General features: G+C 39.9%; 1 pseudogene; it reads left to right on the top strand.

Annotated features, from left to right (window-relative positions):
- The first annotated feature begins 29,400 nt into the window (after positions 1–29,400).
- LOC142841609 (uncharacterized) lies at positions 29,401–119,329 on the top strand (annotated as a pseudogene).
- Positions 119,330–144,179: the final 24,850 nt, after the last annotated feature.

Genomic DNA, 144,179 nt, shown 5'->3' with positions numbered 1-144,179 from the left:
CAGAAGAATCTCTTGAAGGTTAACAGTCTCTCCAATGAGGGAATTTTAATAAAGCCTGACTCACAAGCATCTTTTGAGGCTGACTACAGGATGCCCTTTGTAAATAACTGCTAGAGATTCGTCTCCTCAGAACCTAGGTACTATTTGTGAACTGCTCTGATTTTATTTCTGAGACTACCCAGGTCAGGCCATGTTTTCTCACAACTTTATTCATGTCTTTTTTAAATAGATAAATCATGTGTATTGGATAGAATATTATATAGCAGCCAAAATACATAAACTACTGCCATGCATAACAATATGGATTTTCCTTGCCCATATGTTGTTGAATGAAAGCCAAACACATAATCATTATATACTGTATAATTACTTTGTAAGAAAATTTAAAAAACATAAAAATCTAAGGGATTAAATACCAAAATAATGATGATGTGAGGGAAAATTAAAGATGTAATTTGGAGCCAGAGAAAGAAGAGATTGGTGATTGTTAGGTTAGTAGATGGCAGAAAACTTACTTGTTCTATAATTGTATTCTCACATATGAGCAAGAAGGTCAAGACCATAAGGGGTCCACCCACTGAGACAGTTTGCATGAGCTAATGGGAGCTCACCAACTCCAACTAGACTGGGAATGAGCGAGCATGGGAACAAACTAGTCCCTCTGAATGTGGTTGATAGTTGGGGCTGACTGTAGAGCCACTGACAGAGGCATTGGGATTTGTCTCTACTGCATGTACTGGCTTTTTGGGATCCTATTCTCTTTGGATGTATACCTTTCTAAGCCTGGATGTAGGGGGAAGGGCCTTGCTCTTGCCACAGGGCAGGGTGCCTTGTCCTCTCTTAGGATTGGAGGGGGAGGGGTGGTAGGGTGTGGGAGGACAAGAGGAGTGGGAATTTGGATTGGTATTTTTTAAAGTAATAAAATAATAAATAAAAAAATGGGAAGTCATGCAAAAAATTTATACTTACTAAACTCCTTCACAAATAAATGGCTTGAAACATTAAAAAAATAATAATTGTATTCTCACATCCTTAGAGAGCTCATGAAATAATCCTGTCATCTAGTATGTGCTTACTTGGGTCTGTTGCTGTTGGGAGAGTTAATGCATCCGAAGATGATTAAGAGGTTTTACTTTCAGTGATAGGTATTGGGGATTGAACCCAGGGCCTGGCATGTGCTAGTACTTCTACACCAAGCTACAGCCCAGCCCTCTTCTTCCATTTATTTGGAAACAAGATCTCACTACATTGCCCAATCTGGCATTGGACGTGTGTTCTTACCTTAGTCTCTTGAGTGTTCTGACATTCCAGACCTGTGCCCCCAGGCCTGGCTTCAGACTTTCGAAAGGAGGTTTGTTGAGATACCGTGCAATGAGCAAATGGATCAGGAACAGCGCAAGTAGAGAAAAGAGAGCAGGAAAAACCACACTTACCTGATAAAGCTTAAGTGCTTGGGGAATGGCCCCAGCCACGTGACTTAGGTAAGGTAAATGCCATACAGCTGTGATCCACTTAATCATTTCTTGACGTTGTCTTTCAGAGACTGATTTTGGATAAGGGATTCAAGCTATTCAAGTTCAGTATCTTGATTGAAATTAAAACTGGAACTTGAGTTCCTTTGTAGACATACGTTTTCTAACCAATGCCTCTGTTCATTTTTTTCTCTACTACACAGTGTGTTTGAAATATTCAAACTGATGATAACTTAGGTATTTGAACTATTCAAAAGAACCAATTATGAGGCCAGTGAGATGGTTCTTTGGGTAAAAAGCACTTGCCATGCAAGTCTCAAGAACTGAGTTGGATGCCCAGGACACGAAGAAATCTAAATGGATATTGCGGCCCACTTCTGGAATCTCAGCTTTCCTATTGTACAGTGGAGGCAGAGAGAGGAGTAACCTAACAGAAGCTGCCAGACCAGCTCCCCTCAACTACTCAGCACAGCAGAAGCAAGAGAAATCTACTTCTCTGTATCCCTGTGGAGGGATACAACTATACCCTGAACGTTATCCTCTGCCCTTCATACACACGTCATAGCACAGCATCGCCACATACATACACATCACATAACATACACATAAATAACTAAAAAATTAGGAAAGGATCAATTACATTAAATTTGCTTTTGGAGCGCAAATAATTTAATAAAATTTAACAATAGCAGCACTTTGTCTCTGTGTTTAAGAAAAAAATACTTTCACAGTTTTATTCACTAGCCATATAATTAAACTCAGGTGAGTTTTTAATTACACCCAAAACCTTTATGTAGTACGAATAACAAAAACCCAGAGACAGAAATTGGGGTTCAACCCCAAACCCAGAGAAGCAAATTAGACAAACCATTAGAGAAGTCTTACATCTACCAAGGCTGGGTGACCACATACTCTCTCTTCTCATTTTATATTCCCTGTAGTGCTGGGAACAGAGGCATGTGACTCCCTAATACTGAGATTAAATGTGTAGGCCACCACCACCTGGATTTGTTTTTGCATTGACCTTGTGTAGCCCACGGTGTCCTTGAATTTACAGAGAACCACCTGCCTCGGTCTCCCAAATCCTGGGATTAAAGGTGTGTGTACATCAGGTGTGTGCCAACATTACCTGACCTCTAGTGGCTTTAGCTTTACCTCTGGTCTTCAGGCAAGATTTATCTAATAAAATACAAACAATATTACCAGCAGGCTAGTTATCTAATAAAATACAAACAATATTACCAGCAGCCTCAGTTAGGGGGCTGGAGAGATGGCTCAGAGGTTAAGAGCACTGACTGCTCTTCCAGAGGTCCTGAGTTCAATTCCCAGCAAACACATGGTGGCTCACAGCCATCTGTAATGAGATCTGGTGCCCTCTTCTGGCCAGCAAGCATACAGACAGACAGAACACTGTATGATAGCTCTACTACAAGACCTGTTTTGGATACCAGCTACACAAGACGATCCCAACTTGGTTAGCTGAAATGGTGCACATCTTGTACAACATTCTGGCCAGACCTCCACAAAATACTCAGAGACTATTTGCAATTTTAAAAGACATTGATCTTGAAATTTAACCATCATTTTACTTTCACAGGATCCCTCAGAAAGAACGTCGCCCCCATGACAGCTGGAAGTAATTCTAGAGAACGACGTCCCCTATCCTAGTAAAGTTTACCCCTGGGTTTAGGGACATCATTAAGGGGTTGGGAGGTTGGGGGAGGAATTTTATAAGCTCAGGGATCATTTTGAAAAAAAAAGAGGGAATGATGGGGATAATAGATTAATACAAACAATATTACCGCAGGCTGAGGCAGGCGGATCTCTGGGAGTTCGAGACCAGCCTGGTCTACAAGAGCTAGTTCCAGGACAGGCACCAAAGCTACAGAGAAACCCTGTCTCGAAAAACCAATTGATTGACCCTGATTGATCTTTGCGGTAACGAGGGAGGGGGACTTGATTGGGGAAGGGGGAGGGAAATGGGAGGCGGTGGCGGGGAAGAGACAGAAATCTTTAATAAATAAATAAATAAATAAGCAAACAAAAAAACAATATACCACTATACTTTCCACTTTTGAAGGCTACATATGCAGATGTAATTATACTTAAATAAATGTTACAAAATTTCAAGTATCCTGGCATATAAAAGTGTTCATTGAGATAATAAGATACCATCATTCTTTATTAATCAAACTACGCAATAAATGATTCAATCTTAGTCAAAATCACTTTTTTGTGGGGAGGGGTGGAGAATTATGCCATGAATAAATACTAGAAACGGATCCTAATTGTGGATAAAAAATTCATTAGTAGAAAAGGTTTAGAAAATTATATGAAGTAAGCATTCTAAGGGAATAATTATAAATATACATATAACAGATACTTTAAAATACATTTTGCTTATAAATGTATAAAAGCACACATTGTTTACTTGTAAATATGTAGATATTCTTAAGATACTTTCATATGGTTCACTATTGATGTAGTTACTATTAATATAATATGTAAATACATTATCTTTAGTTGATTTGATATAACCGTACTGTAGTGTTTGAGATGAGGAAGTAGGGCTGTTATAGCAAGAATAAAATGATTAAAAATAAGCAAAGATGGCTGGAAAAAAGACTGAGTTCATTCCACCAATTTTGAAAACCTGAGTTCAATTCCCCCAGGGCTCAAGTGGTGAAAGAGGAAAACTGACTACCCCAAGTTGTCCTCTGATCACTATAACATGTAAATGCTCGTGCGCGCACACACACACACACACACACACACACACACACACACACACACACACCAATAAACAAGCAAATAAATAAAAATTTGAGACAAATTACCAAGGATAAAAAAAATCAATCCCGGATGACCTCAAACTCATTATCCTCCTGTCTCAGCCTCCTCAGGATGGGGATTGTGGGTGATTTACCACCAGCTTCAGCTTTCTTTCTTTCTTTCTTTCTTTCTTTCTTTCTTTCTTTCTTTCTTTCTTTCTTTCTTTCTTTCTTTTTTGTTTTTGAGACAAGGTTTCTCTGTAGCTTTGGAGCCTGTCCTGGAACTAGCTCTTGTAGACCAGGCTGGCCTCAAACTCCCAGAGATCTGCCTGCCTCTGCCTCCTGGGTGCTGGGATTAAAAGCCACCACCCAGCCTGCTTCAGCTTTCTTGTAGTGATTTTTTTTAAATAAGGTCTTATATTGCTTGGGCTATATTCATCTTCCATTTCTTTCTCCCAAGGGCTGGGATTATAGGCATACATTGCCATGCCTGGCTCTTGTAACAATGTTGAAGTTAAAAGTGCATTATTGTTTCTTTTTCTTCTTCTTTTTTTTTGGGGGGGGGGCGGTGTCGAGACAAATTTCTCTGTGTAACAGCCTTGTCTGTCCTGGAACTTCCTTTGTAGACCAGAGTAACCTCAAACTCACAGAGATATGCTTGCCTCTGCCTCCCGAGTTCTGGGATTAAAGGAGTGCGCCACCACTGCCCGACTGCATTATTGTTTATTAAAATCATCTTTATGTATGATAGATCAATCACCAAAGCTTATTCCTCCCAACTAACTGTCTTGGTTAAGATTTCTATTGCTGTGAAGAGAAACCACAACCATGACAGCTTTTATAAGGAAAACATTTAATTGGGGGGGTCTTGCTTACAGTTTCAGAGGTCCAGCTATTATCATCATGTGGAGAGGATGGTGGCATGCAGGCAGATGTATTGCTGAAGCAGTGGCTGAGAGTCTTACTTCTTGCAGGGAATAGGGAGTCAACAGAGACACTAGGTGGTATCCTAGGAATAGGAAACCTCAAAGCCCGCCTCCACAGTGACTCACTTCCTCAAACAAGGTCATAACCACTCCAACAAGCCACACCTCCTAGTAGTGCCACTCCCTGTAAGATTATGGGGCCACCTATGTTCAAACTACCATACTAACTCAAACTTTGGAATCTTTTATTAAATCCACCCTTTTCCCTTTTTTCCTGGGACCCTGGCAAACCCTATTTTTCTCTTTTCATTCATTTGTTCTTTTTTTGCAAGTTGAACTTATGTAAATTCAACTTTTAAAATATTTATTCTCCTCATGTAATACATCCTGACCACACCTTCCTCTCCCTCCCCTCCTTCCAGTCCCTCCCCCCACACTTCCTCTTTCTCCCACATCCACTACTCCTCTGTTTCCCTATAGAAAAGAACAAGCCTCCCAGGGATATCAACCAAGCACTGCATAAGAAGTCACAATAAGGCTAGGTACAAATACTCATATCAAGGCTGGATGAGGCGACCAGTAGGAGGAAAAGGGTCACACAAGCAGGCAAATGAGTCAAAGATACCCCTACTCCCTCAGTTAAGAGTGTGAAAAAACAATCCAAGCTAAACAACCACAGCATGTAGGGAGAGGGCCTAGTGAATTCCCATGCAGGCTCAGTTGCTGCTTCAGTCTCTGTGAGCCCCTATGATCCCTGCTTAGCTGATTCCGTGGATCATGCTCTCCTGGTGTCTTCAATCCCTCTTGCTCCTGCAACCCTTCCTTCTCTTCCTCCATAGTTTCCCGCAAAGTCCACCTAATGTTTCGCTGTGGGTCTCTGCATCTACTTCCATCAGTTACTGGATGAAGCCTTTCTGGTGACAATTGGGACAGACACCAATCTATGAGTATAGCAGAATATTATTAGGCATCATTACATTAACTTCTTTCTTGTCAGTTGTGTTTGGTTCTACCCTAGGTCTCTGAAGCATCCAGCTCCAGATCCTGGCCAACTAGGCACTGTCAGGCATGGGTTCCGTCTTATGAAGTGGATGTGAAGTTAGACTGATCTTTGGTTGGTCACTCCCACAAGCTCTGAGCCACCATTGCCCCAGCACATCTTGCAGGCAGAAAAGTCATAGGTTTTGTGGCTGTGTTGGTGTTGGAGTTCCAATATCATTATTGGGGGCTTAACCTGGTTATAAAAGATGGCCCATGTAAGCAGAAGTTTCTGTCCCACCCAGTCCCCACAGCCATTCAGTCTCAAAGCAACACAAGAGGCTTATATTAATTGTAAACTGCTTGGCCTCTTAGCGCAGGCTTAATATTTACTAGCTCTCACTATTTAAATTAACTCATAATTATTATCTATGCTTAGCCATGTGGCTTGGTACCTTTTCTCAGTGCAGCATTTTCATCTTGCTTCCCCTGCATCTGGGTGATGACTAGACTATGCCTTTCCTCTTCCCAGAATTCTCCTAATCTGGTCACCCCACCTATCCTTCCTGCCTGGCTATTGGCCAACCGGTGTTTTATTAAACCAATACGAGTGACAAATCTCTACAGTGTACAAGAGCTTTATCCCACAGCAGGGCTGTTCAGGGTTTGTATCCTTCGTTATTAGGAATCCTCACTAGGGTCACCCTCATAGGTTCCAGGAGGTTTCCACTGCACTAGTTTCTACATCTCCCCCTATACACTTTCATTCCAGTCATTCCACTCCCTATCCCTCCCTCCCCCACCCAATCCCTCTTGTTCCTATCACCACCTGCCCTTAGTCCATCCACAAAATCTATTCTATTTCCCCTTCCAGGGAGATCCATGTATTCCCCTAGACCTCTCCTCTTTAACTAACTTCTCTGGTTCTGTGAACTGTAGCTTGGTTACCATTTACTTAGCAGCTAATATCCGCTTATAAGTGAATACATACCATATTTGTCTTAACTGGTTACGTTAGTGTCCATTTGCATAAAAACCCTGTGGTTTAACTATTTCAAACAGGATAGAATTATTTATAGAATACAGGAGGAGATGAAGTAAAACACTGTAGCTTAAATGTTCAGGGAACTACTCCCACAGCATCCCCAAAGAACCTCAGCAGGAAGGCATTATTGTTACCTCTTGACTGATCAGGGAGCTCAGGGAGTCAGAACTACATTGCTTTTCTTAGCATCACAAAGTCAGCATGGTTAGAAAACTACTACTGCACACTCTAGATTAGAGTCATTCCTTTCGATTCTTTTGATCCACATAAGCAAAATGAATGGTCTATAACGTCTCTCAGCATTACTGAGTATTGAGACCTCTGATCATGATTCCCAGGAAACCAAATGCCAACACAACTGCATTCACAACTGAAAGCAAGACAAACAGCAGAAGCTTTCTCTATCTGCAGGGCACATTGTAAGATTACCAGGGGATGCCAGAAACCACAGATAGTATGGGCCTTATTTATGTCTCTTTTCCCCTATGCATCCAAGAAACAGTTTAATTTTATGAATTATTCTTATTATATTTGTGTGTGGCCTGTATATATGAGAGCATGTGTCACGATATGCTTGTACAGGTCAGGGGACAACTTTGTGGAGTAATTCTCTCTTTCCTTATATGGGAGTTCCGGGCTCAAACTCAACTTGGTGGGCTTATTCAGCAGGTAGCCACTGAGCCATCTATAAGTCATTTTATAAGTGGAGTATAATAAGAGATTAACAGCAGTGAATAATAAAGCAGAACAATGATCACATACTAAAAAGTCGCTTAAAGTTGGTGAACGGCTTATTAATGGAATTTTCATTTGGTATTTTCAGATTTCAGTTGCCTATGGGTAGCTGAAACCATGCAAAGTAAAACCACAGATAAGGGCATGCAACTGTACTGCAGATAAGGTCACTTTGTACCCACTGTAAACAAACGCTTTCTAGCTTTCTCTCCTCTAAAATCTAAGTTGGAAATGTAAAAACTACCTATGTAGGTTCCTGTGCTTCTAGATTTCTATACATTAGCGTCCAACTTGCAGGCATTTCAGCAAGCAGGTTCTAGCTCTGGGTCTTTTCTACACCAGAGGCTTGACTGCATAGCACCTTCAGGCATTATGAAAACTAGCCAACGGGGAAGAAGTTTCGCACTCAGTTTCTGATTAATGTCTCTATGCCCTGCAACAAAAGCATGCGGTGTCTTCAATAGTTAAGGTCTAACCATCTAGCTATGGGGAACAACCAAAAGCATTATCCTGTGTTGGTTGAGGGGTCCAGTGTGACATTCCTGATCAACAATTCATTGAAAGCAATCCCATGTCTAGCACTGAGGTTTTTGGCTAATAACCCATGTCTTTTATAAGAAGCATTCTCTACCCATTCAGGGTACCGCCACTCAAATGCCTTTGGAAAACAACAGAGCTATTTTATGCAGCAATAGGTAGGGGTTTCCATAAATCTTATTCATACATTAGCAGTTTTGATTGCCTTAGCTCCACTCTTTCCCCTCCCTTTTGTCCTCGCCTCCATTACTTCTTAAACCTTTAACCAAAACATGACTGCCTCTGCTTTAATATCACACAGCTGACATTTTGATACACATTTTGTGCTTAAATTATTCAGGGGATTCTGTTTTCTGCATTTAAAAATTCATATCTCCAAGAGACATGGAAGATAAAGTTGGCACAGTTCCTTTCCTGAATTACCCCAGAAAAAACAGACTGTGGGCTAGTTAGGTAGGAAGTTCTGAAGGCAGAATTCCAAAGTTATCATTGCTTTGATGTTATCAGCCCTGCCAGCTGCCTAAAAGCAAAGTGAGCATTACACTGGAGTAGGTTACACGGCACGGGGTCTGTAACTGAGTGGGAATCGTAGCACATGGGAGATTAGGAAAACGGCCACACAGGATTTCTTTTCCTCGCTGCCCTTTGACAGTACACTCTTACATTTACTTTAGTCAGTTGCTTGCCAGCTGACATAATGGAGACAATGGCATTAGGACAATTTTGTGTGAAGTTTGTTCTATGTCTGCTTTTGGAATCCCATTTACCTGTCAAATGACAATCAATAAGTGAACAAATTAAGCTGCAATCCTTCGATCTCGATTTGAGCAAGGAACTTTTTCCAGCAGCATCATGAACGAGATCCTTTCAAAACATTAGATACTCTAGGGTGATACGTTATTCTGTAGCTAAAAGTTGATGGACATACATTAAGATTCCAAGGGGCTAGGGCTGGGGATGTGGCTCACCTGGTAAAGTGCTTATCTAGCATGTACAAAACCTTGAGTTGATCTCCAGTATGGCATAAAAGTGGGGATTGTGGGCCGTAGAGATAGCCCAGCAGTTAAGAGTACTTGTTGCTCTTGCAGAGGACCTGGGTTTGATTCCCAACACTCTTGAGCAGCAGATGCCAATAGAATAAGCGGAGATGGGATATGGTCCTTCTTCTTCCCCTAGTCTAAGAAAATACATGCAAAGATGAACCAAAATACAAGCTATATCCAAGTAAAATCCAGAACCATTATTTAAGACAACTGAGCTTATCATGTTGGAAAACATTTAATTTTTACTCTAGTTTTAAAGTGAAGAAAGATATGCCACTTATAAAAAAAACCCAAAGGGGTAATAGATATTTGTGGTTATCAGCTTGATTAGAATGAGGGATTCTAGTTCATAGAACCGCAGTTCTGGGAATGTTTGAAAGCATTAACAAAGGTGATCAAAGAAATTAACCCTACACTGATTGTGGTTAGCACAACTTTACTGGTTAGGGCCTGGGTGGGATAATGGGAGAAGGAGGGGGAAGTCAGATGATCCAGGTACACTTTCCTTCTGCTGCCCAGCCACCAGAAGGTGATCCATTCGGTGATACTATATCCTCTCTGTCGTGGTTTTCTGACCTGACACCGACTCATGGTGATGGTGCCAAGTGACCATGGCCAAAATTTCAAAAGCATTTAAGCCTAAATATATCCTTCCCTTAAGTTGTTTTCTTAGGTGTTTTATCACAGCTATAATAAGCAGCCATAATAAAAGAGAGTTAGTATAAATGACATAGCATAGATAAGCTCATTTTTGTATAATATATTAATATCAAGGGTAATGATGATCATAAAATTAACATTAATGTATCAATAAAAATTAATTTTAAAAAGGATGTTAAAGTGGTCTACAGTATATAATTAAGTGAATTAGTTTGTTACTCTTTGTAAAAGGCCACTTGTGAATATTATGCACTAGCATAGAAAATACTTAGGCTGTAACATTAAGTGAAATTATATGCTAATGTAGCTTCTGCAGGAGTTCTGGTGTGTTTTTAAAACAAGCCTCAGACTGATTAGCATAAGCATGCACACACCAATGCACTTACTCAAACGAAGAAATAAAATGGAATGAAAATTAAAAATCACCTCTTTATAGAAAGTAGGCTGGGAGAAATGACACCTACTCTAAATCATTATATTTAGGTAATGAAACTGGAAAGGATTTTGTCTTTATTTTTCCATCTGTATTTAATGACAATTAACTGAGTTTATAATACTTATTTTGAGAATTTATGCTATACCACAAATTTTGTTATACTGGGTTAGATTTATGATTTTGTTATACTATAAATAGCTAGTTAATTATTCCTTGACAACTTTATACATCTAATAAATTTTAGCCATTTTGACACTCATTACCGTCTTCCATCGTCCCTCTTACTCCCTGTGGAACCCTTGTTCTTTTCAAGCAGGTGCATTCTTGCTCTCACATTTGTGTGTGTGTGACCCACGGAGTTTCCCTGGGCTTGCCCCTACCTATGCTCATGGCTCATGTACATACTTTTAAAGTTTTAAGTAAATTTAGTTTTAATAAATTAAAAAATTAAATTTTTTAATAACATTTCCTTTTTAAATTCTATTTTTTAAATAGAAAATATTTTTTTTATTATACATACCAGTCGAAGTTCCCACTCCTATTCCCTCCACTTACCCCCCTACCCCACTCCGATCCTCTCCACAGAGAGGGTAAGGCACATTGCTTTGGGGAAGGTCCAAGGCTCTCTCTACTATATCTAGGCTAAGTAAGGTATACATCCAAAAAGCCAGTACCTGCAGTAGGGCTAAATCCTGGTGCCACTGCCAGTGGCCCCTCAGTCTGCCCCAGCCATGCAACTGTCACCCACATTCATAGGGACTAGTTTGGACCTATGTTTGTTCCTTCCCTATCTGGCTTGCTGTATATTGCTTTTATTATGTTTATGTATGTTTCTTGTATCTCTGATCTTTGATCCCAAGACCTTTACCATGAAAGGGGCTTGGATTTTATTGAATGCTTTTCAGCATCTAATGAAATGATCATATAGTTTTTTCAGTTTATTTATATGATGAATTACATTGATAGATTTTCATATGTTGAACCAGCCCTGCATCTGTGGGATGAAGCCGACTTGATCATGATGGATGATTTTTTTTTGATATGTTCTTGGATTTGGTTTGTCAGTATTTTATTGAATATTTTTGCATCTATGTTCATGAATGAGATAGGCCTGTAATTCTCTTTCTTGGTTGAGTCGCTGTTTGTTTTCAGTATCAGGGTAACTGAAGACTCATAAAAAGAGTTTGGCAGTGTTCCCTCTGTTTCTACCATATGGAACACTTTGAGGAGTATAGGTATTAGCTCTTCTTGGAAGTTCTGGTAGAATTCTTCACTGAAACCATCTGGCCCTGGGATTTTTTTTTTTTTTGGTTGAGAGATTTTTGATGACAGCTTCTATTTCCTTGCTGTTTATAAGTCTATTTAAATTGTTCACCTGGTTTTGGTTTAATTTTGTTATATGGTATCTATCCAGAAAATTGTTCATTTCTTTTACATTTTCCAATTTTGTGGAGTACACGATTTTGTAGTATGACCTAATGATTCTCTGGATTTTCTCAGTGTCTGTTCTTATATCCCCCTTTTTATTATATTTTTGGTTTTGTTCATTTGAATGTTCTCTCTCTGCCTTTTGATTAGTTGGGATAAAGGTTTGTCTATCATGTTGATTTTTCTCAAAGAACCATCTCTTTGTTTCATTGATTTTTTTTGTATTGTTTTCTTTGTTTCTATTTTTATTGATTTCAGCCCTCAATTTCGTTATTTCCTGGCAAAGCAGCCAGCCACTAGTTCTTACTTCTATGAAGTCTTCAGACCTAATGGGGGTATCCTGTCTCTACAAGTCCTCAAACTGAATTGCTGAGCTCCTGTCTTTTCCTGCCTTATATTCCTTTCTCCACCCAGCCATACTCCTTCCTGTCTCCACCTCTCTAGTACTGAGGTTAAAGTCTTGTGACTCCTAGGTACTGGGAGTAAAAGTGTGAGCCACCACTGCCTGGCTGTGTTTGAGACTGGATCAATTTTGTCTAGCCCAGGATGTCCTTGAACTCATAGAGATTCAACTGCCTTTGTCTCCTGAGTGCTGGGATTAAAGGTGTGTGCCACAGCTGCCTGGCCTTTATGGATAACTAGTAGCTAGTTCTCTGCTATGGTCTTTGGACAAGCTTTATTTGTTATAGAGCAAACAAAATATCAACACAGATAACCTTGAACTTCTTATCCTTTGCTTCTACCTTACTAGGTTTATAGACGTGTGTTATGATGCTCAGTTGCATGTGGTGCTAGTGATCAAACCCAAGATTTTGTGCACCCTAGATAAAGACTGCATCAACTGAGCAACGTTTTTTCTTTGTTGTTTTTTGTTTTGAGAGAAGGTTTCACATTATTGCTCAGGCTGTTTTAGAATGTACCACGTAGTTCAGGCTGGACTCAGACTAATAGCAACAATCCTACATCAGCCTCCTAAATGCTAGGATTACAAGCAATAGATGCCAGACCCAACTAATAGCTTGTTTTAATTGGTTCTGTTTATGTATTTTCATTGATTGTTATGTGTGAATTCCATCTTCCAAGTTGATGGGTAGACTATTTGATTTCGGCCCTCTTTCTTATTAACCTTTGTATATTGTAACCTTTGAAATTGTATCCTGTCTATATTTCTTCGGGTTCTGTTTCTCCCCTCTTTGTGTATTTCCTTGCTAGAGGAGTGTTAAAACATGGCTCAGATGCTCTTCACTGTGTTCCAGCCCGAAACCAGTCTTGTAGATTTGTGTTCTAGAAGCCTTTTCTAATTAAAGACCTAGGAGTCTTTCTGCTGGAGGGACAAGTTAAGATGATTGCCACAGTTTTGTCCCTCGCAGTGATCACAGCTTCTGGGTGTCAGCTGGAGAGCTTCATGATCTGGGTTTGTTTGTTTTGAAGTGAGGTGTCATGTAGGATGAAAGATGACCTTCAACTCTTCATTCTACTGCCTCTATCGCCTGAGTGCTGGGATTATAGGTAGCAATATATAGCTACTGCACCAGGGCAGATCTTCACCCTGACTTCAGATTTCTATAGTATCTGGCTGCAGCATCATTAATCATCTTCATTGCTTTGCTACTTTGTCACATTCTAACCTCAAAATGAGTACCTTTATAGGCACTTACAAGTCTTTTATGCAAATAAACTTTAGACCACCCTTCTAACAAGTAGCCAAACAAGTCTTTATTCCTGATTGGCTTTGATCTGGTGCCAAGACCATAGTTACTGCTGCTGTTCATGCTTCTGTGGGCTAGAACTTAAGCAGGATGATAGTCATATGTGTATAGGGCTTCATGATTCACAAACAGTTGTTAATCTATGTGCTCACCTGATGCTCCTTAAAACACATGAAAGGGGTATTACTAGCCCCTCTTTATGTTGATATAGAATACCAAAATATATTCCAGGTTGTCCTGGAACTTACTATGTATTTGAGACTGGCCTCAGAGCCACATCAATTTTCCTGACCCTCAGTGTTCTTGCACTTGAAATTGAATGCATGAGTCACCCACTCTTGGTTTATTATTACTTTCAGAGGAATTGTTGACTTCCTTGATCAAGGCTGTTGTGGTCATCATCGATGTTATGAGGGTATAAGAAAAGCAAAAGACTCATATACATGCACAAACAGGGAGGAAGGGTCAAAATGGGGGAGGAGAGGGAGGAAAAAGGAATAGGTGTGTGTGTGTTCAGCATCATAAACTAATAACAAGTCCCTTTTCATTGAATATCTCAAATGACAATAAATTTATTTATTTGGGTTGCATGTTGTTTTCATGTTATTTTTGGTTACTGGACAATATTGCTTTAGCTGAATGAAAAAAAATCTGTCTTTTTTTGGTTCAGTCTCTCTGTGCCCCTACGAGCGGAGGTCTTCTGAAAGAGAAGTGGGTACTCTTAACCACGCACTGAGTCATCTCTCCCGGCCAAGGAAGCCTGTTCTGAGACAGGGTCTCACTGTGTCGTTCATGCTGGCCTTGAATTAGCAATCTTCCTGTTTCAGTTTCCTGAGTATTGAGATTATGGGCATACACTGTCACAGCTAATTCTCACGAGCTCTACTTGTGTAAACCTCCATACTATGCTGAGAGAAAGTACTGGTAGTGGGGCCCAGATACATTTTAACTGCAAAGCTAAAAGTAAAAGACAATGTTAGAATTAGAATGTTAGATGGAAATATAAACAAAGATGTCTGGATAGTATTTGTTATGGTGCACTGAAATATACTGTGTGGAACGAGGCATATATGTTTAGGAGACTGTTTTAACTGACAGGGAAAATACATTATGTTTCACTTTCAAATAAAATTAAAATCTGCTGGGTTGTGGTGGCGCACGCCTTTAGTCCCAGCACTTGGGAGGCAGTGGCAGGTGGATCTCTGTGAATTCGAGGCCATCCTGGTCTACAGAGAGAGTTCCAAGACAGCCAAAAGGGACAAAGAGAAACCCTGTCAAAAAACCAAAAACCAAAAAGCAAAAAATAAAATAAAACAATAAAAATATAAACATACACAATAGTATGAACCTTTCAAGAAAGATGTTACTTAGGAAAGAGGTTGGGGCTGGAAAACAGGCTCAGCAGTTAAGAGCTCATATTGCTTTTACAGATGATGCAGTTCAATTCCCAGCGTCCACATCAGGCTCACTGCTGTTCACTGCTGCCTGTAATTCCAGCTCCAGGGAATACAATGCCCTCTTCTAGCCTCTTTGGGCACTGTGCACATCTGTAAATCCACACATGCGTAAACATCGTGTAAAAAATAGTAACAATAAATGTCTTTAAAAAAGTATGGTTCAGTAGTTATGAACACTGGCTGTTTTTTCCAGAGGATCATGGTTTGGGCCTCAACAGTCGCATGGAAACTCACAACCATTGTGACTCATTTCAGTGTCTCCAGCTCCTTCTGCTGGCCTCTGTGGGCACTGCACACATGCAGTTCGCAGACATACTTGGAAGCAAAACAAGCATATAATAGCAGTAGTAGTAGGTAGTAGTCATAAGTAATGGTAGTAGGTTCTTTTCTAAGATTCCTAACTGGGGAAAGCTGTTTTCCAATACAAGGCATGATTTCTCTCCTGGTGAATGGGCCGTAAGTCCATTAGATAGCTACTGGCTGCCCCTCACATGTGAGTGCCACTTCCTGCACCTTTATGCATATCTCGCCCTGCTGGCCATTGTCGTATTTCATAGGTGTTGGAATTGGGTTCTGTCGATAAATAGAATTTTCTTCAGCTCCAAGGAAAAGGGAAATGAAATTTGCAGGTGAGTGGATGGTCCTACAAAAGATTACATGGTGTGAGGTAGCCCAGACCCAGAAAGACAAATGCCACATGTTGTTTCTCACCTGCAACTTCTGGCACCAAATCCTCAGATGTGAGTATACAACGTGGAGTAACTGCAGAAACCAGGCAAGTAGGAAGGGACCCTGTGGGAGGGCTTGGGAAAGTACTAGCAGGATACAGGTGATGTGAAGCAGAAAATGGAATAATGGGGAGGGAGAGAGAGAGAAGGAGGGAGAGGGAGGGAAAGAGGAAGGGAAAGAAGGAGGGAGAGGGGAGAGGGAGAGAGGGAGAGGGAGAAAGATCAAACCCTTGGACTGACAGTGCTCCCTAAAATTCTCACCATAGATTAACAAAATTCCCAGTACCAAACATGAGCTCAAATGGTTGGTCAGGTATTCCAAGTGACTCCCGCAGCAATATAGAAAAACTTGTGGAGCTCTTGGTTGCTTCACAGATCTTGAGTACGGGTCCATATTGCTGAAGACACGCCTGTAGAACTCAGATTATTCAAGCTGGATCTGGCCCCTAAAACTCTTTCCTGTGATCTATCTTCCACAGTTCTAGAAAATACCATGCAAGCTGTCAAAAGGGAGCAAATAAATAGTCCTACCAGCTGCAACATCTATGAGCCATGACACTGGCCTGCAAGACAAGAGACACATAAAGGTAAAATAAATGGCTTTCACATGTGAGTGGCAGGCAACAACTGTTTAGAAGACTTAAGGCCCATCATCAGGAGGTAAATCATGCCTGCTACTGGAAACTAGTCAGTTGTTTCCTGGCTATTGTGGGTAGGGTGGCGGTGAATACCCTTACTACAATCTAAATCTTCCTGTATTCCCACAGAATCATGTAGTTACTGCCTTTCACGTCTCTTTATAGTAAATGGAGATCATCATAGAAAACCACAAATGAACACGCTACAGACATCAACAGATCATAGGATGCCCAGCCCTAGTGGATTTATTTACACAACAACTCCCGCTTTGGGGGTCAGGGAACATCATGGAAGAAGGGATGGAAAGTTTATAAGAGTCAGAATATCAGGAAATCTGCTGTGAAACAGTTCTTCCTAGAAATGACTGTACAAACAAGACCAGAATGATGGTTAATGTTAATAGATATATCAACACAGAAGGAAGTGGGGGTATTTTTCAGGTTCCTACTCCTAGACAAAGAATTACAGGCAAACTGTGACTGCCTGGAGAAGAAAAATTAGCCTCTTCCAGAAGTAAGCCTCCTTATTGGTTGTTCAACACAGAGTGCTCAGTTTTGAAACCATATACATACCACTAACAAAAATGGATTCAGCATGATATATACATATATATGTAACCCGCCCAGCAGGTCCAGTTATTTCAGGGTCTGAAGGGGCACTACCTGAAAGAACATGGGTGAGAAAGGGAAAGAAGACCAAGCAGGCAAAACAGAATTCTGTTCTCAATTTGTCAAGGTCTTCTTTTATTGAAGCAAGCTTTTTGTCTTATATACTCCTCAGCGAGGAACTCGGGCAGGGGGAACTAGGGAAGGGGGAAAGGAAAAGGGATTCGGCAGTTTGGCAGCTAAGCGGGGCAGTTGCAAGGTCAGTGGCTAGAACACCTGCTGTTAGTGATAAGCAGCAAGCCATGAAGACACTCTGTGGTGCTTTCCAGAGCTTGAGTCTCCAAGGTTAGCATGTAATGTTTTGGTTAACTTTAAGTTTCTGTCTCAAAGGTTTTACTTCAAGGCGCTGTGAGATGTGAGAAAGGAGAAGCCTGAAATGGCTCCTGGCATATATGTGTGTGTGTGTGTGTGCTGCTATATATATTTGTATAATATATATTACATTTGTACATTTATATATAATTTATATATGTATTTGTATTTGTGGATACACATACATACAAATATATTTATATAACAGTAATAGTCAAACAAAAAGAGGCTATTAACTTGAAAGTGGGGTGACACTGGAGAAATTTGAGGGATGGTAGCTGGGAGGGGCTGAAGGGCGGAAAGTGAGGAGGAAAGCTATGTAATTCTATTTCAATAGATTTTAAAAAATAAAATTCGTTTCAGTAGTGTAAAAAGAAGAAAAAAATCATAATAATAAAAGAATGAAAGAGGTTGAGTTCATAAAAGCGAACACCATAGAAGTTACTATGATGCTAGCTGATGATGAAGAGAATGAGATACCGAATCATATCAAATTTCAGTTAAGCAAAAGGAGTCAATTCAAATCTACCGTACACTGCAGTGATGATACTTAATATATTGTAGGATTCAAAGTTGCTTGGAAAGTAGATTTTCAATATTCTTATCACAAAAATGTGAGGCAATATGTATTTTAATTTCATTTGATCATTTTACAAGGCATAAATATTTTATAAATATATATTGAAACATTATTTTGTATACTATAAGTTTATCTAATTTATGGTCATAAATTTAAAATAATAAAATTTAAAAGGTAAGTGATAAAGGGCAAAAACCTTAGGAAACTAGAAGAGAAAGCAAATTCAGATTATTTCTATGGAAATCATTTGAGGTACTGCTTGAACATTCAGTTAAGTGTTTTCCCCCTGAGACAAAGTCTTGGTATGCAGCCAAGGATGGCCTAGAATTTGTCCTCCTGCTTCTATGCATCCAAGTGCTGAGATTGTAGGCATATAACCCAAACCCTAAAACAACACCTTTTAGAGACTTGTTTTTATTTGTGTGTATGTATACATACATGTGTCTGAGCACCTGTGTTTGGGTGTGCTCCAGAGGACCCAATGCTAGAGTCACAGGTGTTTGTGGGTAGCCAGATGTAGATGCTGGGAGCTGAATTCTTGTCCTCTGCAAGAACTGGAAGCACTCCTAACTACTGAGCTATCTTTTCACCCTCCACAAGCAACATTTTTATAAGATGTTTCAGATATTTATTTAATAATAAGCCAAGCAATCTGGAAGGAATTCCTTCCTTACAGTTGTTAGGGACAAGGGTTTGGAGTTCTAAATATTACCGTGTAGTTAAGACAATAGTGTTTGGGGGGAGCAATCTGTCTCTTATGCATGATTGTATAAGCTTTCGGCTAGGGCTCCATACCGCCAAAGGAATGAAAGACTAAAGCAGGCCTCTTCACAAGCACTTTATAAAAACGTTTGCAGAAAGTCACTGTGAAGCTGTCCTTAATGACATCAGAGATTTTCCTTCCACAGAAAGATGAACATTCAGATAGCCAGAATGAGCACAGCAGTCAGAGAGGTCACAAATGCATAATAATTGTGACAATTGTGCTCATTAGAGTACGCTATCATAATGAGCCTTATATAATTCATGCTAAGGTATCCGAAGGAAGAAAATGTTAAGCGCGAAGACCTTCATGTGTAGAATAAATAACTAATTTCCAGGTGGCACAAGAGGAATTCGTGATCACGTTTTGAAGTAGGGAATCTGGAAGTCTCAGATGATTCAGAAATGAGCTAAACTGAAAGGAAGTTCTTGCTGAAAAAATTGTGCTTGCTTTCTATTTTCTTTTCACAGAGTTTTCTCCTCCCTAGAGATAGCAATGCTTTGTAAAGTTGCTTAATGGTCCAGGAAAACTCTCTGAGCTAGTTACTTACAGGCAGATGAATTTCCAAAATAGGTATCTTCAGCATAATGTTCTCTACACTCTAAATGAAAGGCAGATACTTCAGGTCTTTGTTCGTGTACTTGATCTAAATCAGTCTACTTCTATTTTTGGAGGGGAGAAGGGAGCAGTGGGGATTAAACCTTGGGCAGCAAACACGTGAGGCAAGCACTCTAGCACTGAACTCCATCCCAGGTCCTAAAGATTTAACTGTTCTGTATAGAGACAGGGTTTATTTTCTTGTAGCTTATGCACGCTTGGAGCTGGTTAAGTATGAGGATGACCTTGAATGTTTCATCTTCCTGTTTCCAGCTCTGAAAGGGTTGGAACTGTATTATAGGCCTGTGAGCCACCCTCCTGGTTTTGAAAGTACTGGGGATCAAATTCAGAGCCTCTGGTATACTATGTAGGCACTCTGTCCTGTAAGCTATACCCACAGAATGGTATACATTCACTTATAAAGAAAAAAGAACTAGTTCATGATTATCATTATGTTACAATTTGGAAATTTGTTGTTAAGCAGAACACTTCAGATCCACTTATGTTAGGAAAATGAACTACTGCATATAATCACTGTATATTCCACTAGGTTCCTACAGCCACCATATTTTTCTTGCTTGGCATCCCTTCCCTTTACTAACGTAATTTTAATTTTTTAATTTTTCTATGGTGAACCATTCTCTACTTTATACTCCCAGTCCACGTATATTACATAATTTTGATTCCACTGGTATAATCTCAGGCTTTGTCTATCAAATGAGATCTGATCTATTCAGGGTGCTACAGCTATATATGCGCTGGTTTATCAGACTATCCCATACCCATGACTATAGTAATTACATTCAAGATAGGTATGGGCAACCCAACTCAAGACAGCATTTACTGGGATTGTCAAAAGTAGGCAGCACCTTTTGTTCTGTGCAAGTGGGGCTTATGGACACCTTCCACTACTGGAGACTGTCTTTGTACTTGAGGATAAGACTGAAAGGTACAAAGCTGAGATATTTAAAAGAATGGATTCCATTTTCATGGGTTGAGATACTAGACCTACGTATTCCTGGATTTACTCATATTCTTTTCAAATACTTGAACTCATAAATTTTATTGTTAGCTTGATTTGGGTTTCTGGTAGCTACACCTACTCCAACAAGGCCTTACATCCTAACCAGTGGTTCTCAACCTTCCTAATGCTGTAGCCCTTTAATACAGTTCTTCATATTGTAGTGACCGCCTACCTTAAAATTATTTCATTGCTACTTCATAACTGTAACTTTGCTACTATTATGAATCATAATGTAAATAATTTTTTTGGAGCTAGAAGTTTACCAAAGGGGTTGCAAACCACAGGTTGAGAATCACTGGCTTAGTAGCCTCATGGCTCCATGTTAGATCCCCAGCACAACCAGAAAACACACACACACACATACACAAACTAAAGGAAAGAGCATAACTGTCTTGCGATGATGTTGCACTTTATTAATTATCATAGCAAATAGCATTTAAAACATTAGCACACACATTTATGAGCCATATTAGTTTTTCTGAAACTAATGTTCTGTTCATATATGAAGAATCAGGTTTTATGCAAGTAATTACTACAAAATGTCAGACATCCATGGGCATTGTAGTATTTCAGCCTAAGTTTCAAGGTCATGTATACTGAAATTAGGGCCAAGCTTATGCAACTAAGATGTAGAGTTGGCTTCAGCTATCTTGAGAACTTAGTGGAGATTAAAAAGCTAATCAACACTGCATTTTCCCTCTTTGCGGAGTTTCAAAGTCAAATATGGCTTGTGTCTTAAAAAAAGCACTGCAGAAAGATTGTGTTTTATAGTGATGGAAAATATTCCAGGGAATGCAGCAAGTTTTATTTTAGCATGTAGAATATTTAGAAGTTTGATAAGACCAATAGACATTGCTCAGTAAAAGAAGTGTGTTCTCAAAGATGACTTAAAAAGGAACACAAATATATAGAAGTTAACTTTAACACCAGTGTTTTACTTTATAAGTTTGTTGTGAGTTAATCTACTGTTTTCTAGGTGCCAACAGTCATTATTTTGTTTAATGCCAACAAACAGCAATTCTATAAAGAAGTGAACTGGAAGTTACTTGGGACTATGAGTATGTTGATGGTAGGTGTCATTGAACACCACCACACACTCCCCACATTCATGCATACTTTTAGTTTAACATAGCACCATAGAACAGTGTTATTGTAAACATTTTATATCTGACAAAATTAAGGTTAAAATGTAAGTACATTGGCTGAATTCAGACATCTGATATGAGCAAAGCTTAGACTGATAACGGAAATCTTGGAGGCAATACCCTCTCTTGTTTCTACCTTTTCTTTTTTTTAAAAAAATTTATTTATTATGTATATAGTGTTCTGGGCAACAGATCTCATTACAGATGGTTGTGAGCATTTGTAGTAATATGAGCAGCAGGGCTGCGTCCCCAACACCCCAGCCGCCTGCTTGGCTAGCTTTTGCCCGAAATAATTACACAGACACTGTATTCATTTAAACACTGCTTGGCTCATTTCTACCTAGCCTCTTCTAGGCTAACTCTCGCACCTGGACTAGCCCATTTCTTATCATCTGTATAGCACCGGTCTTACCAGGAAGATTCTAGCCTAAGTCCATCCTGGGTCGGAGCTTCATAGCGTGCATCTTCCCTGGAGTGGGGAGCATGGTGGCTCTCTGAGGCGTCTACTCTGGAGAGGAGAGCTGTGGAGTCTGAGCTCACTTCCTCTTCCTCCCAGCGTTCTGTTCTGTTTACTCCACCTACCTATGTCCTAACCAATAACATGGGCCAAGGCAGTTCCTTTATTAGCCAATGACCTTCCTCCATCATTTCCCCTTTTTCGGTTTTAAAAAAAAAGGCTTTAACTTTAACATAGCAAAATTACATATAACGAAACAGTTATCAAGTAAAAGTTAAAATAATCTTTATCATAACTAAGGAAAACTATAGCTATAACTAACTATTCTTAACTCCATCAAAGACTCCAGAAAGATACAATACTACCTAAGCAAACAAGAAAAAAAGCAACTTTTAAAACTCTAGAAATGACAGAGACATCTCGCTGCCTGGACAGTCACCCAAAGTTCCTCTGTACTGTTGGGGCATCCGTCTTCAGCCTTCAGGCCCATGGTATCCAGCAGACATTTCCATAAAGCAGGAAAATTCAAAGTCAGTTCAGTCACTATCTGTTGTGTCCTGCAGATTGTCTTGCAGACTCTTTCATGAATCAGGAACCCCGAAAGATCATCTCACCTTAGGCAAGTTCAGTAGTCCTCTCTCTGCGGGCTCTCTGTGTCCAGTTTATGCAATAGTCCAGGCTAGAGCAGTTTCTTGCCCAAATGGCTATCAAACTCCATAATGAGCCTCTTCGATGCCCATCTTCCTCTTGAAGTAGATTGGTGCTGCCAGGAGCAGAGTGTCTCATTGTCACGAAAAGTCCTCAGTTATTAAAACATTAAATGTCCTATTCTGTAATCTTTGAAAGACATGAAGAATGTCTATCTAAAATATATCTCTATATATCTAGAAAATCTAACTAACATGACTACAAGCTTTACTGTTATCGATGATTATCCATTAACAACCTATATTTCTTAATTATACAGTACATATTTAAATGAACTACACAATCACAATACCTTAATCAAAATCAGAAACACTTATACATATAACAAAATTGAGCGTAAATCTCTATCAATAAAGCAAAATCTATACTAATGCAAATTATTCATACCTATATCATATCCCCCTTTAAATGTAAAAGAACTTATAAACCATATTTGGGAACATGGGCGCAGTTTTTTCTCTCCAAACTGCTTCCTGCTGAATGGGGGCGTCATTAATTAGGTCTTTCATGGTATAACCTCTGTGCTAGTTTCATCTCAGTTGGCAGTTGAGCGAAGCAATTTTCTGAAGGTGTTCACACCAACCCTTCAGGAGGACGTGGTCCATCATACCAAATTGGAATAGAAGAAATGAACAAGGTCTCATCCTCTGTGAAAACAAAATAAGAAACTCCTTTCCAAAGCATCATGTCCTTAGATCCAAATTTTGAAATCGTAATACCCTTATATCCATTCTGGTTTAGCTTGGCAGCCCATATAATGAAATATCTCTCTGTACTTAGCTCCTTCACAGTCAAAAAATTTAAAGAAAACACAATGTACATAATCCAGACTCTCTGTGAATTTTCCATTTTTACGTGGCTTATTTTTACTCTATCACTTTACTTTATTCTGTCTCTTTAAAGACTTTACCTTTTTTTTAACATTAACTTTATTTTCTATATTCTTTTTTCTTCTCTCTCCCAAGCCTACATACATTCATCCAACAGTGTGACTCATTTAGTGGTCTGAATCTGTCCTATTGTGAATCTGCAATTTTTTACTATCCAGGAACACTTTTGATTTGCACCTTTAAATCACTAGGTGCTTAAGAATCTAAGCTGTGACATTCCTATGGTAACTTTTTGCTTTTTGAGCATATATCTTTGACCTGGAATAGCTCTGTAGACCAGGCTGTCTTTGAACTCTCAGAGATCCGCCCGTCTCTGCCTCCCAGGCATTGGGATTAAAGGTGTGTGCTACCACACCTCGAAGTCACAGAGGTCAGTCTCCCTCTGCCTTCCAAGTGTTGGGATTAAAGGTGTGTACACACAACAACTCTCTTCCTTTTCTTTTTTACTTTAAGAACTTCAACTTTTAGCTTGCATATATTTTTAACACACAGTAAACCATTTAGAAATTTTCTTTGTCTTTGAATCTCTCTTTACTGTATATCTCTCTTTTTCTGACCACATGAGTCTTTAATTTACCAAGCAATCTCAGTAGGACTAAAGGCGTGGCTTTGCCGGCTAGATGTAGCCCATTCCTTAGCTTTCTGCCATTCCAATGTTGTGGCTGAGGTACCGGCCAGAGCTGCATTCAGTGCCACAAGTCTACAGTGTTTCAAGGTCCTTGCCATCAAACAAGCTACAACAGACAACAGTCAAGCCCTCTCTCGGTAGCTGGCCCTCCTGCCTCAAACAGTCAGAGTTTGCCCTGGCAGGATGGCCCAGAAAGCTGGCATTTTTAAACGGCACAGCTTTTTTCCTGCTACGGCTGAAAACCAAAAAGCATGCGTTCAGCTTTTCGTCAACACCGTTTAAGTGTTTCGTGGCAGGACCTCTTAATGAGCTGCAGCCTTTGCAGCTAAAGTTGAGTCAGGAAGCCTCTCTTAGATGAGGCGCTTGCTTGCCTCTGGCAAGCAGAGTAGACCCGAGAAATTGCCATAAGAAACATGCTTTACTCTATTCTTTTCCAAGCTTTCTCAGGCTTTCTGTGGACTCAGTTAGCCACACGTCTGGGCGCCATTTGTAGTAATAAGAGTGGCGGGGCTGCGTCCCCAACACCCCTGCCGCCTGCTTGGCTAGCTTTTGCACGAAATAATTACACAGACACTGTATTCATTTAAACACTGCTTGGCTCATTTCTACCTAGCCTCTTCTAGGCTAACTCTCGCACCTGAACTAGCCCATTTCTTATCATCTGTATAGCACCGGTCTTACCGGGAAGATTCTAGCCTATGTCCATCCTGGGTCGGAGCTTCATAGCGTGCATCTTCCCTGGAGCGGGGAGCATGGCATCTCTCTGAGGCGTCTGCTCCGGAGAGGAGAGCTGTGGAGTCTGAGCTCACTTCCTCTTCCTCCCGGCATTCTGTTCTGTTTACTCCACCTACCTATGTCCTAACCAATAACATGGGCCAAGGCAGTTCCTTTATTAGCCAATGACCTTCCTCCATCAGTGAGCCATCATGTGGTTGCTGGAAATTGAACTCAGGACCTCCAGAACAGCAGCCAGTTCTCTTAACCTCTGAGCCATCTCTCTATCCCTTGTTTCTACCTTTTAAACACATCTAATGGGTCTTTGATTTGGTTCCATTGGTCCTCATGTCTGTTTTTATGCCAATACCAGGCTGTCTTCAGTACTGTAGCTCTGTAGTAGCATTTGAAGTAAGGGGTTGTGATGCCTCCAGAAGTTCTTTTATTGTACAGGATTGTTTTGGCTATCCTGGGTATTTGGCTTTTTTTTTTTTTGAGACAGGGTTTCTCTGTGGTTTTGGAGCCTGTCCTGGAACTAGCCGTTGTAGACCAGACTGGTCTCAAACTCACAGAGATCCGCCTGCCTCTGCCTCCCAAGTGCTGGGATTAAAGGTGTGGGCCACCACAGCTCAGCGGTATTTGGCTTTTTCATATGAAGTTGAATATTGCTCTTTAAAGGTCTGTGGCAATTTCTCAAAAAAATTAGGACACAAACTACCTCAAGACCCAGCAATACCACTTTGGGTATATACCCAAAGGATGCTCAATCATACCACAAGGACATGTGCTCAACTATGTTCATAGCAGCATTGTTTGTCATAACCAGAACCTGAAAACAACCTAAATGCCCCTCGGCCAAAGAATGGATAAGGAAAATGTGGTACATTTACACAATGGAGTACTACACAGCAGAAAAAATGACATCTTGAAATTTGCAGGCAAATGGATGGATCTAGAAAACATATTGAGTAAGGTAACCCAGACCCAGAAAGACAAATATCATATTACTCGCTCATACCTTTGAGATATAAATCAATGAAAAACAAGCCTACAATTCACAATCCCAGAGAATCTAGACAGCAATGAGGACCCTAAGAGAGACATACATGGATCTAATCTACATGGGGAGTAGAAAAAGACAAGATCTCCTGAGTAAACTGGGAGTGTGCGGATCATAGGAGATGGTAGAAGGTGAGGGTAGAGGAAGGGAGAGGAGCAGAGAAAAATATATAGCTCAATAAAAACAATAAAAGAAGAAAAAACACAAGTTTTTGTTATTCATAAAAATAATCTAGTGGACTTAAGTATGGTCTATGTATCTGAAGCTTAATGGATATTAGAATTATGGATATTGAGGGTGGGTAACCTTTATTTCTTGCCTTTGTATTGATTTGAAGTATTTTAAAAGTCATGTTCATGTAATTCTACTCGAATACTCGAATGCATTCATTTTTCCAACCTCTTCAGTACACCTTCTCTTCCTGTTTCTTTCCCTCTGTCATTCCCTGTTTTCTTCCCAATTCCTTTTTTTTTTTGGTGGTTGAGATTTTCAAAAAGGGAATTTTGTTTTTCCTAATTGCCAATAATTTCTACCACTTCTTAATAAGTTAAACTTTTTTCTTTCTTTTTTTAAATTTTATTTTATTACTTTACAAAAATGCCAATCCAAATTCCCACTTCCTCCCCTCCTCCCATTCCCCTCCCTGCATACTTCCTTTCCCCCTTCCCCCTCCAGTCATAAGAGAGGGCAAGGCACTCTGCCCTGTGAAAAGGCCAAGGCTTTCCCCACTACATCTCGGTTGAGCAAGGTATACATCCAAAGAGAATAGGATCCCAAAAAGCCAGTACATCCAGTAGAGACAAATCTCAGTGCCACTGTCATTGGCCCCTCAGTCTGCCCCAATAGTCAATCATATTCAGAGGGACTAGTTTGATCCCATGCTCATTCATTCCTAGTCCAGTTGGAATTGGTGAGCTCCCATTAGCTCAGGCACAAGGAGGGAGAGTATGAGCAAGGAAGTCAAGACCATGAGGGGTTCACCCACTGAGATAAACTAACTTCTTCTAAAGCTCAATTAAGCAGTATATATTGGAAATACCAAATCAGTTATACTGCTCTGTGAATATGTTTGCTCTACCATGGCTAAGGGTCAAGTGGAAGAGTAGAGAAGAACTGAAAATCTTGAAGTAGAAGATGAATGAAAAGCTGACAATATTTACAGTAGCAATTATGTAATAGCTAATGTATGTCATAAGATTATAACCATTAGTAGCACAATTTACTTGTTTTGCTAAATGAGATTCTTATAGTTGCTCTTATACAAGGAGAGAAACAGTAATTACATGAGGTGATGGATGTTAATTTGTTTCTCTATTTATACAAATTTATACAAAGTTTAGAACATTGTATCATATACTTTAAAAATGTACAATGAAATTTGTCACATGATAAAGGAAGCTGAATTATGTGGCACACACCTGTAGCCCCAGCACAACAGGAAGGGAAAAGGCATGTGGATGAGGAAAAGGAGTTGATGAGGGGTAATAAACTACCCTATCAAACGTCTGCCACAGGAATTGTCTTTTCAATGCCCTCTTGCTAGTAGTGTAAGATGTCCACTCTCTTTTACCTCCTTGCTGGTGGTTCCTGACAGTACCTAGCCTGTGATAACTCTACTGTCTATATTTTCTGTTAACGCATACGATGAAATCACAAAACTGAATGGGGCTACCAGAGTTTCCAAAGTGGAGCTTAAACGAAGCGGAGCATCCTGGCTGATTGTTGAGGATGTTTTCCAGTTGGACTGCTTATCTCTAGATTTTCCATATATGCTTCTTTTCAACTTTCCACAGGGTTTTAATGTCGCAGCTTTTTTTTTCATAGTCACAAAACTAGGAATTCTCTACATTGAGTGTTCATATAAGCATTTACGCTGTTCCAATAATTATACCTCTTTGTATATTTTGACTTTGGACAATTTTGCCACTCCTACTGTTAGTGCCTTGGCTTGAGATCTCATTATGGGGCCATTTATTGGAACAGGCAATTGTTAGCATCCACCCGAATGAGACCTTTCATGTTATTCCAGCCTCACATCTCTTCTAAAGAGCTAATATCACATTGCATTTTTTTCTTACCAATTGTCTTATAAAATCTATACTACTTGTCCAGGCACTAAGAGTTGCTGTCTTGCTATTCTCACTGGGTTTGTCTGAAAGTTTCCAACTCCTTTGTTGCCTCTTATGTATAAAACCCTTTATGTTTCTTCAATGATCCCTTCCATGAGATTCAACCAGAATAGAACATCATTATATTCCCAGCTTTGTTTAGTTTTGAAGCTATTTTATTTTTCTGAAAGCACCAGTGAGCCTTTTCTATGGCAATGATCATCTTTTTATGCATATTGTAAATACGTGCTACCTCTTATCATGCCTGTCAGATTGGGAGTTTATTGAGAAATTGATTATTTCATACTTATCTTTATCACAAGGGACATTAAATGCAATTTATATTTTTTATTAAATTAAAAAGTGATCAAACTTTAGGCTTAACTTGACAGGAAAATAGTTGTGTGTGTGATCATTTTGACCTCTATTCTGAACCTCAATATAACCATGAGTTTACTTTAAAGTATTAGAAAGTTAAATAATAGGAAAATGCCTTTCTTTGTTCTTTTTTACACCAAGGCACTGTTGGGAGCTGTTTTAGAAGTATGGAGACAGATGGAAGGCAGAGTTCTCTAATATTTTACATTTTAGATGGATGCAGTATAAATCATTTCTAGAGGTGACATAGTACCTAACCGTAGTACTGTATCTGAGAAGGCTTTTAGATGAAAGTAATCTTTTCTAAACTCAAACTGACATGGGAACAGTTAAGTCTGATTTGTGAGCTACTGAAGTGTCATCTTTTATTCTTCTCAAAGACCTTAACAACTTGAAGGTGAGAACAAAGAGAAGGAAAGAAATGGAGGATCATTTATTTTTCTTGATGTTTGAAATCGATGTTCATCAAAATCTCCTCTCTAATGACTTGCAATGATACAATAGGTCATAAAAATGTTCACTAAGTTTTGACATATTGGCTCACATTTTTATTTTGTTTTTGGAGAATTCTGTGATTCAGCTCCCTTTCTGTAGATAGAATTGTGCACTATTACTTAACAGAAGGTATATGTATTTGGATACACTGTATTTTCTTTATTTTTAATTGAGAATAGATTATTCTCCCAAACAATATTTCCCAATCACAGTCCCCCCTCTGTCCACTCCTACCAGCTACCCCTAACTTACCCTTTCCCCAAGAGCCACCTTCCTCTGGTTCCACTTCGGAGAAGTACAGGCCTCCAAGAGATGACCGTCAAAAAGGACATATCAAGAAACAATAAGAAGGGCAAAATCTCTCATATCAAGGCTGGACAATACAACCCAATAGGAGAAAAAGAGTCCCAAGAGCAGACAAAGGAGTCAGACATACACCCACTTCCAGTGTTAGGAGTCCCACAAGAACACAAAGCTACCAACCATAACATATCCACAGAGGACCTGGTGCAGACCCCTGCAGGCCCTGTGCTTGACACTTCAGGCTCTGTGAGCCCACGTGAGCCCCGCTTAGTTGATTCAGTGGACCATGTTCTCCTGGTGTCCTCCATACCTTTTGGCTCCTACAATTTTTCTTTACCCTCTTGCATGGAGTTCCCCGAACTCCAAGGGGAGGGACCAAATGGATACCTTCAATTTAGACTCTCTCAGTATAATGCCTGGCTGTGGGTCTTTGTCCCTGTCTCCATCTGCTGCCAGAGGAAGTCTCTCTGAGGACAGCTGGACAAATATGAGGACAGCTGGATTGACAGAAGGTATATTAATGTCCACATGTGTACTATGACTACTATAGTTTCCTAGATTCCTGCTTCCTTTTATATTTGTGATATATTTCCACATTTTGTTTATTCACTCAAGTTCTTTTTCTCCATTAATATACAAGAAAGTGCAAAAAGTTAAGTTATATTTCATAATTGAAACGTGTGCCCAAGTCTAATGGAACTGTATAACTCCTTTGAACTACAGAAGGTTAAAATAGAAAACAATACAGCAAAACTATTTGTTACGCTTTTTAATTGCAACCATATGAGGAAGGTTGTAAGTATTGTGTTGACATTACAGAGACAAGTTATCACTGGAAGTCATTGATATTTTCTGGATATCTCTACCTTTTCTAAGGAAGTAATGATTTAAGTAGGATCTGTGTACCTATTTTATACTAGGAAGAGGTCTAGGTTTTGGCATCCAAATAATTCAGTTTTTTTTATGTTTTAAACTTGAGGGCATATTTGTTAACTTTTAAAAGAAAAATTCCAGGACACACAAGAAATAAATCTCTGCAGCAACCCTCAGGAGGGAAATGGAGAAGAAAAATAGAAAAAGCCATGTTTTTTAAATTTAAATTAGCATGGAAGTCAAACATAGGGTGTACAAACAGTAACATGGTGGGAGAAGAATTCTGGAGAAGGAGTGATGTCCATGTCGGGAAGCATGTTTAGTATAGAGAGAGACAGAAGAAAAGGGAAAGTTCCATTGCCCAAAGTGAGAAAATCTACCACATGGGTGCTTTGTACTAACTGTTTTTAATTGATTTGCTTTGTTTTCTTTTTAAATTTTAGTTTGTGTGTTGGGGATGGGGGTTTGCTTATATGGTGTGTGTGTATCACTTGTGTACCTCCTGCTGGTGGTGTCCGGAAGAGCGAGCGGAGATCCTCTAGACCTGGAGTTACAGAGGGCTGCGAGTCCCTATATGAGTGCTGGGAATTGAACCTCAGTCCTTTGGAAGGTCATCTAGTGCTCTAAACTGCTGTGTCATCTTTGCAACATCAATAGCTCACTCTTAATTGATTCTTTAATATATCTAGTTGTATGACTACATCTACCCAGTACTGCTGTCTAGAACACATCTACTTTTATAAATAATAATTGTTTGCATGGTACATGCATGAAAAATAATTACCAAAAATGTCACTGGGCATGGTGTGGTGCATGCCTTACTCCCAGCACTTGGGAGGCAGAGACAAGTGGATCTCTGTGAGTTTGAGGACAGCCTGGTTTACATAGCAAGTTCCAAGCCAGTAATGACTATCTAGTGAGACTGTATGTGGTATCAAGGCACTTAAAATCTAATGTTAATGCAAGCTTCCTTTAGCCACGAGAGGACGCCAGTTTAATATAGAAGGATTTCCCTGAAGAACAAATTGGAGTTCTGCTTCAGTGGAGATATAAAGCTCCCTCTGTCAAGACTGCTGTTCTTTTTCTTATTTAGAGATAAAAGGTCTTGGCATCACAATGACTGCAGAGTCTGGCTGGGAATACATGTGGTCAAGTAATTGTCTTTTCCTTTTTTTTTTTTAACCTTTTGTTACAGGACTAAAAGCCATTCATTTATATATATCTCCTGAGGTTCTGAGGTAATTTGAAAAAATGTCCTCTATCCTCAAACTCCACATTTAATTTGACTTAGTTTAGTAGCTAGTGACTGACAGACTGACAAATTCTTATGGCTGCTTTTTGAGATTTTTTTTTTCATTTTCATGTGTATGTTCCCGAATGTCTATTCTATGTGCAAGCAGTGCCCATGGAGGCCAATAGAGGGCATCTGATCTCCAGTGACTGGAATTACAGACCATTGTTAGCTGCCATGTGGGTGCAAGGAGTAAAACTGGGCCTATAGGAAGAACAATCAGCGTGCTCTTAACTCCTGAGCTATCCCTCTAGCCTCCAGATTTGACTTGATACTTTTTTGGTAAGTATTCATGAGTATATCAGAGTGACATGTTGTTATTTCATACATATCACATTATATACAATAAATAACACCACGGATTTCACTAACAAAGGTGATATGTAGATCGAGTTATTGTTTCCATTTTCCCACCACTTCTTGTATACATACCTTTTGCCAAGTAACTCACCATGTTCTTTTTCTAAAAGAGGAGTGTGTTTCCTTACCGTCAAACTTTTCACTGCAGACCCGGCTGGCTTTGCTCCACAGGATTAAGCCACAGCAACTATCTAGATGTGAGCTTAGCCTTATGAGTGTCCCACTTATACTTTGTATTTCAGCCATCAAAATAAAATTGCCATGGCTCAACTAGCCTGTTGCTCTGAGGAGATCAGACAACACGTGAGGGCAGAACCGATTCTTCCCCAAAGCTGGAGTTAACCGACTGAACTTACTCAAGATCAGCGGAACCGCTTCAGCTTTGGGTATAGGTGCGGGGAAGAAAGGGTTGGAGTTATTTAGTTTTGAAATTTTGTGCTTGTTTATTATGTAGTAAGAGCTTGTGAGAGTAAATTTGCAGTCAGATAGATTTGGATTTGAGCGACCTATCTAAAGATTCAGTATTAGCATATGTCATTGTAATCGTGTAATAAGGATACCCATATATATATATATATATATATATATATATATATATATATATATACCATATATATAATTATAACAACTATTATAGTTCTATAGGAATGAAATGAAATATTATATGTACAGGGTTAGGCAAGATTCAGTTTAAGATTAATGCTGTACTTACAGAAGCTATGTTACTTTGGGGCTCAGAAACTGACGTGAGAGAAGAGACATCCATGAATTTCAAGATAATACTCCTATTTTAGAATGTATGATGACTTAAAAAGGAACCTAGGGCCCATAAATATTGTCTCTTTAGCATAAGGGTTGCTAAACTACATAAATATACTACTTGGGGAAGATAAGTAATTGGCTTAGAAATGTTTCTCTTTTAAAAAGAAATGAAAATATTACTTTATCTCCATCTCTTGGATTATAAATTGAAATTAGGCATATACTGTACTTAGCATGTCTGCCTTGTTTGTGATCAAGGTTTTGGGTAAATACATCTGAGATTTATTTTGTAATTTTCCACACGTCAGTAGAAAATAGCTTCCTGCCCCCTCCATTACCATCAGGTCAGAATAAATTGACTCTTGATACAAAGTTGTGGCCAAAGGTTGAAATTTTCATGTGATTGATGGTCAGAATGCTGAATGGCTGTACCTCCTCTTCTTGAATATTGCTTCCTATGCTGGGATCTAGTTTGTATAAAATATTGAGACAGTCATAGTTCTTTCTGCTCTCATGTGCCCTTGAGAGTGAAGACGGTGTATTAACTTCCTCATTAAAACAGAAAAAAAAGCACCAAATCGTGGCAAATACATTTTTAATGTCTATGGTTAGTTTTTGTCCTCAAACATACAGTGTTCTTGTATGAACTACCCAATTAGGCAACCAACTCTCAGCTCCTAGTTCGAGCTTTCCTGCAGAAATTTTAGAATGGATCGAGTCCCAGAAGGGGAGATGCTCTCTTTCCTTATTGTGACAATTTCACTCTGTTCAGCTTCTATTTCCATAAAGAGAAAGCCCACAGGAAACTTCAAACAGGTCTGAAGGCAGTTGGAAAGACTTTATAGTTGCCATAAATCCAAAATATACTGGTCTTGTCTTTGCACCTTTCATTTTGATGTATTGCTAACAAAATAAGTACAAATGCTGAGACCTTGTTTTTGTCTCCGAATTGCATGAACACATGTGCATAAAGCAACTGTTTTCCTTTTCATTTAGCTGACTCTTAGGCAATGATTTGGGTACATTTTTTTATGCTCACCTTCCTAGACCTAGATGGAGCGGGGAGGACCTTGGGTACATTATTTTAAATGAAGCAAAGTTCATGTTTATTACGAGAGAGACATGTTGCTGGGATTTTGGATAACTCATTGTATGGATGAACTTCAATGGAGGGGAGAATTATACTTAAATTGAGAAGTTATGGAAGGAAACAAGTTCCAGGGATTGGCTAGTATTTTCCCATAATAATATTCATTTCTTTTTTTAACCTCTATATAGAAGATTTCTAGATGTGCCATGATATTAAATATGTGATGAGAGAAGGCAGTTTTTCAAGGCTAATGATATAGAGATGGCGTGCAATGAAGTAAAGGGCAATTGGAAGTCATCCCGGTGAACCCTGTTGGTCCCCTTCAGTATGGAGTGCTTGGAGAGCACATAGTTTATTGAATGTGGCACTAGGAGGCATTTGGAAGAGGTAGGGATGCAGGAGAAGAGCACTTGGTACAAGCTGATGCTGCAGGCAGTTGGAATCTTATTCCCTTGGGATGCCCCAGATGGAAAGCTCATGCAAAAACCAGCACATAATTGTCCCACCTGGGGGAAAAGGAGCTTATTATTTTTGTGTTCCACTCTCTTGTTGAGAATATCTCTTGAAGTTAACTTTGAGGCATTTCTAGTCTGCCATCTATAGGCAAGAGTCATTGTTGTAACCAAATACAGCCCTTACATAGAGGGAAGGCAGGCAATGTATATCAGCAGCCAGAGTTCTAAAATGAGCAGAGAGTGCGGGTAAAACCCTGAAAGCATCTTCTGTAGGACACAGTGTTCCCTTTATTTTATTTGAAAATGAAGCAAAATTAGTCAACTTCTCATAACTGCCATATTTCAAACATTGTTCAAATATTGTTCTAAATATTCTAATGTTCAAAATAATGAGTTGATGGAATGATATATTTCCAGGATTCTCTTCTGCTTCCATCTAGGCTTTTGTTATTCACCTCCTTTATTTCTATTGGTATATATTGCAATGTGGAAACTCATATTTTTCTCATAGGCAAAAGATAAAATGAGAAAAAATAATTTTAACTCCAAACTTACACATTTATTAATTTTTCTTCCTTGCCTTTTTCTAACTTCAAGGACTTTTATTACTGATGCGGGCCACTAGATGTCACTATATACCAGACTAATATCCGAATACTTGCCGGCAAAAGCTCAAAGTTAGCTTTGCTGATGTTTCAAAGAGTTATTGACAGACATCTATTTAAATTGTCAACATTTTTCTGGTTCAGATAGTCACAATTCCAAAGCATAAAGTTCAAATCACAAAATACCTGATTATCTCCCAGGGAATCCAGAACGTTTGGAAAGAATGACGCAGCCCCGCTTTTTACACGCTGGGTTAATATGAGTGCTAACTATAGCATCTCATATTCAATTCTTTCATTTTAACTATGTTTTTAGAATTTCCGAATCCATTTTAAATTGAGAACATTTTAAAATTTATAGTATACAACCTCAAACAACACATTTCTGCAAAAATTTCTTTTAATTGTTTATTTAGGGGGCAAACAGACATTTATGGAGACTGTGTGGGGAATAAATCACATTTCTATCACAAAGAAACTTGATAGAAATAGCCAAAATTTAGGCTGAGGTTGAATTCACACACACGTACTTGTGTGAGCTCTCTCTCTCTCTCTCTCTCTCTCTCTCTCTCTCTCTCTCTCTCGTGCGCGCGCGCGCGCGCACACACACACACACACACACACTTATGGGAACAAAAAAGCCTAAATTGTGATACAAAACCCCCCTCGTAGAAACATACTATAGGGGTCTAAAATATCTGAGTCAATAAGCTCACTGTTTAGAACAAGATGGCTTGTATGGAGAGCTTGCCCAACATGCTCACATTCCAGAACTGGATTCCTCAGAAAATAAAAAATTAATAGAGAAGAACAGCTATCTTCCCTTTGAAATGAAAAAAGGGGACATTTTCATTATTTTTTTAAATTTATCATGCAAGATGATGAGTTTCTTATGACGCTTTTGTACGTATATAACATTGTACTTTGACTCATATTTCCTCATTCCCCCTTGACCTCATCCTGCAGACCCATCTCATTCCCCAAAACAGTCCCTAAATGAGACAGTTGTTCTGCTTCTTCTTTATTTAAGACACGAGCTTCTTCCTCCAGGATGCCCTAGGAGAGAGAGAGCTGATTCCTTATTTCTTTCAGCTTCTAGAGGTTGATAGAATCATTTATTTTATTTATTTTTACTGGTTCATAGTCTCGTCTTCTAAGAAGCAAGCAGCAAGGCACCTTGGCTTTTCTCAGTTCCATGTTTTTGTCTTATAAGGGCTCCTTTTGTTCTCATTGACTTACACCAGGATTAGCCAAGTTAACCTACTCAGCTCATGTTCCTGAGGTTAATCAAATCTGCAATGGCCCCTTTGCCACATAAAGGATCATTGGTAAGTTTCAGGAATTAGACCATGAAAGAGCTATTGTTTAATATACTGCAGCAATGGTATAGTAAATGTTTCATTTCTGCGCCCATGCTCAATAAATAGAACTATGTTATGATAGTGCATGAAATGTTATGATAGAACATGAAATGTTAATTTGACAACATGATGCTGTGTCAGTGAGTGACTCAATAATAAAATGACATATTTGGGGTCTGTGAAAAGTCACTTCTATTAAATTTTCAAGGAAGTTTAAAGAACATTTTAAATTTATTCCATGTCAATTTCATACATCTATACAATATGCCTTTATCATATCCACTCCAACCTCTGCACTTCTCCTGGAACCCCAGTACATCCCGTCCCCTCTTAACATCCTCCTTCTCTTGTATGACACACTGAGGCCATTTGGTGCTACCAGTATGCTTCAGTGTGTGCGGCCATCCACTAGAGATGCGTAAGCTGCCAGCAACAACACTCTCCAAGACAAAATAATGCCCCACCAGTCGCCATCACTTTCAATACCTTGTCAGCTAGGGATGGGGTATGGTTAGAGCCTCTCCATCTGTACTTCCATGTTGCCTAGCTTGAGATTATGCAGGTAACCGTAGCTGCTGTGAGTTAAAAAGTCTAATAGCCATGCCATGTCTAGAAGACATTTCATAGCGCTCCTCTCTACCCTTTTGGCTCTTGTATTCTTTGTGCATCTTCTTTTGCCATGTGCCCTGGACCTTGGAAGGGTGGATATGTGTGTCACATGAAGAGCTGATCACTCAACAGTCACTCACTTCAGCACCTGGACCAACTATGAGTCCCTGCACTGACTGACGCCCACTGAAACTTCTTTGACCAAACAGGGTTTAAAATATAGAACTGGGGATGCAAGCCACATTCTCTTGTATTCTAAGTAGTCACTCTATCACTGAGCCACACCCTTAATTTTTAGCATGTACTCTGACAAGAATTCATTTCTAAGGACATGATTGCTTCAGAGATACAGTGTTGTGGAATAAATAGAGCATTTTTTCCGTTAGCATATTTTCCAGAGCAACATTTAGCTTATTTCTGGGCAGAAAGGCTTTGTTAATATATACCTATTTTAAGGTGCTTTCCTTTGTATTCCAAATTAGGCTGAAAAAATTGAAGACCGCTGACGATTTCATAAGGAAAAATTCTGTGAGTCTACGGAGGAAAATTAAAGACAATTTTAATCTCATTATTTTCATTTTATATTTTCATTTCATATTTTTCATTTCATATGTTGTTGACATTTTCTGTGTTATCTAATCTTGAACGTACTTGAAGCTATTATTTAAAAAAATAAAGGACAACATTTTGTCAGCACTTCAACTTATGTGGAATAATTATATTGAAGAGACTATCATTTGGATACTTCAATTTTACCCAGTCTAAATTATGCATTTCCCCAATATGCAATTAATTGAAGTAGAGACACCTGCAAACTAATGTCATCAAATCAAGGGTGTAAGTAGAATGCACACTTAAGTGGCCTAACTTCTTACATTCACATATGGTAAATTTAAGATGGCATGAAAATTAAATACTGCTCAATTATAAACAGGCCGCTTAAATAATTGCAGTCTTCTGGAGACACAAGCCACCTCACTTACTCCGGTGGAGGAATATGACATATACTCTATCCAAACTTGTGTCTTTTGAATGCCCACTGTAATAGAATGTGTCCTTCATATAGTTTTCATTAGCTGTGTTCAGGAATAGCTACTCAGTTATATTTAATCAGCAGCATTTAATATAGAATTCAGGCAAATTGAGATTCAGTGGATGCCAGTGAATCCCCTGATACTCTGTAAACAATTGTGTGCATACACACATCTCTGTGTGATGGAATGTATCAATGGATAACTAATCTCCATCCTCTCTGTTTTCTTTTTACTGCAAACATAACATTTTGTCTGAGACACGCTTGGCAAAACAGTGCACTGTGCCTGTTTCTCCATTTTATAGAGTGCTCAATGAAATGGAAGTCTAAATTGGTGATGAGACATTTAAAATAGTTTGTTCTTTCATGTTTTTTGTATATAAGTGTTTCTCTTGCACATTATGCCTGTGTACCATGTGTGTGCTTGGTTCTCACAGAGGCCCAAACATGGCAGATGCCCTGGCACTGGAGTTAAATATAGGGAGCTGCTGTATGGGCGCCGGGAATCAAATGTGGGCCAGCAGCTAGTGCTTTTAACTGCTGAGCCATCTCTCCAGCCACATGTTGACAAAGCTTTGGTTCCCCTTAAGGAAATTCACAAAATGGGTCTGTGCCAGGCCCTCTTAGCTTTTTATTAGTTCTCCTTTTCACCGCCTCAAGGAAGATGTGGCAGATGGTACTCTAGCAGTCACAATGGAACTTTTGTTTTATGTCTCTGGAGCTCAAACCCAGGGACTTCTGTTGGCTAAGCAAGTGCTGTCCTATAGAGCTAACTATGCTCTAAGCCCCATTTTGGAGCTTTAAAATTTCAGGCAAATAAACTTTTTAAAAATGCTTTGAAGCCAGGCAAGGTGGTACATTTTTTTAATCCCAGCTCTTGAGAGTCAGAGGCAGGTGAATCTCTGAGTTTGGGGCCAGTCTGGTCTACAGAATGAGTTCCAGAACCCTGTCTCAAATAACAACAACAGCTGTAACAAAACAATTTGGAGCCAGGTTTAGTAGTAAAAGTTCTATAACTTTAGAATTGAAATAGAAGGGTCATGAGTTCAAGTCCAGTTTGGGATACATAAATAGATCAAGGCTAGTTTTTTTGTAGGAATACTGTATCAAAAACAAAAATATAAACATGGAAGCCCAGAAAGCCAGCATTTTATTATTTTTTTTCCAATGTAAAAGTTCTTTATTGTAGAAGGGTCGGGAGTTTTATGGAGTTAGGGAAATTAAGCTGCCACAGGAAGCAGGAACATTTTTGGTTGGTGCTTTTTTTATATTTATTTTTTTTAAATTTATTTATTTATTAAAGATTTCTGTCTCTTCCCCACCACCGCATTTTAAAACCACCACTTTTTTCCTGCTGTGGCTGCTGAGTCAGGAAAATCTCTTCTAAAGGAGCTGTGGCAAGCTGCCAGCAAACAGCAAGAAGCTGTGTTAAACTCTGTTTTTTTTTTTGAGCCCTCTCAGGTTTTATGTGAATTTAGTTGACTACGTGGACTACAATTGTTGCACAGAGGCCTGCTTGTTTGTCCTGACTGCCCAGCTACCTTAGCCCCGAAATAACCGCACAGAAACTGTATTAATTACATTACTCCTTGGTCCATTAGCTCTAGCCTCTTATTGGCTAACTCTCACATCTTGATTTAACCCATTTTTAATATTCTGTGTATCTCCACGTGGCAGTGGCTTACTGGGAAAGATTCGAATGTCTGACTCTGGCGGCTCCATGGTGGCTCTCTCTGACTCTGCTTTCTTCCTCCCAAAATTCAGTTCTATCTTCCCACCCTATCAACTAGGCCAAGGCAGTTTCTTTATTCATTAACCAATGAAAGCAACACACAAACAGAAGGAACTCCTACACCATAAACACATTTAAACATTTTTGTATTAAGATAAAATTTACATAGAATATAATGTTCAGCTCTAAAGTAGATTGCTTAACTCATTTTGTCAAGTGGATAGTAGGGTATGCAATATTTCTATTTCCCTGGAAACGGTGGTACAGTCATTTTGTGAAATACTAATCAATAATAAAACATAAATGAATGAATGTATAACTACATGGGAAAAGTGAAAAAACATGCCTTAGACAAAACTGAGCACTGACTTACCTGACTTTCTTGGTTGTAGACTGGAGGTCCTACTTTTTTTTTTTTTTTTTAGCTTCATGGCTGGGAGAACCAATTCTTGTAATAAAATCTGTGCCTCTATTTTTATATAACTGTATCACTAATTAGCGATATATAATTATATCACTTATCTATCTATCATCTATCTATCTATCTATCTATCTATCTATCTATCTATCTATCTATCTATCATCTGTCTGTCTGTCTGTATCTATGTTGATTAATTTTAACGTCAACTTAAATCACTGAAGAATCATCCAAGAAGAGATTCTTAATGAGGGATTGTCTAAATCAGGCTTATCTGTGAGGATTGCCTTGATGACATAAATTGAAGTAGGTTTACCTGCCCATTGTGAACACCACTGTAGGGCCATATTATACAAACCCATATTTCTACATTGTATGGCAGCCAGATTTTCAGGCCATAGTTTGCAGCTGGCCACACAGAAGGTGATCACCTAACCATCCTAACAAAGGGTCAGGATAATGCTAATGTTGCTCTAATGTTGCTCTGCTCCTTCTTTGTAATTTGGGAGGCTGCCTGGGAAAGAGATGTTAGGCATAGATAGGAAGTTGTGACAAAATGGGCATAGGAAGGTGTGGACGTGACCGCACTCTATCGCCTGGCTACCTAGGAAACAGAATGCTAATGAATTTCTCCCTCAGTTTACGTTTTGGTATAAAAGCTGTTTGGAGAATAATGTGGATGAATTTTCAGGATGTGAACTCCGGATTTCATGAGGGATCACTGACAATTTTCTCCCAATAAGGTCATGTGAGTTGTGTCTTTATTCCCACACCTCCCCGCTGGTCCGAGAAATATATTTTTTTCTTTTTTAGAGTGTGTAAAGCAAATATATTAAGTTCAACGAAAGAGGTTTCAATTAAAATCAAATGTCTATTCACTTTCTTCGACTTAAATACAAAGTTAAAATGCAAAGCTCTGTTTATATTTAGTAAATTAGTGTGATGTGAGAAGTTAAGGCGTTGGTGCTCTGGCCAATTCTAACAATCCCACTACTTCAGTGTCACAGCTCACAAACTTATACATGACTCTGAGCAGTTATAAAATGACCATTTTAACATAATGCCATATATCCACTCCTAATTACAACTTTTATCTAAAATAATTCACTAGCACTAGCACATGATTCCAAGGAAGAAGGAAAATAGTAACTTCTCAAAGTAGAAGGCTATGTTAATCTGGCTCAATTCTGGTATCTTTCATATGAGGAGCAGGCAAACACAGGGCAATTCACTCTGGTGAGGTCATAGACTCACACAGGAGGAGAGCACCCAGGGTTCCATTTAATAATAGGGGTGCTAATATGTTACAGTCACATTTGTTCCAAAGATCAAATCGGGGCAGGAGATGTAGCTGCGTTGCCCCAAGTGCTTGCTGGTGTACATGAAGTCCTGTACTTGTGGTGGGCATACTGCATTCTGAGAAATAATTTATGGCCCGGGCGGGCACTGGATCACGACATACCACCTTTCCTCAGGTTTGGGTCCTGGGCAGTGTAGGTATAGAGAGAGGCCTGAGCCACAAGTAGAATGCATACATTCATTCTCCCTGTTTTTAATTGCAGTTGTGACTAGCTGCTTCAAGTTCCTTCCTTGATTTCTTCATCTACTCGACCCTGGAACTGTATGTCGAATAAACCTTTTCTCTCTTAAAATTTCTATTGTTAGGGTCTTCTATAACAGCGACAGGAATGAATGTAGGATATCATCTATTTAATATCAATTCCACTCACCTGTAGCTTCTATTTTTCTCAAGAATCCTGGTGATTAAGACATATTCCAATAGTAACAGTGCTCACTTACATAACTTTTAAAGGATTATTGCTTTTGTTAACCAGTTAACGGAGCCTGTGATCTTTGCAAAAGAATGGCCTATTCTCAAGAACATTGTAGGTTTTGGGAGACTTCTGGTAAAAAGGAAAAAGAGAAAGGAGATTTGGGAGTACTGGAGACACAAATAGACTTTGGAGTTAAGAAATGAGAATTTCAGTGAGGACCTTGAGATATTATGTGAAGTATATGATGTAAATCTTTTTTTTTCATTCAACATAAAATATCTCAAGAAAAAAAGATACCACTTCCTTGTGCAGGAGAGGGGAAGCTAGAGCTTGCAGGCCAAATGAGACCCGCTACTATGCTTTCCAGCTGAAAGTATACTGCATTATTGTCATGCTGATTCCCTTACTCATTATTTTCTCTGACTTCACAACACAACAGTGGAGATTAGTGGTTGCAGTTGAGAATACAGAGCCTGAGAAATTACACAAGTCAGTTTGTTCCTTACTAAAAATGAAATTGTCACCCTTTTATGCTAAATTGAGATTTTTTAAAAAATCTCATACATTACATCTGCACCATAGCTTGCCCTCCCTCGACTCCTCCCAGTCCCTCCCCCTACATCTCCTCTCTCCCAGATCAACTCCTCCTTCCATTTTCCTTAAAAATAAAGCAGGCCTCCCAGGAATTTTTACAGAACAAGATACAATAAGACTGGGCCCAAACCCTCATATCACAGCTGGACTTGGCAACCCAGTAGGAGGAAAAAGAGTGCCAAGCACAGGCAAAAGAGTCAGAGACAATCCCACTCCCATTGTTGGGAGTCCCACAAGCACACCAAGCTATACAACCATAAGGTAGGTATATACCAAGGACCTAGCTCAGACCCATATAAGGTATGTGTTTGTCACTTCAGTTTCTGTGAACCACTATGAACACTGCTGTATTGATTCTCGGGTGTCCTTGTCCTCTCTGACTTCTCCAATCTTTCCTCCCCCTCTCCTGCAGGGTCCCCTTGGCTCTTACTAGTGTTTGGTTTGGGTCATTGCGTCCCTTCAAATTGAGATGTTTTTGATATGGAATGTTGAAATGCACTACCAACTACTTGGTCAAGGTGGGAGAAGTTGAAACTCTGGAGGGCTTCATCCTCTGTGCTGCAGCCATAGAGATGGATATTTGCATATTCTGTCAATGTAACATTTTTTTTCGAGACAGGGTTTCTCTGTGGCTTTGGAGCCTGTCCTGGAACTAGCTCTGTAGACCAGGCTGGTCTCGAACTCACAGAGATCCACATGCTTCTGCCTCCAAAGTGCTGGGATTAAAGGTGTGTGCCACAATTGCCTGGCTTTGAGAAACACATTTTAAAGATGTACCAAGTGATATTTCTAGGTAATGATCAGCTATTCAGTCACTTTCCTACTATGCTTGGCTGTACATGGTAATTTAGACTGACATAGCCTTTACCACCTAAGGCAGATATTATTGACGGTAGAGACATGAAAAATCACACAGCGAACCGCGTAAGAATGCTAAACGACAGTCAGTACTGAAATATCTTCACAGACCATCCAATTCCCTTTTCCCCAAATTCATGTTAACTAAGCTTTTTTCAAAAATTCAATTTCCAGAACTCACTTATTGCTTAAAGAACAAGTGCAAATGTATTCTATCTAGCCAATGATAACTGCCTCTATGAAATAGTAATAATGAGAAAACATTGATTTCCAAATTCAAAGTGCTTTCATGTGACCTTGGTGATACAGATGCACTGTCTTTGGGGGTTATGAAACACTCCTAAATAAACTCACCAGTAAACATTACAAAGGCCCTATGAGTCTCTAGTAATGGAGTCAGATGGGGCAGGCTTTGAGTCTCGGCAACGCTCTTCTACTTTCACGATTCAGAGTAAATTATTTTTTATCTCTCCGAGCTTCAAAATACGATATACTCTATTGAATAAAATAATTTGCTGAGGCTCTTATCCCAGTTCAAAAATAAAGTAAGTGTTTTATTAATAAGGTTCCCTTCTTCATTGTGTAAGTGCAAAGTTGAAAGACCAGGCTTTGAACAATGGTACTGTGGGCTGAATTATGTTCTTTCAAACAGTCTTCATATTGAAAAGCTTACTTCCCACATTGGATTTCCTGGAGATGAGATATTTGTGAAGTGTTTATATTTAGGTGAAGTCCTGAAGGTCATGTCTTCCTATGTGTGAACAACCCAAAAAGGAATGCAGCAGAATATTTGCTTTTATTTCTTTTTTGAGGCATAATTTTATTCTACAGCTCAAGCTGGCCTCAAACTCATGACTCTCCTGTCTCACCCTCCTGCAATCGGAAACTTATTTAGAAAATGGCTTGCAGAACTCGATCGAGTGCCTGGAGCCTGTGTTGTTTCCAGGTAGCTTCTGTTAAAAAGGGCTCCCTTTAGTGCTTGGCTTTAGGCGTCTTGAAATGTTAGCAATTTCTGACTACGGACCCTATACTTTCATTTTAGACAGCACTAAATAGAACTTCCCAAGATATCAGATCTCCCAGCACATTTAGTTCATGTATTCCAAAGGAGTTAGATGCCAAAACGTTATTAAGGACAGAGTTTAGAAGAGCTAGAGAAATGTAACACATCTGTAAGAGCTTCCTCTGTCAGAAGTTTTTGGTTATCAGATGTCTAAAGTGTACTTGAGGCAACAACAGGTAGTTGCCAATTTAAATGGGACTTTATAAAGAGTGTATAAAATTGCTGATTGAAGATATGAGCTGTAGTAGCAAAGCTAATATTTGTTGAGCAAATGAAGGAGTCTTACTTGATTTATGTTTCAGGCAGAAGAGTCACTTTAGAGTAACGGAAGATATGGCAAAATGCTACAGAATTAAGTTGAAATAAGGCAAAATGTGGTTCCTGCTTTGGTCACGGTCATCATTGTGTGTTCATTATCTGTACTATGACACAACTTTATGCTGCTTGAGAATGTCGGGCTTCATATAGGCCTTGAGATTTTTTCCCCTATTTAATTTTCAGGTTCTCTCTTATCCTGTGTTGGATTAGAACATCTGCATCTGGGAGGTCAGCAGCCTGTGGTGATGTCACTTAACTGTGAACTTTTCGTTTCGCCATCTGTACAGTAAGAAGGGCAGCGACTAGGGAACAGAACTTTGGTTTTTGTTTGCTCCTGAAGACACAGTGTACAATGGAGCTAGACTGACACTGGATTTTCAACACTCTTTTCCTAACCTTCGGAATACTGAGATTACAGGTGTGCACCTCTACCCTTTTATGAGAATTACACAAATAAGATGTAAGTTTGAATCTGCCAGTGGTCCCACAAACTGCCCAAGCCACACAGCTGTTACCCACATTCAGAGGGGTCTAGTTCAGTCCTATGCAGGTTTCCCCGCTGTGAGTTCAGAGTCAATGAGCTCCCACGAGCTCAGGTCAGCTGTTTCAGTGGGTATCCCCATCTTCGTCTTGACCCCATTGCTCATATTATCACCCTTCCCTCTCTACAGCTCGAGTCCCGGAACTGGGCACAGTGCTTGACTGTGGATCCCTGCATCTGCTTCCATCAGTTATTCCATGAAGGTTCTGTGATGACAGTTAGGTGGTCACTAATCTAATTCCATTACTAATTTAATTAAATTATTGATTTTATTTATTTTTATTTTTTACTTTCTGAATGGGAGGTGTTTAATGACTGCTTCTTCGCTAGAGGTTATAGGTTTATTTAAATTGTTTATCTGATCTTGAGTCAACTTTGGTAAGTGATATCTATTGAGAAAATTATCCTTCTTTTTGATTTGCTAAGTTTGTGGAGTACAGGTTTTTAAAGTGCGTCCTTATGATTCTCTGTATTTCCTAAGTGCCTGTTGTAATCTCAGTAGTCAGAAGGTTAGGAAAAGAGTGTTGAAAATCCAGTGTCAGTCTAGCTCCATTGTACACTGTGTCTTCAGGAGCAAACAAAAACCAAAGTTCTGTTCCCTAGTCGCTGCCCTTCTTACTGTACAGATGGCGAAACGAAAAGTTCACAGTTAAGTGACATCACCACAGGCCGCTGACCTCCCGGATGCAGATGTTCTAATCCAACACAGGATAAGAGAGAACCTGAAAATTAAGTATGAGAGGTGTGGATCTGCATTCAGCCTACTTGATGCCCTAGGAGGACTTGCCTTTGGGTAGCAGAGGGTGCCTGCTGGAGTTGGGGTCTGGAACAAAGCAACAAGTTTGGGGAAAAAGGTTATGAGGGGTTGGTTTGTGGGAACCACGGGATCTGTGGGTAGGGGTGAGGGAAGGTTGCAGTTGGTCTTCTGTTGCAGTGTTAGGGGGGAGACTGGGGGATGGGGGATGGGGAAATAGAGAGAGAGGAGAAGGTCTGTGGAGAGCATTCCTGGTTTTCTGGCAGGCATGGCCGGCGGCTTAGCAGGTGGTGTTTCCTGGAATTGGGAGATGGAATACAGGCAAGACTGGGGGGAGGGAGGTTAGGAGGCAATGGTCTGTGGAATACACAGGAGATGTTGGCGAAGGGTGATGGAAGGCTGTGCCTTGTGTTTTGTTGCAGTGGTAGGGTCGAGAATAGACGACTGGATTTGGGGAAACAGAAAGCATAACCAGTGTTTGATAAGCACCGATTTCTTTTCCAGTATACTTTTCTCAAGTGCTGGTTTTGACCTCTTTCTCTGTTTATAGCACTATATCGTCTATTTTCCTGTTGATATTAAAATAAGTATGTCTAATTATTTTTAGCAACTATATGTATTCTGGAAATTTTATTTAATGTATTTTTCATTTTAACGGCATGGATTTTTTTCACGAAATATTCTCGACTATCGTTGTATGCTAAGCCATTATTAATCTGTGTAACCAATTGGGGCTCAGAAGTCAGATTTCTCTGCTTTACATTCCAACCCTGCCCCTTATTTTCTGTGTGACTTTGAGCAAGTCATTTAACCTTCATCTGAATTTTGCATAATTACTGCCTCATCTTCACAGGATTAAATTTCAGGTTGGAGGAACTAGCATTGAAAATATGCAGAATAGCTCTAGCATTGAATAAGCTTTCAGTAAACATTAGGCTTTATTTACTCATATGAAAAAGCAAGATTAAGAGTTTCTCTTTGTGTGGACTGTGTGATGAACGGGATATTTGTGTCCTTTCAAAACTCATGCTAGGATCTTAATCCCCAGAGTGATGTCAGTAAGAGGTAGGGTATTTGGATTAGACCATGATAAAAGAACCCCTGTGAATGGGCTTAGTGTTCTGATAAAAAGATACATGAGGGGTTGCTTCATCTGTCTCTGCCGCGTGAGGATGTGATGAGAACATGGATGTTTTTACATCAAGAAGCAGAACTTCCCCAGATACCAAGTCTACCAACACATTGATTTCAGATATCAGAGCATTTTGGACTATGCACAGTAAATTTACATAGTCAATAGTAATTTCTTAGAGCAACCTGATATAATACTGATGCTCTTAGTTTTTTGAATATTAGAAAATATTCTCTTTGTGTAACAATTTAATGTCAAGATAATTTTACCAAACTGGGTCATTTGGGATTTTCAATCAAGTGATTAGAATGTAGGAAAATCAGAAAGGGCTGTGGTACCTTGTTGGTAATAACGACAAAGGGTTGTTACCATCTCCAGGTCCAGGTGGTGAGAAGGAAACATGCTAGTAGGCTCTGGATTCAGAAAAGGCAGTGTGATTAGGGTAGAAGTGTTACCCTTTTACAAGATTTATCTGTATTCATGTATTTTTCTGGGTGTGTACATGTACACCTGTGTGTGGGTAACTTTGGTGGCCAGAAGAGGTTTCTGGTCTCCGGCAGCTACACATCATAGGTGATGGTGAAGAAACTCACGTCCCCTGAAGGAGAAGCAAGGAGTCGTAACCATCTCTCTAGACCCAGTGGTAGCCTTTGTTAGAGGAAGTCACATCAAATAAAGAGCCCATACATGCAGAGAGGACATAACACCAAGTCCTCTTCTTCCCACCTGTTGGTTGCTAGTGCTCCCTAGTGGCCAAACTGACAGCAGAATTGAGGAAAGTAAGGTGTAGTCTGCTGATGCTAAGGGTGGACTTGGGGGCAGATGGAAGATGCCAAGAGCATTAATCATGTTAACACTTGGTCTGAAAAATTGCACTTTCACAAAATTATATATGATTCCTCAATGATAAGCATATTGATTTATCCACCACTGAGACCAAATGGTGGCGGATAAGTGCATAACTTGTATGCGATACTGATAGGGTAACTAACATGCAATGGGAAGCTTCACAGCTTCCCCTCAGAATGCCTATCCTAACTGAATCCAAATTCAATCAGTTGAATAGACTTTAGGGCTGGTTAATGTTAGTGTGTAATTATTTTTATTTATTTTCAAGTTTTTATAGTAATAAAAATGAACATCTTTAATCTTTGTAGAAAGAAAAGTCTTTTGTATAAGTCAATGACCGCTGAAGTGGGTGGTATTTTGAGGACCTCTATATGTGCTGAATGTATGCTAACTTTGTGATTTTTGCAGGAGCCAATAAGCCTCACGTGGAGACATCAGTCTTTCTGTATTTTCCAATGGCTTCTTAAATTTGAGGGCACTGTTGGCCCTCTTTTGCCAGCTTGATTTTTTATTTCTTGCAACTGTACCAATAGGGAGCAAGATGGTGTCTCTATATTTTTTATTGCTGTACTTATTTGGACCTCTGGGATTTAGCTTATAAATTGAATAAGAAAATTTTCTTTCACTCACTCTAATATTTACCCATCTCCAGATCTATGCCGTAGCTTTCTAAACTCTATGGAATCAATTAAAAAGATTGCTCAATTTCCCTTTCTTTATGTCTCTGACAAAATAATGGAACCCAGAACCTATAAAGTTGCATTAAAAGTACATAAATCCCTTCTTGGCTCCTACTAAAAACGTTTCCCATATTTTCCTTTATCTAGTGGATTATTGTTGTTTTCATACCAGGCTGATGGAAGCTTAATGTTAAGTGATTCATTAATAATGTTTTGTGCTTTAGAAAAATTTGAACCAGATAAATCTTGACAATGAATAGAACTTATTTATTTTATTCTTGTGTTTAACATCACAGGGAATGTTGGAAAAAAGACAGCTTTGTTTGCACTTCAAGATATAAAATGCAAACCACAGCCACAGAAATAGAATTAATTCGCAAAAGGATAATAAGAGTTTCAGAAATTGAACATAAATGTTTGCTTCTATCAGTAATAAAAGGATAAAAATCACTGCATTGAAAGATGAAAAAAATTATTCATTTTCCTGGAATGATAGGGCATGCTCATGAGTGTGTTAACAATAGCATTTGCACAGAAAAATAATTAAAATAGGAAATGTCTAGTTTCACTTTCTTTATTTGAAAACAATTTGTGACCCTCACTGGCTTTATTTGTCAGTAATTCATTTTCCAGTTAAAAATAACCTTGGCTTAGTTTTCTATTCACTTTGGTACTCTTTATATTTTTCTAATTCATGTGTCAGTGAAAATAAAGTTTCTTCTTGTATTCCAAGTAACTCTCCCTCCCCAAATCTGTGCCCTCATCTTCACATACATTCAAAGCACCTGTGACTTTGAATCAGATAAATAACTTGGACAACCCTAGATCAGAGGTCTTGAGTTCAATTCCCTTCAATCACATGGTGACTTACAACGATCTTTAGTAGGAGCTGATGCCCTCTTCTGGCATAAGTCTGGGGCTGCAGGTAAAACACTCAAATACATAAAATAAATAAATCTTTAGAAAACATTGCATTTTTTAGAAAAGAGAGGAAAACAAGTGTAGACTTTGATTCTAAATGTCTGAAGTGGAATTTTGGTAACTAAATGCAGGCCTAACTATTCCTTTTTAATGTTATATGTTTCTTCAGATGTGACATTTTGTTTTTAAATTATGCCATCAAAAGTATTATTCTCAAATGCTGTGCATCTGAAAATTTGAAAAGCATGTCCTTGTAATCAACTTGATATGAATTCCATATATTAGAGACCTCTCTGTGATAGAGGTCAGAATAATCATTGAAATAATAACAGTTTGTAAAATTTGAATGTTCATAACTGATGACAAAACTATGTAGACAGTCACCTGCTGATATTCCTGAGTGCCTGTTATATGTCCAGAATTATATCCTATAATATACATCAGATACTGATTTGTTCATATTCTTTATATCCATGTCCTTATGTGTTCTCAATCTGGAGAGGGTCACATTATTTGCTTTGGTCAATGTAACAAATAACAAATGGGGCACAAACAGCAACATCATAAATTTATGTATTAATGCTTGCTCTCTCTAGCAGGCCCCAGAAATCTTGAACCTCCATGCTGTGGTTTGGATCACTCTCCTAAAGTCACAGACGTTAAAAGCTGCCCCAGCTTGCAGAGTGGGAGACTTTGTAGTGATTAGCCCTAAATGGGACACTCTGTCACACTCCTCAAGACTCTTTGAGGTCTATGGGGTGCAGAAAGATTAGAAAAGTCAGTAGTAGTGGATAACTTCATGTGTTTTACAGACACAACATAGTAAATGCACATATGAGCTCACAAGGACAGCATGAAGTGAGCCCAAAGTTTAACCCCCCAGCCAGGAAGCTAGTGACAAATGGTAGCTGAAGAGAGAGGGACTATCAATTCTTTTCAGTGGAGTGACACACTGGGTATGTCAGTTATACTCCAGGGTAGGCCTCATGTTCAGGAATAGTTGACCAACACAAATTGTATACCTCGCTATATTTGTGGTTTATTTTTGTTTTTTCTTAATTTTTAGGGAAAGAACATGAAGTTGGGTGGGTATGGAGGTAGTGAAGACATCTGATAAAAGGTTGATAAGAGTAAAGAATATGGTCAACATAATTGTATGAAATTCTCAAAGAAGTAAATAAATGTTAAAAATTTCAAAACTCATAAACAAAATTAAACAAATGTAAAGGGAGGGAGATAAAAATACGACCACAAACATATTTTTCTCTTTTCTTTTTAAAAGTGGCTTCGTTGCTAGGGTGGTACTGTTGAGACATGATGTAGGCCCTAAGGGGGTGCTCGTAAGAACATAGGTCATTGGGCATGTGCCATCATAGAGGTTTGTGGCACCCTGCTCTTTTCTTCTTCCTTGCTTCATTGTTTTGCTTCACAGTTCAGCAGAGCAGCTGTTCGTCTCACCACAAGACTTATGTGAGTCCCTGTGTCCTGGCTGTCCTGGAACTGGCTATGTAGACCAGGCTGGTTTCAGACTCACAGAGATTTGCTTGCTTCTGCCTTCTGAGTGCTGAGATTAAAGGTGTGCACCACCACTGCTCCGTCACAAACTGGAATCTTAAAAAGTGCACCAAATAAAATCTCTCTCTCTCAAGCTAGTTATCTCATGTATTTCGCTACAGCGATGAAAGGCTATTAATGCATTCTAACCTGTGAGTGGAGTGCGCTGGTTCTGTGTGACCCTCTTGCCACTCCAGCAGCAGCTCAGCATCAGTTGTCAAAGATGTGAGGGAGACACTGCTCTCTAGCAGGTTTTTCAGCCAACTACCTCTGTAGCAGTGGGTTCCGATGACACCAGCAGAAAACAGCTGCACAGCCAAGCCTAAAATTCAAACTGATAATAGGAAACTAATGAAGGACCACTGCTTTACCTCACCAAGTTTGAAGGAGGCAGTTCGCATGGAAAAGCTGCAATAGAGAGTTTATCAGACATAGTTCTGACCCTCATGAAAACACTATTATAGTAATATTCTTAATGGATATATTTTTTCAATTTTCTGTTCCTTCTAATATCCATTGCATTTTATTTGAAACCTTAAAGTTATTTCCACTAGATGTAGCAGGCTTGACCATGTTACTTGCTTTAGCCCTTGAAATGTGGGCAGAAATGCCAGTGCCAGTTTTCACTAGCCTCTTTAGGACTCTTACCCTCATGTGCTTCTGTATCATGGAAAACAGATCTTTGGGAGCAAATATCTTACCATGGAACCCTGTATTGCTACATTGCCCAGATTGGATATGAACTTCTGAAAATCCTCCTGCTTCAATCCTCCCAAGTGATGGGAATATAGGCATGCATCATCATACCTGATTGGTAATAGATTAAAGATGCACCTAACCCCCTTGGTCAAAATCTGCAGCTTGGCACCAAGCCTGTCAGAACCTATTACAGATAATTGAGTTCTCAGTGAAATTTCAGATGTGTGAGCATAGAGAAAAGAATTTGTTCTAGGGCACTGAATGTGTTGCATTGCATTTTTGGTGTTACCTAGCTAATAAGATGGAAATGCTTAAAGCTACTGATAAATCAACATTTTTTATAAAGAAACAAAAAGTCATGTCTCACAATAAATAGCTGGTTGGGTTTGATATACTGATTAAGTTTTATATGTAGAAAAGTTAAAATATCAGAAGTGTGCTTAGCATACAAGAAACTTTAGCTTCAGTCTCCAGTACTGCCCAAGGCAAAGCAAAACAAGAAGATTCAGACAGTTAAAAATCACAGGCCATCACTTTCAAAATCAGTAAGGCAATTTCTCAGAAAATTAGGAAACAATCTACCTCAAGACCCAGCAAAATTGCTCTTGTGTACATACCCAAAGGATGCTCAATCATACCACAAGGACATGTGCTCAATTATGTTACTATTGGCATTATTTATAATAGCCAGAACCTAGAAACAACATAGATGCCCCCTCAATTGAAGAATGCATGGTCCATTTACACAATGGAGTACTACTCAGTGGTTAAAAAAAATAATGACATCTTGAAATTTGCAGGCAAATGGATGACTCTAGGGAAAAAAAAACATCCTGAGTGAAGTAACACAGACCCAGAAAGACAAATATAATATATACTCACTCATAAGTGGCTTCTAGACATAAAGCAAAGAAAAAAACCTACCTACAGTCCACAATCCCAGAGAACCTAGACAACAAAGAGGACCCCAAGAGAGACATACATGGATCTACATAAGAAGGAGAAAACGGCAAGATCTCCTGAGCAAACTGGGAGCATGAAGGTCACAGGATAGAGAGAGGGAGGAATGAAGGAGAATGGGGAAAATATATAGCTCAATAAAAAGAAACATAATAATAATAGTAACAACAGCAACAACAACAACAATAATAATAATAATAATAAAGAAATCACAGGCCCTGGCAGCACATGGGAATTGACTGACCACAGCAAATTTTTACTTTTGCCACTGCTGTATTTCTAGCTACCAACACTGGAAACTGAAAAATGGTAAGAATGAAGGAATCATGCTTAAGAGATATAAGTTACACACACACACACACACACACACACACACACACACACACACTAAACACGCACCTATGTACAGTATATTGTCCCAAGAGCTAAGGATACACCATTGTGTAGAACAAATGTTGGCCTAAACAAATGCTGATAATAGCAAGTCCACAAAATATGTGGGTTTTGAATGGTGTCCACATGTTTCCTCTACTGCTGTTAGGACGAATGCTTGATAAACCTCATTAATGTTATCATAATTAATTCTTGGCTTCCTTCTTTCATGACAATTTAGAAACTAGTTTAAAAGATTTGTATTTATTTCCTGCCCTAGGGGTATGAGCTTGGAGCCGTCCCCATTTACCCTTTTCAGAATGAAAATTTAACAACTTAAAAGTTACAATGCGAAGGCACCTCTGATCAATTGTTTCATTTTATATCAAAATGCTTAGATGTGAAAGCAGAAGGGGGCTTATTTGATGGGAAGAAGATTAGGAGGAGAGAGACAAGAAGAATATGAGTGAAGTAAAATAATACATCTGTGTGAAGACATTATAATGAAGACCATTATTTTGTATCATAACTAAAAATATTAACAGTAATAACAATAAAGAAATCATATGGCTAGGCAACAGATCTTAACACCAAAAGAAAACATGGGGAACAGAAAGGAGAGAAAGGACCATTAAGATGGAGCAGTGGTAGCATTTGCTATACAAACCTGAGGTCACCTAAATTTGTTCCTTGGGGCCCACATAAAAGTAAGGGGAGACAACTGACTCCCCTAAGTTAGTGTCATGTATTTCCACTGCACTCTGTGGCACATGTGCACACTCATGAATACACACATGGTAAAAAAGCAGGAGAGACAGACTATTGCTTTGAAGAACTACATGTATGAAAGCAAGCACTGTATGACACAAGGGTCAGTTTACCATGAAAGCATTCACCACAATAACACTGTAATAGAAATCTGCAATGTAGATTTTAGAGTATAGACTTATAAAATAATAATAATCTGGGAGGTCCTGGCAAAGGCTGGATTGTAAACAGCCTGTTTTCGATCACTGAGAGCAGGGCAAACATCTTCATTCAAATCCCAGCTCCACCATCTAGAACAAAATGAAGGCCCTGACTCCTGGTGCTGCAGGACTTGGAGCAAGTTTCTTAACTGCCCTGGCTTTATTTTCTCATTAGCAAGATGGTGATAACAGTACCTACCACATAGGGTTCTTATAAGGAGTTTTATTTTTGTTGTTGCTTTAAGATAAGCTCTTCATATGTAGCATTGGCTAGCTTTAAATTTGTGAGAGCCCTCCAGTCTCAGGTGTCTTGATATGAATATTAATATATTTTATAAAAATGATTAGTCTCGCCCACAGTCAGTGCTCAGAAAATATTTTGTGACTTGAAGAGTGACTCAACCCATTGAGTGTGTCTAAGTTTCTTTGTTTAATTTCCCAGTGTTTTGGGGAATGGATTTTAGAAAGAAATTCCTCCTCTGCTTGGGCACCTAGTGAACCAGAGTGGCGTTTCTTTGCATTCACATGGAGATTTCTCTTTGGGCCTCTTGATATACTTATTTCAATAGACCTGAAGCATTTAAATATAAAGCTACATTTCAGAGCTCTATCAGGTATTAGTAACAGTCTTCTTAGAAGTTAACAGAATAGTGGGTTCATAGCACACAATGGAAGACAGCAGAATTCTAAGAAGCAGATTGTAAAGGTCATGGGTAATTGGTCAGAGAAAGCAGTCTCCCTTGTTTGTTTCCAGAGCAGAATGTTCCTGGAGGATGTTTCTTCCTACCCTGTTCAGCTATTTCCGGCCCCTTTGCGGCTACAATCTGCTCCTTCAAACCTAGCTAAGCAGGGTCACCTTGGTATCACAACCTGCCAGCTGAGCAGTCCCCAACCTGGAAGAGACTGTTCCTTACTTGATGCGAACTAAAATAGTTTGATGAACCTCTCCTTAAAGCTTTAATTTTGTAGCGGCTGTTGCTCTAAAGGGCCCACCCACCACCCAGAACACCACTCTCTCTAGACACAGAACCACACTTACTGTACTAAAAATGTACTGACTGTCATTAGCTACTCAGTATAGTTCCAACAGTCACACTGTTACTATAAACAGAACAGTGCATGGGGCACCACAGTGGGGTATGGACAGTTTCATAGACAATCAATGTCCATTTAAAAATAAGGACATTGCTTTCTAATTGGGATAGTTTACTATGCCTCTAATTCTTTACTTTTATTCCCTCCGTCCCCCTCCCTCCCCCCTTCTCTCTCTTTCTTTCTCTCCAGGAGTTTAAACTCACCTCTTCAAGCTAGTTGGTAGATGGCTTTACCCACTGAGCAATCTTGCCCACTCCTGTGTCACCTTGAAAAAAATACTTTTTAATAAAATGTCCACATTCTCTTTAATTGAAAATGCCATATATTTACTACATACAAGATGCACTGAAATATGTAGAACTGTTCACTCAGTCAAAATAACATTGGCACTGCCTCATTGCACATATTTATCAGACATTGCATTCAAATTCAGTGGCAAGGTGTTGTGTTACTTTATTATGAAAAATGTATACAAAAATAAAATGATTTCTTTGTTCCATCATCTTTAGGTATAAATGCTTTTTCTCTAAGCAAGATGTGGAGATATATAACTTTAATTCTAGAATTCGGGAGGGTGAAACAAGAAGATCAGGATTTCGCGTCTAGCCTGGTATATACAATGAGGTCCATGACATCCTGAGAGACTTTTATGAGAAAATTTTTTTCTTTCTCTGTGGGTTATCTGTACAATTACTATTTGACATGGATAACCAAAATAAAATATATTATATAAATAAATAATTATTAAACATTAGAAGTACAGAGTTGATTAAAAATAGTGTCAGTGAGATAGTTCAGCAGATAAAAGATGCTTGTTTCTAAGCCTCATGATCTTAATTTGATCCTCAGGACCAACATGGTGGAAGGAAATAACGCATTCCCCAAACCTGATTTCTGAACTCCACACACATACCCTGTCCCTCTTCTGCCCACACACATCCAAATGCACACACAGAAAATATAAAATCTAATTGATTAAAAGTGCGGGAGTCAGAACCAAGGGCCTTGAGCATTCTAAGCACATTCTCTACCACTGAGTCATATTCTCATCCAAAAGTTCAACTGAATGCAGCAACTACAAATTATGTTTTTCTGATTTGTCTCTAATGTTTCTGGATAAATTCTTACGGAAGCTGTGAAGGGTTAGAGTTCAATGTGAGGTCTATATCCTACCATTTTGTGGAATGCAAAAACTGGAAATTACCTGTCACGATAATGGATTTGTTACTTAGTCATTGAACTCGTTTATTTCCCCAAGAGCAAAACTAATATGTCTAATTATTCTGTTTTGGCCACCACAGAGGTTTTAATGCTCTGGGGAAATATACTGCAGTAATATTTAGAATAGAGAACTAAAGTAACAAGAGTTAGATTTTTCACAGGCAGGTAGAGGAAGGACCAGGATGATAAATTTTAAAGAACAGTACATACATGGAGGCAGAGCATCTGTACATTGATTTTGTTAAAGTTCTGTGAGAACGCATTGCATGTTTTCAGGTCCAAACCCTTTTTCATGACTGCTATGCAGGTAAAGTGCTCTGACAAAGGCATGCAATGTATTTGTAAGGTTTTTTTTAACCATACTTGTTATATTTAAAATCACACGTTCCATAAAAATCCAGGCACTATGAGGAAAAAGGGAGGAATAATGGGGAAGGAGGCTTAACTGGGGAGAGGCATGAGAGGGTAGTTCACAGCTTAGGGTTGGAGAAAGGATACCTAAAACCTACAATTCACTCACACACACACACACACACACACACACACACACACACACACACACACACACACACACAATTCATCTTTGACAGGAAGGTGAGGGCCACGTTTAACATTATACTGCCAAGGTCAGGCCCAAACTTTCCTTCTACATTATAAACTCCCTCATATCCATTTAGCCAGCTGGGCCAATGTGCACCTAAGCACTTTACCCTCAGCAAGTGTCTGACTCCTGGAGGGCCCTCTAGACCCATGACCAGTATTGGACAAATGTACAATTTGTACAAGAAATGCAAGGAGGTAAGTCTTCAAGTGGCTCACTATAATTCTAGAACTGAGAAGCTAAGGAAGGAGGATCACAGTTCAAGGTCAGATTCAGCTACTTAGAGAAACTCTGTCAAAAAAACCAACCAGCCACCCAGCCAACCAACCAACCAACCAACCAACCAACCAACCAACCAACCAACAGTACACATAACATTCAAGATATAAAAAGCAAGATCCCAGCCACAGTCTCATTTGCAAAGTAGACAGTAAACCAATAAGTAAGAATGTGGCCATCATATTAAATGGCCCAAGAAAGCCATAAAGCATAGTTGAAAGTGTGTCTGTGTGGCACGCTTACATGTGCCTTGAGGAAAGTCCTCTTATCTTGAGCTACATGGGACTGGAGCAGGTCCAAGGAGAGGTCAGGTTCTGAAAAGTCTTTCAAAGGTGAGGACTTTGATTATATATGTGACAGGGAGAACTCCAAAGAGGAGTGGTAAAATTGGTGCTCTACTGCTGCAGGTGACAAGCTGGAAGTGGGAAGCCACATGGAAGTAACCACATGCTCTGCTTGGGTGGGGGGTAGATTCCAGGGATGGTCTGAAGGTAGCCAGTAGCTCTTTCTGACTGGTTATCTTCTGTTGCCGTGGCAAAATAGCAGGCCTCAAAGAGGAAGTGGCTGATCTGGGCTCACGGTTTGTGTGGCTTTCTGCTCGCAGTCACCTGGACCAATTTCTTTCACCTATGGCAAGGTAATTTGCCTCCTGGTGAAAGAATGTGGTGGGGGAAAAGATACTTGCTTTGGGGCAGCCAGGGAACAAAAAAGCTGGCTGGGAATTCATGATCCCATCAGCTTTCGAAGGCTCTACTGCTAAACACTGGTCCACTGAAGCCGTGCTTTTACTCCAGGGGCTTTGGGAAGGCATTTCAGATCTGAATCAAGACAGTGTGAGAGGAAGCAGTCAATGGATCTAGAATTTTGGGCTAAGTCGTGGGTGGATGAAGATGGCAGGAGGATGAAGTAGAACTTACCTGGAGGCTTTCTTCTTTGGAAGGAAGGTGTACATTATATAGGAGGGAGGATGTTTTGCATAGAAGGAATAGGAGACATAGAGGACTGGAGTGCGGATAATATTTACTGGGCGCTCACTGCATGTAGTTCACCCCCTGTAAACTCATGGCTGTGGACACCAGGATGAACATTAACCCCCTTCACGCAATTAAACCAACAAACAAAAAAACCTTTGGTGGCCAGATGTGTCTTAGCAGCAAGGCTGGTAGGCATTGGTGCTGATGGAAACCCAGGCTGCCTGCATTATAAGTCAGATGTCTTAGAACTGGGAGAGTCGAGTAGTTCCTTGTGGGGGTCTCTTTCCCCTTCAGCCTGCTGGCCACCAGGTTGAAAGGGGAAAGAGGCAGATGGAGTAACAGAAAGCTTTAGTGGACATGCGCATGAATGGAGACAGCACTCCGGGAGATAGATTTCAGTGAATCACCTTGATTTTATTTCAGAGTATAAGGAATATATAGGCTTGGGGAGCCTGGGGAAAAACCCTAATTTGCATTAAGTGGCACGCTCCTATCACAAGGGTTAGTGTGTGGAGCAGGGTTCTAAAGCAGGGTTCCTAGACTTCTTAGCAGGGATCTGTGCCTAACGATGAATCAGGCGTTTGGTTTAAAGACAGCTTTTAGATAAGGTCAGTCCTACAGGATCAGGGACATTCTCCTGATAGGGAAGGTAGGGGAAGGAAATTCTGCTGGAGGGAGGGAGCTTTATTTTGCCAAGCCTATTGAGACAAGCTGCTAGGTCATGGGAGGCTGTGTCCTCTTACTAGCCAGCAATGGCATTTAACAGTTACTTAGTACTGGCTGAAGATTGTATTTTATTTTACAGAGTCTTACTTTGTAGCCCGGCCTAACCTGGAACTCACTATGCAGACCAGACTGGCCCTGAGCAACTGCCTCTCTTCATAACTTGGCTGTACAAGTGCAATGCTTGTAGTTCTTCATTGTTTTTGAACTTTAAATAGAATCAAGTTGAATGTATGTTCTGTGACCCAAGATTGGCCTCAAACAGTATGTAACCAAGGAGGACCTTGAGCCCTTTATCCTGCCTGGACCTCTCAAGTGCTGGGATTCCAGGTGTGCACCACCACCACTACTTTCTGCTATATAATTAGCATCACATTCTGTAAGGCATTATTTTACTTAGTGGAAGGTAGGGGGCTGAACCTGGAGTTTGTGCATGCTAGGCCAATGCTTTACCATTGCGCTATAGTCTCAGCACTTTACTGTGCTATGAAGCTCAAACAGGCTGGTTTTGAGTGTGGTATTTATAAATAGCACTGCTGAGTGGTTTTCTTCCCATGTATGAGACAGAACTTCTGGGTTTAAAGGTATAACTCAACCATTAATGCCAAACTTTTTCCATGTGGCTTCCTCTAATGGCCATCCTGACATCTACCAGACAGGTTTTCACATTCTAACATTTCTGCCACCCGAGTCTTTGTCTCTAAGGCCAATATTTAATGGCCACTCATACTTCACCCATTCTGAGGACCATAGAATTATATCTACTACAACCAATAAACAGTTTTTGTCTTGCTATTGACCCCAACATTTCCCTGAAGGCTGGACTGTGGCTATTATTATTTTTTTCATCTTCCAACCTCGGCAGGACTGAGTCTCCAGCAGGGCCTCAGACCGACCCTGGACACTTTCTCAGGCTGCTATTTTTTGTTCATCTGACTCAGTTGCCCTGCATTTTGGGACCAGATCAGACACTATAGGCTATGGCATCTTAACAATGGCTGCTGTGATCTTACCAGATAAGGCGTGTGTGTGTGTGTGTGTGTGTGTGTGTGTGCAGTAGATAGTGGTTAACTGATTAAAGTTCAGAGAATAAGTGTCCACCCAATGCTCAGGAACCATTGTGGAGGAGGAGTGAATAGATTGTGAGAGCCAGATGTCAGAGTTGACCAGAGTGAAACATGTCTTCTTTCTGTGACAGGACCACTTCAATCACGAACACATAGAAACTATGGTTACCTGCAGAAAATTGGCGCAAGATTAAGCAGGTCAACACTCTACCACGGAATGAGAAGGAGTTTACTAACCCCTCCTCCTGAGGATCTATGGACAGCTGATGGCCTCTTGGGGAGAAGAGTCAGTTTTCTCTAACAGTGTGTTTCCTGGTAAGTCAAACACTCCGGTGGGTAGTCCCACACACATACTTACATGAGCAGGACTAATTGAACTTTGTGGGTTACAAACTAAAAGGAAAATCCAGAGGACATGAAGTTGAGGGTGGGAGGTGGATCTTGAAGTAGTTAAGGAGGAAGAGTGGGAGATGAAATGGCCCGATCCTATAGCCATACTGATGAATATCTTGCATACCATTATAGAACCTTCATCTGGCGATGGATGGAGATAGAGACAGAGACCCACACTGGAGCACTGGACTGAGCTCCCAAGGTCCCAATGAGGAGCAGAAGGAGGGAGAACATGAGAAAGGAAGTCAAGACCGCGAGGGGTGCACCCACCCACTGAGACGGTGGGGCTGATCTATTGGGAGCTCACCATGGCCAGATGGACTGGGACTGAAAAAGCATGGGATAAAACCAGACTCTGAATATGGTGGACAATGAAGGCTGCTGAGAAGCCAACGACAATGGCACTGAGTTTTGATCCTACTGCATGTACTGGCTTTGTGGGAGGCTAGCCTGTTTGGATGCTCACCTTCCTAGACCTGAATGGAGGGGGGAGGACCTTGGACTTCCCACAGGGCAGGGAACCCTGACTGCTCTTTGGACTGGAGAGGGAGGGGGGAGGGGGGCGTGGGGAGTGGGGGGAGGGGGAGAAAAAAGGGAGGCGGGAAGGAGGCGGAAATTTTTAATAAAAAAATTTAAAAAATAAAATGAAATGTTTGAAGTGTGAAAAAAATAAAAAAACAAAAAATTCTTAAATAATAAAAATATCATATTAAACATGTTCAAGTAGATGATCCAGTCACAGTATGTGGTGACATACATAGATAATTCTGTGACTGCAACCAGCTGTTTAGGTAGATAAAAAAGCTCTCGAGAATAATGGCTTCTTTCTTCTTAATGGGTGATTTTGTGAACTCTGGTTTCTACAGCATCTGAAGGTTCCTCCTCAGGTTAAAATGTAAAGATGTTTATCCTCACCCTTCAGCTCGCTCCAGTGAAGCTATGACCGTCAGCAGATCCAGGATTTAATGCTTCTAGAAGTACATGGACAAAACAAATTTGAGTTGACTTAACTCTTTTAAACATGACACAAAATTGGGGGTGGTAGGGAAGTAGGGGAGGATCTAGGATGAATAAGGGGAGGTGTGTGAGTAGTTATAAAATTACAGTGCATTAAATTCTCAAAGAATTAGTAAAATATTTTAAAATAACTATAAACATTGCCTCACCTTCCTACCCTAATTCCCAGGGATAATGGCATCATGGCTATTTGCTGGGTAACCTCACAGACAGTTTGGGTCATTTTCCTTTTTGCACAGAAAAGTGTTTTGCTTAAAAGAGGAAATGAGGAGGTTTTGTTCAGTAGCCCTTATTGGTAGCATGTAGCGATTTCCTTTTTACATAACATGCCACAGCTGGAGTTTCTTTTAGACTGACTCACTTAGAAATAGATCATGAGATAGGAATTCATATGTAAGTCATTTATTAACCAGCTGTTATGGGGGAAGCAGATACTGAGAGAAACAGGATAAAGAAAGGTAACAAACTAAACAAATATGATCTTTTTGTGTTTGTAAACTGTATATTCGAAATCTATCTCCATCATGAGTATTACTGTTTCTATCACCCAAATAATTCTAATTATACCATTGTAGTATTCCATGATATGGATAGATCATGGCTAATTTAATTTCTATTGATGTTCCTAAATATGGAGATTCCACATTTTCACTCCTATGAACTGTCTTTTCTTTTATTAGATTTTTTCTTAAAACTTTTATCTAAAAACAAAAGGAAGAGAAAAATGAAAAATGTTCAGAAATGTCATGGATCAAATGGGAGAAAATGTGTGGAGCAGGGCAGTAGCCAAGACTCTAACCTCTCCAAAATAAGTAGTAAATCTCATGGCAAATGGGTGGGACATTCCCTTCCTAACCAGCATCTAATTGGAGTTACAATGGCTTGAAAGCAAGAGGGGCTGGAGGAAAAGGGACTGAAGTATTATAGGAAGCAGTGAACTACAGGCTTTTGGAAGATATTTTTGTAGGATGTCTCTTCCTGAGGCAAGGCCTCAAGGCTGATGAAACCTTTCTAGAGATTCTGGTGTAGCTCCAAGATGATTGCCACATTCCTGCAGCTGTAGCAATATCTGGGTGCTGATCACACAGTGAACAAGATCTAGCAGAAGTAGCACTTGTAACTTTCTGTCCTCGATGGGCTCAGTAGATCATGTCAGCATCATTGGCTGATTTGAACAAGGCCACCATGTCAGTGTCAGATAGGCAGCTGACCTCCATTGTGCTTCAGGTTCCAGAATGTTTTGTCTTCCAAGTAGACCACTGAAGGTCACATATAGACTCCTCCTTAGTACACATACAGAGAACCATTTTCTTTTGGTCAGTATTATGGATCTAGTTCAATGGGCTTAGGTAGTTGAAGATTTGAGTGCAGTTGTACCGCACATCATAGAGACATATTCACACAAACATGTATCAAGGAAGTCAGACAACTGAATGATCTGTTGGTTCTCATAGCTGCCCTGCATCAGGGTGATTGGGTAAGGACAAGCATGTTGCTATTTCAACCAGAAGAGGAACCTTTTAGTTCTGTAGAAACCAAAGCCTAGTAAATCACCCATAACAGAGGTAGTTGGGCTCAACACCATTGCTACCTCCCCGAGCAGCTGATCAAGATAATAGAATTGTTTGCATATGTCAACACACAGTATGACTGTATTGTCTTCAGTGTGTTTTGAAAATACAATAGTTCATTGTTTCCTTGAGAATTTTTTTAGTTTCATGCAGTATAATTTGATCACATTCACTCCCCATTGCTCATAACTCCTCTAATATCCACCTCTAATCCACCCCGTTTTATAATCCATTGAGTCCAATTAGTGCTACCCATATAAGCATGGGTAGGAGGTCATCTCCTGGATAGTTTGACCTACCAGGGACCACACTCTTAAAGAAAAACTGACTCTGCTTCTCCCAGAAGCCATCTATCATCTGTAGTTCCTCAGTTAGGGATGGGAGGCTCCTGAGCTACTCCTGTGCCCATTATTTATCATACTTTTTATGACTTTATTTATTTTGGTTTTCTTATTTTTTAAGATTTATTATTTTATATGTATGAGTATTTACTTACATGTATGAATATGTATCATGTGTATGCATTTATTGTAGGAGACTGCTTGTTTGTTTCCTGGCCACCTGACAGCTCAGACCTGAAATAACCACACAGAAACTGTATTAATGAAATCACTGCTTGGCATATTAGCTCTAGCTTCTTTTTGGCTAGCTCTTACATATTAATTTAACCCATCTCTAGTAATCTATATATCACCATGAGGCTGTGGCTTACCGGGTAAAATTCTGGTGTCTATCTCTGATGGGACTACATGGCTTCTCTCCAACTCAGCCTCCTTTCTCCCAGCATTTAGTTTAGGTTTTCCAACCTAGCTCTGTTCTACCCTATCACAAGCCTAAGACAGTTTCTTTATTATAATCAATGGTATTCACAGCATACAGAGGGAAATCCCATATCATGCATTGGTTTTAATTTTTGAGACAGGGTCTACTCTATATCTGTTGTTGGTCTGGAACTCATTATGCTGACAAGGCTGGCCTCCAACCATATATCTCTGACCTTAGTGCACAGCACCTTGACTTTACTCTTTTTGACAAGTTTACAGCATGCCATTTGGCTAAACCTACAGATCTGGGTTGATGATCTTTGCAAAGGCCCACTGATTTAGCACAGATGTGGGTTGTTGCTCCTTCCCCACCATTCAATGGTAAGTACCACTTCAATTTCACTCTTGGGTTCTCTTTTTTTCTTTCTACTGTGGGCTGTAATCCAGTTAAAAAATTGGGTACAGACCTAAACAGAGAACTCTCAACAGAAGAATGTCAAATGGTTGAAAGACACTTAAGGAAATGCTCAACATCCTTTGCCATCATAGAAATGCAAATCAAAACTACTCTATGATTCCATCTTATACCTGTAAGAATGACCAAGGTCAAAAACTCTGATGACAACTTATGCTGGGGAGGTTGTAGGATAAAGGGATAGCTCCTTCATTGCTGGTGGGAGTGCAAACTGGTACAGTCACTTTGGATATCAGTATGGCATTTTCTCAGAAAATTAGAAAATAACCTACCTCAAGATCCAGCAACACCACTTTTGGGTATATTCTCAAGGAATGCTCAATCATACCACAAGGGCATGTGCTCAATTATGTTCATAGCAGCATTGTTTTTCATAGCCATAACCTGGAAATACCTTAAATGCCCCTTGACCAAAGAATGGATAAAAAAAATGTGGTATATTTACATAATGAAATACTACACAGCTGAAAAAAATGACATCTTAAAATTTGCAGTAAAATGGATGGATCTAGAAAATATCATATTGATTGAGGTAATCGAGATCCAGAAAGACAAATATCATATGTACCCACTCATAAATATCTTTTAGACATAAAGTAAAGAAAAGCCATCCTACAATTCACAATCCTAGGGAACCTGACAACAAAGAGGATCCTAAGAGAGACATACATACATCTAATCTACATGGGTAGTAAAAAAAGACAAGATCTCCTAAATAAGCTGGAATCATGAAAATCATGGGAGAGGGTAAAAGGAAACAGGAAAGGAAGGGAAGGGAGCAGAGAAAATATATATCTAAATAAAAACAATAAAAATACATTCTTAGAAAAAATATGCCTACCTATTGTTCTCTGTTGAATAGTAGTGCTTTTGGAAGGTATTTTTGTCTCTTTTTTTTCTGAGATAGGGTATCTATATGTAGTCCAGGTTGAACTCTAATCTTGATCTTCCTGCCTCAACTGGAATTATAGGTATATATCACCATGCCCCACTGTTGTTCAGAGCTTAACTGACCAGAATTTATGATATTTTCTTTTAACGTCTAAAATATTTTCATATAACTAGGAATGTCTAATATTTCTCGATAGTTTTACCTTTTCTTCTTTTTGCAGAGAGGGTTTCTCTGTGTAGTCCTGGCTGTCCTGGACCTAGTTCTGTCGACCAGTGGCCTCGAATTCACAGAGATCCACCAGCCTCTGCTTCCCTTGTGCTGGGATTAAAGGTGTGCACCACCACTCAATACAATCCATATCCACAGTTCTCTCTAGAAAAACATGTGATTTTATTTTCTGAGATTGTAACCTAGTAAACAGATGATGAATATAGAACATTAATGTGATTTAAATGTTTCTTGGGTGATTCTAATACAGAACTAAGGCCAGAAATTCTCTTAATTGTAATTCTCAAAAAAGGGTGATTATTGCCTCTCAGAAGATGCAGGCAATATTTGCAGACAGTTTTGGTTGTCATCGTGAGGAAAAAAGTTTTTGTTAATTAGTGAGTGGGATCCAGAAATGCTGCTAAACATCCTCAACATACAATCCAGTCTTGAAAATAAAAATAAAATGAGAAGAATTTGTTGAATTGTGTCCTCTCATGCCAGATTACAGTATTTTCACCACGATTATCGCCATTTCTGCTCAGGATCTTAGCCTGACACACTGTAGTCTGAAGGTTTAATTAGCATCCCTCCAGTCTTTGTAATGCTCATTATATTTTCTAGAAAGGGGTAAGAGTGGTGATTTCAAGCCCCAGATTTTTACGTGATTCATTACTGAAGCTGAGCAGAGATTTGTAACTTCCATTTGGTTCCTGGAGCTTTATCAGAACTCAACAGAGAGCTGAGGGTTTAGCATTTGTACCTTTAGAGACAGCTCCTCTCAAGTGTTCTTCAGATGTTAAACCCTAGACAGAATTCAACAAATTCTTTTCTCTCCAAAGCCCTTTTGCTTTTTCTATTCAATTTCTCTTCCTTCTACTTGAAATTCCATTCATTTTTTCTTTAGCTTGGCTAATCATTTCCTTTCATTCCTCTACTGATTTAGAAGCTCCCCTCTCTAGCAAGCTTCCTAAACTCCAGTTCTATGTTTTTGGCCTTTTTATAGTTTCTTATGTTAGAAAAGTGATTGAGCTCCCTTATTGTGATATCCAAAATTGCACTAGTGGGGGAACAGTGGACATTTTAGTGATTGCTGTAACTTTAGAACCTTACACATGAGCCAGCAGGCAAGATGGCTCAGAGAGTAAAGGTATTTTCTGACAGATTAATGATTTGAATTCAGTCTCTCACACCTAAATGATGTAAGGACAAATCTTTCTGCAACCTGTCATCTGCTTTCCACATGTCTGCAATCCATGGATGCACACACACACACACACACACACACACACACACACACACACACACTAAATAAATAAAGTACAATAATAATATAAAGAACTTTGCACAATTTCTGTTTTGAGCTTGGGTTCCAGAAAATATTGAAGAATGAAGAATCATTAAAGTATATAAATAAAAAAATTGGTTTCCTAACACCCCAGACATGCTACTGTATTAATTTTGTTTTGGAGATGTAGTCTTGCTGTGTAGCCCAGGCTGACTTTGAACACGGTGTCCATCCAAGGCTGGATTCAAAGTCATAGCTGTGCCTCAGACTCCAGAGTGGTGCTGTTACAAGTGTGTGCCACCACATCCAGCACTGTCTTTTGAAATCAAGAGAGTCACTTTCTTATAGGAATTTGAAGCTTCTTATTAAACAAATAAATACAATCTCTTCCTGAAAACAGCTTCTAAAGATCAGCTGAGGTCCAACATCTTTACGATAACAAATTTGTCAAAAATAGTGAAATATTTAAATGAGAAATGAACCCAAAGAGTTCCCTGTGAATCTACTGTAAATAAGCTCTGTCCAATGACTGTTGCTTCCAAAAAGATCTAAACATAAATTTTGCCTGTAGTGTCGTTCTTCAACTGGTGTATAGTGAGAGCTCATGAAATGCGTGCTATGGAAAGCTCTGAATAAGTATCCTCTAACTTTGAAGCAACTGCATTTTCATACACAAGGTCTGAACTTAACCATTTGAGCCATGTTTTCTATGTGGGTCATCCCGATGTTCATTGTTATATTTTGCACTTCAAGATTATCGTTCATATGTGTACCATCAGTCCTCTTGTGTTAGATAGATACTGTTTTCTTGGAGTCGCGCATTACTCCTCTTCTACAGAGACACCTAAGCATTGAGAAGAGGGATTTGATAAAGACAGTCTTTAAGACTGCTCCAAAGTGTCTCTCTCACTCTTGGCCCGATGTCCAAGATATTGTAGGTCTATTTGTTAATTACCATCTACTGCAAGAATAAGCTTCTCTGATGAGGGTTGAATGATGATGCACAATATGTGCAGGATCTGCACAAGTTCAAGGTACATAAATCCCAGCACAGAGCTGGGGAAGGCCTACCTCCTAACCAAGAAGCTAATGTCAATTGATACCTGCTGAGAAAGGGAAAATCATTTTATTGCAACAGAGTGTAACTAGGTATATCAGCCACAATCCATGGTAGGCCCCATGCTCAGGAGTACTTATCAAAGGCAAACCACTTTCCTTGTTATATTTTGTACACCTTTAGCTTTGTTATGTTTTTGTCTTTTTGTTTGTTTGTTTTGCTTTTTTGTTCTTTTGTTTTGGGTTATTTTGAGAAAAAGAGAGAGAAAACATGAAACTGAGTGGGTAGAATGATGGGAAAATCTGGAAGGAGCTGGAGGAGGGGAAAGGATATGATTCAAATACAGTATGTAAATTTAAAAATAAATATAAAAAAACATTTTCTCCTCCTCTTTCTCCTCCCCCTCCTCCCCCTCCTCCTTCTTCCTCTTCTTTTTTTTTTTCGGAGACAGGTTTTGTTTTGTTTTGTTTTTGTGTGTGTGTGTGTATGTGTGAATTTTTGGCTGTCTCGGAACTCACTGTGTAGACCAGGTTGATTTCAAACTCAGAGATTCGCCTGCCTCTGCCTCTGGAGTGCTGGGATTAAAGGCAGGCGCCACCACTGCCCGGCACATTTCTTTCCTTAAGTTACTTATGAAATGAGGGATCCAGGGAAACATAGTGGTAAGATGATTTTAAAAACACATTAGCAATAAAAATACAGTTTATTTCTGTTGTATTCCAGAGTGAACCCAGCATCTTGTACATGCCAAGTGCTCTACCACTGAACTAGCCCTCAGACTCACATTTCAACTGAAAGAACTCTGAAAGTGCAGATCTTCTGAAGGACAACCTTTTCTACAACAGTGTTTTGGAGAAGTGCTGTAAAAGAAACTACATTCAACCCTAAGCTCATTTAATTCCAGAATATATATTTAAACATTTCTTATGTTTGGCTGTATATGATGACAAGTCTAAGATCACAAAGCAAATTTTCAATTAGCTGTTGACAGGGCTAGATGCATGAATATATATGTGTTTATGCATAAATACATGTTTTTTCTTATTTCTACTTTTTGAAGTGATTAATTAGTACTGCAGCTATAAAGCTTCTATTTTTCTTGTCAATGACAATCTCAAGGCCTCTGAACTGCCTCTCATTTGACCTTGGTTTAAAAGCACAAAGAACAGCAACCTTGAAACTGGCATCAACAAAATTTCTTCTACAGAAACTAGATGCTCTCCAATAAAGAAAAAGCATGCGTTTAATTTTAAGGTTTTACAGACATTGCTCTCAGTGTTTCTGTTCTTAAAGACTTTTAAGTGTGCACATCCTTCATCTCACAAAGGAAAATGCTGTCATTCTGCCACTTAACACTGGCCAAAGCAGTCCTTTGGAGACCTGACTGCATTGTTCCCTTTGATGGAAACATTGCAGCAGAGTCCACAAAACCCTGGGAGAATAGCGCAGCTGATGCCATGCAACCATTTAGCAGTAAAGCTTTTACTGAGTGGATCCTGACTTTGAAAGCATGCTGGAAAGCATTTCATTAACATTTCAACAAGGAGGTTATAAAGCTGTAATAGAATCATACAGTTCCAAAGGAGATGCAAACATTAAAGGGAGGTGTTTTTCATTGTGTCAGGCCAGTGTTCATTTGAAGGTGCACTGCCATGCCTGTCCTTTGGCCGCAGTATTGTTTCAGTCTTCTGAGGTGACAATATACACATTACAAGGGCAAATTGTCAGGTGGCATGGGATGGAAGGGGTGGAGGATGACAGAGTGGGAGACATTCTCTTAGCTGTTTATCTGTTTATCTTCTCCATCATTAGGAGAAACTCAATCACAATTGCTAAATTGTCATTTGATTGACATTGTAAGATATGCTCCATCTTAAAAAAACTAAGCCAAATATATGCTTACATTAACTCTTTTATTCTTTCATACATTATGTTGTTTCCTCATAGCTACATTATTCCAATTTGAAAATCCACATTGCAAAGAGTGATATGCAAAATATAGATAACATATGTGCAATAGCATTTAAATTGCTAAATATTAATTTAAAAGAATTAAAGGGATATAGAGGGCATTTCTTTTTCCTTCAACCCGTGATAAATGAATAAAATGTTTAACAACTGGTTCTCTCGGTCACAAGATAGTATAGCTTCATAGAATTAGTAAAATTCTTACCATAGCCAATTTAATTTAAGATGCTGATGAAATGTCACCAAAGGCCAGGTCTTGGGACTACATGTGCATAGTAGATGCTCCTGGCACAGAGCAGGCAGTGCTTGGTGCTTGTGTCTGTCTTTTCCCTCATTTCAATGACTACTTTAGATTTTTATGACTTCCTGCCTAAAATTTATATTAGAATGACCTAGGTTTTTTTTGCAGCTTTCATTTCTCCAGTGTCTGCTTATTTTTATTAGCCAGTTAATAAAAATCATGTTGAAGGGATACTATCAGGGAATAGAAAAGGACCCATTGTGGGGTGTGGGAGGTTCTTCTGTCTATGTGTTGCTTTCATTGGTTAATAAAGAACTTCTTTGAGCCTATGGCAGGGAAGAATAAAACTAGGTGGGGAAAGCTAGGCTGGATGCTGGGATAAAAAAGGGTGGAGTGAGGGGACACCATGGATCTGCTGCCATCGATAGACATGCTGGACCTTTGCCGGTAGGCCACGACCTCGTGGTGATACACAGATTAATGGAGATGGGTTAAATTAATATGTAAGAGTTAGCCAATAAGAAGTTAGACCTAACGGGCCAAACAGTGATTTAATCAATACAGTTCCTGTGTGATTATTTTGGTTCTGGGTATCCGGGACGAATAAACAGCTCCTTCCTTGCAACATGATGGGGAACAATTTTGAGCAAATTATTATGACAAATGTATGAAAATGTCATAGATATCAATGATTTCATATGCTTACTGTAGTAGTTACTTTTCATATGCTTAATGTATTAGTTACAGAAAAGTAACTGTGATAAAACAGCACGACCAAGGCAACTTAGAAAAGAAAGAGTTCATTTGTGCTTATGGTTCCAGAGGGTTGAGAGTCCTTTAAAAAGGTAGTGAAGCATGGCAGCAGACATCAGGCACGTGACAGGAGCTGGAAGTGGAGGGCTCACATCTTTAACCATAAGTACTGGTCAGAGAGACCAGAACTGGCTGGAGTCTTTAAATGCTCAAAGCCTATCCACTAGTGACATACTTCCTCCAGCAAGGCCACACCTCTGAAGCCTCCTACATAGCACTACCAACAAGGGACTGTGTATTCAAATGCCCACTGAGACTATGGGGCACGTCTCCGTTAAATGCCCGGACTTAACAAAAATTAATTAAAAAATAAAAACCCCAAATATTAAAATAGCACTAAGGCCCTATGAGCATACTCTGGGATAAACACTTTGGATACTTAGCAATCCAGTTTATGATCAGTGTCCACACATTGCTTACACTCCAGACAAATGAATGCATCTGGAAATTAAGTTACATGAGATGAGTATGAAAAAAGTAGTTCCAAAGTAAATTCTTATGAGATTTCAGGGGTTAAAAGTATAAAGTTGGTATGAGACTTGTACAGAAAAATGAAAGTGGGGGTTGAGTTTTTTGTTTTTCATATTAAAAAACCTCCCATAAAGCTGGTTCTATTTTGACTGCCAGCTTATGACTTACTGTCAATTCTCAGACTTGTTTTAGTCTTATGAGTCGATATGGGGCCTATTTATTAGTAGAAGTAATCATTCTAATACTAAATCACTGATATTATATATAAACAATAATCACTGATTCTTAATTTCCTAACAGCCTCAGCTTCCAGGAAATGGATGGTGACCTCGGATCAACCAATTAGGTTGCTCATCTCAATGTTTACATGGATTCCCGAGCAGGTGCATGAATAGCAGGTCCTACTTAGACTGTGTTTGACAGGGAAGCAGCAGTTGAGAACACAAAGGCAATAATGTTTATGCCCCAGTGTCCCACAGTGTCTTAGTACTAATGGCATGGCTTTATCTCTTTCTGTTTATCTCACTTAGAATTGAACCTAGGGCCACAGGCATGGAAGACTCTGTCATTCAGTGCCTCAGTACTGAGCTAGTCTTGGTGCTGAAGGAGCTCAGAATGCTGTTTGTGTAAGATAACACAGATTCTCTGGTCAAATCTATCGAATGAGATCAGACTCTGCATGTGGCTCCCACATACTTTCCATTTCCTTGGCCTAGCTTAGCAACTTTCCTTGCCATTGTGTTAGGTTTAAGTCACCCAGAGCTAGACTCTTTTCTTACAACTGAGAATCCTGATTGTTATTTAGGGTCAGAGGAGCTGTGTGAAGTAACGAGAAAAGAAGTTGAGTCAAGAGTCAGTCATGCCACCTAATTGCTTCAAGTACTCCATTAACTTAACAAATGCTAATGGGCAAAAGGCTAATTTCTGGCTCCCTTAGCTGAGTTCATCGATTCTTAAGCACACTGATCTGCATTTTGCTCCCTGCCATGCCCCCATTTGTTTTACTTTCTCCTCTCTGGAATGCTACTGTGTTCCCTTTATCCAAACTATATATTTTATTTTCCGTGGGATAATAGCTAGAGAGTTGTTTTATTTGAAATCTCTTCCCAGACTATTCTTTTTCATAGAAGTCTTTTTTTTTTCCATTCAAGGAAACTAGTGGCATCTTCTCGCACTTCAAATGGCCAGTCAACTGTACAGTGTGATATCTAAGCCTTAACTTGAATTCACTTCCTACCTTTCCCACAGTGGGGCAGCACACTGCCCTTCTTTTTTGGTGCTCTTTATTCCCCGTCATGTGTGACTTGGCTTAACCAGCGGAACATGAGCAGAAAGCTAAATGTGAATTCATGGTTTGCTTGCCGATTTTGTTTCAGTGATGAACCATGAGAAAGTTGCCTTAGCAAACTGCTAGGAAAGGAAACCCGAGGCCAGCATGCAGTCTGGAACTAAGCCCAAAGCTGAGTAAGAGAACAGAGGAACTCAGAGTGGAAAAAACTATTTGCTATTTCAGATCATTAAGATTATGAAGTTGTTTATGGCACAGTTTGTTGCAGTAATTGCTGATGCACTGCTTTTCACACAATTTTATGCATTTGTGTTCTGTTGTGCTTATTAGATTATTCATTCTTTAGCATAGTGGTCATATTTTAGCCTTCTTTCATTTGCTCCATGGCACACACTCCAAATGATGGAGGGACGCTGTGTTTGCAGACATGTTTGTTCCTTTATTCACAAATGTTTCTTGAACTTTTACCTTGCTCTACAACACAATTGGTCCATATGCAGGGGATAAAGAGGGAAGTTATCGTTCTTATATTGAAAGACTTTATATGGTCGGTGAAAGAAGGAGGCAAGATAGTGGACATGCGCAATGGCAAGGGCGTACAGAGAGACCCAGAAGAAGCACAGTGAAAACTAGTCCACTCACATTAATACAGGGCTGGCTGGTAGGTTGAGATAGTGGGTAGCGTCCTGTTAGCAAAGACTTCTTGGAGGAGACAGTGTCTTAACTGTATCTTAAAGATAAGTAGTAGTTATCTCTTGATGGAGGGCATCATAAACAAGAATAGGAGATACAGAGACACAGACTAACAAAGTCTGTGTACTTGGGAGATTGAAAGCAATTCTTTGAGCCTGGAGCCTTATTATGTATGAGGAAATAGTCCAACTTTTGAATCTCTTCCCAAACATATATTGTATCAAACGATTGTTAAACTATCAGAAAATAGTGTCTTCTGGGCAGCATTTAATTAAATATGTGTATAAATCTATGATGCAAAGAGAGATTCTTAGAGACATTGCCTCTGAACTGAATAATGAATCTTGTTGGGAACTGTGTGGTCTAGTTTCAGACCAGTATATGAGTGCTTGTCCAATGGATCCAGATGAGGTAAAAGCCCACGGGGACAGTCTCACTCAGCAAGGACCAGTGGACTTCAGCACAGGACAGAAGACTGCGGGGACTGCACATCCTGCATTCTCTCTTATAACATTGATGATTCTCTTGGTGCTTTTACTGTTATTTTGTCAAACATGTATGGGACAGTTGTGCTCATTCCTGGAAACCCCATCTTCTCTCCAATATTTTCCCCTAAAATTCTTTGGGAGCTGATGCTTCCTAGGTTCCTTGTCTGGGAGATGACAGTTATCACTCCAGACCCCAGGAGCTGCTCTGATTAAGTGTGGACAGGATTGGAGGCATATCACCCCCATTTCTGTAAATAAGTTTTTTTTTTAAATTTTTTTATTTATTAAGGATTTCTGCCTCCTCCCCGCCACCGCCTCCCATTTCCCTCCCCCTCCCCCGATCAAGTCCCTCTCCCTCATCAGCTAGAAGAGCAATCAGGGTTCCCTGACCTGTGGAAAGTCCAAGGACCGCCCACCTCCATCCAGGTTTAGTAAGGTGAGCATCCAAACTGCCTAGGCTCCCCCAAAGCCAGTACGTGCAGTAGGGTCAAAAACCCATTGCCATTGTTCTTGAGTTCTCAGTAGTCCTCATTGTCCGCTATGTTCAGCAAGTCCGGTTTTATCCCATGCTTTTTCAGACCCTGGCCATCTGGCCTTGGTGAATTCCTGATAGAACATCCCCATTGTCTCAGTGTGTGGGTGTACCCCTCGCGGTCCTGAGTTCCTTGCTCGTGCTCCCTCTCCTTCTGCTCCTGATTTGGACCTTGAGATTTCTGTCCGGTGCTCCAATGTGGGTCTCTGTCTTTGCCTCCTTTCATCGCCTGATGAAGGTTAATATTCAGGAGGATGCCTATATGTTTGTCTTTGGATTCACCTTCTTATTTAGCTTCTCTAGGATCGCGAATTATAGGCTCAATGTCCTTTATTTATGGCTAGAAACCAAATATGAGTGAGTACATCCCATGTTCATCTTTTTGGGTCTGGCTTACCTCACTCAGGATAGTGTTTTCTATTTCCATCCATTTGTATGCAAAATTCAAGAAGTCCTTGTTTTTTACTGCTGAGTAATACTCTAATATGTATATATTCCATACTTTCTTCATCCATTCTTCCATTGAAGGGCATCTAGGTTGTTTCCAGGTTCTGGCTATTACAAACAATGCTGCTATGAACATAGTTGAGCATATACTTTTGTTGTATGATAGGGCCTCTCTTGGGTATATTCCCAAGAATGGTATTGCTGGGTCCAGTGGTAGGTTGATCCCGAATTTCCTGAGAAACCGAAACACTGCTTTCCAGAGTGGTTGCACAAGTTTGCATTCCCACCAGCAATGGATGAGTGTACCCCTTTCTCCACAACCTCTCCAGCAAAGGCTATCATTGGTGTTTTTGATTTTAGCTATTCTGACAGGTGCAAGATGGTATCTTAAAGTTGTCTTGATTTGCATTTCCCTGATCGCTAAGGAAGTTGAGCATGACCTTAAGTGTCTTTTGGCCATTTGAAGTTCTTCTGTTGAGAATTCTCTGTTCAGCTCAGTGCCCCATTTTATAATTGGGTTGACTAGCCTTTTACGGTCTAGTTTCTTGAGTTCTTTATATATTTTGGAGATCAGACCTTTGTCAGTTGCGGGGTTGGTGAAGATCTTCTCCCAGTCAGTGGGTTGCCTTTTTGTCTTAGTGACAGTTTTGAATAAGGTTGTTGTTCTTGAAAATGTGTGCTTACATCAATCACCTTTTAGTTTTGTAAAAATAGGATGTACTGGCTCAGTATTTGGCCAAGTTGGCAAAATGATGAGTACTTTTGGTTTAAAAAAGGTTTGATGTGAAAGTTGGGAAAAAAAACATATGTGTCCCTTTGTTTTTGCCAGAGAATAATATTGAATAATGGGAAACTTGTTTGTTATTATGGAAAAATCATGCTTATTCTGATGTATAAATAAATACAGCTGGAGCTGTTCATAACCGGCCACTTGAGTGAAACTCATCTGGTGGTCAGACCAACACCCCTTCCCTATCTCAAGTCCTAAACCTAAGGCTGACAGAATCTTCAATTACAATTTTCTGAGTTTTGATTAATCCCGTGGGAAGAACATACCACTGAGTACTGACAATTGCAAATGCCATGCAGTTCCTTCTACATTTTTTAGCATTGTTCTCAGTATTCAACATAAGTATCTCTTTTGTTCTTTATGGTAACCAACATGATAGGTTTTGTTATCACTCTTATGTAAGAGGTAAGAAAGGAAACTGATGGAAAACTCTAGGGAGTTTGCTAGGTCACTAAAGGTCAAGCCAGATTTAAAACCTAAACAACATTATGACAGGACCTAAGTATTTAACTTCTAGTCTCTGTTGCTTCCAAAATTAGGATAACATGGAACGAAAAGATAAATGGGGTAGTCCTCATCACACATTAAAGAAACTTCTTTTTGTAGTAGATGAAGACCATTTCAAAAAATGAGCATCTGGTCAAAATGGAGATAATAAGTGATTATGGGATGCTCAACCTCAATGGACATAGCTAGAACATACATACCCTCTGCAAGTAATGCTCAGAGAACATAATGGACAGACAAATACCGTAAGAGCCAGAAGACCGAAGGGTCTGTTGGAGATTGTGTCCTCTATATGTGACAGAGAACTGCGCCTGTTAAATCTCAACAATATGGTTGCCTAAACAAGACCCACAAAGTAACAACATCAGTTGACATGCTAACATCCATGGAGGAAATTTCACAAGTTTCCATTATAGATAAAGAGATATAGGTGTTTTTCCCTGTGTTTTTTGTTGTTTTTATTGAGCTATATATTTTTTTGTATATTAATTCTACCTACCCATGGGCATGGGAGATCTTTCCATTTTCTGGTGTCTTCTTCAATTTCTTTCTTCAAAGATTTAAAGTTCTTGTCATACAGGTCTTCCACTTGCTTGGTTAGAGTTACTCCAAGATATTTTATGTTTTTTGTGGCTATTGTGAAGGGTGATATTTCTCTGATTTCTTTCTCAGCCCATTTATCATCTGTGTACAGGAGGGCTACTGATTTTTTTGGGTTAATCTTTTATCCTACCACATTATTGAATATGTTTATGAGTTGCAGAAATTCCTTGGTATACTTTGGGGTCATTTATGTAAACTATTATATTATCAGCAAATAGTGAGGGTTTTCTCATAATTTTTGTTTCTATATTTCCCTTGGATAGTGTTTTTTATTGTCTCTATTTCATTTTTCAAGTATTGAATAGTTTCTTTCATTTTTTTGATTGTTTTTTCTTCTTTTCTTTAAGAGATTTGCTGATTTCTTCCATTTTTTGTTTGTCTTTTCTTCCATTTCTTTGAGGTAATTTTTCATTTCCTTTTTAAGGACCTCAAAGATTCCCATAAATTTATACTTAGGTCAATTTCTTCTGCTTCATCTGTATTTGGTTGTTCAAGTCTTGCTGTTGTAGGGCCAGTAGATTTTATTGGTGTTATGCTACTCTTTGTGATGCTGCGTATGTTCTTTCCTTGTCAACCCATCTTTTTCTCTGATTAGTGTATTTTGGGGCTGTGTCTCTGGTGATCAGTCTTCCAGTCGCCAGTGCATCCAAGGCTCAGATTGTTGGTCCTCATGTTATAGTCAAGACGATGTTTCCATTCATCACAGGGGTCATTCAGTGTTCCTGGAGGTTACTCAGCTCTCCTGGGGGTCACTCTGCAATATAGGAGGTCATTTGGGTCTGCTCCCATGGAGGTTGCTTTCTTGGACCTGCTCCCACTGAGGTTACTGCCTTGATCCTGTGTTGGAGGAGGGCCGCTTGTTTGTTCTCAGCTGTTCTGCCCCAAAATAACCACACAGAAACTATATTATTTAAATCAGTGCTTGACCCATTAGCTCTAGCTTCTTATTGGCTAACTCTTACATCGTAATTTAACCCATTTCCATTAATCTGTGTATAGCCATGTGGCTGTGGCTTACCTGGTAAAGTTCCAGTGACTGTCTCTGGTGGGACTACATGGCTTCTCACTAACTCTGCCTTCTTTTTCCCAGCAGTCAGTTCAGTTTTCCCACCTAGCTCTATTCTGTCCTGCGCAGGCCCAAGACAGTCATTTTTAAATCATTGGTAATCACAGCATACAGAGGGGAATCACACATCAGTCCTGCTCCAGCAGAGGTCACTGGCTAAGGCCTGTTTCTGTCGATGTCCCTGGCTTGGGCTTTCTCCCTCAGAGCTCTTTGACTTGGACCTGGTCCTTCAAATGTCTCAGGCACAGGCCTGCTTACTCGGAGGTCCCTGACTCATGCTCAGAACTGCAGAGGTCTCTGGCTTAGGTCTGCTCCCTCAGCTGTGACTCCCTTGTACCTGCTCTTGTGTAAGCCAGTGCCTCTGGCTTGCTCCAGTGGAGGTCACTGGCTCAAGCCTGCTTTTTTGGGGGTCACTGCCTCAGGCCTGCTCTGGTTGAGGTAGGTGACTCAAGCCTGCTTCAGCAGAGGTTGCTGGCTCAGACCTGTTCCCACAGATGATGGAGGAAGGTCATTGGCTAATAAAGGAACTGCCTCGGCCCATATTATTGGTTAGGACATAGGTAGGTGGAGTAAACAGAACAGAATGCCGGGAGGAAGAGGAAGTGAGCTCAGACTCGACAGCTCTCCTCTCAGGAGCAGACGCCTCAGCAGAGACGCCATGCCCAGCTCCCAGGCAGACGCACACTATGAAGCTCCGACCCAGGATGGACTTAGGCTAGAATCTTCCCGGTAAGACCAGTGCTATACAGATGATAAGAAATGGGCTAGTCCAGGTGCGAGAGTTAGCCTAGAAGAGGCTAGATAGGAATGGGCCAAGCAGTGTTTAAATGAATACAGTGTCTGTGTAGTTATTTCGGGTAAAGCTAGCCGGGCAGGCGGCTGGGGTGTTGGGGACGCAGCCCCGCTGCCGCCCCCCTATTACTACACACAGACGTCCCTGGCTCAGGCCTGCTCCCTCAGAGGTCCCTGATAGGCGCCAGTTCCCACAGAGTTCTTTGCCTCTAGGCCTGCTCCCTTGTACCGAGTCCTGTGGAGGTACTGCCTCAGGCCTATTCTGGTGGAGGTCGCTGGCTCAGACCTGCTTTAGTGGAGGTCACTTGCTCAGGCCTGCTACCTCAGAGGTTGCTGATTTACGTCCAGTCCTACAGAGGTCTCTGTCTCTGACCTGCTCCTTCAGTGGTCTCTCCCTTTACCTGCTCTTGTGGAGGTCGCTGGCTAAGATCTGCTCTGGCAGCGGTTGCTGGTTTCCCCGGGCTGTATATGGAATGCACTATGTAGCCCAGCCTAGCTTGAAACTCAGAGTTCTGCCTGTCTTTTCCTCCTAAGTACTTGAATTAAAGGTGTATGCCATTACCACTGGCCCTTACAGCAAGTTTTCAAGTTGCTGGAAGGTGCTATATACAGGCTGATGGGAGATAAAAGTCATCAGTAGCCTTAACCAACATGAACACTTTGATCTACAATAATGCTGGTCTGGCAAGACTTGCCCATTCCTGCAATAACAGTATGGTATGAGTGTGATTATTTGCTTACTGATACAATTTAATGCCCACTCTATAGAAGGAAAATAGTATTTGGTACTATAAATTTGGTCAAAATCCCATGGTTAGAGAGGTCAATGGGCTTTCAGAAGGAAGTATACTGCTATCATTTTGTTAATGTATATATGTTTAAACTGCCTCCTAATGGCTCATGTTTATATCTATAGATTAATGGTTCTATCAGCCTTCATCAGAGAAGTTTCTTATCACCATATATAGTGCTTAGTGCCTTAGTGCCTAGAATAAGTCTTAATGTAGTATGCAGCCTTAAGTGGGTTATTTATAAAACTCCCTCCAAGGCTCAGGGAACGTCAAGGAAGAAGGGTTGGAAAACACAGAAGAACCTGAGAAAGGGAAGAAGAAAGATTTCTGTGGAAGAAGGAACAGGGATTAAGAAGAGAATGGTGTGAAAAAGAGTAAAGCTCATTATATGCTTTAATGAAATTGTCAAATAATAAAAATAATAAATAGCAACCTAATGCCCAAACTCGAACCAAAGCCTGTAATAGCAGATCAATATGAAAAATTACATCTTTAAGAATAATTTAAATAGCTGACAATTCTATATAGAAAGGGTAAATCTCACAGTGAAATCTTCCTAAATGAAGAGCTACAGGCAATTAACAATTGTTAACAGAGGGAAATTGGTATTCCTCAGGGATGAGTACCAAGATTGGTTATCCAGTACCCAGTGCTCCAGAAACACATACATGCAGGCAGCACTGAACGAACAAAGTGAATTGTATTTACATTTTTATTAATTTATATGTCTATGTAACAATTGTCAAAGAAGAGGAGATCCAATCAATTTGAGAGGGACCAGGAGTGAGGGTGAGGAAAATGGGCATGGTGGAAGAAAGGGGTAATGATATAATTTATTTTAATTAAATTTTAAAAATAGAAAAAATTATCCTTTTCTTTTTCTATGTCTTGATCCAAGTTGCTAAATCCTACATAATTTCATAAATTTTATTAATATATTTTCTGCCTAGAAGTTTCTAAGAGATTTATGAGGCTAACAAATATAAAAATAGCACAATAGGCAGACATGGTCTTTAAATCCTGAAATACCATTATTAAGTTTTTATATACAAAATAATGTCAGATAAAAATATAATACTTAAATGTTAGTTGATTATTAATTATTATATGTAATATCTTATATTGCATAATTTATTACATATTGATGCATAATTTTGAATCATTGCGTGGTAATTTTACTTTACTTTCTTTTTGTGATTGTCCCATTATGATCATCTTACGTGTGAACTTTATAAAAGCATAAAAGATAGTAATCACATTTTCTGTAGTTAGTATTGCACGTTCTAAGATGTTGATGGTAGGATAGTATTTAGAGTGTTATATTAAACACCTCAGGACTATGACATCTATATTCACTTTCATGAAAATTAACCACTGCTACCTCGATGTTTCTTCATTTTATAGGATAGACTCTAAATTAACTGTATTTTACTTTTTTCTGTTCCTAATCACATTATAAAATCTAATTTGAACTTTGAACAAAGTTTCAGGCAAGTCATACTAAAGTGAATAATTTGAGTCATGTCTATAGATATAGCAAGGAGGAAACGTGTGTATTTTAGTCATTCCCTCTTTCTACTTAATGTCCCACTAATTTTGAATAGAAAAATCTATTTTTCTTGCTTACCCAAGCATCTAAACATTCAGCATAAAACATTTGAAGCAGACAAGAAATTATTTCTGGAACCACAAAAATACCTGAGCACAGCACAGTTACCACCTCATGAAGTGTGAAGCCCGTGCCTGTACTACTTATGAATTAAGCAAATAAAATGCAGCTGCAGGAGTATACGGTCTCTTTGAAATGAATCAGATTCTGTCTTTGAGGATCATAAGAATTTTATATTCCAATAATGTGAATCATCTTCAACTGTCTTCTGAGTTCATTCTCCTCTGTCACTTTTTCAAAGGATGTATTCTTCAAACACTTTACAATTAATTATGACTGAAAAACTCCATGGTGAATAGAATAATAGCGTATGCCCAGACTGGTTTCAACTTCACTTAAACTATTTTCTGAATAGCTTATGTGTCCTGTTAGTCATGACTCTTCCTGTTCAAATGTGATTATTATTATCTTTTCTGCTTTCAGGAAGCAGAGATAATTAAATTCATGGTTATGATTGGAGCAACATTTTTTTGCAAATGTAATCAATCTTCATTCAAAGATTTGTCAAAAAACGAACCTCAGTTTTACCATTTTGCTTTATTCTTTTATTTCCTCTGGTACTACAAGGTTAAAGGACTATGGCATGTATTTACTTATTACAATATGTATTACCACATTCTCTGAAAACTAGAGATGATTGTATTGATAACTTCATGAAATAATGCAAGTATGACAATTAGAAGCTGTATCAAAAAAAACACCAAAAATTTCTTAAGCATGTAACTACAGATGAATTTTTCCTGAAATGTAATAAGCATGTTTCATCTGTTTTAATAACTCCCAAATACTATGTACTCAATATATATGTATATAAACCAAACAAACTCTTCATAGCTGAAGTAGGATAAATTTTGAAAATCCATGGAGAAATCAATTAGATCCAATCACTATTAACATATGAAGAATGACGCTTAAAAAAATACCATACTAGCTCAGAATTGAAAAATATGGTTATTTATTTAGGGGTAGACTCACAAATCAGAATCCTCTGCTGGAACATAGATCAGAAACCGAATCTCACAGCCTGAAAAGAGGCCGGACTCATGCTCTGCATCAGCATAAATAGTATAAGAGGCTACACCCCAGTGGGCGGCTAACTACTGGCTGTAGGATTTCCTACAGCAAACATATTTATATTTAAACAAAATACATATAAAACTTTGAATCTCAGAGTCTAGTGTTCCTGTGCTCAACGATGGATTGCATAAATACACACACACACACACACACACACACATATATATATATATATATATATATATATATATATATATATATACATACAGGCACATATATAGTCCCATCAGATAAATACAATATTTATTAATATGTAGTTGTCATTTATTAGTAGTCTAATAAAGCAATACAATGAACCTTTTAAAATATGTACACTTTTGGGCCTGCCAGAAGGCTCAGGGTGCAAAGCACTTGCCACAAAACGCGATAACTTGAGTTCAATTTCTGAACTCCACAGGTTGGAAGGAGACAGCCAATTTCCACAAGTTGTCCTCTGGCCTCAACATTGTATAAAAAATGTAAAATATTTTTGCTTAAAAAATGAAAACACACATCCCCCAGCACAAAATAAATATAATGGAAAATTTAAAAATAGGTAGAACAAACATAATCTGTATATTTTATCTTTAAGTTCATTAACACATACATGCCTATGTAACACTAAATCACATAGTTTAAATTCTCACAGGAGCCTTTGCACAGGAACATCAGGCTTTTGTATAATGTTTAGGTTCTGCAAGAATCGTCCTCACAGCTTCACACAAGGTAACTGCCAGGCCAACATCTTAAGAAAAACATATCCTCTGTGTGTTCCTAAACGCTTAATGAAGAGAAAGAAGGAAGTACACTTGAACACATTGGCACAGGAAACTACTTCCTAAATATAACCTCAGTAGCACAGAGACTGAGAGAAACAATTAATAAATGGGACCTCCTGAAACTGAAAGGCTTCTGTAAATCAAAGGACACTGTCAACAAGACAAAATGACAGCCTACAGAATGGGAAAAGATTGTCACTAACCCCACCTCAGACAGAGGTCTGATCTCCAAAAGATCAAGAAATTGGTCATCAAAAGAACAATTAATCCAATAAAAAAATGAAGTACAGACCTAAACAAAGAACTCTCAATAGAGGAATCTAAAATGGCTAAAAGACACTTAAGGAAATGCTCAACATCCTTAGTCATCAGAGAAATGCAAATCAAAACAACTCTGAGATTCCATCTTACACCTGTAAGAATGGCCAAAATCAAAAACACTGATGACAACTTGTGCTGGAGAGGTTGTAGGGAAAAGGGAACACTTCTGCATTGCTGGTGGTAAGGCAAACTGGTATAGCCCCTTTGGATGTCAGTATGGCAATTTCTCAGAAAATTAGGAAGCAACCTTCCTCAAGACCCAGTAATACCACTTTTGAATATATATCCAAAGGATGCTCAATTGTGCCACAAAGTCATGTGCTCAACTATGTTCATAGCAACATTGTTTGTCATAGCCAGAACCAGAGAACAACCTAAATGCCCCTCTATCCCTCCCTGACTCTCCCCTCCTCAAGGTCTCCATGCTCCCAATTTACTCAGGAGATCTTGTCTTTTTCTACTTCCCATGTAGATTAGATCTATGTATGGCTCTCTTAGGGTCCTCATTGTTATTCAAGTTCTCTGGGATTGTGATTTGTAGGCTGGTTTTCTTTGCTTTATGTTTAAAAACCACTTATGAGTGAGTACATGTAAATTATAATTCTTGCTTGTAAATGATGATAATTGAATGCAAAATAGCCCACTTAAAATAGAATTTGTTGATTTCATGATAATATGAAGAGAATTACCATCTGTTGAGAACTATTTGTTTACTAGTAGCTATTCTAAAACTTGTATGTTTTTTTGTTTGTTTTGTTTTTGTTCTTTTGTTTTTGCTGTTTCCCTTTAGTCCCAATGCTCAGAAGGTTAAGGTAAAAACTTACTTCATTTGCCTTTTGAACTCAGGAAGTTGAGAGGGGTCTCAGCAAACGCCAGATAGGGAGATAGGAGGGATCTGGGGAGATGGCTCAGTGGATAAGAGTACTTGCTGCTCAAGCATGAAGACCCAAGTTCTGACCCCCAGAACCTAAGGAAAAGGCCAATATTATTGCAAGTGCCTGAAATCCCAGATCCGCAGTGGGAGGGGTATATAAAAAGAATTCCTATGAAATGCTGGCCAGTTGATGAGATCACAACCATTTTTTTTATTTTTTTTTTACATCTGTTATTTGTTTATTTGTGTGCATGTATTTGGTTTTTTAATTATTTTTTTCAGCTGTACATTTTTCTGTGCTCCCCCTCCCTGTCTCTCCCCTCCCCTTCAACTCTTTCCCAAGGTACCCATGCTCCCAATTTACTCAGGAGATCTTGTCTTTTTCTACTTCCCATGTAGATTAAAACTATGTATGTCTCTCATAAGGCCCTCATTGTTGTCTAGGTTCTCTTGGATTGTGATTTGTAGGCTGGTTTTCATTGCTTTATGTTTAGAAACTACTTATGAGTGAGTACATGTGATAATTGTCTTTCTGGGTCTGGGTTACTTCACTCAAAATGATGTTTTCTAGATTCATCCATTTTCCTGCAAATTTAAAGATGTCTATATTTTTTTCTGTTGTGTAGTACTCCATTGTGTAAATGTACCACATTTTTCTTACCCAGTCTTCGGTCGAGGGGCATTTAGGTTGTTTTCAGGTTCTGGTTATGACAAACAATGCTGCTATGAACATAGTTGAGTACATGTCCTTGTGGTACAATTGAGCATCTTTTGGATATATATTCAAAAGTTGTATTACTGGGTCTTGAGGAAGGTTGTTTCCTAATTTTCTGAGAAATTGCCATGCTGACATCCAAAGGGGCTGTACCAGCTTGCATTCCCACCAGCAATGCAGAAGTGTTCCCTTTTCCCCAGAACCTCTCCAGCACAGGTTGTCATCAGTGTTTTTGCTCTTGGCCATTCTTACAGGTGTAAGATGGAATCTCAGAGTTGTTTTGATTTGCATTTCTCTGATGACTAAGGATGAACAACCATAATTTTATATTTCTTTTACCATAGTAATGACTTCTTAGCCTCACTTATTTTTTCCTTTGGGTCCACACAATGCACTAGTTTATGACAGCCTGTGTCATTAGGATTCCCACTTTATATAGGCTTTACACACAAGTCTAATATCATATATGAAGTGATCAGCATAGGAATTACACAGTTGCTTTTCAAAATTCATTTAAAGTTCAAAGACTTTACGGAAGGGCAAAATATATACTAACAGTTGGGCAAGGGTATCTTTATTTTTTAAACTGTTATCTGGCATGCATATTCAACAAATGATGCTTTCATAACTGGATGTCAACATGTATAAGAATGAAAATAGTTCCATATGTATCCCTGTGCATAAAACTCAAGTTTAAATGGATTACAGTCCTCAACATAAAACCAACTGCATTGAGCTTCATAGAAGAGAAAGTGGAAAGGACATTTGAATGCATTGGCACAGGAGACCACTTCCTAAATATAACCCCATTATCATAGACACTGAGAGGAAAAATTAATAAATTGGACCTCCTGAAACTGAGAATCTTCTGTAAAGCAAAGGATACAGTCAATAAGACAAAACGGTAGCCTACTGAAAGGGAAAAGATCTTCATCAACCCCACAACAGACAGAGGACTGATATCCAAAATATATAAAGAACTCAAAAAATTAGACATCAAAATTCCAAATTATCCAATTAAAAATAGGGTACAAACCTAAACAGTGAATTTTTAACAAAAGAATCTCAAATGGTCAAAAGACACTTAAGGAAATGTTCAACAACCTTAGCCATCAGGGAAATACAAATCAAAACGACTCTGAGGTACCATCTTACACCAGTCAGAATGACTAAGATCAAAAACATCAATGATATTTTATGCTGGAGAAGATGCGGAGTAAGGAGAACACCCCTTCATTGCTGGTGGGAATGCAAACTTGTGCAACCACTCTGGAAATCAGTATAGTGGTTTCTCAGAAAATTGGGAATCAACCTACCTCAGAAACCATCAATACCACTCTTGGGCATATACCCAAGAATGTACAACTATATTTCAAGGACATTTGTTCAGCTATGTTCATAGCAGCATTACAATAGCCAGAGCCTGGAAACAACCTAGATGACCCTCAACTGATGAATGGATAAAGAAAATGTAGTATATTTACATAATGGTAAAAATCATTGACATCTTGAAATTTTTGTGCAAATGGATAGAATTACAAAAAAATATCCTGAGTGAGGTAATTCAGACACAGAAAGATGAACATGCTATGTATTCACTCATAAGTGGATATTAGCTATAAAGCAAAGGATAATGAGCCTGTAGTCCATGACCCCAGAGAAGCTAAGTAACAAGGTGAACCCTAAGAAAAACATATATAGTTCTACCTCGAAAGAGAAAATAGACAAGATAGCTTGACAAAATTGGGAACATGTGGGTGGGCAGAGAAGGAAGAGCAGAAGGGGAAGAGGAGGGGAGAAGGGAGTGTTAAGAAGAACTTGAGGGAACAGGATAGTTGAGATGGAGGAAGGACAGACATGAGAGTAAGGAAAGAGATATTTTGATTGAGGGAGCCACTGTGGTGCTAGTAAGAAACCTGGAAGTAGAAAAATTCCCAGGAATCTACAAGGATGACCCCAGCTAAGATCCTAAGCAATAGAGGAGAGGATTCCCAAGCCTTGCCCTGTAGTCCGACTGATGAATATCTTAAATTTCACCATAGAACTTTCATCCAGCAACATGTGGAAACAGAGGCAGAGATATGCAGTGAAGCACTGGTCTGAGCTTCCAAAGACAAGTTTAAGAATGGGAGGAGTGAGAATATAAGCAAAGAGATCAAGACCATGATGGGGGCACCTGCTGAATTAATTTACCTGAGCTAATGGGAGCTCATTGGTTCCAGCCAGACAGGGAAGGAACCAGCATATGACCAATCTTGACTCTCTGAATGTGGGTGACAGTTGCGTGGCTGGGGCAGACTGAGGGGCCAGTGGCAGTGGCACCAGGATTTATCCCTACTGCTTGTACTGGCTTTTTCGGAACCCCTTCTCATTGGTGTCTACCTTGCTCAGCCTAAAATATAATAGGAAGGGCCTTTGGACCTTCCCCAAAGCAATGTGCCTTATCCTTTCTGAGGAGTGGATGGGGGGGGGATAGAGTAGGGTGAAGGTGGAGGAAATGGGAGAAGGGAAGGAAGTGGGAAAAGGGATTGATATATGAAGTGGAAAAAGATAGTTTTTCTTTTTTAAAAAATGAAATAAAATAAAAATGTTTCACATCATGAGATCATGACTGTCATAAATTTGCTTTGGTCGTGATAAATAAACACCATGATCAAAAAGGAACTTGGGGAGGAAAGGGTTTGTTTTAGTTTACTGTTGCAGTTCATCATTAAGGGAAATCAGCCTGGGAACTCAAGGCAAGAATACGGAGGTAGGAGCTAAAGCTGAAGCCATGTGGGACTGCAGCTGCTTACTGGTTTTTTTCTTCATGATATGCTCAATCTGCTTTCTTAAACCACAAGACCACCAGCTTAATGGTGGCACCCCCACAGTGAGCTGGGGCCTCACCCATCAATCACTAATCAAGAAAATGCACCACAAGCTTACCCAAAGGCCAATCTCAATTGAGATTCCATCTTTCCGAATGACTCTAGTTTGTTTTAAGTTGATGTAAAATGAAGCAATATAATACCTATCCAGTTGGAAGAGGCATACAGAACACCAAACAGATAGGACCAGAAAAGAAACACCCCATTCCATATTACTGTTTAAACCCCAAGTATACATAAAAAGGATACAAAGGAGTAATAATTGGGAAACCACAGAAAATAAGAAATAAATGGAAAGTTCTTATGGCAAAAAGAAAATCAAAACACCATATTAAAATAAGTCAGTCAGTCTTGAGGGAGCAGTTTATTGCTCTAACTATCCATGTTATAAAATCAGCAAGATATCAAATAATAACTTGGGGAGGAATCTCAGATCCTTGGAAAAGCAAAAGAAACCAAAGTCAAAACTAGTAGGTAGAAGGAAATAATTAAGACAAGGGCAGAAATCGACGAAATAGAAAATACCTGTAAAACCATGAAGTGAAAAGTAGGTTCTTTGAAAAAGTTAACAAATTTATTAAACACTTACACAAAACAACCAAAAGATAGAAAAGAGGGACCCAACTCAATAACAAAGACTAAAGGGTAGACATTCCAATAGATATTAATCAAATCCAGAGGATTATAAAAATTTACATTTAAAAACTTACATTTCTACTAAACAGAAAAACATTAAAAGGAATATATAAATTTTTAAATGCATATGATCTACTGAAGTTAAGCTAAGAAGAGATAAAAATTTAAATGAATCTGTCATAAGCAATGAGATTGAAGAACCAGTCATTAAACCTTACTGACAAAAAGCTTAATTTAGAAGGCTTTAATTAAGAATTTGGCAAAGTGTCCTGTCTGCAAAGATGTGCTGGATTAATGGTGGTACAGAACTTGTGGAAGTGAGGCCCATGCCAGGAGAGGAAGCCCAACTTCTGATACTGCCTGTAGGGCAAGGAACCAGAGTCCACTCCGTTCTACTTAGTTTCAGACCAGCAAGGCATATATAGTAAAACTAATGTGAGGTTAGATGAATTGGGGTAGTATCAAGATAGAAGGCTAGTATATGGGATTCTGTTGTGAATGGGAGGACAGGGCGGTTCTCTGCCAAGAGACCATCTGTCAACAAAAGGCAGCGTAAAGGAACAGGCTTTCCATAGGGCACCAGACAGGATGAAGGAACAGCAAATACAAACAGCACAGGGAACAAGGTTTCCCTGTGTAGTTTTGTCAAGTATCATCTCTAAAGTCAAGGCTAAGAAATCCAAGGCCGAAGAGTTATATTTTGTGGGTTGCCAGGGAATCCAAAGACCTTCAGTTTACAACAAAGAATTATTAGGTTGAGGGAAATGGATGCCACTTCCACCCTTTAGTAGAATGGTAGTTAACTTGGTAGAATGCTGCACATCTTCCCAACCATTAAAGACTTCTAGGCAGAATAGGGCATCGCATTCTGAGAATGATATATCACCTCCTTTAACAGACTATTTCAGAGTTGGTTATTTCTAATAGCTCTAGTATGCTTCAGAGACATTTTTCCTTCTTTTGTAGAGTTGGATAACAACTAATCAAAATATTTAATAATTCCCTCATGTGGAGAAAATACTTTTTAAAATTATTGTAATTAAGAAAACATTCACATGAACCAGGTATTACCATTTATATAAGAAAAATATTGTTTGGACCTCACCCAGAAGCATACATTACATAGTAGTATTAACATTCTTTTATAGAAAAAAAAGCTGGGTCTCTGAGAAGATAAGCAACTTACTCAATTTGTCAAATGAGTGCACTAGTAATTTCTCTCCAATACTTACCATCTTTATCCTTAATAAAAATATAATCACTGAATAGGGCTAAGCCTTTGACTTACAAAGGATTTAACTGTGTAAAATAATGATAACTTTTAGCCCCAAATCCAGAGATTTTATTATGAAATGTAATTTCTTCCCATAATGACTGGGGATGAGTAAGACTGTTCTTTGAAAATTTAGCAGCCTTCCTAGGAATTAGTTAAATATACTCATTCCTAGGAATTAGTTGACTATGTACATTTTCACATAGGTGCGATGTGAACATTTCTTGAGTGATTATTATTATAGATGCAAATGCAAGTCATAAACTACCATTTCACACACAATGGGAGGACTATAATAGAACAGACCAATAGCAACAAGTGTTGATGAGAGAATAGTGACATGGTAAAACTTGGTATATTTTTAGTAGGTGTGTAAAATGGCATGATTACATAGCAGTGGGGGAGTTCTCCAACTACATAGAACTGCCATGCCACCTATCAGTTCTGACCTTAAATATACATTAAATGCAACTTAAATATGTCTATATAAAAACTTGTATAAAAATTTTCATCACAGTGCTTATTTGTTATAACCAAATAGTGAAAATAGCCAAGCTGTCCATCTTGATGAATGTAAAAATAGAATGTTGTATATCTATACAAAGAAAAGTTATTCAGTGTCTTAGGGTTTCTGTTGCTGTGATAAAATGCTATGACCAAAAGTAACTTGGAAAGAAAAGAGCTTAGCTCATTTTCTAACTTGCAATTTGTCATCCAGGGGAATCAAGACAGAAACTGATGCAGAGGCCAGAGGGAAGTGATATTTTCTGGCTTGCTCCTACCAGCTTATTCAGCCTGCTTTCTTATAGCAATCCAGTACCACCTATTCAAAGATGGCACCACCCACAATTGTCTGGTCCCTTCCACGTTAATCAATAGTTGAGAAAGAGCTCTACCAACTTGCCTACAGATAATTATATGTAGGCCTTTTTCTAAGTTGAAGGACCCTCTTCAGAAATGACTCTAGCTTGTGTCAAGTTGGCATAACACTAGCCAGAACATTCAGCTATGAGAAGTAATGTCTAAGCACATGTTAAACACATGAATGTGATTTGAAAGCACTATGTTAAATATAAGAAGCCCATCACAAAACAGCACATGATACCCATGCTATGTGATTATGGTTAGAAATTTATATAAAATATACACAGGCAAATTTGCATATATGAAAGTGGATTAGTGCTTGCCTAGATCTGGGAGCATGGGAAAACTGAAAGTGATGGTAAAGAATGTGTGGTTTTCGTTTTCGTTCACGAGAAATTTCTAAAGCTTGTAGCTAAGCATATAGCTTGATATATGCCTAAAGCCATTGGATTGTACACTTTACACAGATTAGTTTATGGTATGTGAATTATATATCAATAAAGATATTTACAAAGGGTGCTTTCTTATCTTTATCCCCCCAAAGCTATTAATATTAGGTAGCTTGATATGTTCCCAAGTAATATGAGAGTCAGTTTGTTCCATTTCCCTCAGTACTTCCACAGACAGTTGTTAGATACAAAGCAAAAAAATAATAAAATATTTCTTACTGGATAGGAAGTATTTATGCTTAGATTACAGAGGCAATCCTCCAGTAATGTCAAGATTCACTCTGGCCATCACACTGGATTGCCAGTATAAATTCACAAAGGTGGAGGAAATGGAATATTTTCTCTTTTCAATTTTTCAGCACACTCTGACAGCCTCAGGCCTTCGACTGTTAGCTGTAGAAACTTAAAGTAGTTTTCCTTGACCCAGTGGCAGGAAAGTAATAAGTAATGCCAAGAACTGATTTTAAGAAAGAAACTTCATCTCTAGGGAATTAGATCACAGAGCAGGCCTAACAACTCCCTCATTCCTCAGCATAGGTCTCATACATTCCTGAAGTATAAAAAACAATTCTCGTGACTTTATCTTGTCAGCCTAGCAACATCCCCTTGAACACCAAGTCTTCTTGTCATTAAGAATGGAATGGTATGGGAAATATGTTTAGATTCACACGTATGTAGCTCAACTTTAAACAGTGGAGTCTCAAGGGAGAAAAATGAATCAAGGGACCATACTCAATTACAGTTTCATAACAGCTGGGTAACTGAATAGCCTATCTCTAATTCAGCAGTTAACATACAGAGAGGCACTATTTCAAATGAATAGTGGGAACAGTTATCCAGATCTAGGTACATCCCTGACCTGTGGGAAGTCCAAGTACCGCCCACCTCCATCCAGGTCTTGTGAGGTGAGCATCCAAACTGCCTAGGCTCTCGCAAAGCCAGTACGTGCAGTAGGATCAAAAACCCATTGCCATTGTTCTTGAGTTCTCAGTAGTCCTCATTGTCCGCTATGTTCAGCAAGTCCAGTTTTATCCCATGCTTTTTCAGACCCAGGCCAGCTGGCCTTGGTGAGTTCCCAATAGAACATCCCCATTGTCTCAGTGTGTGGGTGCACCCCTCGCGTTCCTGATTTCCTTGCTTGTGCTCTCTCTCCTTCTGCTCCTGATTTGGACCTTGACATTTCTGTCCGGTGCTCCAATGTGGGTCTCTGTCTCTGTCTCCTTTCATCGCCTGATGAAGGTTAATATTCAGGAGGATGCCTATATGTTTGTCTTTGGATTCACCTTCTTATTTAGCTTCTCTAGGATAGCGAATTATAAGCTCAATGTCCTTTATTTATGGCTAGAAACCAAATATGAGTGAGTACATCCCATGTTCCTCTTTTTGGGTCTGGCTTACCTCACTCAGGATAGTGTTTTCTATTTCCATCCATTTGTATGCAAAATTCAAGAAGTCCTTGTTTTTTACTGCTGAGTAATACTCTAATATGTATATATTCCATACTTTCTTCATCCATTCTTCCATTGAAGGGCATCTAGGTTGTTTCCAGGTTCTGGCTATTACGAACAATGCTGCTATGAACATAGTTGAGCATATACTTTTGTTGTATGATAGGGCCTCTCTTGGGTATATTCCCAAGAATGGTATTGCTGGGTCCAGGGGTAGGTTGATCCCGAATTTCCTGAGAAACCGAAACACTGCTTTCCAGAGTGGTTGCACAAGTTTGCATTCCCACCAGCAATGGATGAGTGTACCCCTTTATCCACAACCTCTCCAGCAAAGGCTATCATTGGTGTTTTTTATTTTAGCCATTCTGACAGGTGCAAGATGGTATCTTAAAGTTGTCTTGGTTTGCATTTCCCTGATCGCTAAGGAAGTTGAGCATGACCTTAAGTGTCTTTTGGCCATTTGAAGTTCTTCTGTTGAGCATTCTCTGTTCAGCTCAGTGCCCCATTTTATAATTGGGCTGATTAGCCTTTTACGGTCTAGTTTCTTGAGTTCTTTATATATTTTGGAGATCAGTTGCGGGGTAGGTGAAGATCTTCTCCCAGTCAGTGGGTTGCCTTTTTGTCTTAGTGACAGTATCCTTTGCTTTACAGAAGCTTCTCAGTCTCAGGAGGTCCCATTTATTCAATGAGGCCCTTAATGTCTGTGCTGCTGGGTTATACGTAGGAAGTGGTCTCCTGTGCCCATGTGTTGCAGAGTACTTCCCACTTTCTCTTTTATCAGGTTCAGTGTGTTCGGACTGATGTTGAAGTCTTTAATCCATTTGGGCTTGAGTTTTGTGCATGGTGATAGATATGGATCTATTTTCATTCTTCTACAGATTGACAAGTACTCTAAAGAGAATTCCTGGGCTCAGTGCTTAAGAGCACTGGCTGCTCTTTCAGAGGTTGTGAGTTCAATTCTCAGTAACCACATGGTGGCTCACAACCATCTGTAATGAGATCTGGTGCCCTCTTCTGGCCTGCAGGCAAACATGCAAGCAAAAAAATTAAGAGGATTTCCCTAAAGGATGTGGATACTATTCATGTTGCCTACTAGAAAAGGATCTGCATGATTTTTTGTATCCCAAAAAGTTGAGTGAAGAAGAATTCCAATGCAGAGAACATGTCAAGATAATATAGCATTCACACTGTGTTGGGATTGCCTCTTAGTGATCTGATCCAAATTTATTGTGGGAAAGATCAGCAAAAATGCAGGACAAAAGCATGATGTTCAATTTGGTGAGAAAAAGAGGGAGTTAAATTTTCAGGCAAGAAAGGTGAAGAAAACAGCTATGATTGTTAAAGACATTAGCACAGCTAAAAAGGAACCCTGCACTTAGCACAGGGACAATAGGAAAGGTAACCTGAGTCCCAGAACACACTTACCAGAGGTTCCTACTTGGGCAAATGCAAATGCACTTGGAAGTTCAAAATCTGCCCTGAAAATGGAGCTGAAAAAATTCCCTGCTTGAAAACATTTCCCAAATAAAGTTCCATTGCGAAGGTGCACAGAGGTTGTCACGGCTGTGGAGGCCAGACTCCCTTTCACCTGGAAGCAGACCTTGGGGCATTGTCCACATGGTAATTATTTCATAAGCACACAAACTGTAAGGGTTACTGGAGGCTCATACCAAGGTTCCATAGTCACTGGAGCTACTCAGTGTTTTCTAGGTTCAGGTTTCCTACAAGAAGGCCTTGAGATGTCATTGAGTCAAGGGAAGAAGGTGACAATTAAATTGCTAATGGTGAGTACAAGATGTTGGGAATGCTAGGACCATAGGATATCCACAGAGAATAGCTGCAAGCACAGACTGGTTGCTAATGGTGACTACAAGATGTTAGGAGTGTTAGGACCATAGGATGCTCACAGAGAAAATCTACAAGCACAGGTTGGAGATCAGCCAAGAAAGGTGCTGCATGTATTGAAGGTGGCTGAATTGGAGGGGTTTACCCACTCAAAGCTGTTTGAGACCAGATGATGTCACCACAAGCTCCAGATGCCAGTACAGAACTGTGCCATTGTATTGTGGCACACTGGAAGAGTGTACCTTGATTTATTTTTCTAAAAACTTTACAGGTGGCTTACAGTCAAGCGATTGCTTTGAAACAAAAGAACTTTGAACTTACAGGCAAAGCTAGTTCGGCTTTCATTTCCAAGCCTTTCCCATCAAAATGAACTGCACTCTCAAACTCTGAGTGAAAAGAAATCCTTCCTTATGTTGTTTTTGTCAAGGGTTTTCATTGCAGTAATAACAAAAGCAACTAATCCAGGAGCTAAGGACAGTGCAGATGGCAATATGTCATACAGAGATGCATTAATCATGGCTCATTTTGCTGTCATTTTAATGCTGGGATTATTTATTACAAATGGTGGTTAACATAAATTTGATAATTATAGGTAAAGTTATTTAGAAGTAAGATAAGAACTCCAAAGAGTTAATGTCTTCTCCAAAGTTATTTACAAGATCATAGTGCTAATAAATTCTAAACAAGTGTGGTTCATTATTTTTTAACTGAATAGGGATTATATTTGAAATTTAATCAAGGTGCCATGTCTCCCTTCTTTTTGGTCTAATTTATAATTTGTATAAAATAATGTTAGAGATTAATAAGATTCACAAAAATAGCAATGTAGTTAAAAGAATTCGCATGCATACATACACACATACCACATACATGAAAATAAACAGGAAAAACTTAGTCTGATAGAAGAACAACCAAGTGCAAATAGAAGCAGCTGCAAATAAGCAGACTATATGAATGGAATATTTCAGTTTGGCATTGTATTTCTCCGCTAATGAGAGGGGTACATTTAGTGTCTCAAAAGTAGTTCCTAATGTTGGATATTCCTTGTTAACTTTGAAGGATGTAAATCCCACCATTCTCGTTCATGTAATTTTTACTATAACATTCAGTACCATTTGAAAAATATTGATTATGAAAGTAGTGGATACAACTCAATAAAATATTTACTTTTTCTATATTTTTAACTTTTCTCAAATTGCTTATTATTCATTTATGTGCATGGGATATGCTAAGTGACTTGTTGGGCATAAACAAATCAACAGAATATTTCCTTATTTGATTAAAAAAATCACTGGCTCCAATACAAATTCATGGTATTGAGTAGTAAGATCATAAATGTCCAATCTTAAATCAAAACATGTCTGCACAATTTTGATGTTTTGGTCCAGAACTTCAAGGTGGGAATGGTAGCTGGGGAAGCGCTAAAATAATCCACCTTTGATAGAAACACTAACAACTGAAGATCTCCACACTAAAATAATCCACCTTTGATAGAAACACTAACAACTGAAGATCTCCACACTAAAATAATCCACCTTTGATAGAAACACTAACAACTGAAGATCTCCACATTAAATGAAGCCATGAAATTAAGTTCTCTTAACTCCCTATAAATCATTCAACTATGTATTTATCTTTTTATAAGAAGCATGACTTGGCAATGTACTAAGTCTGCTAGGAAATAGAGAGGAAACATGAAATGAGTTGTCTTGAATTCCCATTTACCTGGCTTTTCCTGAATTGCTACAATCATAGAAAAGGAAGACTGAATGGATATATATCCCATTCACTTGAACACATTTGCATTTAATTTTAATGGTTGAAGCTGACCTTCTGTTCCTTTTTCAATTATATTACCATTAGGCATATTCTTAATATGACTAAAAATTAAACTACATCTTTTTCTAAAGTACTAACAATTAACCAACCAATAAATTGTCTTTTGATTTTAAAATCAAACTATAATTGTTTACATGACACTCTGCTCCTTGATTACAAGTCAGGAAGAACCATTAGTAGCTAAACTAAATGAAAAAAAAAAAACAAAAATTCAAACCCAAAACCAAATTAGACTTCCATACCGTGATTAAATTTTACAAGTTTCACATTTTGTATCACTGAGCTAAACTGAACCAATATTTTAATATTGAAACACCAGATAATACACTTTAATAATATGAGTATATAGCTCATAAATAGTATTTAGAGTTGGACTTTGAAGGAAAGCATCCTTCATGGCCTTACTAATTGCACTCCTTCAGGTAGTAAGTGGGCAATCATAGGATATGATGCATATAACTGTCTGATAGTGCATGTGCATTCAGGTGATATAATATTTTCAATTTCATTTATTTTGAATTTCAGAACAGAGATACTGAAAAATGTAGACAATTATCATTAATAATAGCACTTCTTTGAGCGTAAAATTAAGGATAGCATTTTGATTATAGGTAGACCAGGGTTAATCCCAAGAACACTGATTATTAATGAAACTAAGCCTTTTCTTTAGTTGGGTGTGAAAAAATAAGGCTTACGTCATCTGGTTGTAAATTACAATACTAAAACTAAGACTCCATGAAGATCAATAATCCAAGAAATTCCTAATTTATTTAAATAATTCATATTAGAACTGTTGAATAAAAATGAAATATCTACCTTAAGTATAATTAACAACAACAAAAATCATAATCATAATCATAATCATGCTACAATCCACAGACCCAGAGGGGCTAGGTAACATATAAGCCTCAAGGTGGGATGCTTGGATCTCCCTGGGAAGGGGAAATAGAAGAGATTTTGTGGGTGAATTGGGTGCAGGTGGGGATGAGAACATGAGGGAGCAGGGCAGTCTGAGAATACTGAAAGTGATGCCTGGAAAAAGGGGTACCTCAGGTTGAAGTAGAAATATAGTGCAGGGGAAACTCCCTGGAATCTACAGGGATAACCCCCAGCTAAGACCCCTAGCAATAAGCCAAACATAGCCTGAACTGACCATCTCCTGTGACCATGCATGATTGCAAGTGGACAGACTGGGTTACCAACCCAGCCACATAACCTTTGACCTACAAGTCTGTCCTGCCTATAGGATGTGCTGGCCTTATTGCCTAGCCTAATTGTCATCAGAGAGGCTTCATTCAGCAAATGATGGAAACAGATGCAGACCCACAGCCAAATATTAGGTGGAGCTTGGGAATCCTGTAGAAGAGGGGGAGGAAGGTTTATAAGAGCCAGAGTGATCAAGGACACCACAATAACACCCACAAAATCAGCTAACCTGGACTCACAGGAACTCAAAGAAACTGAACTAATAATGGGGGAGCCTCCATGGGACTGACCTAAGTACTCTACATGTATGTGACAGTTGTATAGCTTGGCATTCATGTGGAGTTCCTGACAGAGGGAGCAGGGGCTGTCTCTAACTCTTTTGCTGGCTTTTGAGACCCTTTCCTCCTACAGGGTTGCCTTGCCCAGCCTTAATACAAAGGGAAGTGCTTAGTGTTACTGCAACTTTAGTTTACTGCAAAAAGTCCTGTTTTGTTGGTAACCATGGGAGGCCTGCCCCTTTTCTGAATAGAAAGAGAGGTGGAGTGGATTGGGGGTAAGGGGTAGAGAAGAGGTGAGGGGAACAAGCAGGGAGGAAGGAAGAAAGGGGAAACTGTAGTTTCAATAGTAAAATCAAATAGCTAAATAAATAATAAAAAGAAAGAAAAATATGTAGACAGCAATGAACAGTGATATTATTGCTGCCTACAACTTCATTTCCTGGGACCTTAGTAAAATTGGAATCCTCTGTACTTATGGACATAATAGTAAGTGCTCCCAGCTTTCTAGATACGATTTTTTTTTTTTTTTGGTTTTTCGAGACAGGGTTTCTCTGTAGCTTTGGAGCCTTAGATACGATTTTTTTAAAAAAATAAACCATCTACCTCAAGTATAGCAACAACAAAAACAACAACAATAATTCAGTAGTTTTTTTTTATTTTTACAAAAGGTTATAAATTTTAGGTAATTAGAAAAGACCAGTGGTAGAAGCAATTAGGATACTGAATCCATCCAACACATTTACAGATTTCTAGGTAAAACAGTGACTGGAATTACACATAAAGGAATATGTTTTCAAATTGAAAACATTCAAAACTAAGACCCATAAAATAAGTTTTGAGACCTGACAGTCATAATAAAATTAATTATATATTTGGTAGGTGATCACTGCAATATGTTGCATAAGTATATGATGATGGTGAAGCAGATAAACTGATACATCTTCTTTCATAGCCTTCTACTTTCTGTTGCCTGACACCTTTCCTGGGGATCCAAAGTGTTTATCGGAATTACTTATAGGAATATTAATGAGAGGTCCTTACAGGGACATAGCCAACTTCAAAGGCGGCTTAAGGACAAAAGCCTACCCCAGCACAGGTAACAACTCACAGAAACCCCAACACTGGAGCTCTCTGCACAACTTGCCGGCAGCTCAACAAGTCAGAGTCTCTTCCGGACACCTCTACTGGTCTGTGTCTCCTTAGCAGTCCTTTTGTTTATATATCCTTGGGGATGGAGGGCATTTGTGCATCAGGACAGTTTCAGGGACTCCCTGAGATTTATGAGGTTTTTTTTATGAACTTTTTAATGAAGTTCTTGTTTAGAACTTCTAGAATCATAAGATTTTCTCTGGTATGCAATGTTTTAACTTGGAGGAAATTGTCGCAAAGATTTTACATTATTTTTATGATACAATGAGTTTCATCCACTTACAATGAGCTTCATATTACTTACAGAGGCATGCATGAGGAGTTGTTTACAGGAACATGGATAACATACCAATGTCTACTCCACTGAAGAAAAAACTTGCCTCTCCTAATATGGCCTCAAAGATGGATGAGATCTTTTGAGCTCATTCTGCCTCTAGGACATGATGTTGATAGATCCAATCTTATGCGGGGAATTACAACTCTGATTTTTTAAGTGCAAGCATCATGGCTTATCTGGAAATAAGCATTCTCCAATTTTCACGGTATTAGTTACTTTTCAGTTGATGTGATAAAATACCATGACTAAGACAACTAGTAGAAGAATGGGTTCATCTTGACTTATTGTTCTAGAAGGATGATTCCATCATGTTGTGGAGGCATGGAAGCAAGCATGAAGCATGATGGCAGGAACAGAGACCTAAGAGCCCATGTTTTGTCTTGAAATGCAAACATCAAGCACAGAAAGCAACTTGGAAGTAGGTGAAGCTATATAGTAAACCTCCAGTGATGTAACAAGGCTTTACTTTTCTATAACTTCCTCCAAAAGTGTGACCAACTGGGAACCAAGTGTTCTAATGCTTGAGCCTATGAAGGACATTTCTCATCCAAACCACCACATTGTCCTTTTGGCTCTTGCATTATTTATACTCCATCTTCTATAATGTTTCCTGAACCTTAGATGAGATGATATAGACATCATATTTGTAGCTGGGTATTCATCCATCACTTATTCCAAGTACTTTGATTAGTTATAAGCCTCTTTATTCTATTTATTTATTTATTTATTTATTTATTTATTTATCATTGAAAATTTCCACCTCTTCCCCTCCTCCCACTTCCTTCCCCTCCCCAAACTCCCCCTCCCCCTCCCTCTCCAGTCCAAGGTGCAGTCAGGGTTCCCTACCTTATGGAAAGTCCTAGGTCCTCCCTGCTCCCCCCCAGGTCCAGGAAGGTGAGCATCCAAATAGACTAGGCTCCCACAAAGCCCGTCCATGCAGTAGAATCAAAACCCAGCACCATTGTCCTTGGCTTCTCCATCAGCCTCCACCGTCAGCCACATTCAGAGAGTCCGGTTTGATCACATGCTCCATCAGTTCCAGTCCAACTGGCTTTGGTGATCTCCCATTAGATCAGTCCCACCGTCTCAGTGGGTGGACTCACCCCTCACGGTCCTGGGTCCTGACTTCCTTGCTCATGTTCTCCCTCCTTCTGTTCTTTATATGGACCTTGGGAGCTCAGTCCAGTGCTCCAATGTGGGTCTCTGTCTCTATCTCCTCCTGGATATTGGAAGTGGACAAGGTTGCCAGACAGGGGTTAGGAGCACGGGGTTAGGGGTGGGGTGGGGATAAGGGGAGATGGGGAGAGAGACAGGAAAAGGGGAAGATGGGGAGAGCTTGGGGAAATGGGATGGTTGGGATGGAGGAGGGGTGGATGTGGGAGCAGGGAAGTAGATATCTTAATTACTGGAGCCATTTTAGGGTTGGCAAGAGACTTGACTCTGGAGGAGTTCCCAGGTGTCCAAGGAGATGTCCCCAGCTTGCTCCTTGGGCAGCTGAGGAGAGGGTGCCTGAACTGGCCCTATCCTATTGCCACACTGATGAATATCTTGCGTATCATTATAGAACCTTCATCTGGCAATGGATGGAGATAGAGACAGAGACCCATATAAGCCTCTTTAATAACCCATGGGAAATTGTAGTTTCTCTTACCAAAGCTAACAACATCACTAATCTATGGACATACATGCATTTATTTAGAAGGCAATTTGATTAAGCACATCATATCCATTTAGAAAAAAAAATAGTGACTTCTATACTAGGGCTCATGACCTTCTCAGCCATTGACTTTTGATCAGGGTTACAGATTCAGGTGTGAATTCTACCCTGTGGAGTGGGCTCCAGATCCATTCTGAAAGCAATTGTATACCTCCTTAACTGTGAATCTGCTATTGCTCTAGTGGGCACATCTCGAATGTCTGGTCGTTATTGCTGCACAAAGGGACTAGAGCTGAGTGAGATCATTGATAATGCTTTCCTCCTGCAGTGTGTACAACACTGTCTAGCATAATTAGAGCTAGCTAGTAGGGAGAAAACTTCCAACTCAGCTCCAGCTCGATTTTTCTATTTCCTGTCACTGGATCGTTTCATGTCTTCAGTGATAAGGTCTTGCCATTTAGTTTCGGTGGGCAACTGACAGCAATGCCATTACTCTGTATTTTGGGGAGTCCCCCACTGTCAACAGTTCTTAAGGAGATGGAGAACGCTTGGCACTGGGATTTTCATTTAACAACTATGAGTACTGAAAGCAACATTACCCTCCAAATTTTATTTCCAAGATTTTTTCCAGGTTCAGGTCATCAAAGAGATGGAGAGTGAGGATGTACTGGCTTTTTGGGACCCTAATCTATTTGGATGCAAATATTCCTAGGCCTGGATGTACAGGGGAGGGCCTTGGACTTCCCACAGAGCAGGGTTCCCTGCCCTCTCTTAAGGAGGGAGGAGGATGTGTGGGGGGGCTGGAGGGGAGTGGGAGGAGGGGAGGAAGTGTAAACCTTTGAATGGAAAAAAATAAAAAATTAAAAAAAGAGAGTAAGGAATAAAATAAATAAAATAAACTTTTTTCAAATATTGTAAGCCATTTAATTAGAAAAGAAATGACTTTATCATCCCTTATAAATACAGGAAAATAAAGGAAAGAAAAATGTTTATAGATATTGAAACTTTCAAGTTCTTATAGAAGAAACACATATTTATAAAAAGGTACATATTGCATATGCAAACACACACACAATAACTTGTTACTTTGACTGCCAGTCAGCAAAGCAGTAAAATATAGCTTAACCACATTCAAAGAATAAAGGAGGCATGCATTTAATTATGATTCATTAATATTTTGAGGAAATACAAGAGTAAAAATTAAATCAGAACCCATGCCAAGTTATAAAATTTCATAAGTTTTAACTCTAAATATGACATTTCCAAATGCCCCCAAGCATACCCTTTCTGAATTAATTTATTATTTTGATTTGTTTGCTGATGAAGAAATTGAGGCATAGGAACCTACTGTGATTGTTGCCATTAGAGGTGACAATGGGTATAAAGGGATAACAGTAAAGCCACATTTTTAATTCCACCAGATGTGACAATGTGGAGACAAGAGCATTGTGCAGTCAGGGTTTCCACGGGGGTTGGGGAAGAAATTGGGATAGGAATCATTATCCGTGTAACCAGTTGAGCATTGCCAAGTCATAGCTTCAAAGTTAGTGCTATTTCCTCCAAGACAACCCAAACGAAACAACTCAGGAATTGACGGTGGGATGTGGCTGACTGAAGTTCTGTGGGAGATCCTGCATTTTCAGCACAAGTTTTGAAGTATACATGAATGTCTCTTGTAAAAGTAGGGAGAGAAGAAGCTTAAAGCAATATTTTCAACAGCTGAAATGTTTTCTAAAGCATGATGTGCATATGATGGAGACAATAAAAGACCAAATTCCTTCCTGGCAAACTCTCCCAGTGTTGAAATATTATCCTGCAATGTTAAGTAAATAAAGCAAAAAATAGAAAGACCTTGATCATTCTTGGCCTGCTGTATAAAATGAGTTAATTACTTGTTACCATTTTTTTGCAAATTAATTCACGTACCTGACTTCTTCTGGATAAAGAAGATCATTCCATATTTACCACACTTTCCCAGAGATTTCACAATGCAAAACAAGCAGTTTTATGCTATTTTCCCATTGGAAGAAAATTATGAACTTTGTACTTCACTCTCCATTTGTATTCTTTGAAAGTTAACCTTAACCTTGTACGTGTTATTTTGCTTCGTGTCCTTGTGCCTGCCTGGTTTTAATCTTAAATAAAGGGACAAGAAATGCTACTTTTTTCAAAGGAAAAAATATCTGAGAAGCCACGTCAACACGCCCAAACACCACAATGGTTTTATTCCACTTCAATAACATCGCCTACTTGTTAGGAGCTTTGATTTGAGCTAACAAGGTTATCAGACTGCGTGTCTATTGTCCTATTAGGACTTTCTTGGCCAAGGTCCTGCAGCAAACGCTGCTGATGGGATGTTTTGTTCAGGCAGCAGCACAAGAGGTGGCAGAAGGAGGGCTTATAGAGAGTGACAGGGTCACCAAGCTGTCAAGGCCTTCCCAGTGGAGGAGCTGTAGCAAGTGCAGCCTGTGGTCATTCTAATCAGTGCTTCAGTGAGCTGACCTCAGGGCCAAATCCCCCCAGTGTCCCAGAAACAGGAACTAAAACTCTGTTTTTTTCTTCTGAACTGAATTCTGAGAGTCGCCACCAGAAGGAATAAAATAAAAGAGAATGAAAAAGTGGCAAGAGAAACACTGAATCTTGCCAAGGTGAAAGGGCCCAGGACTCAGTCCAGCGCAGAGCTACTTTTATTAAATCTCAACTCACATTATCACTCATTAAACTGGTCCAAATTTCACCTTCCAAAAGACAGAGGCAATTATCTTTAGCAGAGAAGTTTGAATAAAATACTGTATGAGACCACATCTAATCAGTTGATAAAATATAGAAGGCATATGTACTTTTTGTATCTACTCTGAGTTCATTAGTATTCTGTTTGTTAAAACAAACACACAGTTCTTGCTGGCTGAAAACGCATTGGTTGAATGAAACCAAATGTTTTCGATATTTCTTTACAGAATATTGTCTAATTTTCAGCAAAATCCTAAATGGCAACTGCTACGTTTGTCATATATAAGTCTTTTGTTGCTGCTGTAACCAATTACCCCAAATTTAGTGGTTTATGTTAACAATAGAAAACATTTAGAGGCCAAAAGTCTAAAATGGGATTCACTGGGTGGTGAGTGTTTGATTGATTTCATCAAATTCATTTTGGTGGTCCCTAGAGAAAATCTAATTTCTTGCTTTCTTATGTTATTGCAGAGACGTCTGCCATTTCTTAGCTGGTGGTCTGTTCAATATTCAAAGTCAGAAATTGCCAACTGAATCTTTCATGTGATGTTATATCTCTAGTTCTGTCTCTTGCATAATTTTTAAAAGTCATTTATTGGCATCATTTAAAAATTTCATTATCATTTTTTTAAATTTTGATTTTTGAGACAGGGTTTCTCTGTGTATCTCTGGCTGTCTTGGAAATCACTCTACAGATCAGGCTAGCCTTGAACTCACAGAGATCCACCTGCTTCTCTGAGTGCTGGGATTAAAGGCATGTGCTGCCACTGCCCAGTGCCTCTTGCATAATTTAAGGACCCCTGTGATCACAGTAAAATCTCTTTTGTAATCCCTGATAATCTCTTTACATTAATGTCAATTGTTTAGAAACTTGCATTTACCTAGAAAGTAAATTATCTCTTGACAAGGAAGATAAATTTCAGAAGATATGGGCATAGTATTCTATCCACTCTCTGTGATGTAGGCAGAAGCAATGTATATTATTAGCCCATTCATATCATGTAAATTTTCATTCAATTAATAATATGAAATAACATCTGATACAATAGATGTTGATAAAACAAGTCAGGGAAATGCCAAAAACTGATAAATTAATTCTTACCTTATCTAATTCATTCTTGATATTAGGTCCTCATAAGTGCCATTTCTCACACAAATACTGAGCTGTTGTTAAACTTAGCTGTTTAGGCTGATTTTTTAGTATAAAAAGTTTGGATAAAAGAGAAACTATTTATAAAAGTTAGTTTCAATATACATGCATAGTCCTACAATTCTACTATGTATCACCAAGGTGTACTGTATAAGAGATGTACAATAATGACATACCCTCACAATATTATAGGATAGCTTCCTTTATAACAGAGGTAATTCCTTATTAAAATTCGTGCTGTTTATCTAACAGAGGAAAAGCAACTTTTTTTTGCACAAAGGTATGTTTTTCTAGAACATATTATAAAAACAAAAGACGGGTATAAAATCAATGGCTGTTTATGCCTTAAGTTCTGGTATTTCATCAATTACTCCAAAGTATAGTGGAACTTACCCATCGATGGAGTTTTTGGCACAGTATTTTGGCCTCAGACAAAGATTTAAAATTCAGTGCAATGTGATTGCCTTTAGTTTCTTAAAGAAATGAAAAATGCTGACAGAGAACGGAGTATTTTGAGATTGAACCAGCTGCCCTGAGTAAAACAGGAGAGTTCTAGAAACAGCTGTGATTCTTATAGTAGAAAACAATTTTGTTTTCTGATCTCTTCCTTGCTACTTTTCTTCTTGACTTCTGTCTGTGTATTAAAATTTTTAATATTAATACTAATGTTAATATTAGCTGGGCAATGGTAGCGCATTCCTTTAATCCCAGCACTTGGGAGGCAAAGGCAGGTGGATCTCTGTGAGTTCTAAGCCAGCCTGGTCTACAGAGTGAGTTCCAGGACAGCCAGGGATACACAGAGAAACCTTGTCTCAAAAAGCAAGACAAAAGTTTTAAAATATTTATTATTGTTGTCATTATGATTTTGTGTGTGTGTGTGTATGTGTGTGTGTATGTGTGTGTGTGTGTGTGTGTGTGTGTGTGTGTGTGTGTGTAGGTCAGAGAACACTTAAAAAGACAATTCTTTCCTTCCACTGTTGTTTCTGGTGAAACTGAAACTCTAAGTCGAACTTATACTTGGGTCTTTATGCTTACAGGGTAAGTACTTTAACCCTTGAGATGTGTAATTCACCTCCTGGTTTTCTTGTTTATTTTCTAAGACAGGGTCTCACGTAGCCCGTATTAGTCTTAAATTTATTATGTAGATAAGGAAGACAATTCTTTTTTGTTTTGTAGCTTATTTTTTGTTTTTATTTTTACATCCCTACTATAGATCTCACGTCTCTTCCTCCCTTCTCTGCTCCTCAGGAAGCGGTAGGCCTCCTATGGATAACATCTAGCCATAGTATATCAAGTTGCAGAGATACTAGGCATCACCTCTCCCATTAAGGCTGGACGAGGCAAGTAAGTAGGAGGTAAAGGTCTCTCAGACAGGCAACACAGACCCAGCCCCTGCTCAGTGACTCAGCGGTTAAAGTTCAGGCTTCCTACCAAAAATATAGGAGAAGAACAATTCTTGATTCTCCTGCTTCTATCTCACAAGTTCTTTCACCCCCAAACCATGCTTTAAACGTTTTTTCTACACTAAGTTAGCTAAACACAACTTCTTAGCACAACACGCTTTGCATGGTCCACCTTCGCTAGAATGTCTCTGTGAACTTATTTTCAAGCAACTGTTACCTGACAAGGTTTTCTAAGCTTATATCAAATTTGTTCTAATGCTCTGTACAGACTATGCCATGTCCAGTTCCAAACTTTCCTAATGTTGTTTCTCTTGCTTGGAATGCCCTTTCTACTTCTTTGATTCAATTCTAGTCAGATATCAGGATTTATATATAGACATGACATCCCCTAGTTGTTTTTGTTTTTCAAAATTTTGCTTTTCTAATTCTACTCAACTTTCTTAGATGTCAATTCCCTTTATCATTTTAGTGTCTATTTTCTTCTTGCATTTATGAATGATGTCTTAATCTTTTTTTCATTTTATTGTTATTAGTTTAGTTCAACAATTTTACATATATATTCCAATCTACTCATTTTTCCAGGATCTCTCTTTTACCTCCCTTCCACCCAAATCAATTTCCTATCTATCATATCTGCCCTTTTTCCAGATTCATGACTTTTGGTGTTGTAATCCATTTAGTTTGACCTGGGCCATCTTTGTGAGCATTGGATTGGGACTATACATTGGAGTTTAGTGGGCTCACCAGTGGGTACACAATGGAAGCCAATAACAATCCCCTTTCCTGAATCTATCAGTCGGAAATGGTAATTACGTGTACCAAGTACAGATAGAGTCTCCTTTGGAGTGGGCCTCAAATCCAGAGAGTGGTGTTGATTACCCACATAGCAGTGGTGTATAAAAGAATAAATCTTGCTGGGCCAATTAGTATTGTAGTTCATAGAGGTCACAGTTGCATATAACTGCTGAAGCTCCCCCCCCCCAGTGGTCTGTAGAGTACCTTCTGACACTGTGGAAGCTAGCTGGGAGGAAGAAGGCATCTAGTTTACTTCCAGCTTGCTTCCTTTGATCAGGATTGGTATAGCTGGGGCATATGGTACTCTATATTTTGGAGTTTTGGAGAACTTCCGTACTGATTTACATAGTTAAGCCTTACATTTGGAAGGTGACAAAACTGTCCATTTTATTCTATTTAAACACTTCTCAGTAATTTATAGAGACTTGCAAATATAATCATGGCACTGATAAAGTATAAATAAATGTAGGCTAGAAATTCTTTTGAATTCACCTCTTTTAGTAAATAACAGGTTGTACTGGAGAAAATCACTGAAACCCATCTCTGATGCTGGATTTTCAAAATGGTCTTACAAAGGATCCCTTATAGTTGGTTGCCAGACTACTGACTAAATGAGATGATAATGTAATCTCTGACTTGAGGACCTAACTGATGATGTATAATGAAAGTAATAATTAGTTTGAGATTCTCTGAAATTTTCTCTTGGTGAGTGAAATTCACACTTGGTGAGGCTAACTGATGAATTGCTGATTCATAGAGCTAGAGAACATCTGACCCCACTCTGCCTCTTTAGCAAGAACTCCAACTTCCTAGCAAGATGGTGGGAAAATATCAGAGTCATAGTCTTTCCTTCTTTTGTCTTAAAAGTCAATTAAGGAGGAAGAAAGAGAGAGGTAGGGGGAGAAGAGGAGGAACATAACACTGATGTAAACTCTCCTTTTTGAAGGTTACAACATGAAGCCATAGAATATGCATGACACCTTAGCCCAGTTTCATAACCAAAATAATAGTTTTTCATTGAACAAAAATAAAATATGAAAAATCAGAAGTAGAGGGTTGAAGAGTTGGCTCAATGATTAAGAGCACTGGCTACTCTTGAAGAGGACCCAGGTACAATTTCCAGCAACAAATGGTGGCCCACAAGTCCAGTTTCTGAGGATGTGACACCAGTTTCTAGTATCTGTGGGTACTGTATGTATGTGGTGCACAGACATGAATGCAGTCAACACACACACACAGACAAAACCAATATTTATACATTAAAAGTGACTTATAGGAGGGTCAATATATGTAAAATGGTTTATATCAAAAGAAACAAGTTAGTATTTGTGCAGCTGAAACTCTTTTGAGATGGTAGGAGGTTGAATATTGTAAAACTTTTAAAAAAATTAAGCCTGGATGTCTATGGGAATGAAATCTATAAGATATACCTTTGACAAAAATATCATTCTATAGTTCAATCTTTTTCATTCCAACATATCCTGTCTTTGTTGCAACTGTGTAAGAAATTTTGCAGTCTTGCAGCATACTCGTGAGTGACAGGAACATTTAGCCTAAATCCAAGATAAAAGCTTTTATTTAGTGGAAACATCAAGCCCTGCTGGACAGCTGAATGGTACAAAGTTCCTTTTTAGCCTTTGGCAGTAGAACAGGATCTTTAGAAGGACTGAAATTGTCACCAGGCACCTAAGAGATGTCTCTTTTATTCAAAGCTGGGATCAACTTCAGTCATCTTGGGAGAATTTAAAGACTTCTCTTACAGAATAGACCATGGGGAGCAAGAAGTGGCAAAGAATTTCGAATACCAAGAACTAACTTTATGTGATATGATTAGAGTCTTTAAAATGTAAAGGGCAGTAGGCCAAATTTTAGTTACTTCAATGAAAAAGAATTGTAATAAACCCCCACAATGTCTACATTTTCAGGTACCTCCATCAACTAGAAATTCCTATTGATGAGTTCTTTCACTCAGATCATTGGAAAATGACGAGGCCACCAGTGACTTTAAGGTTCTGAAGCATTCGGAAAGCTTTTTCCAAATTAGAAAAAAATGGAATCACTTCAGAATCATTTGAACACTGAATCCATTTCATAATAATGTAAATGCTTTAAAAAGAAAGGATTTGAAAGTGTAGCACGAAATGTAACATCTTCAGTCTAGCAGATTACATGCCTAATAACTTGTACATATATCCAATGTAGAAGTTCCTCGCAGATGTAACACAGACTTACTAAGCATCTACAGAGAAAGTGTTCCAGCTTATTTATAAACCACAAAAAAAGGAAGAAAAGAACAAGAGCTTTCAGGACAGAAATATGTGTGTAGAGGTAACTACAATATAAGATTCTTTTATGTACATAAACCAGTGGTGCAGAGTACTAGAAATGAATTAATTCAGAAAAAGTTTCCAATATCATTAGTAATAGCCAGTATTGGTGACGCCGCAATCCTCACAAGGAAACAACTGCAGTCACCTCAGTATTTCAATTTGTTCTGACAGCAAGTCCATTTATTAAAAATTGCTGTGATTGCTTTTCTTGTTTCCGTGATCAAATGCATGACAGACACAATTGAAGGGAGGAAAGATTGATCTGGACGCTCAGTTTAGAGGGTGTAGTCTCTGACACCTGAGAAAGGCTCTGTCTGGGCATTTGTGGCTTGGCTTGTTCACTTTTTTTTTTGATCAAGAAGCAGAGAGCTTGCACTGAAAGTGGAATTGGGTTACAATCGTCAAAGCCCTGCTTCTAGTGACCCAGCTTTACCGGTCATGCCTCCTTCCCTAAAGGTTTCACAGCCTTCCAAATCAACTCCACTATCTGCTCATCCAAGCACGCAAATACACGAATCTGTTGGAGTCGTTTTATATTCAAATCTTGACAATAATTTATGTAATGTGAGTAGAACCTTGATATCTCTTAGTTAATAATTTCCAGCCATGCGCTTTAGCAAGAGGATATTAGAGGCCAATAGCATACAATTTATTATCAAAAATTATTTTTTGATTAGTTGTCTATGCAGGTAGTTTCATTATCTGGGGCGCATTAAACTCTCTTGAAGTTATAAACTCTATAATAGCCTGCCCAGATGGAGGAAGGTCTATTTCAGATACTGCTAGGACGTTTTGCTCCCTTTCTAGAATATTACTTTAATTATTCAAGAAGTATCACTTCACTTAGCTGTATCTCTATGGATTGCTCATATATATCAGCTGACCAGGTGCAGGGAACTTTCCAAAAAAGGGGGTAGAAAGAATCTAAGAGCCTGCTGATGGAGAGCGGAGTCATGAAATGCTGACTTCTGAATATGACATGGCTATTGCACACACCAGCGCACAGCATCTGTGTTTACCTGCACAATATTTGCGCAAAATCAGACAAGTCCAAAGCCAAGAAGGAATAAGGAAGGGGACCTCCTAAGCCTCACCCATATACAAGGAGCTACTGAAAATTGATGGCTATCGTGTGTGAGAAACTTACTCTCCTTTGGAGATATGCTCATTGATGGATTGCTCATATTCTAGTAAATGGTCACACAATCATCTGCCTAGAGGCAGAATTAACTGGGCTCGGTGTTTGTTAATAACAAAAACAAACAAAAATAAAACGAGGATATGAAGCTTTGGTGGGAGGAGCGGTATGAGGACAATGAGGAGGGAGTGGAGAAAAGATAGTTGGGCATGCATATGGGCAATATACATTGTATAATAATATGAAACTTCTGGAGACTAAGAAATATCATAAAGCAGACATTACTATGCAGTGAGTTTTATATATTAGCATAGTGAAATCCAGGTTTTTCATTAATCATGGTATTTGAAGAATTAAACAAAATATTTTACTTATAGATGATAGGCTTTTTATTTGCTGTGTGTGTTTCCGTGTTCAAGAGGTCACAGGATGAAAACACTTGTCATCAGGGACTTGACTTTGCTCCGTTCAATGTATTGACGTTCAATGTATGATACTTTACAAAGGGTACTTATGCTAGGGTCGAGGAGACTGCTATTAAATAGCCACACTGTCTCACACATATTTTCTTTGACAAGATAGTAAAGTTACAATTGTCTATGTTTTTATGATAAAACAGTCATATGTTAAAATAAGAAAACATTGTAACAATAATGGCAATATTTATTAGGCATTTTAACCGAGAAAAAAAACTGTTTGATTTTATTCCTAACTTGAGGAAGAAGTGGGGGGAGACCTTCTTCAAGAGGTGCTAGGGATGAAAGCTGCTGTACCTTTATGGTTTGGGGATAACTGGTTTTTAGCAATTACTTCCCGAGTTTGGAATAGTTGCTGACTTTATGGCTTGGTTCACAGAGTCTACTATTTGGCAGCTAGGTGTCATTAGAGATTTGGCAGCTAGGTGTGGTTACAGAGTGTGGAGGTATCATCATTCTTTCTAAAATCAGACGGCTAGAATAGCAAGTCTACAGTGTGACAGATCCCTGTGGACTGATAGCAGTTTAGAGGCATCAGTGGCTATATATTTACTAAAACAAGTCTCTAAGTTTCTTTTGGAATGGGGTGGGTTGAAGAGAAACTTAGACCAATATTATACATAAAATTGAAAAAGCCATTTCCCCTAGAGAGGAGCCATAAGCTGAGATCCCCTGTAGGTTTGTGGCAGTACTCTGTATACTGAAGTGGAGAATGTCAAGCTATCTCCACAATACTAACTTGTCCTAAGAAGGGGGTGACACTAATTGGGGTCCGTTAGAATGCTCTAGCGCATACACATGTGGTGCCTGAGTCAGGCGAGATCTGGCATGGATGGAGGTCGGAGTTATTCTCAAGGGTAGGCCCTGGAGGGGGGTGTGAGAAGTGTGGGTTGTGAGTGCAGATGGTGCTTGCCTCCCTCTATCCAAGATGATAGGCTACGGAAGCTGCTCATGTTGGTCTCATCCACAAAGACAGCAGCGTGAACATTCCTGCAGTAGAGCTATACCACGCACTCTCTCAACAAGTCTTGCCTTCTGAAGCATTTCTTGGAACGGGATCTTGATTTATTACTCACTATGTATCTCCCCAGCTCACGATCAGAAATTCACTTTTTAATTTTTTTTTTTACCTTTCTTTGTAGATTCCACATCATGCATCCTAATCCCACTCATTTCCTTGTTCCCTCGCTTCCACCCTTACAACCTCCACACCAAAAGAAAATTTTTAAAGCACATACTGGCTTTCGGGGAGCCTAGGCAGTTTGGATGCTCACCTTACTAGACCTGGATGGAGGCGGGTGGTCCTTGGACTTCCCACAGGGCAGGGAACCCTGATTGCTCTTCGAGCTGATGAGGGAGAGGGATTTGATCCGGGAGAAATGGGAGGCGGTGGCGGGGAAGAGGCAGAAATCTTTAATAAATAAATAATTTTTTTTTAAAAAGTAAGAGGATGAATGGAGATTTTCTACATGTTTGCAATAAATAACCAGAAAATACTTAAGTTATATTTGCAATGAAATAAAAAACAATAAAGCAAAAAAATAAAGCAATAAAAAATCCCTCTGTGTGGAAGTTATAGTATGGCCCAGTGAGTAACACAGTATCCCCTTTAGTCCGTGCATCTTTACTTGTTACTGTTCATCACAATGAGTCATTGGTCTGATTTGAGGTCTCTGGTTTTTGTTGTTACACCCCCAATACTGGGCCCTCACTGGGACTCCTCTCAGATATTGTATTGTTACCTTGTGTAATCCTGTAGCTTTGGATCTGCAGATCTGGCAGCTTCACATGCTCCAGCAGTTCATAGATGAGGTGGGTGTTGGGGTGGGCTACCCTGTAGTCCTGGTTCTGGGCCTGGATGGTAGCTGGGTCGGTCAGTCTGCCAGCTTTCCCTCATTGTCTCTACCCAGGTGAGCTCTCCAGCCCTCCTGCTCTTGCACCCTTGGGTCCAGGTCACCCACACCCACACCACCATGGTCAATTCTACTGTTCTGCTCAGGTGAGGTTCAGGGCCAGCTCTTTCATTCTTATGCCCCTGAGGTTGGCTCTCCCACCTGTAGCAGGTGGCAAGGGAGGGCATGTTTCCCTTACCCTTCCCATCCTATGGCATACCAGGGCAGGGGCATTGGCAGGAGCAGCTCTCCACTTACAGGCCCCAGCTCACCTGTGCTCCTGCCAAGAGGGTCAGCTGCCCAGGTGAGATGCAGGGCGTACTCTTCCTAGTGCTGCTGCAGCTGAGGGCCAGGGCCAGTTCTCCCATGCTCATGACCTCAGGGCCAGCTCTCTCACCCACCATAGGTGGTGAGGGGTTGGGAAGGGGGCACAATGGCTCGCCCTCACCCTCTCCATCGTATGGCAGATGGTAGGTCCAGATCTCTCATGCACATTCGTCGTGCAGGATCACCTGTGCCTCTATCAATGGGGTTAGCTCTACTATGCTGCCTCAGTTAGGTTCAGGGCCCACCCTCCCGAGTGCTACAGCCATTGAGGGGCAGGATCAACTCTCCCGCCCCCATGAATGATCCTGGGACCAGTTTTTCAGCCTATAGTAGGTGGCAACAGGTGAGGGCTGAGGAACAGGTAGGCGTATCTACCTCAACCATGCCACCAAGTGACAGATTGTAGGGCTAGGTCTCCCACTATTGCATAGTCAAGGTCTGCTGACCCACACCTTGGCCGGCAGGGACGGTTCTACTGTGCTTCCCTGGAGAGAGGGCCTGCTTGAGCCAACTAATTGTAGCCCTGCTCTGTTTTTGGTGGTAACAGGAACTACGGACATCAACAAAGGCCACAGCTGCAGCAGGACCACTGACCTAGGCATGGCTGCTGGTGACAGTACCATGGCTCCAGGCAGCAGTTCAGGTCACTTAGCACAGCATGGACCCAGTGGGCAGGGTGGTCTTTGAATACCAATATAGCCCCAGGTGTGGGCTCAGCAGAAATCCACTCTTGATCGTGTCTTCGGTAGGGTCAGAAGCCATCACACAGCAGACAGTGTAGAACAGGCATATGTTGCCTAGGTTCAGGTTTTGGATCATGATGATCATAAAGATGCATAAGTATACTGAAGGCGGAAGTCCACAGACCCTGCAACTGCACAGCTGGACCAGATGATAACCCCAAGCAATGAGTCCTTCTCCAAAGATATACTCCCAATACTCTTCAAGCTGTGCAGCACAATGTTCCACTCTACTCCACCCAGAGGCTGGCAACACACTGGTGTATATATTTGACATGGATATTTGGATGGTTAATAATCCCCTTTTCATATTGAAACATTGGCATGTAATAGCAGGAAGAAGTATATAAAGTATGTGTATATGATTATCACTATGTGTTCTGCAACTCCAAGGCCTTAGTGGTGGCTACAAATCCGGCCTATTGTATGAATGTTCCCAGAGACAAAAGATTGTTCTCCATGTTTTCTTTCAAGGCTGAGCAGTGAAAGCTGTTTCAGAAGCACTTATCCTTGGTCCTAGATGCCCCGAACCTACTCTTCCTGAACTGCATCTCCCTCTTCTCCCACACACTGTCCCTGAGTCAGCACTGGAGGTGGCTTTGCCCTGATATATACATAGTACAAAGATATACCTATGCAGCTGCTAGATACGATCAAGCTAATGACAGTACACTGAAGTATGCCAGTCCAAACCAGATGGTAGGAAAGGTGGCCTGCAGAACACCCCAGGGTTACCAATGATATGATCATCACAGTAGATAATATTGAGTTCAAGATAGACTTCTTCACATATACCAGAACCAGAAGAACAGGTGGCTGGGTAGAGTTGCACCATGGCCACTGTGAAGACTGGCTGTGAGGATCTCAGCTTTTCTGTTAGTAACTATCCATAAAATATGCTGGTAGATACATAAAAACTTGGGTGACATTTGGGATGATCCCATAATCCCCAAGGTCAACAGAGCAGTAGCTAACACTGCACAGGGCCTTTCCACTATTTAAAAGAAATCTATTTTAACAGATTACCATGAGTAGATTTTGGGAAGCTGCTAGCTAGTGGTGTGCACCTTGGATGGCACCGGGTTCAGTAGGTGTCCTTCAGGCAAGCTTGTAGAGTTGTAGACTGCCCAGCCCTTCAGGTCCTCAGTTCTCTGCTGCTCTAATCCTCCAAATCAATGCAATCTCTAATTCTCAAATATTGCTCACATTGAGCAGTTAAAACTTGTCTTAGGATTACTATTGCTGTGATGAAACACCATGACCAAAAAGCAAGTTAGGGAGGAAAGGGTTCATTTGGCTTATACTTCCATATCACTGTTGATTACTGAAGGAAGTTAGGACAGGAACACAAACAGGGCAGGAACCTGGAGATAGGAGCTGATGCAGAAGCCATAGAGGGGTGCTGCTTACTGACTTCCTCTTCATGGCTTGCTCAGTCTGTTTTCTTATAGAACCTAGGACCTTTAGCCCAAGGATAGCACCACCCACAATGGGCTAGGATCTCCCTCATTTACTTATTAAGAAAATGCCCTACAGCCTCAACAATACCCCCATCTTATGCAGGCATTTTCTCAGTTGAGGTTTCTTCCTTTCAAATGACTATAGTTTGTATTCAGTTGACATAAGTAGTCAGTACAAAACTGTTTTGATATTTTATTTATTTTATGTTTATGAGTATTTGTCTGACTATTATCTCTGCACCACATCACCCATGAAGGTCAAAAGATATCCTCAGATTCCCTGGGACTGGAGTTGCTGCCAGGTGTGAGCTACCAAGTGGATGCTGAGAATTGAACCCATGTCCCCTGGAAGAGTAGCTAGAACTCTTAACCACTTATCCATCTTCCAGCCTTTATTAAGTAGTTTAAATTAATTTTTTTATATAAAATGGATCCACTGTTTTCCTCTTTGGATCTTATACCACAAACAATATATTGAAGTATGAAGAAATGAACTATTATCTATCTATCTATCTATCTATCTATCTATCTATCTATCTATCTATCTATCTATATATATATATATATATCTTCTCTATTCACTCCTCTTGGCTCATTTTGTTCCTCTGCTTCGTTTTACCTGTGTGCCTAGGGAAAGGAAGGTTCTTCAACTTTAGCCATAGTAAGAAGTAAAACAGTATGCTTTTACAATCTTCTGAGAAATCAGGTGGCAGTCATTATACTGAATGGTTTTTTGTTAATATGATACAACAAAGAGTTACAGAGGAATTGGGACTCAATTAAAAGATCCATCCATCAGATTGCCTGCAGGCAAGTTATAGGTCATTTTCTTGATTAATGATTGAGAGGGCCTAGCACCTCTGTGGGCAGTGTGAATCCTGGGCTTCTGGTCCTGGCTGGTTTAAAAAAGCAGGTTGAGCAAGCCATGGGGAGCAGAACAGAAAGCAGTGTTTTTTTTTTTTCATGGCTTCTGCTTCTTTCAGTGCCTGCCTCTAGGGTCCTGCCTTGAATTCCCGACTTGACATTTTTGATGATGCACTGTGATTTGAAAGAATAAGTGAAATAAACATTTTGCTTCTCAAGATGCTTTTGGCTATGACATTTTATCACAATAATAAAAACCTTAACCAAGACAGTCATGATTACAGTAACACACAAAAAGAGAAAAGGTGAATATATATATGTATGTATATATACATACATATATATATATAGCCACCGAAACATAAGAATTTTTATAGTTGTTCACTTATTTTACAGTTCAGAGTTGCTAGCACTTGGACTTAGACAAAGAGGCAAGTATTTTGTATTTTTCATGTAGTTTTCATTAAATAATTTCACTTTCACAGGACACAAAAGGCCAGAGAAAGCCACTGCAGTATGATTAGATGTGTGTAAATTCGGTTGGCTATCATAAGTGCCAGCTATCCCAGAGAGTGTGACTATGAGGTCTACAGGTGCCTCAGTGTTCATTGTATCTGAGAAGCTACCTGAAGCTGAGTATATAAATTAACCTTTGTGTGTTATTTCCCTGTCTATAAAATGGGGATACTAATGGTGTGGCTGTCATTGGAGGGTCAGTTATATCAGGTGTGATAATATCTCTGAAGTGTTTAAATGGCGCTCCAACTAAGTCAAGCACCAGTGAGGAATGGAAAGGTCTGTGAGAGTCAGGGATTGGCAAGACTTTGTTCTGAGTTGTAATATTTGCCTAACAGAACTTTTTTTTTTCTTTTGCTGAAGGTGCTTCCTGTCTTCCTGCAACTCCCTCTATTGTGACATTTCCTATAACTAGGAAGAACATTTATGATCCAATCATCACACAAATGTCCTCACCCACAATATACAAAGGTAAAATCTAGTTGCATGGAGTCGAAATTGGGTCTTTATGAATCATGCATCTATTCCATGGGTTTCAGGCATGGGTAGCACCAAATCCTACAAGGCTAGCTTACTTATTAGGCAGAGCAGCAAGCTCCATCCTGTCTCCAGTTGTGCTTCAAAGCACACTGCTCCTACAGGCCACTGTTTCAGATCCGCCTTGGCAAGGGAAGCTCATGGGCAGGGGAGTTACCCAAGCCACTATCACCTGCACACCATCTAGCTGATACAACTTCCCAAGTAGTACTGCTACTGTCTTCTTCCAGTCAGGAAACAAGTCCCAGAGACAACTGTGGAGCAGTGGGGAGCTGTTAGGGAAGGTTTCCTGGCAAGGGGAGACAGTGCCCTCAAGCCTTCAGAATGGGCACTAGTAATGACATTTTCCACATGCTTAGTGACTAAAAAAAATCCTCCATCTTTCTTTCTGCTAAATGACACAGCAGGTGTCCTGAGGGTCTGAGGTTTAAAAATTTTAACTGGCTTTTCTTCATGTATTTTCTGTAGTGACCACAGTTTTCTCGTTCCCCTCTACTCCCATTCTCTCCCCCACCTCAGATGACTCCTATCTACCCCTCCCCATCCATTCCTTCTCAGTCTCCATTCAGAAAGGGGCAGGCCTCCCATGGGCTTGAATAAAGCCTGGCTTATCAAGTAGAACCAGGATTAAACTCCTCCCCTTGCATCAAGGCTGGGCAAGGTAATTCAGCATGGGGAAGGGGTTTCCAAAAGGCAGCTAAGTGCCAGGGACAGGTTCTGATCTCACTGCTAGGAGTCTTTCAAATAGTCCAATGCCCCCCCCTCCCGCCAGCTGTCCCCACATGCACAGGGCCTAAGCCAGTCCCATGCAGGCTCCCTAATGCTACATGTAAAGATTTGAACTAAAAGAAAGTCCCAAAAGGTTGTCTTACAGTGTCAATATGGAGTGTAGGTTTTTGTCAAAGACATCTGTCAGGATAATTTCTTTTTTAGTTTCACTGACATAAAATCAATTACATAAATGTGAAAATTTGAGTAAGAGATGGGTAATAATTAGTAATATCTGTGATTCCACCTATTTTGCACAGAGATTGCGGATATGTGGTATTGAGAAAATAATTCAGGGTCTCACACATATTATCTATTATCTATCACTGTACTGCTGGAATAGCCCCCAAACTGCTTACCTATAGATTTTTGAAGGCCATTTACCCTGTGGCTTTATTTTATATATATATATATATATATATATATATATATATATATATATATATATATATATATATATCTTCCTTCAGAAATGTGCACATTTCAAAAACATGTACAAATAAGAATGACAGTGTAGCCACTCAGTGGATCTGAGAGGGGCTCCTTTAAAGGAGTGCACCTGCCATGTTCACATCTCTTTCACTACATATATAAACATACCTACATATGTCAAGTATGTAATTATTTTGACTTAAATAGGTTTACTATGTGTATTGTTTTTAATTTTTGTTTTTTCTTAAGGTGATATAAAAAAATTCAATTTGTAATAGTTATAAGTGTTCTGTTACAATTCTTTTAGAAATGACAATTTGAGTACTGCTCCACTTATTGCTTTAAGTTATTAATAACATTGAAATATTACAAACAGGCACAAAGGTATCATCTTGCATATGATATTGCAAACTCTCATGTCATTATTAATTTCAAACATTGACATTCCTAGTCAACACATATAAACATTTCAGCATTTGATGGATATTATGAAATTGTTGTCCAAAGTATCTTAAAACTGGTTACTTTTGCTACACTTGGGTTTCCAGGTTTCTTATATTGTTACCTCCAGTGTGTCAAGCCATAATACATAGATAGACCACTTAAATACAACTTTGAGACAGCAGGGACAAGGTATGAACACTTAGTGCTTTATACACCTGGAGATATTCTGTTTTTTTTCTCCTTCTCTGTGTTCCTGGCTTGACTCTACTTCTTCACTTTCGTCTTCAGATTTGCTATGGCAAAGGAGTGTATCTTCAAACTGAGCAGACTCATCTGTAGCCTGTCAGCTTTGGTGTTTGAAATCATCCTTGCGAGCAGTCGATGCTGGCACCTGTGGGACTTTGACAACAAGGTTGTGCCGTTTGTATCCATTGGACTCTGGGAAGCTTATTACCTGCAAGAGTTTAACATCTCTGGGTCTGTGATAAGGAGGCTGGTGACAGCCCTATCAACTCAACATGGACCGTTTCACCTGAAGTTCAGTATGTACAGACACTGATAGTGTGGGCCGCTTTGATGAAACCTGTAGTCCTTATTTTCAGTGCAGTGGCCATTAACTTCAGTGGCCTGAAATATGCAGATATGTTTATACAGGTTCTCTTCTTTCATTTTGTGTGTTAGTTGCCTTCACACATATGTTTCTGTGAGCTGGAACCATGTCGTAGACTTTTATGGCCAAACCATATTTGATTTTCCTCCTACCTTTCCTGTTAAGAAAGATGCTCTTATAAACACTACACCGCTGTGCTCCCAATAGGGGTCACGTCACTCTTCGGTGTGAGTATGTTCCTCTTTGAGATGAACTCTTTGACACCACAGAGTGAAGTGAAGGTCCCCTATGTTTTCAAACGGATCATTCAAAATGCCTGAAGTGAGGACTCTGGCATTTGTAACATCTGCCAGAAAACCCCTTTGAGAAATTTCGCATGTGCACACATTGCTAATGCAATTATCATGTCATTCTGAGTCAAACATCAACCTGGTTTCTGTGGGTATGAGTCAAGCTTGTATTTTCTCCTACTTGTCTTATGTGTTGTTTTCTTTAAAGGTGTTCAGATATTAAAGTCTGCCAGCCACAAGCATGTATTCAGATACTGTCAGCGATCTGTGGCGGACCAAAGTACTGATGAAACAGCATAAACCAAAAGGACTGACGCTAAGGTGAGAGGCTTGCAGTTCAACTGAAAAATGACACACAGGAATGCCATCGTGTATGCAGGTTGAAGACCTTTAAGTCCTGGAGCGCTTTGCGTGTAGAGCAGGACTTCTTGCCCTTAGCACTGCTTAACAGATTTTTGGGGGTTTCTTTTGGGTAGGAAAGCTAATCTTTGTATTGAGGATGCTGAGTGCCTTTTGTAGTATCCCCTCCTAGTAGTTAGTGGTCAGCTTCTCTCCCCCTGCTTGCATATGTCTCAAATGCCCAGGAAATTGCAGTGTGCTTTGATGTTAAGAATGGATCACTAGGGCGCTGGGTCCCAGTCCTCGGGGTGCCCAGGCTGGCTGCAGTTCCTTTGTTTCTGTGGCCTGCCTGCACCCAGCAGGGTAGGCACTTTGTTTGCGAGCTGCCCAACCAGCGCGGAGGCCTGATCTCTCGGCCCTAGGAGAACCAGGGTTGGGGTGAGTTTCTGGCCCGCGGCGCCAGCCAGGGACGGGGAGCTCGGGGGTCCCTTGGCCTCCTGTCTTTCTTGGGCTCTCTGCAGGACCTCTATTCCCTGGGTACTGCCTCTTTCTTCCTGGCCCACCCAGCTTCCGCCCAGAGCCCCCCCCACTTGGGCCCCACCGCCCTCTCTCGGCGCGTGGCATTGGGAGCTGGGTCCCAGTCCTCGGGGCACCCAGGCGGGCTGCAGTTCCTTTGTTTCTGTGGCCTGCCTGCACCCAGCAGGGTAGGCACTTTGTTTGCGAGCTGCCCAACCAGCGCGGAGGCCTGATCTCTCGGCCCCAGGAGAACCAGCGTTGGGGTGAGTTTCTGGCCCGCGGCGCCAGCCGGGGAGGGGGAGCTCGGGGGGTTCCTTGGCCTCCTGTACTTCTTGGGCTCTCTGCAGGACCTCTATTCCCTGGGTCCTGCCTCCTTCTTCCTGGCACACCCAGCTTCCGTCCAGAGCCCCCCCACTTCGGCCCCCCCATCTTTTGGCGGGGGGCATCGCCCAGCCCAGCCTGTCTGGGCACTAGGTCCCAGTCCTTGGGGCGCCCGGGCGGGCTCCAGTGGCTTTGTTTCTGTGGCCTGCCTGCACCAAGGAGGGTAGGCGCTTTGTTTGCGAGCTGCCCAACCAGCGCGGAGGCCTGATCTCTCGGCCCCAGGAGAACCAGCGTTGGGGTGAGTTTCTGGCCCGCGGCGCCAGCCAGGGACGGGGAGCTCGGGGGTCCCTTGGCCTCCTGTCTTTCTTGGGCTCTCTGCAGGACCTCTATTCCCTGGGTACTGCCTCTTTCTTCCTGGCCCACCCAGCTTCCGTCCAGAGCCCTCCCCACTTGGGCCCCACCGCCCTCTCTCGGTGAGTGGCATTGGGTGCTGGGTCCCAGTCCTCGGGGCGCCCAGGCGGGCTGCAGTTCCTTTGTTTCTGTGGCCTGCCTGCACCAAGCAGGGTAGGCGCTTTGTTTGCGAGCTGCCCAACCAGCACGGAGGCCTGATCTCTTGGACCCAGGAGAACCAGCGTTGGGGAGAACCAGCATTGGGACGAGCCAGGGTTGGGCACGGAGACCTGATCCCTTGGTGCCAGGAGAGCCAACATTGGGGAGGCCGCGTTGGGTAGGCAAGGAGACCTGATCTGGTAAAAGAAGATCCATAAGGGAGTATTTGGAAGAAGAGATGGGCAGACGCCAAGGCAAGAATTCGCCCAACAAACTGAAAAGCAACATGAAGCCACCAGAAACCAGTGACCTCACAACGGAAGGACATGAACACCTTAATCAAGAAGGAGAAAAGATTGACTTCATGAAAGTGATTGACGCCCTTAAACAGCATGTAAAAAACGCCCTTATAGAAATGGATGAGAAATATAACAGAAAGTTTGAAGAATTGAATAAATCAGTGAATGATACCCTAGAAAACCAAGGAAAAACAATCAAACAGATAATGGAAACAGTTCAAGACTTGAAAACTGAAATAGAGGCAAAGAAGAAAACACAAACAGAGGGCCGGCTGGACATGGAAAATCTAGGTAAACGAATAAAGACTACAGAAACAAGCATAACCAGCAGAATACAAGAGATAGAAGAAAGACTCTCAGATTCTGAAGATACCATAGAGAAAATAAACACACTGATCAAAGAAAACAGCAAGTCCAACAAACTCTCATCACAAAACATTCAGGAAATATGGGACACAATAAAAAGACCAAACCTAAGAATAATAGGAGTAGAAGAAGGAGAAGAAGTGCAGCTCAATGGTCCAGAAAATATATTTAATAAAATTATAGAAGAAAACTTTCCCAACCTAAAGAAAGATATACCTATGAAGGTGCAAGAAGCATACAGAACACCGAATAGGCTGGATCAAAAAAAAAACATCCCCTCGCCATATAATTATCAAAACACAAAGCTTACAGAATAAGGAAAAAATATTAAGAGCGGCAAAGGAAAAAGGCCAAATTACTTACAAAGGTAAACCTATCAGACTTACACCTGACTTTTCCATGGAAACCATGAAAGCCAGAAGGTCCTGGATAGATGTACTGCAGAAACTGAGAGACCATGGATGCAAACCCAGATTACTATACCCAGCCAAGCTTTCGTTCACTATAAATGGAGAAAATAAAATTTTCCAGGATAAAAACAAATTCAAACAATATGCAGCCACAAATCCAGCCTTACAGAAAGTAATAGAAGGAAAATCACTAACCAAGGAGTCCAACAATGACCACAATAACTCAGACATCTAGAGACCCTTCATCAACACAAACCAAAGAAGGGATACACACAAACTCTACGACTAAAAAAAAAAATAACCGGAGTTAACAACCACTGGTCATTAATATCACTTAATGTCAATGGTCTCAACTCACCTATAAAAAGGCACAGGCTAAGAGATTGGATAAGAAAACAGGATCCAACATTCTGCTGTTTACAAGAAACAGACCTCAACCACAAAGACAGGCACCTACTCAGAGTAAAGGGTTGGGAAAAGGCCTATCAAGCAAATGGACCTAAGAAACAAGCAGGTGTGGCCATACTAATCTCTAACAAAGTTGACTTCAAACTTAAATCAATCAGAAGAGATGGAGAGGGGCATTTTATATTCATAACAGGAACAGTTCATCAGGATGAAGTCTCAATCCTGAACATCTATGCCCCTAATATAAAAGCACCCACGTACATAAAAGAAACATTGCTAAAATTCAAGGCAGCCATCAAACCGCACACACTAATAGTAGGAGACTTCAATACTCCTCTCTCACCAATGGACAGGTCAATCAGACAGAAAACTAACAGAGAAATAAGACAATTAATGGAGGTAATGAAGCAAATGGACTTAACAGACATCTATAGAACATTCCACCCAAATAGGAAAGAATACACCTTCTTCTCTGCAGCTCATGGAACCTTCTCGAAAATCGACCACATAGTCGGTAACAAAGCAAACATCCATAGTTACAAAAAAATATTACTAACCACCTGTGTCTTATCAGATCACCATGGATTAAAGTTAGAATTCAACAACAAGGCCACCCCCGGAAAGCCTACAAAGTCATGGAAACTGAACAGCCAACTACTGAACCATACCTGGATTAAGGAAGAAATAAAGAAAGAAATTAAAGTCTTCCTGGAATTCAATGAAAATAAAGAAACAACATACTCAAACTTATGGGACACTATGAAAGCAGTCCTAAGAGGAAAGTTCATAGCACTAAGTGCCCACTTAAAGAAAACAGAGAAAGCTCACATTGGAGACTTAACAGCCCACCTGAAAGCTCTAGAAAAAAAGAAGCAGACTCACCTAGGAGGAGTAGGAGACTGGAAATAATCAAACTGAGGGCTGAAATCAATAAAATAGAAACACAGAGAACAATCCAAAGAATCAATGAAACAAAAAGCTGGTTCCTGGAGAAAATCAACAAGATTGACAAACCCCTATCCAAACTAATCAAACGGCAGAGACAGAATTTGCAAATTAATAAGATCAGAAATGAAAAGGGGGACATAACCTAAGACACAGAGGAAATTCAGAGAATCATTAGATCTTACTACAAAAGCCTATATGCCACAAAACTGGAAAATGTAAAGGAAATGGATAATTTCTTAGATAAATATCATTTACCAAAGTTAAATCAGGACCAGGTGAACAATCTAAATAGACCTGTTAGTCACGAAGAATTAGAAGAGGTTATCAAAAACCTCTCTACCAAAAAAAGCCCAGGACCAGATGGTTTCAATGCGGAATTCTACCAGAACTTCCAAGAAGACCTAATACCTATACTCCTTAATGTATTTCACAATATAGAAACAGAAGGGTCATTACCAAATTCCTTTTATGAAGCTACAGTTACTCTGATACCAAAACCACACAAAGACTCAACCAGGAAAGAGAATTACAGGCCGATCTCACTCATGAATATCGATGCAAAAATCCTCAACAAAATACTGGCAAACCGAATCCAAGAACACATCCAAAAAATTATCCATTATGATCAAGTAGGCTTCATTCCTGAGATGCAGGGCTGGTTCAACATACGAAAATCTATCAATGTAATCCAGCATATAAATAAACTGAAAGAAAAAAACCATATGAACATTTCATTAGATGCTGAAAAAGCATTCGACAAAATTCAACATCCATTTATGTTAAAAGTCTTGGAGAGATTAGGGATACAAGGGTCATACCTAAATATAATAAAAGCTATATACAGCAAGCCGACAGCTAACATCAAATTAAATGGAGAGAAACTCAAAGCCATCCCGCTTAACTCAGGAACACGACAAGGCTGTCCACTTTGCCATACCTCTTCAATATAGTGCTGGAAGTTCTAGCAATAGCAATAAGACAACATAATGGGATCAAGGGGATTCGAATTGGAAAGGAAGAAGTTAAACTTTCGTTATTCGCAGATGATATGATAGTGTACATAAGCGACCCCCAAAACTCCACCAAAGAACTTTTACAGCTGATAAACAGCTTTAGTAATGTGGCAGGATACAAGATCAACTCCAAAAAATCAGTCGCCCTCTTATACACAAAGGATATGGAAGCAGAGAGGGAAATCAGAGAAGCTTCTCCATTCACGATAGCCACAAACAGCATAAAATATCTTGGGGTAAATCTAACCAAGGAAGTGAAAGATCTATTTGACAAGAACTTTAAGGCATTGAAGAAAGAAATTGAGGAGGATACCAAAAAATGGATGGACATCACTTGCTCTTGGATTGGGAGGATCAACATAGTAAAAATGGCAATTCTACCAAAGGCAATTTATAGATTCAATGCAATCCCCATCAAGATCCCATCAAAATTCTTCACAGATCTGGAGAGGACAATAATCAACTTTATATGGAAAAACAAAAAACCCAGGATAGCCAAAACAATCCTATACAATAAAGGATCTTCTGGAGGCATTACCATCCCTGACTTCAAACTCTATTACAGAGCTACAGTAATGAAAACAGGGTGGTACTGGCATAAAAACAGAGACGTCGACCAATGGAATCGTATAGAAGACCCGGATTTTATCCCACAAACCTATGAACAACTCATTTTCGATAAAGGAGCTAAAAGTATACAATGGAAGAAAGAAAGCATCTTCAACAAATGGTGCTGGCACAACTGGATGTCAACCTGTAGAAGAATGAAAATAGACCCATATCTATCACCGTGCACAAAACTCAAGTCCAAATGGATTAAAGACCTCATTATCAGCACGAAAACACTGAACCTGAGAGAAGAGAAAGTGGGAAGTACCCTACAACAGATGGGCACAGGTGATCGCTTCTTAGGTATAACCCCAGAAGCACAGGCATTAAGGGCAACATTGAATAAATGGGACCTACTAAAACTGAGAAGCTTCTGTAAAGCAAAGAACACTGTCACTAAGACACAAAGGCAACCTACTGACTGGGAGAAGATCTTCACCAACCCCGCAACAGACAAAGGTCTGATCTCCAAAATACATAGAGAACTCAAGAAACTAGACTTTAAAATGCTAATTAACCCAATTAAAAAATGGGGCACTGAACTGAACAGAGAATTCTCAACAGAAGAAGTTCAAATGGCCAAAAGATACTTAAGGTCGTGCTCAATTTCCTTAGCAATCAGGGAAATGCAAATCAAAACAACTTTGAGATACCATCTTACACCTGTCAGAATGGCTAAAGTCAAAAACACCAAGGATAGCCTTTGCTGGAGAGGCTGTGGAGGAAGGGGTACCCTCATCCATTGCTGGTAGGAATGCAATCTTGTGCAACCACTGTGGAAGTCAGTGTTTCGGTTTCTCAGGAAATTCGGGATCAACCTACCCCTGGACCCAGCAATACCACTCTTGGGAATTTACCCAAGAGATGCTCTATCACATGTCAAAAGCATTTATTCAACTATGTTCATAGCAGCATTATTTGTAATAGCCAGAACCTGGAAACAACCTAGATGCCCTTCAATGGAAGAATGGATGAAGAAAGTATGGAATATATACACACTAGAGTACTACGCTGCGGTAAAAAAACAATGACTTCTCGAATTTTGCATGCAAATGGATGGAAATAGAAAACACTATCCTGAGTGAGGTATCCCAGACCCAAAAAGATGAACATGGGATGTACTCACTCATAATTGGTTTCTAGCCATAAATAGGGCTCACGGAGTCTACAATAGGCGAATCTAAAGAAGCTAAGTAAGAAGGTGAACACAAGGAAAAACATATCGTTATATCCTCTTGCATAAGGGAAGTAGACAAAATTGCCGGGGAGAAAAGTGGGATCTTGGGGGTGGGGTGGCAAGGGGGTAAGGGGAGATGGGGAGAGAAAAGGTAGAAGGGAAGGAGGGGGGACTTGGGGAAACAGGAGGATCGGGATAAAGGAAGGTTGGATAGGGGAGCACGGAACCACAATTCTTACTTAAGGGACCCACTTTAGGGTAGGCAGGAGAATTGACCCTAGAGGGGCTCCCAGGTGCCCAAGCTGAGGTCCCCAGTTAGTTCCTTGGGCAGCTGAGGATAGGCAACCTGAAATGACCCTATCCTAGCGCAATACTGATGAATATCTTGCATATCATCCTAGAACTTTCATCTGGTGATGGATGGAGATAGAGACAGAGACCCACACTGGAGCAATGGACTGAGCTCCCAAGGTCCCAATGAGGAGCAGAAGGAGGGAGAACATGAGCAAAGAAGTCGGGACCACGAGGGGTGCACCCATCCACTGAGACAGTGGAGCTGATCTACTGGGAGTTCACCAAGGCCAGCTGGACTATTACCAAAAAAAGCATGGGATAAAACTGAACTCTCTGATCATGACGAACAATGAGGGCTGATGAGACGCCAAGGACAATGGCACGCAGTTTTGATCCTATGCAATCTGCTGGCTTTGTGGGAGCCTAGCCAGTTTGGATGTTCACCTTCCTAGATATGGACGGAGGGGGAAGGACCTAGGACTTACCACAGGGCAGGGAACCCTGACTGCTCTTTGGACTGGAGAGGGAGGGGGAGAGGAGTGGGGGGAAGGGGAGAGGGGTGGGTTGAGGGGGAGAAGAGTGGGAGGAGGGGGAGAAGAGTGGGAGGAGGGGGAGGGAAAGGGGAGGCTGGGAGGAGGTGGAAATTTGTTTTTTTTTCTTTATTCTTCTTTTATCAATAAAAAAAAATCAAAAAAAAAAAGAATGGATCACTATGGGAAAGCACTGGGCTTTCGATGGGCATGATCCAGGTGGGCAGAAACACTGCAATGGATAGAGGATTAGGAAGAATGCATATAAACCAGGAACACTGCTCTAGTTCCTCTGCGTCCCACATGGAAAGCAAGTGAAAATATCTTCCTACACAATTCATTGTCTTTGGAGATATGGGATAGGGAGCTGGTAACTGGAATTCAGAAGGCTATATTTCCCAGAAGAGCATCCTAAATCATGGTGCCCTATCTTGGAGTAGCTGGAAAGCAGTGTATGGCTGTGAGCAGGCCAACCCCCAGGACAAGTGATTACACAGTGTTCCCTTGAGTAGCTGTGTTCGCACTTTTGTCCTCTCCGTTTGGTTCCATCTTTCCGCATCATACAGAGCAGAAGACCCTGGGGGAAGAAGAAGCAGAAGCACTAATCAGCGTCCCTAAAGAGAAAGATGAGTTTTCCGTCTGTGGAAACTATCTGAGGTATCCCGGCAGGCCAAAGGAGCACTGGCACAAACAGTTGCTGCTGTTTAAGTGCAGTTTAATGCTAAATCCCCAGCTCAGGCTACATCAGCTAACTAGGTTTGACTATCCTCCCAGTACACTAAGTAAAGACATGTTTTATTATTGAAAGGAGTTGAAATAAATCCGCTGGGAATAGAAAAAAAAATGAAACAGTCTTGTGATCCTAAACCTGTGCTGTAAGTAGGGACACAGGCTCTATGTTTATTTAAACAAAGAAGGAATCCTCTGATTGTGGGTGACAGCTGTATGACTGGAGCAGTGTGTGGGATCACTGACAGTGGCACCAGGATTATCCCTAGTGCATGAACTGGCTTTTCTGAATGCATTCTCTTTGGAGAAATACTTTAATCAACCTAGACATGGGGAGAGGGCCTTAGTCCTACCTCAAAGCAATGTGCTAGACTTTGTTGACTCTCCAGGGAAGCCTTACCCTCCCTGAGGAGTGGATGGGGGTGGAGTGGGAGAAAGGTGGAAGAAACAGGAGGAGGGGAGGGAGTGGCAACTGGAATTGGTATGTAAAATGAGAAAAGACTGTTTTAAAAATAAACTAATTAATTATAAAAAAGAAGAAATGCAAAAGAAAGTGCTTAGAAACTTGTGCTGAGGTTTAAAATACAGTCTACTTTTACAGAAAAAAAATTCAACCAGAAAAATCTACTTCCTACCTCTGCTTCAGATATAAAATTTGAGATAACTGTATTTTAATTTTGTAAATAAACCAAGGGATTATCAGTTTAAAAAAAACAGAGACAAAATCAAGAAAGGAAGTGGGAGGTTTCCATCATAAAAGAAGGCTGGTGAAGTTGAGGTCCTGCCCACACTGGCTCATATTTTAGGTCCTATTTTCCTGAACAGACCATTCTGGGTCCTTTAGGATGAAAGCTTTGTCCCCAATACACAATCTTCCCAGAAAGATTATTGCCCTCCTTCAAAAGGAAATCTATCTGGGAAGTGACCCAAGGTCACTGCCAGTTTAGTGCAATGTCTGGAGACAGGAAACATACATTTAAGGTGCATGGAACAGGACATTGTATGATGGGGAGTAATATGTGTCCATTACTGTCACTTTACTGCTTTTAGTCATAAGTGCAGGGTGAGTGTAGTTGAATATACAGTGTTTGAAAGCTGAACATGCCGACATGCCACGACAAAGAGATTAGAGACAGAAGCTCAATGATAGTGAAAATGTGCTCACGTCCCTTGTTCAGTCAGTCACCTTGTGTCCTTCAGTGATAATTCAATTCAACAAAGTACAGCTCTAACCTCAAAGGTCCTAAGAGACAGATTTTATAGAGACAAATACCAGTGACCACAACTCAGGAACTTGGATTTAGGTTCCCTCACATATCATGTCTCTAGATTCAAACAGTTTCCTTAAGTTGTCCTAGTTACATTACCAAGAAATCATGTTTGACATACATTGGTAGAAACATCAAGTAGGTGGACCATAGGAAAATGGGGAAATGTCTGCCTTAGTTTAGTGTTTTAGTTAGGATATTTATTGCTATGACAAAGCACCATGACGAAAGAACAAGTTGGGGAGGAAAGGATTTCCTTGCTTTACACTTCCGTTCTTGTCCAACATCGAAGGAAGTCAGAACAAGAGCTCAAACAGTACTGGAACCCGGCAGCAAGAACTGATGCAGAGACCACAGAGGGGTGATACTTACTGACTTGCTTCCCATGTTTTGCTCTATTGACTTCATATAGAGCGCAGGAACACCAGCCCAAGGTTGGTGCCACCCACCATGGGCTGGGTCCTCTGACATCAATAACTTATTAAGAAAATGTCACACGGGTTGACCACAGCCCATCATATGGAGGCTTTTTCTCAACTGAGCTCCCTCCTCTCTGATGACTCTAGATTGTGTCAAGTTGGCATAAAACTAGCCAAGACAGTGATACTATCTTCTGATATACTTTATGTCAGGTTCAAAAGAAACCCCATTTCCCCAAATTCCAAAAGGCAGAAGGGATACTTGGCTATCTGTAGTGCCTATTAGCATACTGAAGTGCGTGCTGGCTTCCAGGAATCCTCAGTATTACAAATAACGTTTATACATTTCAAAGTCTATGCTAGCATTCTAGATTTTCTCACTGTAACAAATCACCAGCTCATGTTCTTACTTTATCCCACCTATTCCTTCTCTTTTTAATCCTGCTATTTCAGCTATGCTTTTTCTGTTTCCCTCTGTCCTGCCATCTCTTGTATGTTCCCCTAACACTTTACCCTCTCTGTTTTCCCCTGACTTTGCCTCCCTTCTTCTCTCTCTCTTTGTCACTTGCTCTTTCTTTCTCCCTTTCTCCCCCCTTCTCTCTTTCACACAATCTTTCTGTCTTCTTTATCTCCCTACCACCCATCTCTATTACTCTGCTCTGCTCATTCTTCTCCTATCGCCAGGTCAAGTCTGCTGGCCTTGTTCACTCTCTTACTTTCTCTTTCTGCTCTGGACTCTTCCAGATATGTCCGACTGTTCTCTGTCCCATACCTACAATTAAAACCTCCTCCTTAACTATACTGTGGAGTGATCATGTCATCAATTTATACACTTTGCATTTGATTTGGTGGAAGGTAGTTATTTAACGTTTTTGATGGAGGAAGGTCATTGGCTAATAAAGGAACTGCCTTGGCCCATTTTATTGGTTAGAACATAGGTAGGTGGAGTAAACAGAACAGAACGCTGGGAGGAAGAGGAAGTGAGCTCAGACTCCACAGCTCTCCTCTCGGGAGCAGACACCTCAGAGGGACGCCATGCTCCCAGCTCCCAGGCAGATGCAAGCAATGAAGCTCTGACCCAGGATGGACATAGGCTAGAATCTTCCCAGTAAGCACACCTAGGGGCGTTACACAGATGATTAGAAATGGGCTAAATTAATATGTGAGAATTAGCCTAGAAGAGGCTAGATAGAAATTGGCCAAGCAGTGATTAAATGAATACAGTTTGTGTGTTGTTATTTTGGGGCATAAGCTAGCAGGCAGCTGGGGTGCTGGGGATGCAGCCCCGCCACTCTTATTACTACACGTTTTCTTGAAGGTTTCACTTCAGAGTCACAAGTTTGCTAAGGTAGATTCAGAGGAAGACAAAGACTGGCTGGATACTCACAGACTAAAAACAGGCCAAGGCCATTAGCTTCTGGATCTGCTTGCCAACAAAGAGGCAGAGCTCATCTATCAGCCAACCATGGAGGATTTTTAATGCAGTCCTGTCTTTCTTCCTAGAAACTTAGTTCCTGATTTTCAGTAGAATCAGACTCTGAGTGTGTGTTGTATGGTGTGGATATTTTCTCAGTGGATCTAGGTCCTTTATCACCATCACCAAGAAACACTGTAAGCACAAGCTTCACCATTCTACTTGGTAGCCAGACTTGCCACATCTTCCTCCAGAGTCTAGCCTGCTAGATATTCATGACCTCTTCATCCACACATTTTTCTTAAACTCCCAGAGGCAGCCCTGGATGAAGAGGTTTCAGAGAAGAATAATTGTATGTGGCCTAGATACTATTACTGTGATATTTTGGTAAAAAATATGGCTGCTTTCTGCCCTTATCCACATGCTGACAGAGGATAAATTGAAGATTTATGGATTAACAGCTTTAGAAAAAGACATTTCAAAACAACATAGCATTGACTATGTTGTGTGGTTATCAGTGTTCACTCTTACGCAGTTCTATAATGAAAAGAAGCAAGCTGAGCAAGGAAAGTTACAAAACGTACAAGTTGAGGAGAAAGGGATACCAACAAGTGGGATAGAGCTAAGTCCTGTGTTCAAGGAGACAAACAGATGAAAGAAAATCCTAATGTTAGATGGAATAAATGGATTGGTGTCCTCTGGGCAAGATTCTACTCAGATTAATTTCCAACTTGTGGAAAGGGATTAAAGGAAAGTTTAGGAGTGTGATGGTACATGCCTTAAACCCCAGTCAGCCTGTCACAATAATATCCCAGTCCCTGTTACAACAACTTCTGTCATAGTCACTATTCTATTGCTGTGAACCAATGCCATGACAATTGAAACTCTTATAAAAGAAAACATTCATTGGGGCTGCCTTACAGTTTCAGACATTTAGTCCATTATCATCATAGTGGGAAGCATGAGAGCATACAGACAGACATGGTACTGGAGAAATAATTGAGAGTTTTATATTCAGATCCACTGTCAGCAAGAAGGCAAAACCACTGGGCCTGAATTGGGCTTTTGAAACCTTAAAGTTGACTCCCAGTGACCCACTTCCTCCAATAAAGTCACACCTTCTAATTCTTTCGAATGGTGCCCCTCCCTAAGCATTTAAACATATGTGTCTATGGGGGCCAATCTTATTCAAACCACCACAGTAAGTGTCTTAGTCATGGTTCTTTAGGGAAACAACCGATGGAATGAATATATAAATGAGATTTAATAGAGCACCTTACAGGTTGTGGCTTGTATTTTCCAACAATCACCGTTTCCTGATGGAAAGTGCAAAAATCTGATAGCTGTTTTGTTTATAAGGCTGGTTGTCTCAGATTGTCTTAGATACACATTGAATCCTCAAAAATTAGACTTTAAAACCAGTGAAGGAATGAAATTTCCATAAAGAGGAAGGGCAAGCAGACAAAAAACAAGAACTTTCTTCTTCCATGTTCTTTATATAGGCTACCACTAGAAGGTGTAGTGCAGATTTAAGGTGGGTCTTTCCATCTCAAATGATCCATTCAAGAAAAATTCTTCATGATCGGGCACCAACTTAGCCACATAACCTTTGACCTACAGTCTGTCTTACCTATGGGATGTGCTGGGATAAGGCTGGTGTGGAGATTGTGTGTTCAGACTCAAACCCATTCCACAAGGGAGATCCTATCCTTGACACTCCCTGGATGGCCCAGAGACTTAGGATAGAACCAAATTCGAATGGAGAAAAATGTCAATGTAATGATGCCTAATGATATTCTGCTATACTCATAGATTGGTATTTAGTACAACTGTCATCAGAGAGGCTTCATCCAGCAACTGATGGCGAAAGATGCAGAGACCAATAGTCTAGCATTAGGGCAAGGCCAGGGAATTCTACTGGAGAGTGGAAGGAAGGATTGTAGGAGCTAGAGGAGTCAAGAACATCACAAGAAAACCCACACAATCAACTATCCAGAGCTCATAGGAGCTCAGAGAGACTTAACCAACAACCAGGGACCCTGCATGGGACTGACATAGGCCCCCTGCATATATGTTACAGTTGTGTAACTTGGTCTTCTTGTGGACTCCCAATAGTGGGATCAGGGGCTGTTCCTGATTCTTTTACTTGTTTTTCAGATGCTTTCCTCCTACAACTTTGCCTTGCCCAGACTTAATACAAGAGGAGGTTCTTAGTCTTCCTGCAACTTGATATGCCATGTTTTGTTGATATCCATGGGAGGCCACCAAAAAGTCAACAACACATAGACCCATAATCAATAAGGAGACTGAATTAGTAATTCCTTTTAACTTAAAAGAGTTCAGAGCTAGATCGAATCACAGCAGAATTCTGAATCTGAAAGAAGATCTACAGACAGTCCTGATGAGACTATGGAAAAGGGAGCACCAGAAGGAGCACTCCCAAACTCCATCTGTAAAGCCAGTATGACTCTAATACCCAAAGTGTGTAAAGATACAACAGCAACAACAAACTACAGGCCAATATCCCTATGAAAAAAGACTCAAAAACACTCAAAGCATTTGCAAATAGACTACAGACATATAGCAAAGAGATTATACACCATAACCAAGTTGGTTTTATCCATGAAATTCAGGGATGGTTCAACATATGCAAGTCAATAAATATAATAAACTAAATAAATGGACTTAAAGACATAATCACGTGGTCAGTAAAAAACAACAAAAAGACAAAACCTTTCTTTGAAAAACCGTTAGAGTAATAATGACAAGATACTTATTCTGAAAGAAATAATTTTTTTCCATATTATTGAATAATACATGTGGAATTCAAAGTATGTAGCACAGCATGGGCCTTCTGTTATGGCAGGTATTTCCAATTAGTTTACTATTGTCTTGATTACTTATAAAGATGGGATTAAGATCATTTCTCTTATAAACCATAAACAATTGCTGATATAAAGTAATTATGCTGATATTTCCAATTAAGTTTGTCAAATCTGAAGGGCTGGATGAGATTTTACAACTGGGTATCATTAGAGGAAAATTGTGCTGAATGGATTTTGGGAGAGAGTTGGTACAAGTACTGAAATTACATCACAGAGTTCAAAAGAACAGCTCAGTCAAGAAGATTCCATTTAGGGTCCATAAGTTTGAGGCTAGAGCTGCATGTCTGGTGCAATCGTTCTCCTAGAGCACAGAGTAAATCATGTGGGAAAGAAGCTCAGGAAATAGATAATTATTTCTTATATTCTAGAGTGAACTGAATGAACATTTTCTTCTTTCCCCCCTTTTCAGAGGTTTGAAGTGACTTGTGGCCTCATATGAAAATGTGGGAAATAGTGAGGAGTAAAGGACAGTCTAAGGATCCATATGAACTTTATCCTGCTTGAAAGTTTAAGTTGTTTCCAGGGATGTATTGCAGCCAATCAAAGCAAGGGGCTTAAAGAATGGTGTTATGACAAGACAAAATGGCATCCAAAGGATGCTTGATTGTACCATAAGGACATGTGGTGAACTATGTTCATAGCAGCACTGTTTTTCATAGAACCTGGAAATAACCTAAATGCCCCTTGACTGAAGAATGGATAAGGAAAATGTGATACATTTATACAATGGAGTACTACACAGCAGAGAAAAATAATGACATCTTGAAATTTGCAGGCAAATGGATGGAGCTAGAAAACAACATACTAAGTGAGGTAACCCAGACCCAGAAAGTCAATTATAATATGTACTCCCTCACTCATAAGTGGTTTTTAGACATAAAGCAAAGAAAACCAGCCTACAATTCACAATCCCAAAGAACCTAGACAATGAGGACCCTAAGAGAGACACACATGGATCTAATCTATATGGGATGCAGTAAAAGACAAGATCTCCTGAGTAAATTAGGAGCATGGGGACCTTGGGAGAGGGTTGAAGGGGAGGGGAGAGGCAGGGAGGGGAACAGAGAAAAATGTAGAGTTCAATAAAAATCAATAAAAAAGAATGGTGTGATGTAGGAGGACTCATCCCACTGTCAGTGGTATCATCCCTAGGCAGATTGGCCTAAACTGTGTCAAAACAGAAGTAGAATCTGAGCCTTTGGGCCAAGCAAATGAACAATATTCCTCTGTAATTTCTTAGAAGCAATTTGACAACATCACTATTTGGCTGCTAAATTTTAGCAAAAGAACATCAACAGATTTTGTCGCTATTACACCAGTGAACACAGTTTGCCTGGCGTCTTAGTACTGTAGCACATAGGATACATCCAGCCCTGGGCAAGACCACTGCTGTTCTTTTTCCTCTAGCAGCCTTTGCAGTTACCTTCATCACTGTGACACCTATCCAGCAGAAAGAGAGCTTATTCATGCTTTCAAGACTGACTTCTAGATGACTCACAAAAAACTTCGTGGTGCAGGGCAGGGAACCCTGATTGCTTTTCGGGCTGAAGAGGGAGGGGGACTTGATTGGAGGAGGGGGAGGGAAATGGGAGGCGGTGGTGGGGAAGAGACAGAAATCTTTAATAAATAGATAAATAAATAAATAAATAAATAAATAAATAAAACTTCGTCGTGTTCAGCAACAGGGGCTTATCATCTAGTTAAGGTGGCCATTCAAGGCAATGGCAATAGAATGTTGCATTGTTTGGGATAACTCTGGGGCCTTTCTGACTAATAACTCATATGTAGTGAAGCAACCCAGGGTTGGTGCTGAGATTTTCATTTAATACTCACATTTTCTGGGAACAGCACTGCTCACAAAATATGTATTGATTCAACTGTTTTTTAAATTATATTTTAATTAGCCTGCACACTAGTGATAATTTATAAGGCTTCTTCATGGATTTTATAGTTTTGATTAACGTACTCATCCTTCCTTTCTCCCAGACTCTGTCCTTATCCCTTTTTATTCCCTTAGCTCCCAGTATTCCTCCCTCCTGTTATTTTTAACATTATTTGTGCTTTTCTATCCTACTTTTTAATATTTTTACTTGTGTTCCAATATCACAAAGCTTTTTCATGTACACTTCTTTCATTTCAGTTAACCCTTACCCTGTCCCGCTATTCCACATCCTTGTCACTACTTGATCTTGTTCATCCCCAGTGTTCCCCACATCTGCTTCTATTTCACCTGCTCTTTACTACCACCCCTCTGTCGATGCCTCTGCTAGCACACTGGCCCATTTCTACTTTCCACGTATACTCCAGTCTAAGCACACAAAACAAAAGATTTGAAGCTCACTCCTGCATATGAGAAAGAACATGTGGATACGGAAAAGAATCTACTACCCTGCTTGGTGCCACGAGGACTGAGTGGGAAGGGATGAACACACACATAAACATGCCCAGAGGCATTTGCTCTAGGTGGGGAGAACAAACCATGGACCTTCTAGGCACCTCGAGGTCCTGGGTGGTCAGGCACTATTATGGTGGGCAAATGTATGATGGGATATGGGGAGGCAGAGAAAGAGGCAGACTGGTTCATGTCCTGTGGAGAGAAGCAGATCTGAAGAGGCAAAGGCTGATGTGGGAGGCTTGCTTGCCACCTGGGGCCATGGTGACGTCCAGTCCCGGGCTACTGCTAAGGGTAATATCTGGGTCCGTGGCACTACCTCAGCTTTGGTGTGTGTTGATATCTATTGCTCCTGTTACCATATAAGGCTGTAAGGATGCCTGGGGTCTGGGCCCCCACCTGGGGCCATATTGGTGGCCAAGGGCAGCCCTGCAGCTGTGGTGATACTGATCTGAATTGCCTGTGCTGCCACCAGGGTATATGGTGACATCTGGGCCAGGTCTGCTGCCAAGGACTTTTTTGGGGGGTCCGTGGTCCTACTGCATGCAGCATAGGTGTATGTTGATGTGTATGGCCCACATTGCTACCCAGACCCACAGGGATGCCCAGCTTCTGGGCATGTTTGGGTCTGAGGGACATTCCCCTGGTGGAGACTGCTAACCTGTGTGGCCCGCCCTCCCATTCATGGCCATGGTGTTGACCAGGCTTGAGCTGCTGCAAGAAGTTAGTGGCCCCACTACAGTCAGGATCTGGGTCCCTGGTTCCTGTTACCATTGAAGGTCATATGATTGCCTGGGTTCTAGGCCACCTGGGACCAGTTGGAGCCTGGGACCGCTCTGCTGCTGGGCCCATGCCAATCTGAGAGGCCTGCACTGCTACCTGGGGCCATGGTGACATGTGCGCTCAAGGTCCTACTGCAGCTGGGGTCCCTGTTGATGTTTACGTACGTGTTAACAGAGGGCCCCATGTGAACCATGGGTTGGACCATGTGCTAAATCACAAGGGCCTTGCTGAGCTGAACCCACCCCTTGCAGGACCTGTGATAACCACTCTGATGACCCTGGCATAGGAAGGCTGGCTTCACCCCTAATAGAAGAGCTGTATCCCCCATTGGGAAATTTTGCCCCATCCCTCACCACCAGTGTGGGAGAGCTGGCTCCATCCCTCACCTGAGGGTGATGGGCCCAGCAGCACAGTCAGAACAAGCCAGCTGCACACTCAGGGCTTTGAGTTGGCACTACCCAACATCGATGGCATCGTGACCTGCTGGAGCACAGCATGTGTAGGGACTGGCCTTGGAGAAGCACAGTCACAAGGTCTCCATGATTCAGGGCAACTTCAGGACATCCAAGACGAGTTTTAGTGAGTGTTCAGACTGTTGCTGTACCAGAGGCCAGAGGCCTTGAACCTGACCAGTGACTCATTGCAATGAACATTTGCAAGTAAAGCTATTTGGACAAAAGGGTCTACTGCATGACACAGCACAGCTCCCAATGCTGCTGAGATAGATGAAAAGTGAAGGAGAGATGCAAAACAAAGAGGACCAAAGCGGGTTTTCTTTGTTTGTTTCTTAATTAGTATTCATATTTGCATTTTTTATTTCATAACTTTTTATTGTAATCTGGGTGTGGCCTCTGCTTTGTGTTTTTTTAAATTTATTTATTTATTAAAGATTTCTGTCTCCTCCCTGCCACCGCCTCCCATTTCCCTCCCCCTCCCCCGATCAAGTCCCCCTCCCTCATCAGCTCGAAGAGCAATCAGGGTTCCCTGACCTGTGGGAAGTCCAAGGACCACCCACCTCCATCCAGGTCTAGCCGCATTTTTATTTCTTATTATTTATTTTTATCTTACAGTTATTATTTCTATTTTAGTTTTCCTTTAGGAGGACACTGTATGAGTAAAGGGCAGATACAGATACTGGGAAATGAGTGGGATTGGGGTAAGTGTTATGAAGTTCCCAAAAGAATCAATAAAAATATGTTAATTAAAAAAACACCTGACATTTGTCTTTTGGGGCCTGGGTAATTTCACTTGGTACAACCTTTTCTAGTTGCATTCATTTTCCTGTAACTTCATTATATCAGTTTTCTTCCTAGCTGCATATTTTGCTGTGTATGTCTGTCACATTTACACTATCCATCTATCAGTTATTAAATTGAATCAAGCACTACTGATTCAGTGAAATTATTTTATTCTAAGAAATTATATTAACCTACTCAATCCATTCAATATGATCTTAATGTAATTGATGGCATAGAAAAAGGTCATTTTTATAGGATATCCATTAAGAAAGCCAAATTAAAAGAACCCTGAAGATGTGGTGAATCGGAAGTAGATAAATACATTTAAAGGCGCTAACAAACTTGTGGAATGATGAAGCTGAGGAACTCTAGAATACTAATGCTTGGTTTGGGGAACTTTCTCAAATAGTTGAGACTAGCTTGATTTTTTTTTCCTTTGGCATTTTCTTGGTTCTGATTTATTATATGTATATTCCATCGTTTTTTGAAGTGCATGCTTTTTAAATAGTAAAATAATATTTTGCGGATTCTGTCAGTGTTTAATACAGCAATTCAAATGTACATTATCTTAATTTACCATTAAATTGGCTTAGTTTGAGGAATTACTTTCTTGGTAAAAGAGCTTCCTCACAATGTTTGGTTTATCTCCATTATGTCTTGTTTGTTCTGACTTTCATAGGTATACATTTATAAGGACATTAGAGTAGGTTAATAGACATGTTTTCTCTGGAGTGCCACTTGGGTAACTACATGTATTCTGACTCCAGTGTGAGTAAGCTGCATGAGGACTTATTGAATGTTTGGATGCAGAAAGCAATAGAGGTATCTGGCTTCTACTAACAGGTTATTTCAACAACAGAATATGTAGTAGTTGTAGGAAAGTAAATCAAAAGTCCCCATTAAAGAAAAACAAAAATAAAATGACAGAAAATGCATCCAATCAACTACTGTTCTTTTGTGAAAAGGACAAGTTTGAGGTTAAAGTGACATTATGTATGAAATACTGCAAAACCTCTTGGCCTTGGAAGGTATGTCAACATGCCGTCAGCTTTGGGTTACCTTAGTAACTAATAGAATAAGGCCTTGGAGTATTTAGCGACCGAGGAAAGGAGAAAGCTATTTAGATGTTATAAGTGGAAATGAAATAATTTTTTTCATTGCATGAAACCAGTTTGTTTTCTTTCCTTTCCTCATTTGAGAGCTTTTAGAAAAGTTTTAAATGTTTTGAAAATAATTTGATTTAAAAATAAAAGCTCAAACTACTATTTGTGAACTCATAGCAAATAAGCATGTTCCAGATACACGGGAGCTGTTTATTATTATACCTCTTGCACAAATCCTGACCTTAGGCCAGCTTTAGAGTTGAGGGTAAAAAACACTGAAGACATGAAGAGCTGGAGGTCGTTTTGAGTTTTACTGTGAATTTAGACAAAGGCTTTAGTTTAAATTAGTCAAAGAAGAACACTTTGCCTTGATGTCCTGGTATAAAGAGTCTTAAAATTATTTTAGTGATTATCTTTGCCCATGTTGAAGACTGAGAGCTATGCAGCCCAGCCCTCCTTTTTTTTCTCAGATAATAGACAAAGTCTCAGATGTCACTTAGGCTGCTTCAGGAGGAAGCAAGAATAAGAAACGTCGCTTTTGGAATGCATGCTTTGTGTCTCACTATGCAAGCCTATGAACATCAGAGTGCAGCGTGTGATCTCATTACTAAATTAGTCCACTCAGCAATTCACTTTACTTTGATTTCATTACCACAAGAACACGCTTTCTCATTACAGCCCAAGCAAACAATAAAATTCACTCATTTTATTTTAATTAATTTTAAACATTTTAATGCTAGAGAACCATAATCACGTCACTACTACCCACTTTTCCACATCCGGTTCCTCCTGCATCCTTTCAACTCTCTGCTTTTCTCTCAATCTATTCTACTTTATCATTGTTACATGCACATGTACACGTGCACACACACACCTGGCTGAGTCCATTTAGTGATGCACATATGTGTATGAGTTTAGAGCTGGTCATTTGGACTGGATAAATTATCAGGGGTCTTGTTTCTGGAGAAAACTAAATTTCCCTTATTCAGCAATCTTCATTTTCCAGTAGTTCGTCATCTAAGGGTGAATTTCCCACAATCCATCCTGACAGCATGTCAACTGTGGGTCTTGTTAGGCTAACCATATATATTGTTGAGATTTCACTGGTGTGCATATTTTCTTACACCACAGAGCTTGCTATTTGTGAAACAGATGGAGAACATTGTTACAGAAAAAACAACTGGTCAAAATGTATCGAATGTACCCACCTACAATAGATATACCTACAACTCTTGCACCTAAGTGATGTGGGAGTGTCATATCAATCTGTTGATTTCATTGGTTAAGCAATAAAGAAACTGCTTGGCTCATTGGTTAGGAGATAGGTGGGAGGAGTAAACAGAACAAAACGCTGGGAGGAAGAGGAAGTGAGGTCAGACTCGACAGCTCTCCTCTCCGGAGCAGACGCAGGAGAGACGCCATGCTACCTGCTCCAGGGAAGACGCACGCTATGAAGCTCCGACCCAGGATGGACTTAGGCTAGAATCTTCCCGGTAAGCGCACCTAGGGGCGCTACACAGATGATTAGAAATGGGCCAGAGCAGTGTTTAAAAGAATACAGTGTCTGTGTAATTATTTTGGGGCATAAACTAGCCGGGCAGGCGGCTGGGGGTTGGGGACGCAGCCCTGCCACCGCCCATATTACTACAAATGACGCCCAGACGTGTGGCTAACTAAACCCACTTAAAAAACCTGAGGAGGCTTAAAAATAAGGAAGAGAGCATTTAACACAGATTTTTGCTGTTTGTTCGTGGCGTGCTGTAGAGAGATTTCCTGATTCGGCAACAGCAGCAGAAAAAACGCTGTGTCATTTCAAAGAGTGGCTTCCTGGGGCTGTGCCGCCAGTGCAAAATCTGGCTTTATGTTTGTGTTCCCGCTTGGGATCGGAAGGAGAGTGCTCTGAGACCTTGACGATGACTCAGAGCTCCCCGCCTGCTCCTGGGCAGAAGGCAGAATCAGGCTTAGGCAGGCGGAAGAGCATGGCGGATTCCTGCCGCCATACAGGGACGTGTTTTCAGACTGCGCAGTGTTCTGCGTGTCAGATTTGGATGTAACTTGGATGAAAAGAATTTCTGTGCTGCACGCTCAGTCTCAGAATTAAAGTGCTGAGTGCCGCTCCTACCTGGTAGCCCCAGAGCTAGCACAAAATGGTACGTCCTCCATTTTGAAATTTTCCTGACTCAGCAGCAGGAACAAACCTGTGTTGTTTTAAAATGCCGGCTTTCTGGGCCATCCTGCCAGGGCAAACTCTGACTGTTTGAGGCAGGAGGGCTGGCTACTGAGAGAGGACTTGAGTGTTGTCTGTTGTAGCTTGCTGGCTGGCAGGGACCTTGAAAAGCCAGTTGTGGCTATAAACATGGCTACAGCCAGTACTTCAGCCATGAGGCTGGGAAGCTAAGGATCCAGCCGTCAAAGCCACGGCTTTAGTCCTACTGATATTGCTTGGTAAATTAAAAGCTCTTGTGGTCAGAAAAAGAGAGATATACAGTAAAGAGAGATTCAAAGACAGAGAAAATTTCTGAATGGTTTAAAGTGTTAAAAATATATGCAGACTAAAAGTTAAAATTCTTAAAGTAAACCTCTGTGACTTCAAGGTGTGGTAGCACACGCCTTTAATCCCAGTGCCTAGAAGGCAGAGATGAACAGATCTCCGTGAGTTCAAGGTGTAGTAGCAAACACCTTTAATCCCAATGCCTGGGAGGCAGAGACAGGCGGATCTCTTGAGAGTTCAAAGACAGCCTGGTCTACAGAGATATTCCAGGTCAAAGATGTACGCTCAAAAAGCAAAAAGTTAACCTAGGAATGTCACAGCTTAGATTCTTAAGCGCCTAGTGATTTAAAGGCGCAAATCAAAAGTGCTCCTGGATAGTAAAAAATGTTACAGATTCACAATAAAACAAATTCAGACATAAAAGATCACAGTGTTGGATGAATGTACGTAGGCTTGGGAGAGAGAAGAAAAAGAATATAGAGAATAAAGTTAATGCTTAAAAAAAAAGGTAAAGTCTTTAAAGAGACAGAGTACAGATAGTTATAGATATAAATAAAAATAAGCCGCGTAAAGATGGAAAATTCACAGAGAGTCTGGATTATGTACATTGTGTTTTCTTTAAAATTTTTGACTGTGAAGGAGCTAAGTACAGAGAGACATTTCATTACATGGGCTGTCAAGCTAAACCAGAATGGATATAAGGGTATTACGATTTCAGAATTTGGGTTTAAGGACATGATGCTTTGGAAAGGAGTTTCTTATTTTGTTTTCACAGAGGATGAGACCCTGTTCATTTCTTCAATTCCGATTTGGTATGATGGACCACGTCCCCCTGAAGGGTTGCTGTGAACATCTTCAGAAAATTGCTTCGCTCAACTGCCGACTGAGATGAAACTAGCACACAGGTTATACCATGAAAGACCTAATTAACGACACCCCTATTCAGCAGGAAGCAGTTTGGAGAGAAAAAACTGCGCCCATGTTCCCAAATATAGTTTATAAATGTTCTTTTACATTTAAAGGGGGAAATGATATAGGTATGAATAATTTGCATTGGTATGGATTTTAAGGTCAATTTTGTTATATGTATAAATGTTTCTGATGTAACTTTTACTTGATAACTGTTTTGTTATATGTAATTTTGCTATGTTAAGGTTAAAGCCTTCCTTTTTTTGTTTAAACAGAAAAAGGGGAAGTGATGTGGGAGTGTCATATCAATCTGTTGATTTCATTGGTTAAGCAATAAAGAAACTGCTTGGCTCATTGGTTAGGAGATAGGTGGGAGGAGTAAACAGAACAAAACGCTGGGAGGAAGAGGAAGTGAGGTCAGACTCGACAGCTCTCCTCTCCGGAGCAGACGCAGGAGAGACGCCATGCTACCTGCTCCAGGGAAGACGCACGCTATGAAGCTCCGACCCAGGATGGACTTAGGCTAGAATCTTCCCGGTAAGCGCACCTAGGGGCGCTACACAGATGATTAGAAATGGGCCAGAGCAGTGTTTAAAAGAATACAGTGTCCGTGTAATTATTTTGGGGCATAAGCTAGCCGGGCAGGGCAGGCAGCTGGGGTGTTTGGGGACGCAGCCCCTGCCGCCCCTATTACTACACCTAAGTGATGGAGGAAGGTCATTGGCTAATAAAGGAACTGCCTTGGCCCATTTTATTGGTTAGGACATAGGTAAGTGGAGTAAATAGAACAGAATGCCGGGAGGAAGAGGAAGTGAGCTCAGACTCCACAGCTCTCCTCTCGGGAGCAGACGCCTCAGAGAGACGCCATGCCCCAGCTCCGACCCAGGATGGACTTAGGCTAGAATCTTCCCGGTAAGACCAGTGCTCACAGATTATTAGAGATGGGTTGATCGGGATATCAGAATTAGCCAGTAAGGGCTAGAGCTAAAGGGCCAAGCAGTGATTAAAAGAATACAGTTTGTGTGTTGTTATTTTGGGCTTAAGCTAGCCAGGCGGCTGGGGTGTTGGGGACGCAGGCCCGCCACTCCTATTACTACACCTAAGGATCAGGGAACATCAAGGAAGTGGTGGCTATTGTAAAAGCCAGAGGACCAGGAGTTCTGCTGTAAGATTTTTTTTTCTTTTAGAAATGATAAGGAAGCTTCATCCATGACACATTAACCACAGAGCTGGGTAAACAAGACCTATATAACGACACCAAAGTTTATTTACCTATTTATTATCTGATAGGCAATTGTATGTTTTCTTCTTTGTTACCAACAACTATGTTCACAGCAGAATCGTTTATCATAGCCAAAACCTGGAAACGACCTAAATGCCCCTTGACCAAAGAATGGGTAAGGAAAATGTGGTTCATTTACACAATGGAGTACTACACAGCAGAAAAATAAACAACATCTTGAATTTTGC

This window comes from Microtus pennsylvanicus, chromosome X (assembly GCF_037038515.1).
Source record: "Microtus pennsylvanicus isolate mMicPen1 chromosome X, mMicPen1.hap1, whole genome shotgun sequence".
Classification (NCBI taxonomy): domain Eukaryota; kingdom Metazoa; phylum Chordata; class Mammalia; order Rodentia; family Cricetidae; genus Microtus; species Microtus pennsylvanicus.
Note: the sequence above shows the minus strand (reverse complement) of the source record. Positions and strands in the feature narration are given on the sequence as shown.